Source organism: Phascolarctos cinereus, unplaced genomic scaffold, assembly GCF_003287225.1.
Source record: "Phascolarctos cinereus isolate Bilbo 61053 unplaced genomic scaffold, phaCin_HiC Scaffold_726;HRSCAF=1367, whole genome shotgun sequence".
NCBI lineage: Eukaryota > Metazoa > Chordata > Mammalia > Diprotodontia > Phascolarctidae > Phascolarctos > Phascolarctos cinereus.
This window is the reverse complement of record NW_027556098.1, coordinates 372,638,528-372,744,852: the sequence shown is the minus strand read 5'-3', so window position 1 is coordinate 372,744,852 and position 106,325 is coordinate 372,638,528. Positions and strand designations below refer to the sequence as shown.

At 47.7% G+C, this 106,325-nt stretch overlaps 5 protein-coding genes and 1 pseudogene across 7 annotated transcripts; 1 reads left to right on the top strand and 5 right to left on the bottom strand.

Annotated features, from left to right (window-relative positions):
* Positions 1 to 15,265: 15,265 nt before the first annotated feature.
* Positions 15,266 to 22,986, bottom strand: GPN2 (GPN-loop GTPase 2). Of its 2 annotated transcripts, XR_002323810.2 has the most exons (6): positions 22,460 to 22,986; positions 20,827 to 20,983; positions 18,957 to 19,117; positions 18,186 to 18,316; positions 16,514 to 16,745; positions 15,266 to 15,887 (listed from the first exon to the last, which is right to left on the bottom strand). XR_002323810.2 is itself a non-coding variant. In XM_020983227.2 (5 exons), the coding sequence occupies exons 1-5, from the start codon at positions 22,889 to 22,891 to the stop codon at positions 16,670 to 16,672; spliced, it is 957 nt and encodes a 318-aa protein (XP_020838886.1). In that variant the 5' UTR covers positions 22,892 to 22,986; the 3' UTR covers positions 16,383 to 16,669. The 2 variants fall into 2 exon arrangements, 1 of the variants encoding a protein (XP_020838886.1); XM_020983227.2 differs by lacking the exon at positions 15,266 to 15,887 and having other exon boundaries at positions 16,383 to 16,745.
* A 3,359-nt stretch (positions 22,987 to 26,345) lies between these two features.
* On the bottom strand, positions 26,346 to 40,107 carry GPATCH3 (G-patch domain containing 3). The gene is made up of 7 exons (XM_020983228.2): positions 39,625 to 40,107; positions 35,179 to 35,600; positions 33,118 to 33,292; positions 29,824 to 29,883; positions 28,933 to 29,054; positions 28,698 to 28,825; positions 26,346 to 27,714 (listed from the first exon to the last, which is right to left on the bottom strand). Exons 1-7 carry the CDS (start codon positions 40,073 to 40,075, stop codon positions 27,492 to 27,494), a joined length of 1,581 nt encoding a protein of 526 aa, XP_020838887.1. The 5' UTR covers positions 40,076 to 40,107; the 3' UTR covers positions 26,346 to 27,491.
* Positions 40,108 to 53,337: 13,230 nt separating this feature from the next.
* Positions 53,338 to 53,993, bottom strand: LOC110206140 (adenylate kinase isoenzyme 6 pseudogene; annotated as a pseudogene).
* An 83-nt stretch (positions 53,994 to 54,076) lies between these two features.
* NR0B2 (nuclear receptor subfamily 0 group B member 2) lies at positions 54,077 to 58,330 on the bottom strand. The gene is made up of 2 exons (XM_020983229.2): positions 57,707 to 58,330; positions 54,077 to 55,604 (listed from the first exon to the last, which is right to left on the bottom strand). The coding sequence occupies exons 1-2, from the start codon at positions 58,224 to 58,226 to the stop codon at positions 55,363 to 55,365; spliced, it is 762 nt and encodes a 253-aa protein (XP_020838888.1). The 5' UTR covers positions 58,227 to 58,330; the 3' UTR covers positions 54,077 to 55,362.
* A 12,380-nt stretch (positions 58,331 to 70,710) lies between these two features.
* On the top strand, positions 70,711 to 84,319 carry NUDC (nuclear distribution C, dynein complex regulator). The gene is given in 10 exon segments (XM_020983231.2): positions 70,711 to 70,921; positions 72,134 to 72,211; positions 81,507 to 81,710; positions 81,802 to 81,882; positions 82,765 to 82,848; positions 82,850 to 82,888; positions 82,971 to 83,165; positions 83,464 to 83,547; positions 83,647 to 83,765; positions 84,071 to 84,319. Coding segments are annotated over 10 exon segments (1,017 nt in total). The 5' UTR covers positions 70,711 to 70,840; the 3' UTR covers positions 84,123 to 84,319.
* An 819-nt stretch (positions 84,320 to 85,138) lies between these two features.
* KDF1 (keratinocyte differentiation factor 1) lies at positions 85,139 to 101,898 on the bottom strand. 2 transcript variants are annotated; one of them, XM_020983232.2, is made up of 7 exons: positions 101,809 to 101,898; positions 91,018 to 91,161; positions 90,777 to 90,850; positions 89,506 to 89,735; positions 88,087 to 89,194; positions 86,564 to 86,638; positions 85,139 to 85,858 (listed from the first exon to the last, which is right to left on the bottom strand). In XM_020983232.2, the coding sequence occupies exons 5-7, from the start codon at positions 89,171 to 89,173 to the stop codon at positions 85,776 to 85,778; spliced, it is 1,245 nt and encodes a 414-aa protein (XP_020838891.1). In that variant the 5' UTR covers positions 89,174 to 89,194; positions 89,506 to 89,735; positions 90,777 to 90,850; positions 91,018 to 91,161; positions 101,809 to 101,898; the 3' UTR covers positions 85,139 to 85,775. The 2 variants fall into 2 exon arrangements, with proteins under 2 accessions (XP_020838891.1, XP_020838894.1); XM_020983235.2 differs by having other exon boundaries at positions 89,593 to 89,735.
* Positions 101,899 to 106,325: the final 4,427 nt, after the last annotated feature.

Below are 106,325 nucleotides of genomic sequence, written 5' to 3'. Positions count from 1 at the left end.
AAATGAAGGTTGGGGTGGAATGAAAAATCCTAGACTTGGATCCAGAAGAAAGCTTGGGTTCTCCTACTAGCCCACTGTATGACCTTGGGCAAGTTACTACCTCTTTGGGTGTATTTCTCCTGGAGAATGAGGAGTTTGGCTTGGGCAAGTTCTATGGACCCTTCCAGCTCTAACCTTGTATGATTCTGAGATATCTGGGGCTGGAAGAAGATTCAGGGCTTTCCTGCTGTTGTCCAGGGTGATGTCACCCTGTTTCTTCTGGCAGAAGGTAAGCATTCAGTGGATGCCAACCCCAGAGGGCAAAACAGACAAGAAATGTTCACACCCCTGAGAAACTACATGGTCACAGCCTTCTCTGTCCCCAGAGAAAAAATGCCCATTCCTCTCTACTTGAACATGTTCATTCCTTCCTTCAAACCTCAAAATCCCTTTTTGGGAGAACTAAATCTGAGATATGTAATAACCTTTGGTTATTATATAACCAATAACCTTTGCCCACTCTTGTGCCCCATGCCTTATGTCTCTTCCATCCCCCATTCCACCCCTGGTTACCCTATTTATTTAAGCAAATCCCCAATGCTTAGGTATGGAGCGTTTGGGCAGCTATACCATCTCTAACTCAGAACTGGATGTGCTTTGTAGCATGTAAAGTCCTTCACAGTCTCATCCCTTCCTAACCTTTCCATGTATTCTTATGCTTGCCTTCTTTTCACCAACTTTATGATCTGGTGATTTGCATTACCTGCCTTCATGCTGGTCCTCACACTCAATACTCTCGCTTCTAAGCCTTTGCACTGGGCTGTTCTCCCATGGCTGGCATGCTCTCCCATTTCCAGCTACTGGTTTCCTTCAACACTTAGCCCAAATGACACCTTTTGGAGGAAAGGGTTTTCCTGATTCCCCTTAGCCCACCCAACCTACCAATGCCTTCCCTCGGAGATTTACTTCCATATTGGCACGCACTACAGTTTATGCACATTTTTCCTAAAATGTGGCACCCAGAACAATAAGAACCCAAGCCTCCAGATATGGCCTGATGAGGTAAGAATGTCTCCTTGCAACTACCTGCCTCATAGGGTGCTTTAGAAAAGGGTGCTTTGCAAGTCTTATATCTACTCATGAAGGAGTCGTTATTGTTATCCAGCACATAGAAGTGCTCAGGCCCTTTATTTTATTTAAATCAATCAACAGTTATTTATTAAGTGCCTACTGTGTGCCCAGGGCACTGGGAATACAAAGACAAAAGTGAAACAGTACCTGCCCCATCATGGATCGTGAGTAGGAAAGGACTTTTGAGTTCATCTAGTCTAACTCCTTTATTTTGTAAATAAGGAAACTGAGGCTCAGGCAGTGATTTACCCAAGTCACACACACAACTCACAAGTGTCTGAGGCAGCATTTGAACTCAGGTCTTCTTAGAAGAGATGACCTCTAGTGTCAGAAGTCTGCCCTGGAGGGAATTGCTTAGCTCAATTCAATTTGGTTCAATGAAGACAAGTCAAGGTCATAAAGAGCTCACAGTAGATGTCAATCTTCTGTAGGCGAGTAGGGGAGTAGATGTCAATACTTCAATGAATCTGTCTTTCCAAACCAAATCCCCCTCCCTGGCTAGCACTGCCTTACATGGGTTGTCTTCTCCATTAGAATCCAAGCTCCTTGAGGGCAGGCATTGTCTTGACTTTGTGTTTGGATCCCCAGTGCTTTGCCCAATCGTTGGCTCGTAATATATGCTTTCTCATATCCATTCATTCATTCTCTCATTCATTCATTCAGTGGTTCAGATCATAGCCTGTCCACACCTCCTTTGGTGTATTCTTGCTCATATCTTTTCTCTTCCAAAGAATATCTACCCTAAATACATGGGAGGAAGGAATTTCCAGGGATAAAACATACACAAGTAGCCAAAGAAGCAGTATTGCCAATTGGAAAGACTGGAGACCTGGAGTCAAGTCATTAAGCAGCTACTAAGCACCTACTGTGTGCCACATACTGTGCTAAGGGCTGGGGATTAAAAAAAAAGGGGTAAAAGATAGTCCCCACTCCTAAAGAGTTCACAGCTTAATAAGGAAGACTACATAAAAATGACAGGATACTCTGGAGGTGGTCTCAGAGTGAAGGTTCTAACATTAAGGGGAACTGGAAGAGGAGGGAATGAATTCTGGTTCTGACCCAAGATATATAACCAAGGAGAAAGTCTCTTAACCTTCTCTGAGCCTCAGTTTCCTCATCTGTGAAGTGGAGACAGTACCTGTACTGCCTGCCTTTTAGGGCCATTGTGTGAATACAAAGAAGCAATGCCAAGCTGACCAGGTGAGAGCAATGAGGCCATTGTTTGGGATTCTGATTAAGGGTGAAGAATTGATTCTGGTTGTGTGTCCTTGATGGGTCAGAACATCCCCATTGTGCCATTATGTCTTACCACTGGAGATGGTGTGATTAGAAGGCTGTATGGCATAGTAGGTAACTGCCTTGGAGTCAGGAAAATCTGGAGTCAGACCTCACCTCAGACACTTACTAGCTTCATGTCCCAATTAAATCACCTAATTTATTTGTGCCTCAGTCTCCTCATTTATAAAGTGGGGGAGTTGGACCGGAGGGCCTCTAAACTCCTATCTAACTCCAAATCTATGATCCATGCTTCTATGAACTAAGATGAACCCTCTGAACTGGGACCCATTGGGCCTATAAAAACCAAACACAGTCAAGATCTAAAGAGAACTGAGCACACGCCGAAAGTCCTGAGAGTAGACCCAGGTCCCTGGGAGTGGTAGTTGGAAGCCTGCCCTTCCATACACCCTCCCCTCTTCAGCTCCAGGGATGGGAGCCACGGAGAGGCAGTGGCCAAATCTCTCGGTCTAAGACATGGTAGCCATGACGGAGTGTTGGGAGTTCTCCAATCCCAACATTCTGGAGGAGCATCAAGGGTTCAAGGACCAAGGATGAAGCACATGGTCCCTGGAGCTGAAGGAGTAGGAGGGTCTTTACTAGGATAAGGAAGCGTTGTTGTTGTGGTGGTGGTGGTGGTTGTGGTAGAAGGGATCCAATCACTTAAGAGGGTACTGTATTGGAGGCCTGTGTAGATCTCAGTGATGGAGAGTAGGGAGGAGAATATCTTCAATTGTTATGGGTTTCTTTGAGCCCTTTGGGGCTTTTGAATTCTTTCCATTGGGTGGGGTGAAATAAAGGTTTTCTGGTATCTATCTGGTGTACTTTCTCACCTTGATTTCTTGCATGGGAATTAGAGAACCTTTAGCCCATATAGGTGGAGACCTACACATAAACTCCTTTCTCAGGTTTCCAGACAAAATGAGCTAAATGGAGTAATTTTAGGGGCAGCTGCCAAAGATCGAACTGGGGCTTATGTAAACCCAGAGCTTGGGGAGCTGGGCCACAGATAACATGTGAAGTGTTAGGCCCATGTCAGGTGTTATTATTAAAACAAATCATACATGTCAAGTGAATAAGAGCCCTGAATCACTGTGAGGTTGGAAAGAGATTCCCAACGACCACAGGGCAGGGGAAAGACTGAATGGAATTGTGGCTTTGGTGTTGAGCTTTAAAGCATGAGCAGGGTTCCTCATTTGTAACAGAATGAGCACAGAGGCCCTGGAGTCAAATCTCAACCCAGACTTGTACTCCTAGGGTGAAGCTGGGTAAATGACTTCACCTCTCTCAGGCTCGGTTTTCTCATTGGTAAAATAAGGGTTGGGGGAAGGTTTGATTAGATGGTCTTGGATAGGGGTGGGGAACCTTCGGCCTTGAGGCCACACACAGGTGGCCTTCTAGGTCCTTAAGTGTGGCCTCAAGGCTACAGGTTCCCCACCCCTGGACTCTTGGAGGTCCCTTCTCTTCAGTGACCAGGGCACCAAGCCCCTCCCACTTCTAAGAAACCAAGACAGTTTCCTAGGTGAGAAGCCTCACTCTTTAACCCCACACTTGGGCCTGGCAGAGGAGGAATTCCCCTGACCAGGCAGACAGGTCTCTTGCTAATCTCCCCATCTCTCCATTCACTCTCACCTGACTCAGACTGCTTGGGAATTTTTTTTTCTTGCCTTTCTCCTTCAAAATGCTCTCTTCAAATGGCCTCCTGTCCCACTGCTTCCTGCTTTAACTGGGGAGGGGAGGCTGGGCTAGGGTTGAGGTCCTATGGACCCCTCTAGTCTCCTCTCCCTCCAGCCCCCACCTACTCTCTGAGTCAGGAGGCAGGAATGTGTGTGGGGGCAGCAGACAGGTATGTCACAGGGACTTCAGAGACTGATTCATCTCCCTTCCCCACCCCTCTGCCTTCACCTTCCCCCCCCACCCCACTTCCCCTTGCTTCTCCCTGGGAAATTGAACAATTTGCCTGTCAAGCGACATCAAAGGACAAAGCCTCCGGGCCTGGAGAGGCCTGGAACAGGAGCAGTTCAGTCTACCTTCTGCAGGCCAGCCCAGTATTTACCATACTTATCAGACTAAAAGGCATTCAACATTAATTTTTTTTTCTCTAGCAGAAAACTGCCCGAATTTGCCTTAGGTCCCCTTGGAAGTTTTTGACTCAGACTGACCTTTGGTAGGACCCACTGGGTGGCACAGTGGAGAGAATGCTGGGCCTGGAATCAGGTGGACCTGAGTTCAAATCCAGCCTCAGACACTTATTAGCTGAGTTACCCTGGGCAAGTCATTTAACTCTGTTTACCTCAGTTTCCTCATCTGTAAAATGAGCTGGAGAAGGAAATGGCAAACCACTCCAGTATCTTTGCCAGTAAAACCCCAGATGGGGTCACAGAGAGTAGGCATGACTGAACAACAGCTATGCCCTGGGTAGCCAACACCTCTCCCCCATAGATCCCCTGCCGTTGGGAACAAGGGCCTCATTCTCGGTCTGTGTGGGTGCGTGGGCAGACGGGGGCCTGCTGCTCCTCCTGCTGAAAGCAGAGCCCCAGAGCCTGTAGCATGGGCGACTTCCCTCTCTCTGGCCCCATTCTCAGGCAGTGGGGCCTGGGAATGCACTGCCTGAGGCTCCTCATGTCCGGACAGAGCCTGGCTGAAGGCCTGGCAGCCAGGGGCAAACATAGCAGATATTTCAGGAAGGGAAAGGGGGTTGAGGGGTGGGGGCTGGAGAGACAAACCAGCCAGCTAGGTTTTGCAGCTCACAGCATTCTTCCCCAAGGCCCCGGGGGAAGCTGGACCTCCCCAGAACTTTCACAAACTGGGTGGGCCCAGGACAATTTTGGGGTTGTGCTTCCAAAGTCCTCCTGGCTCCCCTCCCTCCCCTCCAAGGCAACATGGAAAGGGATGGGTCCTCAACAGTAACTCTACTTTCCCTTTGCCCACTCCCTTTGTTCTCCCAAAGGAAGTGGGGTACCTTTCAAAGCATGCCGGCTCTGGAGTCAAGGATCTGGATTTGAATCTTGACTCTTTTCCTAACTCCTATGTGACTTTGCACATGCAATAGTGTAGCCAGATGGTTTCGTGGAACTCTTTCCTACCCCTCCCCACACAGTATTTCTTGATTGGAGCAGGGTCCCCCGATTCCCCTCCTGCCCCCATTCTGGATAAACAGCATAATTTTAATCAATGGGTGCAGTCAGCTCTCCCTTAGAGGATCATATCTTATAGATTTGGGAGTGAGGAGGAAGGATTCCCTCAACCAGTCAACCAATCAGCAAGCACTTAAGTTCTTACTGTGTTAAGTATTGGAGATACAAAGACAAAACTGTCCCTGTTCTCGGGGAGCTTACATTCTAAGGGGGGAGTACATGAGGTATGTATGGTACGTATCAACTGAACTAGCAGCTGTGGGGAGAAGGAAATGCTCATATGGAAGGTGGCACTTCAGATGAGTTTTAAAGGAAGCCCCAGAGGGGAGGAGGGAAAGCATTCCGGGGGTGGGTGGGTGGAGCAGCCAGTGCAAAGAAAGGGTGAGAGATGGGAGGTGGAGGGCCATGTATGCAGGACAATATGATTGGACTGAAGAGTTAGAGATGTAAGAAGCCTAGACAGGGCTGGACAGGTCGGGAAGAGAAGAAAGGACCATACTGTGAAGAGATTTACATTTCAAACAGAAGATTTTCTTTTCTTTTTTAAAAAATTTTATTATTTTATTTCCCCCCAGTTACATGTAAAAACAATTTTAACATTCATTTGTAAAACTTTGAGTTCTAAATTCCCTCCCTTCCTCCCTCCCCATCCCCCTCTTGAGAAGGCAAACAATTCAATGTAGGTTATACATGTTTAGTCATGTAAAACATATTTCCATATTAGTCATGTTGTGAAAGAAAACATAGACAAAAAAACCCAACCTCAAGAAAAATAAAGTGAAAACATATGCTTCCATCTGTATTCAGACACCACCAGTTCTTTCTCTGGGGATGGATAGCAGTTTTCATCATAAGTCCTTCAGAACTGTCTTGGATCATCATACTGCTTAGAACAGCTAAGTCATTCATAACTAGCCACCTTACAACATTGCTATTGTTTTGTATACAGCTCATTTCGCTTTGCATCAGCTCATGTAAGTCTTTCTAGGTTTTTCTGAGAGCCTCCTGCTCACCATTTCTTGTAATACAACAGTGTTCCTTCATAATCACACATCACAATTGTTCAGCCATTCTCCCGCTGGTGGATATCCCCTCAATTTCCAATTCTTTGCCTCCAGAAAAGAGCTGCTAGATTTTTTCCCCATAATTTTAAAAAATTTTTTTATTTTAAATTTATTTTGATTTATCCACAATCACTTCCATATGCTTTTGAGTTGAAAATTTTTCTCCCCCTTCCTCCCCACTACCCTCCCCAAGATGACGCACAATTTGATATCGGCTATACGTTTACATTCCTATTAAACATATTTTCACATTAGTGATGTTGTAAGGAAAAATTAAAACCAATAGGAGGAACCATCAGAAAAAGGAAACAAAACTCAACAGAAGAGAAAAAAAAAGATAGCAATTCAACTTCCATAGTTCTTTCTTTGGATGTGGAGAGCATTTTCCATCATGAGGCCTCTGGAGATGTCTTGTATTGTTGAGAAGGGTTAAGTTTATCAATATTAGTCATCGAGGTTGTTATTGTGTACAATGTTCTCTTGGTTCTGCTCACTTCACTCAGCATCAGACCATACAAGTCTTTCCAGATTTTTCTGAAGTCAGCCTGTTCATCATTTCTTATAGCACAATAGTATTCCGTCACATTCATATACCACAACCTGCTCAGTCATTCCCCAGTTGATGGGCATCCTCTCAATTTCCAATTCTTTGCCACCACAAAAAGAGCTGCTATGAATATTTTTGTACATGTGGGTACTTTTCCCATTTGTTTGATCTCTTTGGGATATAGCCCTAGAAGTGCTATTGCTGGGTCAAAGGGTATGCACATTTTTGTAGCCCTTTGGACATAGTTTCAAATTGTTCTCCAAAATGGTTGGATCATTTCACAACTCCACCAACAATGCATTAGTGTTCCAATTTTCCCACATCTCCTCCAACATTTATCATTTTCCTGTTTTGTCATGTTGGCTAATCTGATAGGTGTGATGTGGGACCTCGAGCTGCTATATTTTTGTACATATAGGTTCTTTTCCTTTTTTGTTTTTTTTATCTCTTTTGGGATACAGACCTAGTAATGGCTTTGCTAGGTCTTTCCAGGTCAAAGAGTATACATGATCTTATAGTCCTCAGGGCACAGTTCCAAATTGCTCTACAGAATGCTTGAATCAATTCACAACTCCACCAACAGTGCATTAATGTCTCATTTTTCCCACATCCCCTTCGACATTTGTCATTTTCTTTTTCTGTCCTATTAGCCAATCAAATAGGTATGAGGTAGTACCTCAGAATTGTTTTCATTTGCATTTCTCCAATCAATAGTGAGTTAGAGCATTTTTTCAATATGGCTATAGATAGCTTTGGTTACTTCATCTGAAAACTGTTCATATCTTTTGCTCATTTATCAACTGGGGAATGGCTCCTATTTTTATAAATCTGACTCACTTCTCTATATATTTGAGAATATATATATCAGAGAAACTTGCATCAAAATTTGTTTCACAATTACTATTGCTAACGGTACTTCCCTTCATCCTATTTCCACCCCCCCATTCTATTCTCTCTCTCCCTTCACCCTGACCCTCAAGTGTTTTGCTTTGACTACCCTCCCTTATCTGCCCTCCTTTCTATCTCCCCCCTTCTTTTATCCTCTTCCTTTCCTACTTTCCTGTAGGGTAAGATTCTATATAAGAATGTAAACAGTTTAACTTTAATAAGTCCCTTATGATTTCTCTTTCCTGCTTACCTTTTTATGCTTCTTTTGCATTTTGTATTTGAAAGTCAAATTTTCTATTCAACTCTGTCTTTTCATCAAGAATGCTTGAAAGTTCTCTATTTCACTGAATATCCATTTTTCCCCCCTTAAGGATTATATTCAGTTTTGCTGGGTAGGTGATTCTTGGTTGTAATCCTATCTCCTTTGACCTCCAGAATATTATATTCTAAGCCTTCTAGTCCCTTAATGTAGAAGCTGCTAAATCTTGTGTTATCCTGATTGCGTTTCCATGATACCTGAATTGTTTCTTTCTGGCTGCTTGCAATATTTTCTCCTTCACCTGGGAATTCTGGAATTTGGCTATAATATTCCTGGGAGTTTTCATTTTGGGGGTCTCTTTCAGGAAGTGATCAGTGGATTCTTTCAATTTCTATTTTACCCTCTGGTTCTAAAATATCAGGGCAGGTTTTCATGATAATTTCTTGAAAGATGATGGCTAGGCTCTTTTTTTGATCACAGCTTTCAGGTAGTCCAATAATTTTAAATTATCTCTCCTGGATCTGTTTTCCAGGTCAGTTGTTTTTCCAATGAGATATTTCACAGTGTCTTCCATTTTTTCATTCTTTGGGTTTTGTTTTATTGTTTCTTGATGTCTCATAAAGTCATTAGCTTCCATTCCACTTTTTAAGGAGTTTTTTCTTCAGTGAATTTTTGTGCCTCTTCTTCCATTTGGCCAATTCTGCTTTTTAAGGCATTCTTCTCCCTATTGGCTTTTTGGACCTCTTTTACCATTTGGCCTAGTCTGTTTTATAAGGTGTTATTTTCTTCAGTATTTTCTTGTGTCTCCTTTACTAAGCTATTCTTTTTTTTTATGACTTTCTTGCATCATTCTCATTTCTCTTCCCAGTTTTTCCTCTACTTCTCTTACTTGATTTTCAAAATCCCTTTTGAGCTCTTCCATGGCCTGAGACCAATTCATATTTTTCTTGGAGGCTTCGGATGTAGGAGCTTTGACTTTGTCTGAGTCCCTTATGAGTGTGTGTTTTCTGAGTGTGTGTTTTGATCTTCCTTGTCCCCATAGTGACTTTCTACAATCAGAACTATTTTTTTTTGTTCTTTGCTCATTTTCCTACCCTATTTCTTGACTTCTAGCTCTTTGTTAGAGTAGGCTCTGCTTCCAGGGTGGTGTTAGAGTAGGGCTCTGTCCCAAGCTTCAGGGGTTTTGTGCAGCTGTTTGCAGAGATACTTCTAGGGACCTGTAAGTTTTCAGTTCTTCTAAGGTGGTATGATCTAAGGAGAGGTGTGTTTCTCTCCTGGCCTGTGCTGTGCTCCGTAAGTGACCACAAGCACTCTTTTCTGCCCTGGAAATTGACCAGTTGTTTGATCCCTTAACTACCTGTGGGCTGAGAGCTCCAGAAGCAGCTGCTGCCGCTGCTGATTCAGTAACCCCCAAGGCCTGCTCCTGGTTTGCTGGGGCTGGACTGTGTTCTACTCTCACCAAGGTGTAATAGACCTTTTGTGCTGACCTTCTAAGTCATCTTTGGCTGGAAAATGATTTCACTTTGTCCTTTTGTGGGTTCTGCTACTCAAGGAACTGTTTTATGGAATTATTTAAAGGTGTATGGAGTGGTTTTGGGGAGAGCTCAGGGGAGTTGCTGCCTTTTCTCCACCATCTTGGCTCTGCTCCCCAGAAGATTTTCTAGAGACTAGCAATGTGTAAGGGGTGGCTCTGTGGCGTAGTGGATAGAGAACCTGGCCTGAATCTGAAATCAGACACTTAATAGCTGTGTGACCCTGAGCAAGTCACTTTGCCCTGTTTTCCTCAGTTTCCTCATCTGTAAAATGAGCTGGAGAAGGAGATGAGAAATTACTCAGTATCTTTGCCAAGAAAACCCCAAATGGGGTCATGAAGAGTTGGGACTGAAAAACAACTGAACAACAATAATGTGTAAGAAGACTAGAAAGAAGGAAGAGGCCAGGTTGTTGAGATATTTATATGTCAAATAGAGAAGTTTATATTTGATCTTAAATGCAGCAGGGAACCACTGGAGTTTACTGAGCAGAGTGTGATACACTCAGACCTGTACTTTTAGGGAATTCACTTCGGGGAATAAAATGATTTACCTAAGGTCACACAGATGGTAAATAACAGGAATGGGATTTGAACCCAGGTCCTGTGAGTCCAATGCCATCACTTTTCCCACTGTACAATGTGACCCTGTGTCTCATGTAAATTATTATTAGCAGTAGGTTTGGGTAACTCCAAGATCCTGCTATACCCTCCCTCCCTTGGTCCCTCCCAGCCTGGCCTTCCTTCCCTGACCCACCAGTTGGTGGGCTATGCCACATGCCATAAACCTCTTTTGTTAGCCAGAGCCAGACAAAAGATGAACTTGCTGGGGGCAGGGCCGGGATCATAAAGCCTGGGCTAAGGTTTCTTCGTCTGTAAAATAAGGGGGTTGGACAGGATAAGATAAGAGCACAGTAAGATAAATAGGGTGCGATGGTAGTTTGCTCTACTTTGCAGCTGCCAAATGGACATTCCCAAAGCACAAGGCTGACCGAGTCCCACCTCTGCTCAGGAAGCCTCAGTGGTTCCCCATGGCCTCAACGACAAAGCACAAATTCCCCTGGCATTTCACTCTTCACGATCTGGTGCCAGCTTTTCTTTACAGGCCGATGACACAGAACTTCGCCTGACATGCTTCACGCTTCAGTCCGGATGGCCTGGTGGGTGCTCCACCCAACACATTCCATCTCCTCGTCTTTGTGCAGGGTCCTTCCTGGCCCACATGTTGCCCTTCCTTACCTCTGGGATCCCTGCCTGGCTCCCTTCCGGTTTCAGCTCAAGGGCCATCTCCCCAGTCACCGTGAATTTATCTTGTCCGTGTCCCATATAGGGTCTGACCTGGGCATCACTGCTTATCTCTTAGTATATTTTGTCCCTCTGGTAGAAGGGAAGCCCTATGAGGGCAGGGACTGCTTCACTGCGGATTTGCCATCACTGGTCTATAGCACACAGTAGGCACTTACTAAATGTTTGTTGATTGCCTAGATAGAGTCAGCAGCTCTGACTCACCCGGGTCATTCTTGCCCCATGTTTCCATGGAGACATTCCACCATCTAGTACAAATAGCCAGAGTTTACCTAGTGCGTTATGGGCTGTAAAACACCTTACGAACATTCTTTTCTCTGATCCTCACAACCCTGGGGAGTAGGTGCTGTTGCTATTTCCATTTTACAGATGAAGAAACTGAGGCTGAAGAAAGGAAACATGAACCTATGTGCCAAACACTCACAAATATTCTTTAATTTGATCCTTGTGATAGCCCTGGGGAGGCAGATGCTATTATTGTGCCCATTATACAGCTGAGGAAAACTGAGACAGACAGAGGGTAAGTGACCTGCCCAGGGTCCCACAGCTAGGCAGTGTCTGAGGAAATATTCAAACTCTGGTCTTCCTGGCTCCAAGCCAAACCCTGAATCTGAGGCAGCTCCTCACATCCATTAACACTCTGCTAGGACTCTTCCCCCGTGGTTAGCATCCATCCATCCCCTTTTCCTATCCCCTTCCCAGGGATACTGAAGGGCACTTGCAAAAGAACACTCCGCCTGTCCCCCACCTCAGCTGTCTACCTCCCGGACTTTCATCAGCCTCAAGCCTGTCTCTGACTGTTCCCTTCCACATCTGCCCACCCCTTCCCTTTTGCCCTCGAGAACTCCTGCTCTGTCATGAACAAACTTTCACTTTAGCCATCTTTTCCTCTTGCTCCTTCTCCCTTGGCCACTCACTGAGCCCTAGCTCCCTTTGGGCCAACGCTGCCTTCATGGCCTTCCTGTCCAGCCCTCATTGCACCTTCTCTCGTACCCCTTCGCCCGCCACTCTCCTTGCTCCCCATTGCCTCTCTCTCAACAACCTCATCCCCTCTGGGACTCATTCTGCCCAAAATGATCTCCCCATCCAGATCCTACCACCTCTGTGCTACCCCCTCTGGGGCATTCTTCCTTCTTTCTCTCACTGAGGCTCAACGCCTGGCTTATGGACTTTCTTACCACTTCAACTCCTGCCCTCATACTAGGGAACTTTAAAATCCCTGTTGAGTGTTCCTTCAAGCACCCTAACTTCTCTATCTGCTCAGCTCCCGTAATCCACTGCTCATAATCTAGTTTCATGGCTAGTCGACTATTTCCTTGATCTCGCCATCAACCTCCATTGATGGCACATTACACCTCCATGTTTAAGAATTCTACCTACTCCACAACTTTCATATCTCCCATTTCTCCTGTCTCCTCTTAAACCTCACCTTCATTCCACCTCCAATCCCTCCATCTTCAATCCTTCCTCAGCCTACCCCACCCCCCAAGCTCTGGCTATGCTCACCTCCCTTCCCAAGCCTGACCCCTCTAACTGTACCATCCTCTGCTCTCGAATTCCTCGCCTCTTTGTCCCGTTGCCACTTACATCTTGCCAAACTCTGACCCTGAATTATTCCCATGATCCACTTCCTTTGCTGCTCCTCATAGGATGCTGAGAGGAGCCAGAGGAAATCACCAAACTTTGCTGACTAGGTCCACTACAAATTTATATTCTACCTAATTTCAACTGGGCCCTCATTGCATCAGGCAATCCTTCTACTCCTTCCCAGCAGATTCTCTTTCCCAGCTCCCACAGTGGCTGATCTAAACTTTCTATTCTTTTTGTCTTCCCTGGCACTCCATCCCCCATCCCCTCAGCTCAAGATTTTGCTTCATTCTTCAGACAAAATGGAGGCCATTTTCTCTTCTTCCCTTCTCATCTTCCTGACATCATCTCCCCTGTCCTCCTTTACTCCAGTCTCACATTAAGAGGTGGCTCATTTTCTTGCCAAGGTCAGTCCTTGATCCTATCCCTTCCCTTCTCCAGATTTCCCCCACTTTCAGCCTCCTACTGCCAACCTTCGGTATCTCTTTGCCTACTGGTTCCTTCCCTGCTAACCTGTAAACATGACCAAATTTCCTCCAACCTTTAAAAAACCTTCACTAGGATCTATCATCTTCACTAGCTATCATCTATTTCTTTTCCCCCCTTAGCTAACCTCCTTGGAAAAGCCTGTTATTTGGTGCCTCCACTTTCTCTTCTCAAATCTCTGCAATGGGCCTTAATTCACCTGAAACCACTTTCTGCCAAGTTATCAATGATCTTAGCTGCCTTTTCTCAATTCTTAGCGGTCTTCGCCTCTGTGCAGTCTTGGACATGGTTGAACAACCTCTCTACTTCCTCCTCTCTGGGTTTTTACCACACTGCTCTCCCCTAGATCTCCTCCTATCCTCCTGAAAGCTCCTCAGTCTCCCTTACTGGATCTTCATCCGCGTCATGTCCACTAACTGTGGATATTCCTCAAGGCTAGGTCTTCTCTTTTTTTCTCAATGTGGAAGACTCCCCGTGTCACCAACTGGCTATTGGACATCTTGAACTGGATATATACTAGGCCTTACAAATTCAACATGTCCAAAATAAAATTCATTTCCTCTCCTCTCCCTTAACTCCACCCCTATTTGCAACTTGTTTTTTTCTTAAATTTCTATAAATTTCTTTTGTTAAATATTTCCCAATTACATGTAAAAATGTTTTAAATGTTCACTTTTTAAATTTTGAGGGACAAATTCTCTCCCTCTCGCCCCTCCCATCCCTGAAGAAGACAAGCAATACGAGATTATTTATACATATGACACTCTCTCAGTCATCCAGGTACACCATCACACTGTCCTCCTCAATTCACTCACCCAACATCAGTTGCTAAATCTTCTCATTTGTGTCTCCACAAAATCTTGTACACATGCCCTTTTCTCCACTCATATATCTCAGGCCCTCATTACCTCTCATCTGGTCCATTAGACTCCCCTTTTAACTGGTCTCCCTACCTGCCTATTCAAGGTTCTTTCCAACTCTTAGCACACGCTGATTCTCTAATTATGGTACACTGGATATACCACTGGACTTAAGAGTCAGTAGGATTGAGTTCAAATCCCACATCTGACACTAGCTGAGTGATCACTGAACCCAAGCCTTGGTTTCCCCATCTGTAAAATGGAGGGTTTTGGATGCAATGACCCCCAAGGTCTCTTTGAGCTCTACATCTACAAACCTATGAACCTCAAAGGCCTGAGATAAATGACTTGGAATTATTTGATGCTTGTGTTCCCCTCCATAAACACTGAAATGCAGAGGACAATGCTCCCTAAGTTGCCTCTGCAGGCCCTACCACATTAGAACAGGTGTACACCAGGGTGGGGAGGGTAGGGGTGTAAGCGCTGCCAGCCAGCTCCTAGGCGGCTGGCTCTTGAGGCAACATCGCCCTTTCTACACTTCTACCTTCCCATCGCTTGGACGAAGGATGAGGAGGGGATTGGGCAACAGCCTAGGCGTCAGAGAGCCTGAATATCCAGGCCTGAGGGTGACTCACAGCCTGGAGCTCAGGCCACGGACACTAGGCCTTGGGTTCTGGGGCTGCTGAGATGATACTCACCACCTACTATGCTAACAGTTAATAGAGGTGAGATACTTTGAACTCCCCAGATGAAAGGAGCCAGGGAAGGAGGTACCCAGTTATTATCCCCCGCAGAGTAGGGGTGTGAGGATGCTCTGGGTAAGCCCATGTCACTCCAACCCCAGTGGCCATCTCTTGGCCCCTCAAATCCCAACCCCAAAGCACCTTCTTCTGCCCTGGCCATCCCAGGCCCCTGTAAGAACCTCCCACTTCCACTCCCACATACTACAAACCCTCCTGAAAAATCCCCTAGGGGCCACTTCCTCCTCAAGTGTGCCTTCCCAGAGCACACTATGAGGATTCCCCCCTCCGACACCCCCCTTTAACATTTCAACAATCGCTTCTCTAGCTTCTTGGGTATGGCTTCCCTATCAGAAGGCCCAGAGGTCCCTCATGGCAGGGACCAGGTCTGTTCTTTAATACACTAGGAGAGGGTTCAGAGACTTCAGCAAGTAAAATAAAGGCTTAAATCACCAAATCACAGCCACACCGCGTGGGTCAGTCAGTGAGCATTTATGGAACACCTACTACGTGCCAGGTGCTGTGTCTGGCCCCGAGGACATCCCTGCCCTCCAGGAGCTCACACATCTCACACGTGAAGAGGCCACAGAATGGGAGGGACCCGCCTAAGTTGGCAGTGGCCGAGCTGGAGCCTGAATCCAGCTCTTCAGACTCCTCTTGCTCCACTCAACCCCTTCCTCACACCTTTCCCAGCATTCAAGGGTGCCATCCCAAGTCAGCGGCTGTTGTCAATCAAGTGGTTATGTGCTGCCCCCTACTGGCCAGCACCACAAACAGCGTCTCTTTCCTCATTCTTGCTCCCCACACGGTGGACACGATTGAGCCACCCAATGACTTTGAGAGATACTAGATACTGGAACTGAAGAAGGGGGGAAGCCCAGAGAGGCTTTCTCAGCTCTGATTGAAGCATTCAGGGCTGGAGCTGCCCTCGGGTAATTGGTTTCAAGCTGGAAAGGTCCTTAGAGGTCATTCAGTCCAACTGCTTAATTTTAGAGATGAGAAGTGACTTGCCGACACAGAGTGGGTGGCAAAGTCTGAATTCCCAGCCAGGTCTTCTGATTGTGAATCTCGATCACGTGGCCTCCCACTGCGGAGATCCTGAACAAAGACAGACATTCACTGACTCACAGAACATTAGGACTCCAAAGTCAGAGTGTTAGAAGAGGAAAGTGAAGTCCAGAGGGCAAGTGACTTGCCCAAGGTCACACACATTCCTCCTTGTTCCCAAGTGTGACAAGAGTCAACACTTCTCTCTGAGGTTCAGCTTCCCCATCTGTAGGATGGGCATGCTATGTGGTGCAGTGGTTAGAGGGCTGGCCTCTGAGTGAGGACAACCTGGGTTCCAGTCCCATCTATGGCACAGAAGAGCTCCAGGTGCCCCAGACCATACCTGGGAGAGTGGGCACCATTCTGCACTGGTAAAGAGATTCTCTCCCTGGGAGCTCTCTACATGGAGGAAAACAAATCTGATTTAAAATTAAAAAGACCCTTGCCTTACTGTCCTCATAGGAATGCCTTGAGGAACTCTAGAGTGCTAGAGAAATGGGAAATATTATGACAAGGATTCAGCAAAAGCAGCTTGGGAGACAGAAGGTTGCCAAGTCATGTGTATTTAAAGGAACTTTCGCAGTAAGTGACCCCACCCCACTAATGGGGCTGGAGCTCTCTGCTCCCCACTGGGAGCCACGCCACGGCCAGCCCACGGCAGAGGTCTGTGTGCCCACCTCCGAGCCTCCCTTCTGGGGTTCTGGAGTCCTTCACTGGGCTGCACTAGCCCCTCCCTCAAGATCGAAGACGGCTTGTTTCTGGCCCTACTCCAGGGCCTGCCTGCCATGAGCCGCCATTTTTTGGATCTAGGCACACCGCTCTTGCTCTCGCCCCTACGAGTGCATGTCTTCCTGTTCCACTGCCTCTTCTTCTGGGGACGGAAGGTACTTCTCCTGGATTCCCAGCGTGCTAAGGGGCTGGGGTCAAGGGAAATAAGCCAGGCAAAGGAGTGGAGAGCAAATCTGATGGAGTTTCCCTCTCTATCCCACCACAGCTCACCAGGCAGTGACATGCAAGATCTGGCTCCTGTCCACTGACGTACAAAACCCCATAGGAGCACAGAGAAGCCCTCTGCCACCAACCTTCTGAGTCAAAACCCTTTCGGGACTGAAGAATAAGAATCCTTTGGAAAACACAAGCTACTGAGTAGACCATAGCCACTGCATGCTACCCAGCTGGGCAACCTGCCTTTTCTTGGAGGAGGAGGGTCTGGTTGGCCTGGGGAGATGAGGACTTTGAGATTTACGGGGGCAGTAGGATACAATGGATAAGCAGTATGTCAAATGAACTTTGCTTCAATGTAATAAGGCTTTCATGTAATGGCACTGGCTGGTGACTGTTTTGATGGCTTATGCCTCATTCTTCTATCGTTCCCAAGGGCCTTCAAGGCCAGGTTTCAGCCTCTACAGGGACATGGGGGAATGGATCTTTCCTGGACAGCTCCTGCGTGGCTCCTAATGGCACCCCCAAGGTCCTGATTGTCTACAGCCACACACACTGCTCTGGGTGTTTCATTTTCCCTACAATCTGGGGCATTCCATGTTTCTCCCCTCCTCTGGCCCCTCTGCCTCCTGCACACCTGACAAGCTGCTCTTGGGTTCTCCTCTGCCAGCCTCTCCTACTCTGGAGTGGCTCCCCGCACTCCATTTCCTCAGTCCAAACACCACCCTTTCAGGAAGCCTTTCTGAGGCTGCCTCCCCACCTCGGGCTTCATGTCGCTCACACTCTTCTGCACCCATCTCATATTTTCCTGTGTCAGGTACCTGTGTCATACTTGGCACATTCCCTCCACACTCCCATGGCCCTTTACCTGGTACCTCTCTGATGTACCCAGCCTATTTATTAACATGATATCTGTGCTGGCAAGAGACAGTGTGGGGTCATGGAGAACTGGCCTCAATGCCAGGAAGCCCTGGGTTCCAGCCAAGTTTCTGACACACTGTGGTTGTAGGAGCCAAGGACACCAATGAAGCTCCAGGCTCAGTTCCTCTCTCTAATCTATGTGGGCACTTGGGTCTCCTCCTCAGGTCTGAGTTCTGAGGATCAGGGCCATCCCTTAGCTGCCCTCTACCTCCCCTAGGACTTAGCTCAGTGCTCAGCACAGCATAATAAAGGGTATTGTTGTGTCATGGTGAATAGCACTGAAAGAATGGAGACCTTTGTGCCCATCCCCTGGAAGTCCTGGCCACTTCCCTCCTTCCCCCATGGAGGATGACTGCTCATACCCTCCTGCTCTCATCCTCCCCTAAGAACCCCACTCTCCATGCCTCATGAAGTCACCAGTAACCGTTTGACACTTCTAGGCTTAGCCACTCAGCCCGGAGCTCTGGCAGGGATAAGCAAGGATACGAGGTAAAATGGAAGTCAGCCCCCACTGCAGCGGACATCATGGCCTCCAGACTCTGCTGCTCGGCCACCCCAAAACAGTAGCCGTTGGCTTTGTCCACAGCCTGCAGCACCCGTTGGACACTTTCCTTGTCCTGGAGAGAGAGGAGAGAAGAGAGATGGAAGCAAAGACTGGAAGTCATGACACGCTCTCCTCCTTAACAGAAGAAACTCCGCTAAAGTGGCCTCTTCTCCCCAGCCATCTCATCCTACGTCATTCTTGCTCACCCATTCCCAAGGGAATTTTTCCTTCTAGTCCCCTCTGCTTAGACTAAGCTCAGGAGACAATCTGAACCATTCTCCTCCTGTTCCTCCTCCTGTGTCTCACACTTGTTTTCTCCCTGGCCTAGAAGTTAGGAGACCTAGGTATGAGTCCCAGCCCCACTACTTCTTGGTTGTGTGACCTTGGGCAAAGCATTTCCTCTCTCTGGGTCTGTTTCGTCCTCTGTACTCAGTCATTTCTGGAAGGTCTCTTCCAGCCTGAACAGAGGAGACCCTGAGCAGGCTCTAGTCCCAGGCTCCATTCAAGTTGGGCCTGGATTCTGATCACCAGCAGAAAGCTCTCCTGCCAGAGGATGGACATGGGGACTGGCTTGGCTGGGACAGCACCTTCTGCTGTCACTTTAACTGCTCATGCTACTTTCTAATTTACAGTGTGGCTGGGATTCCTCTGAGCCACCAGGGGCTCCCGAGTGAGAGGCTATGGCTGGTTGATGGCAGGAAGGTTCCTGGTACCTGGATATTGAGAGGGATGAAAGAGACCAGGCTGTAGTCTTCAATCAGCTGCACCAGCTTCTCATTGAGCTGTCGATAATGACGGAAGAAGGGGTCTGAGGTCAGGTGGTCAAGCAGATAGGAGAGGTCTAGGACTTCAGTGTAGTAGTCCAGGTTGAAGGCTGTGGAGAAAGGACAAGGCTTAGAAGCAGTATGACGGAGAGCCCGAGGTATAAGTTCATCTGGGAGACCAGAGCCCTGTGTCTATACAGGCTAGGGTGGAATACAGGAAGCCCAACCATAAACAACAAACAAACAACATTCAGGGAATCAGACATTTAGAGGTGGAAGAGACTTCAGCTCTGACAAGTATTAACTGATCAATGTGCCAGGCACTGGGCTAAGCACTGGAGAGACAAAGAAGAAGCAAAGCCAGTCCCTACCCACAAGGAGCTCACATTTTAATGAAAGAGGCAGGTACACCATGACTGACTGAAAACACCTATTACTAAAACTCTTAATTTCTTGGCTTGGCAGAAGGTCCTTCAGAATTCTGATCTTTCAGGGGTCATCCTTATGATTATCCAAGATAATTTTACTGGCATGAAAGTACTGGTTAATATCAGTAACACCGAGTCACTTTGGGCAAATTCTCCCATTGCGCCTCAGTTTCCTCTTCTGCAAAATAAAGGGCTGCACCAACTGGCCTCTAAGGTCACTGCTGGCTCTATGTGTTCTCCCAGAGGGCACATTCCTATTCTATGTGATGATTGAGACTCCCCTCCAACGTAAGCAGGAGGGGACACAGTTACTAACTCCATCCTATTGTTCTAAGCGCATCCTTTCAGCTTCAAAAGGTCCGGTCCAATACGTGGGGATGTGCCAACTAAGCCCTGAGGTCCCCTCTCTCCTGCTTTCAGACATCTCAATCCCATCTTATATCGGTCTTCATTTGTTCTGAACTCAAGTTCCCTGAGTTTCTGAGCCTGCCCTCACATGGCAGCCAGTTCTCCAGTGCCTCCTCCTTCCTTTGGACCACTTCAACTGCCTTCTTCTGGACCTTCTCCATCTCATTTATGTCTTGAGGGGCAGATTCAAATTATCAACAACAGGATTCAAAGTACTGATGCTTTAGGTTTGGTACAAGTTGCTTAAAAGCAGGAGCCACGTCAGATCCTCTAGCTGAGGCCTGACATGAAGCCACGTGCAGACAGCCTTATTCTATAGCTTCTGGCCAGGGCAGCACCACTTCCTGAGCATTTCCAAGCTCAAGGAGCCCTAGAATCGAGAAACGGAAGAGACCTTAGAGAGAATCTAGAGTAGAATCTTCATTTTAGAGTGAGGAAACTTAAGGCCAGAGAAGGGAAGTGACTCGTCCAAGGTCACACAGTGTGTTGATGGCAGAGCCAAGTAGAAATTGGATTTCCTTATTTCTGGCTGTGCTCTTCACCTCTACGTCATCTTTCCTTTAAACAGCTAGGACTACATCCAGGGCCCTGGCAATTCAGGAATTTGCTAACATGGCTAGAAATACTGTTTAACAAGCCCTCTGGGATGGGATAGAAAGAGCACTGCATTTAGAGTCAGAGCGAATGCTGGTTCTGCTACTTTCTGCTGGTGACACTTTGGTCAGGGTACTCGGCCTCTCAGGGCCTCAGTTTCCTTCCCTGTCAAATGAGGGAGCTGGACTAAACGGCCTGTGAGATCCCTTCTGGCTTAATCTAATTGCTCCTTGGGCTCTCCAGCCACCTCTTCACCCCCTTTGATTCAGCATCCACTGGGGTCTCTACTCCCTAGGTCTACCTGAAAACTAGCTGGAGCGGGTCATCATTTGTCTACCATGAAGCTCTACTCCTGTGTCTCCCAAATTTAACCTTCCATGAACCCTTACCTAGCTTCCCAAACTGCTCAATGAGGTCCATCTTGGAGAGGATGTTGACATGGGGCAGCTCTACATGCAGCATGGTGGACAGGGAGGTGCACAGCACAGAGATGAATTTGGCTGGATCTGTACAGTAGTGAGAATCCACTAGGTGGGCAGCAGTCAGCTGAGAGAACAAGGCAAGGCAGAAAGGTCACAATTCTGGGCCTCTCCATGCCAAGAAGGCCATTTGTTATCAGCGTGGCTTTCCTATTCCTTTCCAGAAAAAAGGAGTACTGAGATTTTAAAATACTTTGGAACTTTACCATTCTCATCTTAAGCAGAAAACCCCTGAGGCTTGCCTCTATCATTAAACCAGGGGAATCCTAAAAACTGGGACTTTGTCTCATACATCAGATTGAGGCTGCCTAGAGTGGAGGCCAGGGCAAATTAAAAAGAGCTCTGGATTCGACAGTAAAAACAGCTAGTATTTACATAGCTCCTTAAGGTTTGCAAAGTACTTTACAAATAACTCATTTCATCTTCACAACAACCTTGGGAGGTAGGTGCTATAATCACCCCGTTTTACATATAAAAAACCAGGCATATTTAATGACCTGCAGAGGGTCACATAGCTAGTAAGTGTATAAGGACACATCTGAATTCAGGTCTTGCTGACTCCAGATCCAGCACTCTATTTACTGTGTCACCTAGCTGCCTTCAAGAGAAGAGGATTCAAATCCCCACTTCATACCTAGCCATATAACCATGAGAAGTCACTTTCCCTCTTAGTCTTTGTTACTACCTTAGTAAAAACAAGCTGCTTGACCTTTACGATTTCTAAGTGTTCTAATATGAACTAACTCTGCTTCCCCCCACTCCTGCTCCAATGCAGACTTCCTCATCCCCTCCAGAGGAATCTTAAATCAATTAAACAAGCAAGGACTTATTAAATATGTACCCTGCATTGTACTAGGTGCTAGGGATACAAAGATAACGTGAAATAGTCCCTGCACTCACAAGTTTACATTCTATCTACAGAAACAAGTTAAAAAAAGGTACGAAATACAAGACTTCAGGGCGGAGGAACAGCCCGGAGAGAGGGCAGGGATCAGTAAAATCCCTGAGTCATAGTGGCATATGAACCGAACTTTTAAAGGGGATTTCAGCGGTAAAGATGAGGAGGGCATACATTTTTGGATTAGTGATGCATTTTCCAAAGATGGACCAAGAAAATACCCAGCCTCCTGAAAGTGATGTCATAAACTCATTGCTTATTAAAGCCAAAAAAGAGCTTAGCCATTAAAAGCCTTAAAATGCTGAATCTCAGGAGCAGAGACCACCCTTGCTCAAAATAATGGTAAAATAAGGCTCAAAAAGTCCCTTAGGCCTCTCAGAGCTGGAAGGGACCTTAAGAGGTCATCTAGTCCAAACAATTCATTTGACGGCGGACAAAACTGGGCCTTGCTTGGGTCACTGTAGCCTGTGCGGGTTCACGTCGAGGATAATGGCCTCGAACCCTCGTCTGGGGGGGGGCGGGGGGAGACCAGGGAAGCGCAGGGCAGAAATCGCCTCCTGGGTCACACCCAGCAGCTCCCATCCCCGCAGCCACAAAGCACGTGCTCCTCCGGGGCCAGAGCCACACTTCCGGGGCGAGGCTCACCCGGAAGCCCCATTGGGCCAGCTGCGCGAAGACGCTGCGCAAGGCGCCGTGGTGTGTGCACAGCTCCACCTGACCCGGGCAGTCGAAGAGCAGGTAGTGGCCGCGGAACGGCGCCAAGCGGTCGTGCAGCCAGTCCAGGTTGGCCTCCAGGTACTCCATGCAGTACACGAGGCCGCCGTTGGGCCCCAGCTTGAGCGCCTCCATCACGTCGGGGAGCGTCACCAGTTCGCCGATGTCCACGGCGCATGCGTACGGCGTGCCCTCGTTCGCCGGGTCTAGGTTGACCACGGCTACTCGCCGGCCCAGCCCGGCCAGGAAAGTGCTCATGCCCAGGCAGTACGTGGTCTTCCCCGAGCCCGGAGGCCCGATCACCGCCTGTCCAAAAGTCGTGGGGATGGCCGGGGCCGGAGCCATAGCCGCAGCCGTGGCCATGGTTGTGATCGCGGCTCCCGTCCCGTCAGGACAGTTCAAGACCTCCCCCGTGAGGTAGCGACGTCTGATCGACACAGGTCGAGCGCGCCTCCCGGAAGTCCCGCCTCCTCCGTAGATGACGTTTTATGGCGCGTCTGCGCACGACGCATTTTAAAAGCAGCGCGCGGGCGCGGCAGCGTCAGTTGGAGGAGCTGGGGCGGGGAGGTTGGGAGTGTTATCCCGGCTGGGGGCCGTTCCTCATCCCCGGGCCTGGCCCGCGGGGGCTTGGGAAGTCTTCTTCAAGCTCCTGCCTTGAGTTGGGGGGAGGGGCGGAGAACTTGCGTGTTTCCAGATCCAGGCTTTTGGGGTGAATAGCACTTTGTAAAGCATCTTCTTCAGGTCAGCCCAAGGTAGGAAGTGTAGGAAGTTGCCCTGAGGCCCGGAGCTCAAGTGAGCAGCTCGGAAGGCCCGCAAGCAGTAGCCAACGGTGGGATTCAAATCCAGGTAGAAAAGCAGCGCTCCTTCAGGCTACACCGCCCTGGGGTGTTCAGATGTTGGGCGGGTTCCCTGAGAATCGTGGACTTGTTTACTCTTTCCAGGAACTGTGATATTGAAGTTACTCGAGGGCGTGGACTGGCTTTTGATGTCACATCCTGTGTGTTAAGTCGTTTTTCAGTCATGTGCAGTTCTTTGTGACCCTGCTTGATGTTTTCTTGGCAAAGATAATGGAATGGTTTGCCATTTCCTTCTCCAGCTCGTTTTCAGGGTGAGGAAACTGAGGCAAACAGGGTGAAGTGACTTGCCCAAGGTCACACAGCTACCGTTGGAGGCCACATTTGAACTCAGGAAGATGAATCTTCCTGACTTCGGGCTGGGAGTCACTCCCTCCACTTTGCCACCTGGCTGCCTCATATGGAGGATGAGTTTTCCTTTCATTCACCTTGATAGATATCTTGAGTTGCTGTGGCTCCACAAAAATCTGACATGTGAGCCTGTTTACATGTGGCTAGACTGCCCGAGTCTTGGGGAGAACAGAGTCCAGGATTGGGCCCACACTCTTCCATGGTGAGTTGGGAGTTACCAGTAGCTATCTTCAAGAATCCTGGGTCGGTTTCCCAAGACAAATGGGAGTGGAATATCAACAGACACTTACCTTAAGATAAGGCTGAGCTATTTGCCTCTACTCCCACAATTTTACATTGCATTTTTAGCCCTCTTTTTAAAAGTATTCTTGATATCAGAGTAAACCTTAAGCTGCTACTATGTGTTAAGCACTGGAAATACAAAAGAGGCAAAAGACAGTTCCTGCCTTCAAGGAACTCACAATCTAATAGGGGAGACAATGAGCAAACATACATGGAAAAAGAAGTTCAATACAGGATAAATAGAAAATAAAATTAAGAGAGGGAAGGCATTAGAATTCAGAGGGGTTGGGAAGGGCTTCTGTAGGAAGATGACCTTTTAGTTTGGACTTAAGAGCAGTAGGTAGAAATGAGGGAGAGCATTCCAGGCATGGGGACAGAGAAAATGCACAGAGGCTAGAGACAGTGTCTGGTTTGTGAAACACCCAGGAGACCAGTGTCACCAGTTAGAAGAGTATGCGGTGGGGAAGGTGTGAGACTGGAGAGGTGCAGGTTTTGGGGAGGAGGGAGATAGGTTATAAAGAGCTTTGAGTACCAAACTGTGGATAGGAAGCCACTGGAGTTTACTGAGTAGGAGGTGGGATGATGAGGTTGGACCTGCACTTTAGGAAAATCACTTTAGTGGCCAAATGGAGGATGGATTGGAGTGGGGAGAGACTTGAGGTGGGCAGACTCACCAGCAGGTTATTGGATCTGGTGTGAGGTGATGAGGGCCTGCACCAGAGTGGTGGCCATATGGGGGGAGGGGGCATATTTGAGAAACCCAGCAAAGGTGAAGTTGGCAACTTGGATATGGGTCAGAGATAGAGAGGAATCTAGGATGATTCTTAGTTGTGAGCCTGAGGGATGGGAAGATGGTATTGCCCTCTATAGTAATAGAGAAGGTTGGGGGTAGGGAAAGAGTTTATGGGTGAAAGATGAGTTAATTTTGGACATATTCAGTTTGAAATGTCTGCTGACCACCCAGTTTGAAGTGTCTGAGAAGCAGTTGGGGGTTAGTAGATTGGAGGTTAGCAAAGAGATTGGGGCAGGGTAGGTAGATTTGAGAATCATCAGTATAGAGATGATACTTAAGTCCATGGGAGCTGATGCAATCACCAAGTGAAATAGGAGAGGGCCCAGAACCCTGTGGGATACCTATGATTAGAGGGCTTGATCTGGATGAGGATCCTGCAGAAGGACACTGAGAAAGATCAGTCAGATACATAGGAGAACCAGTAAGGAGTGGTGTCCTGAAAACCTGGAGAGAAGAGAGAGTGATTAGCAGTGGCAAGGCTGCAGAGAAGTCAAGGAAATTGATGACTGAGAAAAGGCCATTGGATTTGGCAACTTTGGCATTAGCAGTTTTGCTGGAATGATAAGGTTGTAAGCCAAACTGTAAGGGTCAAGGGAGTGAGAGGAGAGAAGAATGGAGGCACCTGCTGTGGTGTGGTGTATTGGAGAGCTGATCTTCAAGCCCAGAAGACCTGTGTTCCAGTCTAGCTTCTGACCCAATGGTTGTGGGACCCTGGACACTTAACCTCTCTGTTCCAATATTCATATTATAGGCCAAATGCATTTTTCTTGAAATTCATTTTGCGCTCTCAAAATCAGTCAACCCCTAACCCTACCATAACTGCCAATTTCCCCCCAGATATCCTTGACCAGTGGTTAGACATGTGCTTGAAAACCTTCAGGGAGAGGAAGCCCATGCTATTTCTGGACAGTGCTAATTGGCAGCTTTTCCTACAGGAAGCCTGAATTCCTCTTTGTCACTTCTACCCAGTGGGCTCATGTGGGGCTGAAGTGGGACAAATGTGACAGAGGCTCGAAAACAGTCCCCATGTCCCACCCACCCCGTTTTTTTTCCAGGCTAAACCTTCCCTGTTCCTTCAGCCAGTTCTCCTTTGGAGTGGTGTCCAGTCCCCCGTCTTGTCAAGATCCTTCCTAAAATGTGTTGCACAGGATGGAACAGGGTTCCCCAGGAAAAGTGCAAGGGTACTATTGATCTCGCTTGTCCTGGCAGGATTCTTCTCCTAATAGAGGCCTTTTGTAATACTGAGTTTACTCAGCCCCCCTAGGTCTTTTTCACTTGAGCTGCCCTCTCCCTGTGTTTCCACCATTCTATATTTTTGTAGTTTATTGAACTTAAGTGTAGGACTCAACATCTATCCTGATTAAATTTCACTTCAGAATTGGCCCATCATTCTAACAAGCTAGCACACATGAAACAGTAGCCAGTAGGGCCTAGCATCTATTTTGTGACTGATCACTGCTTGTTGTCATGCCAGTATGGCTCAACTAGTAATTATAATTGAAATAGAATGTAAGCACATAATTAAACTTCAAGTGACTTAACATGAGACAAAAATTTGACACTTTATTTTGGGATATTACTGTCCCAGGATAATCTCTTCAAGAAATTAATTTGTGTTAGCTGGAATATCCACACCCTCAATGAACTTTTTTTTCTGGGGCCTTGGAATCTCATTGATTCCAGCTGTTTAAGAACTAATGAAGATCCATGCTGAATTCAGATGAAAATGTTTGTCAACTTATTTCCTCCTGGAAAGTAGAATATTAAAATCAAAATGGCATCCTTTTTCTGTCTACACATTCCTTAGATTTCAAACAAACACATTAAGCATATGCTAAGAATCACCACGGTTTGGCATAAGAAAGGCACAAATTACATGTAATATCTCCTTACCAAGCAATCTAATACAGTTTTAAATTTATAGAATATGTAATAACTTGCTATCCAGTTCCTGACTACCTTGCCTTACAGAACTCTTTGGTTCCCCTAATAATGTGTTTTGGTGTATACAGTCCCCTATAACTTCATTTACCATTGGGTGAGCCAGTAAATGTGCTATTTGTTAACTCAAAAAAAAAGAACGAATGAAGGGTAAAATAGGGTTGAAGACTGTTAATTAGAAGCTGTGGGGAGAGGCAGGTACGTTCCCTCCTCAAGGATGGAAAACAACTTGGTTATACAAACAAAAACTTTATTCTGCTATGAATCTGTCTTCCCTTCCCAGAAGGGAGCAAGTGGAATGTACTCAGTCTGCCACGTCCCTTCCCCTTCTATCTGGCTAGCACAGCTATTGCTGTGCAGTAAATCTCAAGGGAAAAGATGGTCTTGGCCAATGACGCTCTGCTTTAGAGGGTGAGGAGATAAGACCAGAACTGAAACCCGTGCCCTAAAGAAAAGTCCAGGCCAAAACTGGTCTTGAGATAAACAAGAGGTTAAAATCCATAAGGAGAGACCACTATGCCTGAACGGTGTAACAGAAACAGTGCTTTGTAAAAAAAAACATCACTGGCCTTGAGGTAGCAGATGGGAAGGAAGAGAAGTGACTGGCCCCTGGGTCTGCCCAACCCATTCTCTTCTCTACGAAAGCTTGGGTCCTGGAGCCAGCCCCCCACTTTGGCTTCAAGAACAGAAAGGTCAGAGAGATGCTGTGATCCTCCCACCATATGTGGAGCTCCTGTCCCAGTCACTTGGGCTCTGATGAGCTGTGGGAAAAGCTGTCTGTGCCTGAGCCTCTCACAAAGGCCATATCTGCCCGAAACTTCAGGCTGGTAGGTGGCTGGCGTCGAAGCAGAAGGTCACCCTGGTCCTGAGCAAGGGGTTCGTCATAGATGGTGGAGATGAGCCCCGCGCTGGTCCCACGTGGCCTCTTTGGCTGTCCAAAAGACTGCAGTTTTTCACCATGGTACCTGAGAGAGTGAGACCCTTAATTATGTCATAATGAAACAAGGGAATCTCCTGCTTCCCCATCTTAAGTAGAGGGGCATGGGAAGAGACCCCCACATTTGTCTCAAGCCAAAGGCATAACAGAATAAATCAAAATCATGGATGAATTCCTGTCATCTGTGCTCCTAAAGCTGTCCCCAAGATGCTGTCAACGAGGCCACACAAGATAAGCCACGATCCCAACACTTGCATTTCATTACAAAGTCAATACCACTTTTGTCCACGTGCGCAGTAGCCCATAAAACATGAAATATAAAAGAAAAGCAGCCACATAACATCCCAGGTCTGCTCTCCCCAATCTGAACTACCATGAAAAAGATGAGCTGAATGAATAACAAAAAAGAAGAGTACCCATTTCTGTTTTCTCCCCAGCAGTCCTGTGAGGCAGGCAGAGCAGGTATCATTTTACAAATAAGAAAACAGACCTCGAGAAGTTGACTTCCAAGAGGTCACAGAGCCAGGTAACTGTCAACTCAAATCCAGATCATGTGACTCTGGTGCTGTTCTCACTCCATTCCCCCTCCTATTCCCCTAGTAAATAAGGACCTGCTGCCACCACTACCAGCTCATTAGTGAGGGACTAAAGGGGGGTGTGTGTGTCCCTCTGCCTTTTCTTCCCTTAAAGCCCCTTTAAGACCAGGCATCTGACTGGGCCAGGATGGGGGCAGCAAGGTGACCCTTTGTGCCAGAGCCATGGCCAAGACAGCATCAGTCCAGTCACTCTGACTCTGTCATTGCTTATCTTTTCAAATCTGTCCAGAAACTCCACCTACAGGAACCTTCCAAGACAAGGAAGCCCACTAGCTCCCCAATCAGCAGACCCAAACCAGGGCCATGATTCCCAAGCCAAGCTGATGGAGGGAGGTGGGGAATTCTCGAGAGCTAGGAAGGCTGGGAGCTGGACAAGCTGGCTTTGCTGCAAAGAATGACCCTCAACCACACTTACCCTAGTCCACGCTTACACCTGGGGTTCTGCCCATCACTGTCCAGGGCCTCAGCCACTCCTGAGCAGCTACTGCCCAGGCCCTGGCCCTCAGCCCAGCCTTGTCGCTCCATCACCTTCCTTCCTATACCCTGGAGAAGAAAGAACAGGAGTCAAGTAAGCGCTTTCCAGTTGTAAATGGGAGGAAGTACAAAGTGGAAAAGAAGGAATCGAATTGTGGGTTAGGCATGAGACCCACCTTTGTGTGACGCTCGAAGGTGCCGACTTGGTGGTTGACCACAGAGCCGTCTTCCAGGCCATCGCGTAGTCTCTGTTCCAAGTGCATCTGGACTGAGTCACGAGCATCCTTGTCTCCACCATCTGAGAAGTCAGAGCCCAGTTCAGGAAGAGGCTAAAGTCCAGCCAAAGGTGCATTCAGTACAGGAGAGGCAGGGGACTGACGGCTTCCATAGTACTCAGTGAGGGCTAGATTTCTCTCATTTTGGTTTCTGTTGCATGTCTGTGACCTCTGCTTGATTAGATCAGCAGCTCCCTGAGTGCAGGGAGTGTCTTACTTCTTTCCCCTTCAGACCAGGCTATACTAAATAACAGGGACTGTGTATCCTCCTCAGCCTATATGGGCTTCCTGAGAGTCGAAGCTATATTTTCCCATCAGACTTGGGCTCCCTCAAGGGAGTGATTGTGTCTGTAACCAGACCAGAAATTCCCAGAGGCAAGGGAACAATTCTACCAAACTAAGGGTTTTTCAGGCCTCAGTGTGTCTACTTCTCAGAATGGGGGCAATTCCCAGGAATGGGCCCATTGCCACTCTATAAGACTGAGATTTGGGACTGTTTCTCTTTCCTCCTCCTACCCCTATTTCCTTGGTCTCCAAAAGGCATTTCTTTTAGAAATGGAAAGATTAAAAACCAAGAAAATCATAAAAAGGGTACCCTTGCTGGGTTATTCACCAAACCATGGAGGGAAAGGGACAGCCTCCAACTCCAGATTCATTCCCTTGCTCCCTTCCTGGATCCCATCCCACACTACATAGGGCAGGGAATTGGACTGGGGTGGGGGAGGGCAAGGAGGACTGCAAATCACCCAAGAACGGGTCACTTGCACCCCAGAGCCCTGCCTGGCCAATTACCTTCTTCGTAGTATATGCTCATATCCACATCCCAGTCATCAGCTGTTTGCTCATCAAAATCTGTAGGGACAAGACAAATGAATACATTTTCAATTTCCATGACTTTCCACAGGCTGCTCCTTATACCTGGAACGCATGCCCTCTGCCTCTCAGAATGCTTGACTTTTTTTGGGGGGTGGGGAAGATATGTGTGCTATTTAAGAAAAAGTTTACGGATGCTCTAAAACAAGAACTGTCATGATATCCTAATCACCACTCCCAGCCCTGAAGAGAAGCCTTCCTTGGAATAAACCTAAGCAAAACAAACAGATGCACTGCCCGTGTCTGGGAACATATCCTATTCCATACCTACAGCCCATCACCTTCCTACCAAGAGGAGCAAGGCATGTTTCACCATTAGTCCTCTGGAGTCAAGCTTGGTGGCTGTACACTGTTGTAGTCACTATACAGACTGTTTTCCTAGTTTGCCTGCTTCATTTTGTATCTGTTCATACATGGTGGCCCAACTGAATTACTCATATTTTTGGCTTCTTACAGTGCAATAATAATGTATTATATATCCATACACCATGATTTGTTCAGAAATTTCCCAACTTAAGGGCACCCACTTTATTTCTACTTCTTTGCTACCGTAAAAAAACTGCTATAAATATTTTGGTACCTCTGGGTCCTTTTCATGTCTTTGCCTTTCTTGGGGTAACTCTCAATTGTTTTTTTAAATTTTTTTAGGCAGTTGGGGTTAAATGACTTGCCCAGGGTCACACAGCTAGTAAGTGTCAAGTGTTTGGTCTGAGGCCAGATTTGAACTCAGGTACTCCTGACTTCAGGGCCGGTGCTCTATCCACTGTGCCACCTAGCTGCCTCCAACTGTTTTCTAGAATGGTTGAAACAGCTGAAACAATTCATAGTTCCACCAACAATGTGCCTGCCTTCCTATAGCCCCTCCAACATTTTCCAGTTTTGTTTTCTGTCACTGTTGCCAATCTGAGAGGTGCAAGTCAAAACCACAGAGTTTTAATTTGTATTTCTCATATTATTACTGATTTGAAGCATTTTTCCACATGGTTGTTGCAAGTTTGCCTTGTTTTTCTTTTTGTAAAAATTTGAAAACAAATCACATGCCCAACAATTTGAGAATAGCTGAATAAATTGTAACATATGAATGTTATGAAATATTACTGCATCGTAGGGAATGATAAATATGAATTCAAAGAAAAATTAGAAGATGTGTAGAAAGCGATACAGAATGACAAAAGCAGTACCAAATGGAGATACATGCTTACTACAACCGTGCATTACATGGCAATGAAACTCTGGTCAAATACAGTGGACAGTGTTGATACCGAGTTGTTAATGTCAGAGCACAAACAATAAATTTCAGAGTTAAAAGGCTGCAGAGCCCTGTAGTGGATACATACAGATGTCCTGGTACTGAGCTGCCTCAGAGATCCTTCAGCAATCAATATTCAGACAAAGCAGCAGCAGGACCCAAGAATACAAGGCAGTACCAAACTCAGCCCAGACATTCCTCCAGAACATAACTGGGCCCTGACACCAAAATCCCAATTCAGTAAATAATGCTGGAACAAAGACTAAAACAAAACGACTCACACTAAAAAGCTATAATAGAGATGCCCAAAACACAAACTCAGAAGAAGAGAATGACTCCAAAACACCTACATGCAAAGCCTCAAAAAACCCCTCAGACACAGGGTAAATTAGAATTCCTAAAAGAAATTAGGTAAGAAATTTTTTTAAAAAGTTAAAATGATTGTATACGTGAAATAAGAGAGTGCTCGAGGAAGGAAATGGAAGAGAAATGAGAGCTCTGGAGGGAACACTTGGAAGGAGAATTAACTGCTTGGTCCAAGAAGTTCAAAATCTTACCCAAGCAATAGACTTTTTAAAAATTAGAATGAACCAAACAGAAGTTAATGATTCCCTTGGACAACAAGGCATATTAAAGTCAAAAGACTGAAAAAATTAGAAGAAAATATAAGGTTTCATATGAATAACAACCTCCTTGGAAACCAGATGGAGAGATAATTTAGGAATCATTGGACTACCACAAAACTGTGACATATACCCCACCCTCGCTCCAAACCAGCCTGGATATAATATTTCAAGAAATCATGAAAGAAAACTGCACAAATCTATTAGAACCAAAGAACAACATGAAAACAGAATTATCTCCTGAAAGAAACTGCCCATAGGAAAACTCCCAGGAACATCACAGCCAAAATCCAGAGCTTCCAGATCAGAGAAAAAACAGTGCTAGCAGCCTCAAGTACCCACAACCCACAACCTCCATAAGAGAGTAGAGATCTTGGAATAGGGTATTCCAAAAGGCAAAAAATAATATCTTACAACCAAGAATAACTTAGCTATCAAAAGGGGGTATAATCCTACAGGGGGAAAAGTAGGCCTTTAATGAACTAGAAGACTTCCAAGCATTCCTGAAAAGACCAGAACTGCATCAAAACTTCGAAACAGAAGCATGAGAGCCAAGAGACACCTAAATGCCGATCAAATGCTTGCATTCTACTGGGAAAGATGGTACAAGTGTCTCCTCAGAACTCTGATGTTATCAGGAAGCAGAGAAAGAATTCCATAGAAAAAAGCCCTGGGAAGGGTTTTGTCAGATTTTGATGATCTTGAAAGAAGAAAGGAAAGGGAGAGGGAAAAGGGATATGTTACCAAAGAGACTCCTACCTGCATGATGGAGGGAGTCTGCCCACGTAAATGAAATCACAGGTCTAAACCAAAAAGGGATCATTTTACACTCTTGCTTAGTGGTATTCAAGACTATACAGTCATGCATGTTTGTGTCTTTTTTTTTTTTTAGGCTGGCCTACTATGCCTAAACTAGATGTATTTAAAAAATAAAATGCAAATAACCGACCTCACATGATGGTTGTAAATACAGTGTAATGGAAATATGTCGAAAAGAATCCCCGGGGAACACTTAGGTAGTAAAGCTGATGTTCATGGGTATCCCAGAGACAGACCCATTCCCCTGCTGCCCAGGGCCCAGGTGTAATTACATCCTGTAGCACAGAGAAAGAACACTGCTTTTGTGGCCAGAAAACCAACATTTCAGACCAACTCTGCACTTAATAGCTGTGTGACCCTGGGCAGAGTGATTGCTTCTCTTCAGGCCCCTTTTCCATCACTCATGCAACAGGGACGATCATCCATGCCCTGCTTTCCCCATGAGAACAGCAGTGTGAGGTCAGATGAGGTGATGGGCAGAGAGACCCCCACTGACGAAATGTGAGCTGTGAGCCTCATTACCTCCTTCCTCTTCTTGCCAGTACTGAGCATCTGTGTAAAACACGAGCCCAGAGCCGCCCTTCTCCCACTTGAGCTCAATCTCCTCCTCAAACAGCCGCTCGGCCATGCGCTCCTGGCCCGTCACATCCTCGTGCAATGCCTCATGCCGCTCCCACTCCTCACATGTGTCATTGTCCTGCAAGGGACAGGAGGGGTGAAGGGGACAGGGAAAACAGGCCAAGGCCATGAAAGGCTGGCTGTACATCCCTCCTGACGTCATGCTACCTGAGGGAGGCAGCATAACAAAGCAGAAGGAATGGTGGCCTCAGGATGAAAAGATCTGGGTTCAAATCCTGGTCCTGACATTAATAACTATGTTACTTTGTTGTTGTTATTGTTCAGTCATGTCCAGCTCTCGTGACTCCATTTGGGGTTTTCCTGGCAAAGATCCTAAAGTGGTTTGCCATTACCTTCTGCAGCTTGTTTTACAGATGAGGAAACTGAGGCAAACAGGGTGAAGTAACTTGCCCAGGGTCACATAGCTAGTAAGTGTCTGAGGCCAGATTTGAATTCAGGTCTTTCTGACTCCAAGCCCAGTGCTCTATTCACTGCAGTGCTATCTAGCTGCCTTCATATTACCTTAGATAAGTCATTTACTCAGCCTCAGTTTCCTTTTCTGTCAAGTGGGGACAATAGCATTTACACTACCTACCTTACAGGGTGATTGTGAAGAGTACACTTTGTAAACCTCATAATGCTATAGACATATGAACTATTATTATTATTATTATTATTGATTCATCTTTATCTCCCACTGCTCTGAAATAGAAATCCCCTATTTCAGCCAGGCTGGCCCCGTGCTCTTCCCTACACATAATGGTCTCATTTTCACCTCCAGGTCTTTGCTTAGGCTATTTATTTATTGCCTTTCCCCCTCCCCTTACCTAATTCTTCCCCATCCTTCTTGATCATAATCACACCTGACATTTACATAGTGCATCAAAGTTTGCAATGTGCTGCTTTTCAAGACACCAGCAGCCTCACCTTCTCTGAGCTGAAGCCTCTCTTCACTGATCACTTCAGCCTACACTCAACTTTCCCTGACTTCCTTGTACCCAAACTCACTACCACGACAGTACCAATATCGGTCCAAACACAGGACCAACTGTTTGCCCAAATCAGGCTTGGGGGATATGTGACTGCTATCTTCAAGGATTTAGAGGGTTGTTATCACACAGAAGAGGGATTGGCCTTGTGCTGCTTGGAGTAGATCTAGGCACAATGGGTGAAGGCCATAAGAGGCAGAGTTAGTTTGATGTCAGGAAAAGCCTCCCAACAATCAGAGCTCCTCTCAAAAGGAGATGAACTGCCTCTGGGAGCAGAAAGTTCCCAGTCACTGGAGTCTTCAAGCAGAAGGTGACGACTCCTCACTGGGGATGGTTCCAGTATCCCAAAAGTCACAACCTCTTAGGGACTAAGTTTCTTCATTAGTAATATGGGACTAGGCGGCACAGCGGATAGAGTGCTGGGCCTGTAGTCTGGAAAATTCATCGTGAGTTCAAATCCAGCCTCAGACACTTACTAGTTCTGTGACCTTGGGCAAGTCACCTTCTGTACCTTAGGTTTGCCTCAGTTTCCTCATCTGTAAAATGAGCTGGAGAAGGAGATGGCAAACCACTCCCAAGAAAACCCCAAAACAGAGTCAGAAAGAGTTGGACGTGACTGAAAAACTGAACAACAACAATACTGTAGTATCTGCTTCAGAGGATTGCTGGAAGACTCAAATCTTAAAAGTGCTATGTACGTATCAGTTATTATTATCATTATTACTACTAGAAATCCATAACTGTGATAGATTGGGCAACCTGTTATAATGGAAAGAACTCCTGAGAATTAAGGGGAATATTTATGCTTGTACTGCTGAGCTCCAGGATAGCTATGAGGATCAAATCAGAAAACATACTTTGAAAAGTGTCTGGGGCTGCACACATCAAAATGCTTGAATTGACAACAGTAACTAATAATAAATGCCTGGGCCTCTTGGTGTGGTCAGCCAGGACATGACAATGTCACTGAACTCACATCATCTGAATGAGACTCTTCCTCTTCGTCTTCCTTTGGCCCTCCTTGGGTCTCAGCTGTGATGGGGGTGGGACAGGATCCTTGAGGGGTTGCTGGGATCTCCTCTCCTTGGGCTGTGTACACCAGCTCTTCCTGCTCGACAATTTCCATGTCTTCATACTCAAAGGGCACGTTGCCGTATCGCCGGGAGGAGCCCGTCTTGGGGAACTGCAGCTGCAGCTGGGTGATGATGCGGGGGGGCAGACGACAGGCTTGGATCAGCTCTAAGAAGACATGCATTGGGGTCCCCACGTTCCCATTGGGCATCAAGGCTGGTGGGTTCAGTTCTGGCAGCTGCTTAAGGTCAGCCAGGGTGAAGACTTCACTCACAGCCTTCCTCTTATGCAGCTCCTTCCGGGTTTTGAAGGGAAAGGGATCGACACCTTAGAAAAAGATAAGAAAAATCCTTGAGGAGCAGCTAGGTGGCGAAGTGGATATAGCACTGGCCCTGAAGTCAGGAGGACCTGAGTTCAAATTTGACCTCGGACACATAACACTCACTACCTGTGTGATTCTGGGCAAGTCACTTAACCCCAACTGCCTCACCAAAACAAACAAACAAACAAAAAAAATGCCTTGAAACAGAAGGTGCGCCAGTAATCACGTGTAGACGTGAGGACAGAATTAGCTCCCGCCTCCACAGCTCTGATTTCGTAGGTTGCTACTGAACACCTTGGCCAGATTTTCTGTACCTAGGCAAGTTGGTCAGCTGGTTACCTGTGAAACCTGGACAGTCTACCAGCGCCATGCCAGGAAACTGAACCACTTCCATTTGAATTGTCTTAGGAAGATTCTGAAAGTCACCTGGCAAGATAAGGGACACTGAGGTCCTTTCTTGAGCTGAATTGCCAGACACTGAAACTCCGCTACAGAGAGCTCAACTCCAATGGGCTGGCCAACTTGTTCAAATGCCAAACGTTAGGTAGACTTGAGTTCAAATCCGGCCTCGGACACATAACACTTACTAGCTGTGTGATCCTGGGCAAGTCACTTAACCCCACTGCCTAGCCAAAAAAAAAAAATCCATTCAAATGCCAAACGTATGTTTGCCTAAAACACTATTTTATGGAGAACTCACATGAGGCAAGTACTCACTCAGAGGTCAAAAGAAACAATACAAGAAACAATACACTCTCAAGGTCTCTCTGAAGAACTCTGAATCAATTGTGAGACATGGGAGACACTGGTACAGAACTGCCCTGCATGGTGTGCCCACATCAGAGAAGATGCTGTGCTCTATGGGCAAAGCAGAATTGAGGTAGCTCAAGAGAGCCATGAGATGTGCAAATTCAGAGCCATCTTTACCCCCAGTGTTCATATGGACTATCTGTGTCCACCCTGTGGTAGAGCCTTCCAAGCTCATATTAGTCTGATCCGTCACAGTAGGACACACTGTACCTTGACCCTGACATAATGATGTCACTTTGGTCCTTTTGGAGAATGAAGGGCAACCAACCAACCCACCTTAGGCAAGTAATGTGCTGTGTTAAGTATAGTAAATATGAAACAAGGAGTGTGGAGATGAAGGTTTTAGTCCCCATTCTGACACTAATTACCCATATGGTCTTTGGCACCTCATTTCTCCTTTTGGATCTACTTCACCTTCTGTCAAATGATTGAGAATTGGGCTAGAATCACAAATTGGTAGAGCTGAAGGGTATAATTCAAGATATTTATTAACAGAGCACTATATAGGCCAGAGGTGTAGGGGTGGGGGAAAATACTCCACATGGTGGTCCATGTTCTTATGAAGGGTTCTGGCCAAATTAAAGGGGAGCGGGAAAAGGGAGAAGGAAACAAGCATTTATTAAATGCTGACTATGTGTTAGGTGATGCAGTGGGTAAAGCACTGGGCCTGGAGTCAGGAAGACTCCTCTCCCTGAGTTCAAATCTGGCCTCAGATACTTATTAGCTGGTGACCCTGGGCAAGTCACTTCACCCTGTTTGCCTCAGTTCCTCATTTGTAAAATGAGCTGGAGAAGGAAATGGCAAACTACTCCAGGATCTTTGCCAAGAAAACCCCAAGCAGGGTCACAAAGAGTAAGACACAAATGAAGTGACTGAACAACAACATTATGTGCCAGGCACTGTGCTAAGAACTTTATAGATTAAGCTGTCTCCAAAGGTCTCATGATGGAAAATGCTATCCACGTCCAAAGAAAGAATTATGGAGTTTGAATGCAGATCCAAGCATACTATTTTTTTTCTTCTGTTTTGTTTTGTTTCCTCTTTCTGGTGGTTCCTCCTATTGGTTCTAATTCTTCCTTACAACATGACTAATGTGAAAATATGTTTAACAGGAATGTATATGTATGACCTATATCAGATTGCATGCCGTCTTGGGGAGGGAGGGGGAGAAAAATTTAAAACTCAAAAGCTTATGGAAGTGATTGCTGATAAATCAAAATAAATTAATAAAAATAGTACATAAATGTATCAGAGAGGCCAGGAACAAACCTGAATGAAGCTTTTCCCCATGCCTGGAATTGTCTCTCTGCACTCCTAGCACTAGACAGTTTGGGTCTGTTTACATCTTGGCTCTACCAACCATCTGACCTGGGTGACCCGATGCAAGTTGCTTAACCTTGACAGATCTCAGTTTCTTCATCTGAAAAATGAAGAGGCTGAATACAATAAGGTCCAACTCCATGACCCAAATGCGATGCCACTTCTTCCATAAAGATTCCCCAGCAAACTTCTCATTCCATTTTCCCTGGGCCTCTCCTTGACACTGACCCACTCGGTCATGTATCAGTTCGGAGTGCATATGTCTTTCGCATTAGACTGTAAACTCTTCAGGAAAGTTTATGTCCTGCTGCTGTTTTTCTCCCCACGGCTTAGCACTGTCCCCCAAGCCTAGTAGTAGATTGGTTGAATAAAATTATGTGAACAAAGATGTTTATGGGAGGGAGAAGCAGGAAGAGGCCTTTGACCTTATGATATCATTTGGTCTAAACCCCTCCTTTAAACTGATGATGAAAAGGGGCTAGAGAGTAGGTGGCTTGTAAAAGGTCACTTCATGAAGTCCTGGTCCATTTTTTAATGGGTCTATGGAATTCTGTTTTCCCATGGGAGGAGAGGAGGAGAGTAAGCCCCCATTTCTTCCTGCCACTTCATCTAGTTAAGGGAATTATTAGAGAAATGATAAGCACTAATTACTGCTCATTAGTGAGAGAGGGGAGGAGTGAAGAGCCCAGGAGAAGACCCCTGGGAGGCTCACCTCAATCCAAAATTTCTTTAACTTTTGGTGGAAATATACTGTGGTGGTGTTTAGTGTCCAGCTTGTCCCTTATCTCTAGTTCTGTCTAGACCCGTCTAGAATACTATCCTGGTATGCCAGGAATTCTGCCTGGTTGTGCTCCAAGATATCAAGTCACCAGCAGCATAGGGTTGAATTATTTAAGAAAATGGAATATCTCAGTCCCACCTTAAGGTCAGCATTTGGACAGCTCTTTGGAGACTACCCAACAGCTTTTTCCAGAAAGCCCTCCTGGGGAATATGTTGTGATGGGAACACTAGATTTGGAGTCAGATGCCCAAAGTTTAATTTCATCTTGACCACTTAGTTGTAGGCTACCCAACAAGCATTTATTAAGCACCTATTTTCGAGTTACTGTGGCCTTATCATTTGGACAAGAGCCTTTTCCCCTCCCTGTGCCTAAGTCTCCTCATTTGTAAAATGTGAGTGGTCAGATTAGATGATAGCTAGAGTTTCTCCTGCTAGTTCCTGGTACTGTGATCCTACAACCTTATCCCCCCCCCTTCCCCTAAAAGCCCTGCTTCTGGCTGTCCCCCAAGGGTAGAAGGCATTCCTTCCTCTGCTCTGACTACTGACCTCCCAGGCCTTCTTTAAGACCCAACTAAAATTCCATCTTTTGCTGGAAACCTTCCCCATTCCCTCAGTGCTAGTACCTTCCCTCTGTTAATTACTTCCTATTCATTCTCTGTATAGCTTTGTTGTTGCTGCTGAGTTGTATCCAACTCTTCTCAAACCTGTGGACATATATCATCCACGGTGTTTTCTTGGCAAAGATACTGGAGCGCTTTGCCATTTCCCTCTCCAGTAGAGTAAGGCAAACAGTTAAGTGACTTGCCCTGGGTCACACTGTTGGTAAGTGTCTGAGGCCGATTTTGAACCCAGATCTTCCTGATCCTAGGCCCAGTTCCTTATGTACTGAGCCATCAACCCTGCCCTATATATTTGTATGCAGCTCGCTCTGTATGTATTTGTTTGCATGCTGCCTCCCTCGTTAGATTGTAAGCTCCTGGAGGGCAGGCACTGTCTTTAGCCCCTTTTTGTATCCCCGGAGCTTAGCATAGAGCCTGGCACCATAGTAGGCATTTAATCAGTGTTTACTAATTGACAGATTGGGGCGCCTAGGTCCCAGCCCTTGGGGCAGTACTTACCTGCCTCCTGAACGGGGAGCCGGAGCCTGCGGATACAGCAGCGTCCGGGGAGCCAGTTTCCCTGCGAATCGAGCCAAGGGCGGCCCGAGTACATGCGGAGGAGCAGCTCGGCCTGGGCCGGCCCCCGCACTGAGATCACGCAGCAGCAGGTGGCAGGAGGGGCTGGGGCTGAGGACTGAGCGGGAGCCGCAGCCGGCTCAGAGGACAGGGACGGGGCGGCCGGGGCTGCGGTGACTGGGACCGGGGCCGGTTCTGGGGCCAGGGCCCGCTCAGGGCGGTGCCGATAGTGGAAGCAGAGGAAGCCGGCGTCGCGGCCGCCGCGCTGCTCCCGGAATTGGCTGAAGTAGTTCCTCAGCTGGGCCGAGCGCAGGGCCGTGGGGATCCCGCTCACCACCAGGTACACCGGAGCCGAGGCTTCAGACGCCACCTCGGCCACACTGGGCGCCGCCATTTGGGTAGTCACATGACATACCAGCTCAAGCTCTCGCGAGAGGCGGTGGTGGCGCTGACAGGATTATGGCCTAGAGATGAGGTTACGTCAGTTCCTTGACCCCGGAATCCGGGGATCGATGGCCCAGCAGCCCCGGATGCGGTCAAGGTCTGGACTGGAGCGCCGCCTGGAGGCCAGGAAATTGCGCTGGAGGAAGCGGCTTCACAGAACCACAGGAAAATCTTTTCCTTATACGTCCAGTGCGCTCACAATCTTACACAAACGCCCCGCCCCTACCAGTAACCTGCTAGACCCGCGCGCGGGGTCGCGGGGCCGAGACAGGGGTCGTTGGTTTTGTTATTATTGTCATTTTCACTCCAGCACCGGCGGAACACCTGACACGTGGGTTCCCAAGAAGCAGCAGCCACACACACCTTTAACGAACTCGTTGAGTCCCCACCAATGTGTTTCTTTTGAGTAGGCTGTCCGGAGAAAATTAGTTCTAAGCAAAAGATATTTAATCAACCACGTAGCCCAAACAAGTGCCAAGAAAGGTTCTCTAGGGATATGGGGTTAGGGTGCGGCAGTCAGAAAATACTTTCCCGGTGTTTATCACCCATCAGCAGGCAAGCAAATGTACCAAAGAAACAAGCTAGGTAGTGGAGCAGATCTAGTGATGGACTTGGAGTTAGGGAGACCTGGATTCAAATCCTGTCCCAAAAGGTAGTTCTGTGATCTTAGTCCTAATTTAGTTGATTTTGCTCTCAGTTTTCTCATTGGGTAAATGAGGGTAGTATTACCTGCAGTAATTACACGCCGGCGTGAATTCCGGCTGGGCATTGAAGTCCTGCAGCGAGGACAGGTGGGCGGCTGGGGGACTCCTCAGTCACAAGGTTGTTCACGTTGGAAAATGTATATGCATGTATGTATGTATGTATGTGTATATATATATATATATTGCTTTTGAGAATCTAAAAGCACCTTATAAATGTCAGTGACACTGATGATTGAGGAGTGGCACACGCATGGAAACACAAAACTAGGACAAATAGTGCCTCTGAAGCTAGTCAGCTTAAAAGCTGGAATAACTCAAGTGCTGGAGAAAAGTACTAACTCTGGAAGGAGGTCCTGGGTTCCCAATCCATCTGTGACACTACCTTTGTGGTCCTCAGTTTTCACATCTGTAAAATGGAGTTGAACTAAATGGCCTCTTTTTACTTTCTGGCCCTAGATCTATAATCCTATGTGAGTAATGCATGGGTCTTTGTTGGGTATCAGTACTGAATTGTTTCTTCTCCTGCCATCTGTTGGACATTTAACTAGGGTTTGATTGATATATATATATATATATATATATAGGTAAGGTAATTCTGATTAAGTGACTTGGCCAGAGTCACACAGCTAGCAAGTGTTATATGTCTGAGGTCAGATTTGAGCTCAGGTCCTCAGACTCCAGGGCCAGTACTCTATCCACTGTGCCATCTAGCTGCTTGTTTTTTCAGAACAAGTTTTTATACTGTTCCCACCTCCTTTTCCCCACAACAAGTCCATAGATAGATTCATGGAGGTGGGGGGGGGGAGAAGGCTTCCATGAACTTGGTTGAGAATACATATTTTTAATATAATTGGTTTCTTTTGTAATCATGTGTATTTTATTTTACATTTTAAAACATTCTGAGTAGGAGTACATAGGTTTTATCAGACTGCCAAAGGGTTCCATGTCAGAATAAAGTTTAAGAACCACAGCTCTAAGAGGAAGGGGCAGTCTGCCAATTTTTCATCTTATAGTCCCAGGCTATATCTTTAATTGTATATTATGACTTATACCCCAGTAGTCAGCACCCACAGCTATTAGCTAAAGCAATCACTAGATATTTTAAGGTCTAAAATTTTAGTCTAAAGTTTAATTTTTTTTCTTGCTGGGGCTCTCAGTCCAAACTCATATCAGTTGTGGATTCTAATTTCTTTTAATTCCTATCAAACCCTTGAGTCACTAGATTCAGTGCCTTTCCGATCATTCTAGGGACTTCACTTTAGCAGAGTGGGTCAAGGCTGAAATTCTTTTCAAGCTTCGTGACAGCAGTGATCACCAAGCAAATCAACTAGGAATTAAGAGTGAAGAGAGGTGCAGCTGGTCAAGCTGGCTGGGGGCCTAAAGCCATTTTACTCCTTACATTATAGTGTTATTCATACCATGTTGTAGACCCTTCTGCAGCAGTCAGAGCTGCCTCCCCCATGCCTCTTCCTTCAACCTCAAAAATGGAAATTCTCAAACCCATTTCCTCTTGGCCTCTTTCTCTAATAGGACCGTAAAGGTCTGAATGGGAAAATTAGTGAAATTTTGGCCTAAAGACAGTCTGGGTTCTTACTAACAAACCCAAACCGGACATGACTGAAATTTATGTGAATATAGGTGGGCCCCTGTTTGGACCTCACTGTCATCATCTGCCAAATTGGGGGAGGGATGTTGGACCAGATTAGCTCTAAATTAACTGTAACTTTTCACTTCTGACAGTCTGTATTCTAGAGTCTCTCCTAGCCCCCACATGTGATATTCTGCGCTTTACAAAATGCTTCTCATGGCAATGATGAAGATGATGAATAGAAAGATGAGGATGTTTGTTTCCCAAGGAACCCTAGAGGAACCTGACTCAGTTTTAATAACCTAAGTCTTTCTCCTCCCCTGCCTGGAGTTGCTGGTGACTCAGTCCCCTGGCTTGGAGCTGGGGGCAATGAAGTCACTGAGGAAGTAGAATCAGGCTATAAACACTGTATGAGTTGACTCTAGAGCACTTGACCCTGGCTATGACTCAAGTCTGTCCTCCCTCCCATAAGTCTAGAAGAGACTGATGTAAAAAAAAAATGTCTCTGGCTTGTTCCTAGTAGGAAAAGCCCTGGGACCCTGGGGAATCAACAGAAGAGGAGAAAGTCCAGCCCTAGCATGAAAGAGGAGGGGAACAATGTGACCCAATCAGGAAGTAGACATGATTATATACACTCAGGCTGAAGAGAGCAAACCTCATCAATGCTGAGGTCATGGAGTATGAACTGGGAGGGAGGAAGAATAGAGTAAAGAAAACTGTGGGATTAGACAGGGAAGACTCCTAAAGGACAGAAGGGGTGTTAAGTAGAGTTTAGAAAGGAAGGAGAGCAATCTAGAGGAATAGGCTGTAGTTGGGAGGGACTCATTCAGTTTTAGGAAGATCAGCAAGTTTGGAGCTCACTGGTGGGCAGGACAAAAGCTGCTAGCTACCCTCTCCTATTCTTTTTTTTTTTTGGCAAGGCAGTTGGGGTTAAGTGACTTGCACAGGGTCACACAGCTAGTAAGTATTAAGTGTCTGAGGCCAGTGCTCTATCCACTGCACCACCCAGCTGCCCCCAAACCATCTCCTATTCTTGCTGAGTAAGTTCCCCAAGGATGATTTTCTTGACTTGGCTAAGGTCCTGAGGGGAATTGAAAGAAATTTTCTTTCCTTAGTTCAAAGAGTAGACTGAATTCAAAGGGTAGAAGCTGAGGGAGAAGAAAGGCAGTTTAGAAAGACAGACTTAGTTCCTGGTTGACAGGTTGGCCATTATTGTGTGTTTCAGTCATAAAAGAACGAAGAAAGGTGATCTAAAAGAGGAAAGTCCTTCAGAGAAGCTGAATTTCAGGGGAGAACCAACAGAGAATAGCTCAGCTCAGCCCAAATATGGCAGTACAGTGGAGAGAATAAACTAGAAGAGAGCCCTAGCAGCGTAAGAGTGGAGAAAGCACTTTACCAAACTCCTTGCCTGATACTTAAACCAGGAGAAGAGATAAAGCAAAGAATGGAAATGATAGACCACTATCTCTAGTAAGTGTTGATAGTAAAATACTAAAATATTAGCAAAGTTACTACAGTAATATATATTTTTTCTTTTAGGAGGTAATCAGGGTTAAGTGACTTGCCCAGGGTCACACAGCTAATACACGTCTGAGGCCACTTTTTAATTTCAGGACTGGTGTTCTATCCGCTGTGCCACCTAGCTGCCCCCCGTAATGTATTTTTTTAAATTATTCACTGTTACTGGGTTAGATTTATGTCAAGACCAAAAGAATAGTTCATCAGTCAGTCAATGAACACTTAATAAGTCCCAACTATATTCCAGGCAGCTAGGTGGTGTAATGGAAAGATTGCCGGGAAGTCAGGAAGACCTGACTTCAAACCTGGCCTCAGATACTTCCTAGCTGTGTGACCCTGGGCAAGTCTCTTAACCTCTGTTTGCCTTAATCCGCTGGAGAAGGAAATAGCAAACTGCTCGGTATCTTTGCTAAGAAGACCTCATAAACGGTGTTGATGTCATAGGTCCACGGTGTCACAAAGAGTCAGACACGGTTGAACAACTGAACAACCACAAATATGCCAAACCTTGTGCTACATTCTAGGGATTCAAAGAAAGGCAAAAGCCTCTGCCCTCAAGGAGCTCACAATCTAATAGGCAAATAATTGTATACAAACAAGTTATGTAAATGATAAATTGGAAATAATCAACAGAGTGAATGCATTAGAATGAAGGAGGATGTGGAAAGGGTTCTGACAGATGTGAGATTTTTAGTTAGGACCTGAAGGAAGCTAGGGAAGCCAGGAGGTGGATATGGGGGAGAGCATTCTAAGCATGGAAGACAGCCAGGTTTTAAGGACCTTGTTTAAGAACCAACTAGGAGACCGGTGTTACTGGAGCGTGGAGCGAGTACAGCGGAGGTGAGGAGGTGGGGCCAGGTTACGAAGGGCTTTAAAACCCAAACAGAGGATTTGTGTTTGATCTTGGAGGTGATGAGGAGACATTGGAGTTTATTGAGTTGAAGTTGGGGGTGACATAGACCAGTGTTTTAGGAAGATCATTTTGACATCCAACTGGAAGACAGACTGTAGTGAAGAGAGACTTTTAACAGGGACACCAACCGCAAGGCTATTGCAAAATTCCAGGCAGGAGGTGAAGAGATCTTGAGTGATGGCAATGTTGAAGGACAGAAAGGGGCATATGTGAGAGATGTTAAGAAGGTAAAAATTGATAGGCCTTGGCAACAGATTGGATATGGGGGGAGGGATATGAGATAGTGAGGAGTTGAGGATGGTAGCGAGTTGAAGAACTTGGGTAACGGGGACAATAGTCAACAATTAGTCAACAGTAATAGGGAATTTAGGAAGAGGAGAGGAGTTTGGGGAAAAGATAATGAGTGTCGTTTTGGATACACGTTGAGTTTAAGATGTCTGTGTGACATCCAGTTCTGTCCAATAGGCAGTTGGAGATGAGAGACTAATGAACAGCAAAAATGTTAGGGCTGGCTAAGTAGATTTGAGAATCATCAGCATAGAGATGATAATTGAAGCCATGGAAGTTGATAAGATCACCAAGAGAAATAGTGTGGAGGGAGAAGAGAAGAGGGCTAAAGACAGAGTCTTAGGGGACACTCGAAGTTACCAGGGTTGACCTGGATGGAGATACAGGAAAGGAGACAAAGAAGCTGTCAGATAGATAGAAGTAAACCAGGACAGTGTCATGGAAACCCACAGAGAGGAGATTGTCAAGGAGAAGAGGGTCATCAACATTGTCAAAGGCTGCAGAGAAGTCAAGAAGGATGAAGACTGAGAAAAAGGCAGTGGACTTGGAAATTTAGAGATCATTAGTAGCTTTGGAGAGAGAAGTTTGCATTGAATGATGAAGTCAGAAGCCAGACTGCAAGAGAATTAAGAATTGAGAGAAAAGGAAGTGCAGTCAACTATTGTAGACAGTCTTCTCAAGGAGTTTAGTCACAAAAGGGAGGGGAGATGTGAAACAATAGCTAATGGAGATGGATAGATCAAGTGAGGTTTTTATGAGACATGGGCATGTTTGAGAACATGGGAAGTAGTCAGCAGAGAGGGAGAAATTGAAAATGAGTGAGAGTGGGGTGATAGAGGAGGCAATCTGCTGGAAGAGAGGAGATGTCATGGGATCAGTTGTGCATGTAAAGAGTTTTGCCTTGGCAAGGAGAAAGGCCACCTCATTATATGACATGGGGTAGAGGCAGAAATAATGGCAGAAGGCATCTGGGTGATGTAAGATTAGGAGTGGTGGGGGAAAGAGGGAATTCCTAGTTAATGGCATCAGTTTTTTTTTCTGTAAAGTATGAGAAGGTGTTCTCAGCAGAGAGAGCTGGAGCAAGGGGATCATGGAAGATTTGAAGAGGGATGAAAATGCTTGGAAGAGTGGGATAGTGAGTTAATTGGGCAGGTGGAAAATGATTGCTTTACAGCAGTGAGGGCCCAGTTGAGGTTACGTAACATAAATTTGTAGCAAACCCACTCAGCAGTTTCATGATTTTCTTCAGCTTCATTCAGCAGCACACATGTAAGAATGCTGTGTGCTTGCTCCCATGCTTTTTTAGCATGATGTTTTCAGTGATGTTGTCAGATGCCTTCAAGGAGGATGAAAATGGCATCAAGGTCAGGTACTGCACACTGGTGGTAAATTATTGAACTTGAAAAGGCTACAAGCCAAGATTAAAGTGAAGGAAGAGCTGGTGCATGACTTTTTGTTTGCAGATCATTATGCACTCAGTGCAGCCTCAACAGAATATGGATTGATTCTCTGCTACTTTTGCTAATTTTAGCCTGACAATCAACACCAAGAAAACAGAGGTTCTCTACCAAGTCAGTATCACACCACCAGTTACAGAAAATGGAGAAGTTTTTAATAAAATTTTATTTTTTCTGATTACATGTAAAGATAGTCTCAGCATTCATTTTTATAAGATTTTTAGTTCCAAATTTTTCTCCCTCCCTCCCTGTCAAGATGGCAAGCAATCTGATATAGGTTATACGTGTGCAATAATGTTAAACATATTTCCGCATTAGTCATATTGTGAAAGAAGAAGCAGAACAAAAGGGAAAACCCATGAAGAAAAAGCCCCCAAATTGAAGGTAGTCTGCTTTGATCTGCATTCAGACTCCACAGTTCTTTCTCTGGATGTGGATAGCATGTTCCATCGTGAGTCTTTTGGAATTGTCTTGGATCACTGTAGTGCTGAGAGAACCAAGTCTATCATAGTTGATCATCACACAATGTTTCTGTTACTGTGTACAATGTTCTCTTGGTTCTGCTTACTTTACTCAGCATCAGTTCATGTAAATCTTTCTAGGTTTTTCTGAAATCTGCTTGCTCATCATTTCTTATAGCATAATAGTGTTCCATTACATTCATATACCACAACTCACTCAGCCATTCCCTGAAAATGGAGAAATTTTGAATGCTGTGGATAAATTCACTTACCTTGGCAGTACACTTTCCAGGGAGGTCCACATAGATGATGACGTTGACTCACACATTGCCAGAGCTAGCTTAGTGTTTGGGAAGCTCCAAAGGAAAGTGTGGGAGGGAAGAGGTATTAGGCTCCTTACCAAACTGTAGATCTACAGAGCCCTTGTGCTAACCTCATTGCTGTATGCCTATGAAACCTGGACAGCATACCAGCACCATGCCAGGAAACTGAATTGCTTCCATTTGAATTGTCTTAGGAAGAGTCTGAAGATCACCTGGCAAGATAAATTATACGGAGGTCCTTCCTTGATCCAAACTTCCAAGTATTCAGATTCTACTACAGAGAGCACAACTTTGAGGGGCTATTCAAATGCTTGCCTAAAAGACTGACAGAGAACTCACCCATGGCAGGTGCTCAGAAGAAACAATACAAGAACACTCTTAAGGTCTTCCTGAAGAACTTTGGAACTGATTGTGAGACCTGGGAAACACTGGCACAAGACTATCCAGCATGGTGTGTCCACATTAAAAAAGGTGCTGTACTCTATGAGCAAAACAGAATTGTAGTTGCTCAAAAGAAACTTGAGATGCACAAATTTAGAGATATCTGTGCTCCAAATAGTCCTATGGACTATTTGTGCCTGACCTGTGGTAGAGCCTTCCAAATTTGTATGTGGTCTGCTCAGCCACTGTCAGACACATTGTACCTTGACCCTGACATAGTGATGTCATTTTGATCCTCTTCAAGCACGAAGTACAATAATCAACTAATGTCGGAACATAGGCAATAGATGGTGGGAGTGATCCAAGGCTGAGGCTTGGCAGCACAGAATCAGTGATATGGTAAGAGGTCAAAGGATTGGAGAAGAGAACATTGGAATGTTGAACTGGTTCACCAGTGGGTCAATCATGATGGGAAAAAGAGGAGGAGAATGTAGGGCTTATGGCCTGGGAAAGAACTAAAGGGTTGAGGGATTGAAAAGCACAGTATGGAAGAAGAACAGGATGTGGAGTTGCAAGGCAGAAGGAAAGATGGGATGGCAATTTTCAAAGTGTAAACTTGGAAGTGGTATATTTGTGTTTGATGGCAACTTCAAGGGTATAACTATCTTTGTGAGTGGTTGAGGAAGAGTAAATCATATGAAACAATTGAGCTGAAGAACTATGAGGTAGGGTGTTTGAGGAAGTATCAATATGTATGTTGAAATCTCCTCACAGAAGGACAGGTATTGAGGAGGAGAGACTATGAGCCTGGCACTGAACTCACTGGGGAAAAAAGGAGAGTGCTGTGGAGGGCAGTAGAGAGCAGCTATTTATTATATTGTAATATTATTAGAGAGGCTATAATAATATAATATTATGTATTTACAATAGTATTTTATTAATATATGCAGAAAATATTTGGAAAAATACAGCGCTCATTTATATAACATAAAAGTGTTAAAGAGCACAGGAATAAAAGAGATTTCTCCTTAGAGTTATCAAAGGAATATGTATCAAACTGTGAGTTGGCATTATTTGTAATGGAGAAACACTGTAAGCTTTCTCAATAAGATCAGAGGTAAAATAAGGTTGCATAACATAGTCACTATTATTTGACATAGTGTTGAAATTCTAGCTATAGTGATAAGCAAAAAGGAATAAGAAAAGGCCAAGAGGAGGCAAAACTATCTCTAGATGATGTGGTTTATTTGCAGTGCTTCTTAAACTGTGGGTTGTGACACCGTATGGTGTCATGAAAAATTTTGCAACAGTAGAAGGTTTCTGAACACGCAATGACTAAAAATTAATTAAAAATCAAATGCTTAATGAATCTGAGGTGTTTCTGGCAGGGCTTGTCTATCAGGCAACTTCCCTCAGCCTTGGTGCATTGCCCCTGCTGTCAAAACAGAAAAAGGGGTCCTGGGTGGAAAAAGTTTAAGAAGCTGTGATTTAGAGAATACCACAGAATTTAAAAAAAGTTAATTGAGACAATACTTTCAGTAAAATAGCACAAAGCCTAAATTCTATACTTTCCACTTCTACCCATTGTTTCCACTTATGCCCTTTGGGCTTAATCTGAACAAATCTAATCCCACTTCCATGTGAGAGTCTTTGACCTTTCTAATATCTAAGACTCTAAGGCAGCTATTCTGTTCCCACTAAGTCTTCTCTTTTCCAGACTAAATGTACTCAATTCCTTCACCATCCTGGTTGATTCCTTTGGACACTCTAGAGGAGTGACATTGTCAATATCTTTCTTAAACTACGGTTCTCAGAATTGAATACAGTGCTTCAGATGGGTTTTGAGAAGAGTCAAGTACAGTAGTACTACTGTATTAGTTCCCTATTCCTGGGAGCTATGCCCTTCTTAATTTAGCCCAAGATTACACTGACTTTTTTTCCTACCCACCATATTGAATTTGAAGTTTGCTATTCCCTCCCTTCAGATCAGCTTTTGTCTTATTATCACCTCTCACATCTGATAGTTGAGAAGTTGATTTTTTTGTACCTGTGAGATATGTGTGTGTGTGTATACACACATATATGCATACACACACACACACACACACACACACACACACACACACACACACCCCATGGATGATATGTATGTCTACATGGGTGGTCTAAATGTATAGACACAGGTCAGGCAGCATGGATGGATATCTGGAATTTGACCAGGACTGTTTATAACTATATTGTTAGCAACCTAGCTAGGAGGAGAGGGGCTAGCAGACCCCAGGAACATCCTGAAATTGGGTATTCTTTTTTTTCAGAGAGTGGTATCAGATTAGAATGATATCTCCCTGCTTCCACCAAATATTTCTGGTCTAGGAGTACAATAGATTTGAGACAAAAACAGTTTCCCTGGTCACCCTAATGGAAGGGAGTCACCCTCTACCAGCTTGGCTCACAAAGGTGGTTACATGAAGAGCCATTACAAATAACAAATAGCAGATAAGCCCATTTATTCAAGCACACAGTGAACAAATCACAGGTGTTATATAGATGAGATTAAAACAAAGAGTACACATGAATAACTCTTTAGGTGGAAGAGAGGAGAGATCTTAGCTGGAAACAAGAGTGAGCACCTGATCTCACTCAGCAGAAACTCTCCAAAGTCTCTAGAGAGGCAAACTGGAAATCAGGGCCATGTTGAGGGGCCAGCTTCACCTACATATCTTCAGCTTTCACTGTCTGCCTCACTCTATGATTCTCTGTTAAAGAGCTTCTGGAACCACATGTGTTTCTCTCCACAGTAAGTCCTGTCACAAACTCCACCCCTTACATAGGTATGTAATATGCCTCAGCATTCTCTCCAATAATTAGGAGTCACAAACATTTACTAAGCCCTACTATGTGCCAGGCTCTGCGCTAAGCACTTTCCCAAATATCATCTCATTCGATAATACTTGACCCCTCCCAGGTTAGGCCTCCAGGATCAGATGTGGTCCATGTGAGCCCAGAGTCTTTGGAGGACAATAGGCTGTGGATTACAATAATATGTGGCAGCCAGAAGCAAACTCAATAGGCTTAATGACATCTGACCACGCAGAGTGTAATGGGTCCTTAATCTTGAATGCTGTGCAGGAAGATAGGGGGCATATATTATAGAGCATTAGGCCTGGAGTGAAGAAGACTTGAGTTCAGGTTTGGCCTCAGGCACTTACTAATATGACCCTGGGCAAGTCACTTAACTTCTATCTGATGCAATTTCCTAAACTGTAAAAACCTACTTCCAAGAGTTATCATGAAGATCAGATGAAATAATATTTGCAAAGTGCTTAGCACAGTGCCTTTCACATAGTAGGCACTTAATAAATGCTTGTTGTCTTCTTCCTCCCCCTTCCCTATGCCCCTCTCAATGTAGCCTAAGATTGGTAACCTCATCAGCAAACATGGATTTAACTATTATTTCTTTGTAAAAGTCACCCAGATCCTCATATACAGCCCCAGGCTTTCCACTGAGTTTCATGACTCACTTCTATTAACCCATTCTCAAATTGGGAATGAAGAGCCTAAGATCCAGACAAAGTCCCTAGGGGTGGAAGGGTGAAGTTCAGGACAGTCCAGGAGAAGGAGAAATCACCCAGAGTGGGCTGTCTGTCCTTGGCCTGGGTCTAGAGAGGAGTTCCAGTTGACACTGTTCTCACTACAGGAAGCTTTCCTTTGGAGGTGAGGGAAGGCAGGGGGGGAGGAATTCTTCTAGGGGCCAATATGGACCTCTAGCCAATATGGCGGCCTCCCCAGCCTCTGTCCTCCAACCATGCCTGGTGCCATTCTTTTTCTCTGCCCAGCAGCTGCTTGGGGAATATATTCATATTTGTGGTCTTTCAGCAGAGTCAGGAAGATGAGTCAGTTATAGCTCCTTCCTTGCCACCCCCTCTGCCCATATACACACAGACACACATGATGATTTGTAAACTAGACAGATGTAGAGGGTAGTTTGGGGGTTTTCTACATTTTAAAAATGATCCATGCCTGGTTATTATCTACAGTTTTCAATTATCTATTCCCCCCTTCCCCATCACTGGTTATGGGGAATGGACTTTATCCTGCTTGTGGGAGATGCACATCAGTACAATGGATCAAAAACCAGGAGGACGACCTGGGGTATAACCTGCTCTGTTATTCCTTTCCCAGGACGGGGGGTAGGAGGAGGGACAGAGTTGCTGTCCACTCTTAGACCTCTGACCATTTTATCTCCTGATTTTGCATGTGAGCACCATCCTCCCTTACCTGATACGTGACCATGTCACATGCTCCTCCCCAGGTGTGTCTGCTTCTTCCACCTTGGGCATCTCTTTTGTCCTTTCACGCACACTCCCAGGGCAGGGCAATGCTCTGGCCCAAACACCACCAGGAAGATTTAGGGTCTTCTCCATCAGGCCTCTGTTAATCATTCTCTTGGGAAAGGTCATTCACTGTGAGGTCATTCACATAGTGCCTGGGCTGTTTCCCTTGGGAAACTGTCTTGACCCCACCCCTACAGGCCCCCATAGGCTCCCCATCCAGCCCGGGGCCATGAACTGGCCCTATCAGCTGCGTTGGCAGAGAGTACTCCCCAAAGGATCTCTGGGTTCCCAGACACAGACAGACACATACAAACACACACGCACAGCTGTGCCGATGCAAACACAGATGTACAAGCACACAAACACAAATACAATGCACATACAAAGAAACAGGCACAGACCCATTTCTCATCTTAAATGACAAGACCCCACAGTATGCACTTTCAGCTTTGGTCAGAGTACTGCTTTTGCTGCTCACTGCCCCAGATGCCAAGTTTAGTCATACCAAGGGTGGTGGAGTGTCAAGAGAACCAGACTGCAAGTCAGGAGATGTAGGACTGAGTCCTGGACTTCCAATTGCCTCCTTATGTGACCTTAAGCAAGGCAGTCGACTCTATGGGCCTAGATTAGATCATCTCTAAGTACTTCCCAGCTCCCATAATCTGTGTTCAAAGGTCCTTCCCAGCTTCCCAACACCAAGAGATTAAGTGATTTGCCCAGGGTCATTGCAGCCAGTTGGTGTTAGAGGTAGGATTTGAATCCAGGGCTTTCTGCCTCTGAGGCTAGTCATACATCCACCATATCATATGCCTATCTTCTTTTTTTTTGAAGTGTTTACAACTTTATCCTTTGACTCTTTTATTTATAAGTTGGCAGTTCTACCTATCCTTCATTTTCTTTTTCATGTCAAGTATTAAAGATTTCCTTGTATTTTCTCAAATTTGCTTATTTTTTAGCAGTTAACCAAAATAAATGAGAATATTGAATGTTCCTAAACTTAAAAAGTCCTTAATATCTTACTGATTGTATTTGGGGGTTTTCGGTTTTCTCATGGAGAAAAACAATTAATTTAGTCATGACTCAACCTTATATATTGTCAACCTGCTACTTCTACAATGTAATCCTGAAGGGTAAAATTTGGTATATGTCGTCCTAATTTCCATTGCACGGAGAGGGAGAAATCATCAAGAAAATCTTTAACCGTCATATGGAAAGCCTTGAAAGTCCATGCTTTGCCCTCAAGGTTCAATTATTATCTTTTATGCACTGCTCAATCCATTTCGTTATCTGATCTAAATTACTCTCTAGCTCTTCTGGTACACTGCTGGGCATCTGGTGTGCTATTTCATGCTTATAGGAGGCCATGGATTCTTCATAAAGAATTTGGTAAATTTCACACTGAACATTGTCCTGTAGTTTCTTTACACTGCATCCTCTCTTTTCAAGTCTCATATATAATACAGAATTATCTGTTTGAAGCACAAAAAGTATAAGAAACCATCATTCAGGGAAGAAGTCACAGCCATGGTAATCAACAATAACTGTACCTTCTTTCATTTTATTTTCTAACTCATCAAATACTCTGTCTTCATCCAAAATGGGACAATCATATTCTTCGTTAAAGCCATCATACAACTGTCCTTCTTGTGCTAAATCACCCACATTAATGTGCGTCAGTCCTGTTCTTGATGCAAGTTCTTTACTTAGTGTGGTCTTTCCAACTCCTGGCATACCTGTGAGCAGGATATTGGGCAGCCTCGTGGTTACCATAACGCCAGCTCTGCCCTGGTTGCCTGCCCTCCACGAGGGAAGAGGCGTATGCCCGTCTTAATGTGATTCCAAGTCCCTAAACCAAATAACGTGAGTTCTCTGTTGGCTAATGCCTGGGAACTTTGGGGATCTCCTCTCATAGATTCTCTCTAATGTGGCAGGGCAGGGTCCAGGGACAATATACTCTCCCCCCATAGAGATACCTGGAGTTGAATTCCAAGGATATGAAATCTTTTATTATAAAAATCAATAACTTAAATTAGTTCTGTACAAGTTTCAGGGTGCCTTGGCTTATGAATAGCCCAGGTTCACAGTCATCATGTTGGGAAGGGAGACTTTGACCACATTCCAGGTTCAAAATGGAAAGATACTTCCTTTCCCTTTGGTGTCTGTAGGAAGAAGCTGGGGAGATGGCTCAAAGAAACTGAAACACCCTCCCCCCAGACAGTGGAGGGACCCCAAAGAGCCTAAGCATCAGTGTTGGGCTAGTAAACTTTCCAGGGACATCATTGGGGGTGGGAGGACTCTTGGTAAAAGTGAGTTGTTTAGAATTTTTGTCCATTTTTGGAGAATGTTGCACAGACTTGGCCATAACTGGCCAATCCTAGGAGAGATTTAGAGCAGGGATCTTTAACTCGAAGTCCATGGATCCTCTTGTAGGGGAATAGATTTCAAGAGGCCCATGATCTTGGATGAGAAAAAAAAAATCACATCTTTATGTTCACTAATCTCTGACTGAAATTTAACATTTCCTCCAATTGTGAATTAAAAAAAAAAACCCTGATTCTGAGAAAGGGTCCATTAGCTACACCACATTGCCAAAATAGTCCATGACACAAACGAGGTTAAAAACTCCTAGATCATAGAGTTAAGAAGAAGATGTAGAGAGAAAAGGAGAGTGGAATTTCTAAAGTGTGGAATGCTCTCAGCGCATGGGTATTCCACATGGGGGACAAAGGATGTATTTCCTTTCTGTTTCTGTATCTTCAGCACCTAATGCGGTGTTTGGCATGCAGTAGGTATTTGATGAATTTGATAAAATCTAGACCACTCCCTCTCCCTTGTTTTCCTATTGACTGATTCCCAAGCCCTCAAAACCAGTAGATTGGAAGACATGAATTCCTCCATCTCTAGAAATTTTTAAGCTCATGAGTCAAGTATGATGCAGAAGGAATTCCTATTCCTGTCCTAGACTGGATGTCCTCAGGGATCCTTTCCAGCTGTCTATGAAAGCCCAGCATCAGAGCTGAGCTGTAAGCATCTCAATCCCACTCCAGCTCCGCTAGATTTGGCACCTATCAAGGCGGGATACAGAGCCTAGATCTGAAGAATGCTTAGGGCTGGGCATAGTGGGTGAGTCCCTGCCCTGAGGCAGTCCAGATCCCATCCAAACAAACTCCCTGACAAGTCTAACGGAGTCTCTGTGTTGTCTCAAGCCTAGGTAAGGTGTCTTTGGGTCTTGAATGCCTTTGGAAGTGGGAAGGAGCACCATCTCCTAGATTAAGTCAAGAATAGCATGTCCACAATGAGGCTGGTGATGTCAGCATCCCCAAACATTGGATGGAAAAAGAGGGAGCTGAGCAGAGCAGGAGGGATGGACTTAAGGGTGGAGGCCACAAGGAGGATGCGGGCAAAGCAGCCCCTGTCCACAGGGTGACGGAGCGCCAAAGCCTCCTGAAGGACTTGCTCTGCCTCGCGATGCAAGCTCTCCACGTAGGAAGCAGTCTGGAGGCCTGGTGTGTCTGCAGAAAAAAGAGGAAAGGGGAGAGCTGGTTAAACCACTGCCACCCTGCGAGAGGCAGCCAGGTGTGATGCGGCAAACACGGGGTCACGAGTTTGGAGGGCTGGGCTCCCACACCTGCCTTTATCAAGAGCTTTCTGGCTGACCTGGGCAAAGTCAGTTCTCTCTAGTCTCCAGGATTCTGCTTTTGCATCTGGGAAATAAGAAGCTTATATTCAGTGGTGATCACTTATGCCCCTCCCAGCTCTGACATTCTCTGTTCTAAGGCTCCCACCCCAGTTCTGACATTCTATGTTCTAAGAGCCTTCCCAGCTCTGACATCCTGTGTTCTAAGGGCCCTCTCAGCTCTGACATCCTGTGTTCTAAGGGCCCTCCCAGCCCTGACATCCTGTGTTCTAAGGCCCTCCCAGCCCTGACAGCCTGTGTTCTAAGGGCCCTCCCAGCTCTGACATCCTGGGTTCTAAGGGCCCTCCCAGCTCTGACATCCTGGGTTCTAAGGGCCCTCCCAGCTCTGACATCCTGGGTTCTAAGGGCCCTCCCAGCTCTGACATCCTGGGTTCTAAGGGCCCTCCCAGCTCTGACATCCTGGGTTCTAAGGGCCCTCCCAGCTCTGACATCCTGTCTTCTAAGGGCCCTCCCAGCCCTGACATCCTGTGTTCTAAGGCCCTCCCAGCCCTGACATCCTGTGTTCTAAGGGCCCTCCCAGCCCTGACATCCTGTGTTCTAAGGGCCCTCCCAGCTCTGACATCCTGGGTTCTAAGGGCCCTCCCAGCTCTGACATTCTGTGTTCTAAGGGCCCTCCCAGCCCTGACATCCTGTCTTCTAAGGGCCCTCCCAGCTCTGATACTCTCTGTTCTAAGGGCTACTCTCTACCTCTGTAATTCTGTGTACGGTGAAGGGTTTTTTTTTTGGCAGGGGGGCGGGGGAAGTGAATTTTTTTCAAATCAAAGTCTATTTTCTCTCCTCACTTCCCTCTAAGGCCCTGCCTAGCTCTCACATTCAGTGTTCTAAGGGCTCTCTTCACTATCTCACAATTGTCCTAGGGATCCCTTTCCAGGAAGACCTCTGGGCAACTTTACACGCTCTGCTGTGTCCAGCACTCTATGTATGAAGTCCTGTTATCACAGCGGGAACTTGCCTGTTGTGTTACAACTTCTCTGCGGATCTATCTGTCTTCTCTCTCTCTATTAGTAAGACCAAGTCTCCAGAGATGTTTGCATTGCATCTCCCTCCTCAGATGTAGGATTTCGTTCTGGGAGGGTACTTAGAGGACATCTAGTCAAACCTGAGGACGGCTAGGCAGTGCAGTGGATGGAACGCTGGATGTGGGGTCAGGAAGATCTGAGTTCAAGTCTGGCCTGAGGTACTTCCTAGCTGGGTGACCCTGGGCAAGTCACTTCACCCTGTTTGCCTCAGTTTCCTCATCTATAAAAGGAGCTGGAGAAGGAAATGGCAAACTAATCCAGTATCTTTGCCAGGAAAGCCTCAAATGGGGTCACAAAGAATCGGGCACAACTGAAAATGACTAAACAACAACAAATCAAACCATTGCATTCTATAGATGAGGAAACTGAGGCCCGGAGAGTTTAAGTGATTTCCCTGACGCCATACACAGAGTCACGTTTGAACTCAGGCCCTCTGATTCCAAATCCAGTTGTCTCTTCACTTTACTCTGTTAACTCTTTCCCTCTCACAGCCAGGCCAGGACTTTGCCATGATGGGGTTCTCAGGCTGGGGAGCGGATCACCTCTTCTGACACTTTGCCGATGAATGGCTCCAGACCTCTTCATCAGCATAGGCATGGTGATGCCACTTCTTTCTTCCCTCTTCCCAAAGTTGCTTCCTTTCCTAAGAAGGCGTGTGTGTGTGTGTGTGTGTGTGTGTGTGTGTGTGTGTGTGGTGGGGAGGGGGGCGCATCCTGGCAGTTTTGAGTTCTTATTCTCCCTGGACGTAGGGCTTCTTCCCCCTAGGCTCCCCACAGGAGCTTTGGCTATGTGAAGGTAAGGCAAGAAGGGGACAGATGGGCCCTGGATAAGGTACTGAGGTGATTAGCTGAAAGGGAGCTAGGGTGGGATAGAGGAGAGGCAGGGATCCTCCACTCACCAGGATTAAAGAGGATAGCTCCTTTTAGGTAGGCATACTCCTTGGGGCTCAGGTCCAGACTCCAGAACATATGTAGGCAGCATTGGAGTCGATGTACCCCTGCAAGTGTGGGCTGGGGTCTTTGGGGTTCTGGGCTCCTCTCCTCCAGCAGAATCTTCTTGAGCATACTGGGGGCTGGCATCTCAGTCACCTCAATGGTCACCGCATCCTGGGCCAGCCCCAGGAGGAAGAGGGGGGCCCAGCAGTTGGCCAGCAGCAGTCTCTGGTCCCCTGGGGGCAGCAAGCCAAAGGAGGGCAGGTTCTGCAGGAAAGCGACTGTCTTAGCCAGCACGCCTGCTGCTGCCAGGCAGGTGTGCTGTGGAGCTCTCAGGCAGACGGTGCGGTGCCGGGCACAAAGGCAGTGGGCATGAGATGATGGGCCCCGGGACCGGCTCAGCAAGGAATACAGAATGGCATGTTGGCTGTCTCCACGTTGGCATTCACATGCTGCGGAGCCTGTAGCGGGCCCACCCAGGCTCATGGTTGGGCAGCGAGGTAGGTCTGGGAGGTCCGGCAGGGAAAGAGGACTCCGCTGCCAGCCCAACACCGTTCACTCCCTCTGGGGCCTGCTTGACACACCATCTTAGCCTGCGCTTCTGACTCTATTTATAATCCCTCGGGTGGGAGGGGGACCAGCCCCCACAACCTTGACTCCACCAGGGAAGTCCTATTCATTGAAAAACAAGATGACCCTGGCACGGTTGGCTGGGGAAGTGGCAGGCGGGGAGGGGGAGGGCAGGCAAGGGCTCCACGTGGCCCTGATAGGGCTTTTAGTCAATGAAAGGACCAGCTGGGGTCACCCGGCAGCCCGCTTTATCGGATGACTCAGGCATGATAAACAGGGCCATTAACCCAGCCGGTACCAGGACACCAAGGCCCCAGGTATACAGTCAACATCGGGGACATGGCAGGTGTCAGCATACACACACACAGCCCTTGTCTGCGCCAGGGGCCGCCCAGAGGGGAAAACAGCCTCGAAGCCTGACCAACCTTGGACAGCACAACCTGGAAGTCACCTTATCAGCTGCTGTTTGTTTAACCTTGGGCCCTGCACTGGAGGTTTCTGAGGCACTGGCTTCTGGGTACACAGGATCTGCAAAGCTAGAGGGTGCTTATCTGGGCCCCTGCACCTCAGTTTCCTTATCTAAAAAATGGGGATAATAATAGGCCACCTGGCCCACAGGGTCTCAGTTTCTACCTACGTAAAATGAGGAGGTTAGACTATATGATTTCTAAGGTCTTTCCAAGTTTGACAATTTATGTTCTAAAGGAGCTGCCAGCTCTGACATTCTGTGTTCCAAGGGCCCTCCCACCTCTGAAATTCTGTGTTCTAAGACCTTTCAACTCTGACTTGTTCTAAGAGCCCTTCCCAGTTCTCACATTGTATATTCTAAAGGCCTTTCCAGCTCTGACATTTCCATGTTCTAAGGGCCCTCTCAGCTCTGACATCCTGTGTTCTAGAGTCCCTCCCAGCCCTGACATTCTGTGCTCTAAGGGCTCTCCCAGCTCTAACATTCTCTGTTCTAGGATCTCTCTGACTTGTTCTAAGAGCCCTTCCCAGTTCTCACATTGTATATTCTAAAGGCCTTTCCAGCTCTGACATTTCCATGTTCTAAGGGCCCTCTCAGCTCTGACATCATGTGTTCTAGGGCACTCCTAACTGCCATTCTGTGTTCTAAGGGCCCTCCCAGCTCTGCCATTCTGTGTTCTAAGGGCTCTCCCAGCTCTGACATTCACATGTTCCAAGGCCCCTCCAATTGTACTGGCATGGTTCCCTGAATCACCTCTTCTCTTACTGTAGCCTGAAGCTGGGGCACCAGGAAATTCTAGAGGAGACTCCCACTTAGCTGAGCTGATAAAGAGTTCTCCTGTTGCCTGAAGTTAGAGCCACGCTTTGAGTTCTTGTTATTGACCGTGTGACTCCATTCTCTCTCCACTGGCCATTCTTCTTCTCAAAATGGTAGAGCTCTGTCTAGGCCGAGGTCACCTGTGCACCTCTCTTAGCTTGTAGGGAAGTGTTCAGCTCAGCCCAGACCTCTGCCTCTTTGAAAAGAATCCCTCAAGCCAGAGGCAGGACCTTTTATTAAAAGATGTGTGTTCTATGTTCTCTGTCCTTGGTCATTCGACCAAGCACCAGCCTGCCTTGGAGTCAGTTCCCTTATTCAGTGTACTGTTACTTTTCTGCTCTGTTCATAGGGCAGCTAGGTAGCACTGTGTTTAGATACTGAGCTTGGAGTCAGGATAGATCTGGGTTCAAATCCTGCCTCAGACCCTTTCTAGCTTTGTGGCCCTGGACAGGTAATTTAACCTCTCAGTCTCAATTTCCCCATCTGTGAAATGGGAATAACAATAGCTCCTATCTTATAGGGTTGCTGTGAAGATTACATGCAATAATATTTCTAAAGTGCTTCATAAACCTTAAAGTGCTGTATAAATACTAGCTATTATTATGACTTTGTTAAGGTGTCTATCTTAGAATAAGCTCCCAGAGGGCATGGCATTTAAAACATGGAATATCAGCGCTGGAAGAGACATTAAAACACAAACGATTGTCGACTCTATAATCTAGGGCGTTAGAGGTGAAAGGCCTTAGGACATAGAGTACCAAAGCAGGACCTTGGAGATCATAGTGTATGGCCCCCTTTGGCAGTCTGGTGGAGTCAGGGGTAGCCTGGACTCCTGATCTAGTCTAATGCCTTCATTTTACCATTGAGGAAACCGAGGCCCAGGGGATGTTAAGTACCTTTCTCAGGATCTCAAAGAAAGTAAGGGACAGAGCTGAGGCCCAAACTCAGACCCCTAGATTCTCAGCCTTGTTGACTGACTGACTAGGTTCTGCCTCTGGACGTGCTCCCTTGCTACGCTTTATGGCAGAGTGCACTAGAGGCAGCAGCAGTAGCCACACAAAGTAGGAGGCAGGAATCTTTATGACCCACCATATTGCCTCTCCACGTCTGACATCCCCACTAGGGAAAAAACTTTGGGAAGTCTTTAGCAGTCCATGAAGAGGAAGGTGAAGGCATCAAAAGGAGCAAAATGAAGAAAGCTGAACTCATACAAAACATCCCAAAGGCAAGCAGCATAGACGCTTAGATCTTCTACCTAGGAGGAGGCTCAGAAGTTTGCCTGGTCCAGCACCTTGCCTCCAGGCATGTAAGTTTAGCATGGATGCCCTGGCCTGGTTTTCTCATTACCTTTGGGTGACTCTGGAATTGCTGAGCCAGAACTGAACATACATGTATCCAGTACATACATGCATGCATACATGCATACATACATACATACATGTATACAAAAGGTGGCATCTGCTAGCATCTCAGACTCTTTCCTTTTCTGCTACAATCAAGCCAGGACATCTTTGAGCTGGTCCAAAACTTAGGTTTGGGGCAGGGCCGCTGCCTGGTATCATCTCCACTTATCCGGCAGTTACTGTGAGCACGTGGCTGCCTGTCCCTTTGTGCAGATCTTTCCTTCCTGATAGGAGGCAAAAAGTCCTCCAACATGAATGTGTCCAGGCAGGGACACAATGAGTTTAGAGGTGCCATCAGAGGTCCCCTCCAGAAACCTGGGTGGGCAGCAGAGTCCACTAGAAGCAATAGCCACAGCAAGTGGGAGGTGGCTGAGAAACAGTAGGTACCCCTAGACAGTGAGTGACCTCATGGGCACTGCAAGTTCTGGGCATCAGGCGAGCCTGGCAGGGAGCCAGCCCAGAACCTGAGCAACAGCTCCCCTACCTCTGTTGACCACGGGGGTCTGCCAGTCAAGCATAAGGGCCCAGCTGGATCCTCTTATGACTTTTGGTTGTCAAGTGCCCAGACAAGGGCCCGGTCAGGACCTCCTGCCTTGTGTGGATACTGCTTCTGCCTCCGGTGACTGCGGCTCCAAAGCGTAGCAAGGGGGCATTACTCAACCAGGCGGCAACAACTGCAATAATAGCGAACACTTACAGAGTGCCAGCTGTGTACCAGGCATTGTGCCAAGTGCCTTACAATTATTATCTCATTTGATACAAGCATTTATTAAGTGCCTACTATGTGCAGAAAAAAATAGTCCCTGCCCTCAAGGAACTCCCAGTCTAATGGAGAGACGACACGCAAACAAGCGTGCACCTACTCGAAGAAGGTGACCTTAGAGGGAGGATACTCTGAGGTCCCTTTTAACCCTTCCCTCCCTGGATTTGGACGCCGCCACCCCCCTCGCTTCTCTTCCTGTTTGTCTGACTCCTCTTCAGTCTCCTTTGGGGTGTAATCGTCTGTGTCCCGTTTCGTCCCGTTTCGTAAATGTAGATCTACCCCTGAGGGTCTGACCAGGGACCTCTCTGCTTTTCTCTTTCCATACTCTTTCTTGCTGATCTCATCCAATCTTACAGGTTCGATGTCATCTTAGTCTATGACTGCTAGATAGTCAGCTTTGCAGCTGATTGGCACAGCTCTGGACCTGGAGTCGGGAAGACGCCTCTTCCTGAGTTCAAATCTGACCTCAGACACTTGCTAGCCATGTGACCCTGGGCAAGTCACTTAACCCTGTTAGCCTCAGTTTTCTCATCTGCTGGAAATGGCAAATCACTCCAGGATCTTTTCCTAGAAAACCCCAAGTGGGATCACAAAGAGTGGAACACGACCCAAACAAGCAAGCATCAAAGATCTAAAAAGCCAGTCGTAGTCTTTCTCTGGAGCTCCAGTCACCTATCACTAACTGCCTATTGAACATTTCACAGCTGGAGGCCCCACAAGCACCTGGATCTCCACATGACCAGAACAGAATTGAGTTTTCTTCCCCAAACCCACTCTTACCAACTTCCCTACTTCTGAGGTTTCTGCTTCCCTCCGCTTTTGCCCTGTTCTCTCTCTCTCTCTCTCTCTCTCTCTCTCTCTCTCTCTCTCTCTCTCTCTCTCTCTCTCTCTCTCTCTCTTTCTCTCTGTCTCTGGCTAGGCAGTGGGGTTCAGTGACTTGCCCAGGGTCACACAGCTAGTGTCAAGTGTCTGAGGCCAGATTTGAACTCAGGTCCTCCTGCACCACCTAGCTTTCTCCATGACCATCCCCTCTACTTATACCCTGGATCCCATCCCCTTCCCGTGTTCCTGCGATCATCCCCCTTCCCTCTAATCTTCCATCTTTCCTTATCTATTATTAGTTCCTTCCCTACCTCCTACAAACATTCTCAGCATTCTTCTATCCTTAACAAACCTTCCTGTGACCCAGTTATCCCCTCCAGCTATCTACCATCCCATTCCTTCCTTTGTCTGTCCTATGCCCTTCCTTCAACAGCCAAACTCATAGAAAAAAGCCATCTCCACTTGCTGCCTCTGCTTTTTCTCCTCTCCCTCATTTAGCAGCCCCTGGCCTTCTGGCGTCTGGTTTAATAATTCAACTGAATCTGCCGCCTCCGAAGGTATCAGTGCCCTTCTGATGACCGAATCAAGGACCTCTTTTCTCCTTCCTCCTTCATCTTGACGTCTCTTCGCCAGACACTGCTGACCCCCTCTCCTCTTTGCATTTTGGGTGATGCCGCTCTCTCTTGCTTTTCTGCCTCCTTGGCTGGTCACTTCTTCCCAGTCTCCTTTGCTGGATCATCGTCCAGGTCCCACCTGCTACGTGTGGATACACCCTTAGCCTTTGTCCTGGGCTCACTTCTCATGGATCCTCACATACACTGTCTTAGTAATCTTATGAAGTCCTAGAACAGGGGTGGAGAATCTGTGACCTCAAGGCCACATGTGGCCCTCTAAGTCCTCAAGCGTGGCCACAGTCTCTCTACCATTTGTCCCCTTCCTTTTGCTCACAGAAACATGGATCCTAATTCAGGTCCTCATCAGCTCTCACCTCTATTTTTGCAGTAATAATTATAACAGCTGGCATTTATAGAGCATTTGCTATGTGCCAGGCACTGTGCTAAGTGCTTTACAAATATTATCTCATTTGATTCTCATAATAACCCTGGGAGGAAGGTGCTAGTATTATTCCTATTTTATAGAGGAGGAAACTGAGACAAACAGAGATGAAGTGACTTGGCCAAGGTCATATAGCGTCTGAGGCTGTATTTAAACTCAGAATTTCTTGACTCCAGACCTGGTGCTGTATTTATGGTGTCACTTCATTTGTTCCTCTGCCCCTGAGCTGTTTAAAATACGTTATCTGATTGACACCTCTCTTTTCAAAATAAAAATGAAGACTTTTTTTTTAGGCAATTGGGGTTAAGTGACTTGCCCAGGGTCACACAGCTAGTAAATATCAAGTGTTTGGTCTAAGGCTGGATTTGAACTCAGATCTTCCTGACTTCAGGGCCGGTGCTTTATCCACTGTGCCACCTAGCTGCCCCTGAAAATGAAAACTCTTCAAAAAACCTTTTTAAAAAATGAAGACTCCTAAACACTACTCCCCATGAAATTTTGATGTCCCTTAGCCCAGACTTTTCCTTCCTCTTTAATGTTGCTACTCTCTTGGCCATTCTTGCTTTAGGACTTCCACTTTGTGATCTAAAACTTTGAGCATGGAGTCTCTGACCTCACTAATCTGACCTATCACCCATTGACATCTCTGTGTTTTCCCATTTCCATTCATTTATTTAGTATAGAATCAGTTTCTTTTTTGGCAGCTAGCTGGCACGGTGGATAGAATGCTGGTCCTGGAGTCAAGAAGACCTGAGTTCAATTCCAGCCTCAGACACTTACTGGTTGTGTTACCCTGGGTAAGACACTTAACTGCTGTTTGCCTCAGTTTTCTCATCTGTAAAATGGGGATATGGGGCAGCTAGGTGGCGCAGTGGATAGAGCACCGACCCTGAAGTCAGGAGGACCTGAGCTCAAATCTGGCCTCAGACCGAACACTTGACACTTACTAGCTGTGTGACCCTGGACAAGTCACTTAACCCCAATTGCCTTTAAAAAAAAAAAGACTGTAAAATAGGGATAATAACAGCGCCTGCCTCCCAGGGTTGTTGTATCAAACGAGATAATAATTGTAAAGTGCTTAGCGAAGTGCCTGGCATGCAGGAAGCTGTGCATAAATGTTAGCTATTATTGTCAAGGACACTACCTTCCTGTAAAGTAGCGAGTCATTCACACACATAGTATTCCCAGGTTATGATTAGTCTGCAATAACTGGTTGACGCAGAGACTCACTTTCCAAGCCATTCTCCCTCTGTCAATAGCTGGCAAATTGCAATTCCTCAAGCATAGGTGTTTTCATGTCATTTCCACGCTCAAAACTCTCCAATGGCTCCCTAAGGCCTCTAGGATGAAAAACAAACAAAAAACCCTGACGCACAAACAAGAAACAACAAAAACAAACCCTCCTCTCTTCGGAATTGGAAGCCTTTCCCAATATGGTGCCAGTCGACCATTTCCAAGGTTAGGGCATGTTACCCCCTTCATTCACTCTACGGTTGAGCCCCACTCACCTTCTTGCTGTTTCTCGTCGGCAAAATTCCATCTCCTATCTCTCTCATGCTTGAAATGTACTTCTTGCTTATCTCTACTTTTTACAAGTTCCGGCTTTCTGCAGAGCTCAGCGGATGGCTCAGTTGCTGGCCATCTCCTCCTACACAAGGCCCCTGTTGATCCCCCAGTTCTCAGTGCTTCCCCTTTGTCTCTTTGTATTTCCTTTGTATAATTTGGTATTTGTCTGTTTATATGTTGTCTCTTCTCAAGAGAATGTAACCTCCCTGAGGGCAAGGACTGTTTCATTTATTTTTTTTCTTCTTCTTGTATGCCCAGCAAATAGCACGGTGCCTGGCCCATAGCAGGTGGTTAATAAGTATTTATTAAATGAATATGGAGATGATGGGATTTTTTGATTCCATGACATATAACTGTGGGAAGAGTCAGCTGATAACTTGGAATGACTTTTGGGTGACTGCAGGGTTACCCCATCTACTCTAGGCCTTTGTCCTCCAACATGGAAGGTCAGGATTGTTTGTGTTCATCTTAGCTGGACAAGTGGGAGAGGGAGAATCAGGTTTTGGCTCACACCGCCCCAGCTCCCAGAAAGAGAGTCAGAAAGGCTGTTTAATCATTTGTAGTGAGGAAATATCCTTTCCTAGTAGGGAAGACAACTTGTGAAACCACATTAAAAATTAGGTTATCCAGAGAGTATCTGGGAATAGTGTGGTTTTCCTGTTGGCAGGCCGAGGCTCCTCCTCCCCAGCCACATCGGGAACATCCTCTCCCATTTCTTTTCCAAACTCTGCTTTCCTAATGGTCCAAATACTCCTTCAAAGGATTCTGTGAGCCAACTCTCACATCAAAAGGCCCCTGATTTTACATCAAAAGAGTCTGATCCCTCATCTAATCTCTTAGCACTTTGCACTCCTGCTCTGTACTTATCAAATTTTAATTTTTATTATATTTATCTGTGTACCTTTCTAATCTTCCTACAGGTTTTGATTTCCTTGGAGACAGAGGCACGTCTTAATCTTCTTTGTACTCCCCCTGACCCCCACCCCCCAGCTCTGGTGCCTAAAATATAACAGGTGTTCAATCAAGCATATGGCAAATGAATGAAGGCTTTCAGGGAGGTGACCTCTGGGAGTCTTTCATCTCTCAGCCTGTTGCCACAATCAGCAAGGTAGGGCATTTGAACCGTAGGATCAGAAAGGCAGTACTCCTTGTTCATAGCCCTAAAGAGGAAACTGATCTCTCTCCTCCCTCTATAAAAGCAGAGATAGCATAGCCCAGGCTTTGGTGCTGGGGTTAGACTTGACTCTCTATAGTGATTGTGGAGTTGAAGATGTTGGAAGGAAAGAGTGACATGGAACCAGAGCAGAGAATTCAAATATAGGTGCCCAGGGAAAACCACCCAAGCAAGCAGATGGCCCAGAGTGGCACCAGAAGCCTGGGTTATCTCTGCTTTTATGACCTTCTTTGTACCTTCCATTTACACAGTATGTATCTTGTTTGTACGTAGTTGTTTGAGTGTTTTCTCCTCCATTAAAATGTATTTCCTCAAGAGTAGGGGCTTTTTTGCCTCCCTTTGTGTCCCCAGGGGCTTTGCACACAGTGCCTGGTGCATAATAACCCCTTGATAAATGCTTGTTGACTGATTGACTCCAGTCAGTCATCTTACAGATGAGGAAACTGAGGCAGAAAGAGATTAAGTGGTTTTTTCCCCTTGGTCATGTAGCTCCTAAGTTCTGAAGTGGGTTTTAGAACCCAGCTCTCCTAATGCCAAGGATAGCTAGCACTCTGTCCACTATACCATATTACCTAAAGAGTGCTGCATGCAGAGTCAGAGAACCTGGGTTCAAATCCTTGGCTCTGTGACTTTGAGTTGTTCTCTTCAGTTCTCTGAACTTCAATTTCTTCATCTGACCAAGAAGTAGGTTTGGATAGGTGGACTTTGAGGTTCCTTCCAGCTCAGATTTGTGATTCTAAGAAGTCACTTACCCTCCCTAGGCCTCAGTTTCCTCATCTTTAAAATGAAGGGATTGGACCCAATGGGTTCTCAGGTCCCTTCCAGTTCTAGGTGATCCTGTGACCTCTCCTATTCTGCTGGAGAAAGAGGACCCATTCTGAGGGCCTACTATCAGAGGGTGTCCTCTAGACCCGCCCTGGTCTGGAGATTCTGGGGACCAAGGCCTTCCCAAGCCAGCTTACCCATTGCTGCTAGTGGCACCCTTATTTTCCCAGTCACTCAAGTTGAAAGCGTGGGAGTCTTCTTGGGTCCTTCCTTCTCCTTCACTGAACAGTCTGTCACCAGGTCCTGTCAGGCTTTCTTTGCAATATCTCTGAGTTTTATCCATTCCTATGCATTCTGGTCCTTCTCACCTAACATCAGGATTACAATATTAGCCCCCATCCAATAACTGGCTTTTGGAGAAACTCTCCATGCCTTCCTTCTTCCCCTAGCCTGCCCAAAGCCTACTGATCCTTCAGAACACATTAAGATGCCACTTCTGCTAGGGGTGGACTTTAGCCTGGAAGCAATTTATTTGGGACAGGGGAAAGATAAGACCATCCCTCTGCCTGGGCAGACAAGAGTCTTCTTCTCCTTTTTTTTTTTAAATTAATTTATTTTGATTTATCAACAATCACTTCCATAAGCTTCTGAGTTTTAAATTTTTCTCCCCCTCCCTCCCCACCTCCCTCCCCAAGATGGCACACAATCTGATATAGGCTGTACATATACATTCCTATTAAACATATTTTCACATTAGTCATGTTGTAAGTAAGAATTAGAACCAATAGAAGAAACCACCAGAAAGAGGAAACAAAATACAACAGAAAAAAAAATAGCAAATAGTATGCTTCCATGTGCATTCAAACTCCATAGGTCTTTCTTTGGATGTGGATAGCATTTTCCATCATGAGGCCTTTGGAGATGTCCTAGATCCTTGTATTGCTGAGAAGGGTTAAGTCTATCAAAGTTAGTCATAGCACAACGTGGCTGTTACTGTGTACAAGGTTCTCCTGTTCTGCTCACTTACTGCATATCAGACCATATAACAGACAAGTCTTCTACTCTATACAGAAGGTTGAAGGTCTGGAAACATTGTACATGACCTCTAATCTTAGGCCACATAGACAGGTATAAGTCTGCCTCCACCATTCACTCCAGCAGGAACTCTTGACACTCCACTTCTGCCTCGGCGGCTGAGCAAGTCCACTCATAAAACTGTGGATAAGCCCATGCAGCTGCTATGTGCTTCTGCTCCAAGGCAGTCATTAATGGCTCCTTCAGGGAGAGGAAAACTCCCCCCTTCCCTTCCCCTGCACTCAGGAAATAAGTTGAAAGGGGAAAAGTTAAAAACAAAACTCCTGAGAGCTGACTGTCTTTTCTCTCTTACAGGACAGCCCAGAAGGGTGGTTCTGGTAAGACCTCATCCTCTTAGGAACCTTAGCGTAATATGAGTTTGATGCTCTGGCCCACTCTGAAGGTCAAGTCTGCCCCAACTACGTGGTAGGTTAATGCAAAATGTCCACAGAGGTGCCTTCTGTTTCTCAGAACCAGGTTCCCAGAGGCTTCTACATCTTAGCTGATTTGGTTAAATCACTTCTCTCTAAGCTTCGGTTTCCTCATTAAAAAAAAAAAATGAGTTTAGGTCACAGTGACAGGGACTATCCCAAGATAAATTGACTGATTTGGAGCTACTCCTTGATGCTTCCTTAAGGGTAGGTTTCATAATCAGGAGACAGCAGTCTCATACAAGTCAAAGGAGGAGAGAGTATCCAAGAATTGAGATGGTAAATAGGGTCAAAAGCTGCTGAGAGATCAAGAAGATTGGACACTGAGATGAGGCCATGGGATTGAGCAATTAAGATATATAGACCTTGGTTCAAAGAGCTATTCACCCAAGACTATCTCCGTCTGTGGAGATTGATTTCTTGGGGCTCATCAAGCTTGAGGGCCATGAGGAGCAGAGTTGGTGAGAGTTTGGAAGAAGAGAGATCCTGGTCTTCTTGATTCCATCTTCAAAAGAGAAGACACCTGGTTCCAAATTCTGTTCTGGTTTCTGAAGGGAGAGAAAGATTCTGGGAAGAAACTGACATGAAGAGGAGCCAGAAACCTTAATTGTCTGACTGAGCAATCAATCTCCATTAATAAGGATAATCCCATGCAAATGACCCTTTCAGCCAAGAATTACAAAGAGATCCCCAATAACTAACTTTGGAACTAGCCTAATTAGAAGCCAGAATTTATTGGGTTAAGAAGTGAGCAGAATCTGATGAAATGGAAGCAAGGGGAATGGATGACCTTTTCTTTAAGTTTGGCTGCAAATGGGAGGGAAAATATAGAATGGTAGTTGAGGAGATGGCAAGGTAAAACGAAAGCTTTTTAAGGATGGGAGGGACCATTCTTAAAGTATGTTTGTGGGCAGCAGGAAAGGAACCTGTAGATACACAGAGATGAGAGAGAGGGAGAGAGAATGACTAAAAAGTCAAGATAGGTGAGGAAATAGGATAAGGGCACAAGCTGAGGAGTTGGGCTTGGCAAAAAAGGGCCACCTCTTCATCATGGACTGGAACAAAGGAGGAGGGAATGGGGCATGATGTAAAAGATTTTTGAGATAAGGGGACCTAATGACAGATGGCCTCTGTTTTCTCAGAAGAGTAGGAGGCGAAGTCCTCTACTGATAACAAAATCAGGGAGTACTTAGTGATGGAAGGCAAAATAGGTGACATATCCACCAAAGGCATTTGGTGTCCTCCAAGGGTCCTCAATTTTAGCTGCACTTCCTCTCTCTCTCTCTGTCTCTCTCTCCCCTACACAGTGTCAATCAAATGTGGGTCTTTGGTGATAGAGGAATAAGGAATGTTTAAAGCATTTGTTTCTCTTGCACATTTTTATTTGATGACTCTTGCACACATTTTTATTTTCTTATCTGTCTGTGCTGCATTGTTTTTCCCTCTAGGGGAGTACAAACTTCTTGAGGTCCGGGACTATTTTATTTTTAGTGGTTTGTGTTTCTACAGTCATTTCCAAAGCAATCATTTCCAGTGGTTGCTGAAAGACAGTGTTTAATAAATGCTAGTTGAATGACAAACAAACAAACGCCTAAGGCAGCATTCGAACCCAGGTTTTTTTTTGCTCGGGGTTCATATTCCCTGCGCTACTTCATACTGCCCATGAATGAATGAATGGCTGCAGTTGGGGAATAACACTGGAACCAGATTTGAGTTTCTCTAGGCACAAGAGCTTGGGCGATTGGGACTTCACTGATGAGAACCGTCCTGAGAGAAAGGCAGGAGGAAAGTTCAACCCTTTTATCTCCTAACCCGTGACTCCCATGCATTGAGTTAGGCCTAGAGTTTTCTGGAAAGCTCGAGGGCACCTGGTAACCATAGCAACACAGCCAAACCACCGGTCTAATTCCGCTCCTTCCCTTGCCCCCGGATGTTCTCGCCAATTGGTCTCAAGGACAGCCAATTCTCGGGCGGAGAGGCCAGCTTCTCGCGCTGCCATTGGCCGAGGGCCGCGAGGCGGGTTGCGGAACGCCGAGCTCAGTGAGTCTGAGGCTGCGCGGCGGCGGCTGCGCTTCCGGTTCGGCTGCGGAAGGAAGGCGGAGGCAGTCGCAGGGAACCGTTGGAGCGGCCCTGGGAGTGGGAGTGGGGCAAGTACCGGGATCGGAGCGAGCGGCTGAGCCAAGGGGCCGGCGAGATGGGCGGGGAGCAGGAAGAGGAGCGCTTCGACGGCATGTTGCTGGCCATGGCCCAGCAGCACGAGGGCGGCGTGCAGGAGGTAACGGGGCCGCTGCGAGAGAGAGGGACCGGCCGCCCCCCACGTGCCAGAGCACGCGCCGCGGTCAGGGCTCCCCCTCCTCCCCCAGACTTCATCCACCCCATCCCCATCCCGATCCCATCTCCTCTCATTCTGGGCCTCAGATCTGCCTCCTCGCACTCCTCCGCAACCTGTTTTCCGGATCCCTGGTCTCCGGGTCCCATCCCCTCCCACTTTGATCTCCAGGTCTCCACCCCCGCCCCCTTCCTGGTCTCCAAACCTCTCCCTTCCCCACACCCCCATCCTACTTCGGTCCCCCTCCCCTTCATTTTCACTCTCCCCACTCCCCCCACCTCAATAGTTTCTAGGATTCTCCTCCCATCCCTGTTTATCCTGATCCCTAGGTCTCTTCCCTCCATCATTCCTCATCCCTGATTCTCTCCCCCAACCCCGTCCATCTTGATCCCTTTCAGGTTTCCCTTCTGTCTATGGTGTTACTGCTTTCTAGGTTTTTTTTCCACACTGACACCTTCAACCACCTCCAGTCCTCCTTCTGGATGTTCCTCCATCCTATTTCTCCAGTCTCCTTCATTATTTCCCATGTTTTTCCTCCTTGTTCCATTTCTCCAAACTGTCCCCCAGGTCTTTTACTCCCACCTGCTTCTCCCCCTTTCCCCAAACTCTTTCCCTTCCCCCTGGTCCTGTCTGCAGCCGCCTCTTCTGCCTGGCCGTAGCCCTCTCCCAGCTATTATCCAGCAAGTCTTATTCTTCCCATGCCCTTCACTTCCACTCTTGCATAGACAACTAGGCTAAGGCAGCAGTTTGGTTTTTGTACTTATTTTGGGGTAGGGGAAGGCATGGCCACCTCTCTAAAAAGGGATAGCTTAAAGGAGAACCTGCTTTTGTGGCTGTGTGGGACAGAATACACAAACAGCATTTTAAAACCAACAGTCCAGCTTATATTGGAGGAGAAGGGTGGCTGTGGAGTGCCTGAGCAGGGACTGTACTTGGATTCAGGCCTGGAAAAAGGCTTCCTTGAGGAGGCTTCATCTGGTATTGGAAGGAGGGAAATGATAAGAGGAAGGAAGGAGGATCACATCCAAGATGGGCCTGGCTACTCAGGGCAACTTGAAAAATTAAGTCCATTATCAGACAAATATTAAAAAACATTTAGAAGAATCCCAGCTATTTGGTCTGTGTCCTCAGCTCTCTCTCTCTCTCTCTGTCTTCCAGCTGGTCAACACCTTCTTCAGCTTCCTGCGACGAAAAACAGACTTCTTCATTGGTGGCGAGGAGGGGATGGCTGAAAAGGTGAGGTGTCAGGCTTTGGCTCCTTGCTTGGGGGCTCAGAAATAACCTGTTTGTGGCCTTGCCTCAGTACCTGCAGTGCACCGGGACTCCCTTTTGTTTGGGAAGTTGTTCCATTTTGCAAAGCTTCCCTCCATTACTGCAAGTGCTTTATGAGACATTGAGGGTAGCATAGTCAGCCTTGTTCTGGCCAGAGCCCAAATGGCCGGCCATGAGAACTTTGTACAGGACCACGCAGTGCTGAATGGTGGGAGTGAGGTCTGCTGAAACCCCGAAGGGCTTTTTGACTCCCAGTAGTGGTGATGGGAGCAACGGTGGCAGTAATTTTACATTTCATCTCTTTTGGTTTTTGTGATTTTAGAATGAGCTTCTTAGCATCATAGATGTAGAACCGGAAGGGCCCTTAGAGGTCATCTATTCTAACCCCTGTTATTTTACAGGTGAGGAAACTGAGGCTCAGAGAGGTGAAGGTGGTAAATGGCAGGGCTAGTGTTCCACTGGATCAGATCTGCCTGCAAACCCTGGGCTCGCTGCAGTGCACACCAAACCACCTTGGAAGTTAGTACAGCTGGCACTAAAACCCACCCCCTCTGGCCCCACATCCAGGCCACACTGCCTCCTATGATTCCTAAGGAAGGGATTCTGGATACAGATGAGGAAGCTGAGGCCCAGGGAGGGAACATGAATTGTTTAAGGTCACACAAGTAAAGAGCTGAGAGCATGTATTGTGTCGTTCTGGGCACTTGGGAAGGTACAGTTTGAGAGAAAACAGAGTGCAAGACTTCATAGAGATCCCTCACAAGGTGCTGTGTGAGATTTGTTGAGAAAGGTGGATCTTCCACACATATGGAGACAGGGTAAGCAAAAATGTGGAGGTAGGAAAGTTTGGGCTGGTTCTGAGGCATTCCAACAGCTGTTACACATGCTTTCTGAAGAGATATCTTTTGTTTGTTTATAAGAAACCAATTTTTATTTTCCATCAGCATTTTTCCAACCCTAATAGAGCATGTGGGGTAAAACTTAAGACCGCTCTGTGGAAGTTCCTACCCACTCATGGCCTGAGCAGTAGGAGCCACAGATCAGTCCTCCGTAGCCGGCTGAGCATTCCAGTCTTCGGTAGGGAACTGCTGAATGGGGACAGATGGCACCTGTACTCCCTCAGACCAATTAGCCACCTCCGGTTGTGTAGCAGTGAATTTTGGGGCAGGTGCAGTCCATTCACCCTGGAACTCCTCCTTGGTCACGGCCTTCTCAGCTGCAGCCTGCTCTTCCTTTTCAGTCTGCTGAAGAGATCTCTTATCAGGGCTTACCTTGTTCTTGCTGTCATGCAGTGTGTATAGAAGTGTATTTATAAACACTCCAGTGTTAAGTAATTGTCTTCTCATGTTTGTCAAGTTAAGTCAGCAAGCTTTTATTGCCAACTGTGTGCCAAGCATAGCCTGAGCTAGAGATGCAGAGAAAGGTAAAACACAACCCCTGCCTTGGAGCTCACGGTGTATAGGGGGGAGGCAGCAGGCAGACGGGGATGGACAAATAAGATGGATACAGGACAAATGGAAGATGATGCACAAGAGAGAAAGACCAAGTGTGTGGGGCGGCTAGGAAAGGCTTCTTACAGAATGTGGGCTTTCAATTGGAAGGAAACCAGGAGACTAAAGAGAAGGTGGACAGCTGCAAGCACAGAGGACAGCCAGTGAAAGGTCAGTGGTCATAGCAAGAGGACAGGGGCTTGGGGGGGAAGGAGAGAGGGTATATGTGAGAGAGAGGAGTGTCAGTCAGACCTGGGCTTTAGGAAGATCACTTTGATAACTGAGTGGAGGCTGAACTAGAATGGAAAGAGACTAGAGGCAGAGAGCCCAAGCAGCAGGGTTAATTATAATAGTCCAGTTGTATAGGGATGAGGGCTTGCTCCAAGGTGGTGACAGTACCAGAGAAGAGGATGTATTTGAGAAGTCTTACGAAGGCAGAGTCGACAGGCCTTGGCAACAGATTGGATCTGGGGGGAGAGAGGGAGGATTTGAAGATGAGCCCAAGGTGGGGAGCCTGGTAACTGGGAGGATGGCTGTGCCCTTGACAGTAACAGGAAAGTTGAAAAGAAGAGGGGGCTTTGGAGGTAAGATAATGAGTTCATTTTGGGACCTGTTGAGATTAAGATACCTAGGGGATGTCAGTTTGAAATGTCCAATAGGCAGTTGGAGATGTGAGTCTGGAGGTCAGCAGAAAGGTCAAAGCAGGTTAAGTAGATTTGATACTCATTAGCACAGAGATGATAATTAGATCACCAAGTGAAACAGTACAGAGGAAGAGAAGAGAGTCTGGGATGGAACCCTAAGGGACGCTCAAGGTTCACAGGCATATCCTAGATGGAGATAACACAGAAGGAAACTGAGAAGGGGTAGGAGGAGAATAGGAGAGAGCCTTGAGAGATTACCAAGAAGAGGGTGATCAGCAATTTCAGAGGCTGAAGAGAGGCCAGAAAGGATAAGGATTGAGAAAAGGCCATTGGATTCGACAAGTAAGAGATCATTGGAAACTTTGGATCGGGCAGTTTGGGAAGGATAGGGGTTGGGGGGGTATCATCGAGGAGCCAGACTGAAGAGGGTTAAGAGAGTGAGACAGAAGAACATGGGAGACCCCGATTGTGAATGGACTTCTCGAGGTTAGCCTCAGAAGGGAGGAAAGAGAGGTTGACAACAGGGATGGACATGGGTGGCTTACATGAGGGTTTTTGGAGGAAGGGGGACGTGGGCATGTTTGTAGGCAGGAAAGAGCAGCCAGCGAGACAGGGAGAGAGTGAAGATTGGTGGGAAGTCTGCTGGAGGAGACAGGAATAAATGGGGTCACCTTTGTGTGTAGTGGGCTTTGCCTTGGCAAGAAGAAGGTTCACCTAATTCTGTGAGGTCATGGCAAAAGGCATCTGACTAACGTGAGATTAGGAATGGGTAAGAGGCAGCTCTCAGCAAATGGGTTCACATTTTCCACTGTGTCATGGGAACATAGTGTTTGTTAGTACTTAACTCCCCAAAAGCTGTAAATCAACAAAATCACTTTTATTGACTTTTTCATTTCTACAGTTATTTAAAGATTGCTTTGCTGATTCTGCCTCATCTCCTGTCTTTCAGTCTTAATTCTTGACACACATACCCCGCCCCAGACCAGGTACCTCGCTCAAACCTGGCCAGGAAAGCCTGTGAAACGAGCGAGAAGAGTCTTGGAGTCACATAAGTCCCTTTCCTTCCCTCGGCCTGAGTTTCCATGAAATCTGTGAAATGAGAAGGTTGGAGCTGATGACCTCTAGGTCCATTCCAGCATGAAGTCTGGGATCTTGGGATCCTGTCTAAAACGAACCAAAGACATCCTGAGGTCTGAGGAATGGCTCCCGCATAAGGGGCCAGCCGGCCGAGATGTTGAAATGCTGGGCCAGTCACTCACTGGCACACCGGGCCCCGTGGTAGATGCCGTGGTACAGAGCCACTACTGACAGAGGTGCCTTCTCAAGGAGAGGATGGAAGAGGTTCAAGGGAAGGCAGCTGGTTGTCCTGCGCTCCCTGAGCCCCTTTGTTGAACATACTGAGTAGCATTAGAAATTCTTCCCTTTCCCAAACAGAATTGTCCACGTCATCCCTGGCCATCAGCAGCGATGGCAGGTATTCCACAGGTCACTTTGATGTGGCCACTCCAATGGGCTGTGGGCTTTCGTGGGAAGGGCACGGGCTCATCTTTCCAGCTTTCCCTCTTGACCTTGGGCAAGTCACCTCTGTCTTTTGGGCTCTGGTTTCCTTCTGTGTGAGGTGAGGGGGTTGGACTTGGGTAACTCGAAGGCCCTTCTTTGCGTCAATGGATGTGCTTTGTACAACATCTTTTAGGTCTGGCATCATGAATATCTTGTTTTCCCTCCGTTAAAACATAACTTAGATACAAAACTTGCTCCTGAAAACAACGTCCAGAAGAGTCAAGACAAAGTCCTTGTGTTCTGCTACGTTGGTACCCAAGTCTTTGTTTTTCGTGCCTTGCCATCATTACCTTTACTGGCTGAACATCTCTGTTGGACACTTGGGAGCTCAGCTCCTCGCTCTTTGCTTCTGTTACTCTGGTCCTTGCATCTCTCTGCCTGGCTCTGCTCACTTCAGTCTGTGTCAGCTCATGTGAATGTTGCACGTGAACACTTCTCCCCTCCATTCAGTATTCTGGTGAACACAGCTCTGTTTCTGGCCTTTTCTTTCAGGCAGTTTAAAAAATGCGTGGATTTCAGTCTCGTTGGAAGCATTTCATCACTTTGGAACATGAGTCTGTGTGCGTTTTGTTCCCCAGATTTAGTATCATTTTGAGGAGTGGATTTGCTGCCCTCCCTAAGTCCGTGATGTTGGCCAAATCACCTTCCCTCACCAAGCACCCATTTCCTCATCTCTAAGATGGTGATAATAGCAGTAGCACCCACCTCACACGGTTGTCATGAAGTTCAAATGTGGGCTGGATGCTGGACTTTGAAACTCTATGTAAGGCTTGGTCGTCATTGTGCATTGCTGTGTTGTGCCCTCCAAGGCAGGGCTGGACAAATTCAGATCAGCGAGTGGTCCCTAGGGATTCCATCCTGGCACCATGGGTTTGTTTTGGTTTTTAGTTTTTTGGCTAAGCCTTGCTAGAGATAGAGACCTTGGCCTTCCTCACCTCATGAGGCTGAGAAATAGCCCTGTTGCCCAGTGATGTTGGCCAGGTTAGCAGATGGGTTGAAGGGATCCATGCCTCTCATTAAGAGTCCTCTTCCTGAGGTTGGCCTTTCCTGGGCTCTTGTGCTAAGCTGCCACCGCCTCAAACTCCCTGGCCCAGAGTTCTCTGAGAGGCCTGTGGCTAGAGTCTGGCCGCTGGGCAGGGCTTCCGAGGGGAGGATTTGGGCTGGAGCAGACAGTCCCTGAGTCTGCACGTGGGGGCTGTGACTGTTAGAGGAGACATATTTGACCACAAAAGTTTGACTGAGTCCTAGCTCTGCTGCTTAGCACTTTGACCTCTTTGGCCAGTGATGGACCAAGCTGCTCAAGTCTCCCCCCCTCTCTACATTGATCAGATATGGAGAATAATGGGAATTAAATTGCCCAGAGTTGTGACAGAAGTGCTGGGGGAACTCTCAAGAGCCATGTCAGGGCCAGAAGCAAATTGGGAGCTCTGTCCCACTGCTTTGCTGTTAGCCATCCAAATGGAGCTGAGAAGGGAGCCCCAGGCCCATTTGCTGAGCCTGTGGGTGCGACTGGAGAATGGAAGAAGGGCCGCAGGACAGAAGGGAAGAGAATGGGACATCATGGAGGCCAGCAAGGGCGACTGAACGCTGGCAGAATTCTAGAGCATATTCTCAAGGAGGGTGTGTGCAGGGAATGCCTAGAAGGGGGATCCTGTGATCAGAAAGCAGCTCAGCTCCTTCAAATCCAGACCAAACAACACTGATGTCCTCCTGACTCTGGCAGATTGGGGGATGTGTGGTGGGGTATTTAGCACATTTACAAGTGACCCAAAATTGGGGGGGACAAGCAAAAGCCCAAATAGTTTCCACACTGGCAGTCAGAATCAGATGAGATCAAATAATATAAAGGCTTAGACCAGTCCAGGAAATCAACTTCTGAGGTCCAGGGGGGAAGCATTGCTAAATACCAGTTCATCTGAAAAAGGGTCTGGAGGTTAATGGCCTGCCAGCTTAGTGTGAGTCAGTGATATTAGAAAGCAGCCAGAACAGTGACTGTAGCCTCAGGCTGCATTAGAAGCCATCTAGAGGCCAGGCCAGGCAGGGCAGGAAGGTAAGAGATGCACTGATTCTCACCCTGATGTAGCCACGTCTTCAGGGCTGCTGAGGTAGATCAGGTGAAGGAGCTAGGGGTGTTGGGGTGGGGAAAGAAGAGTGAGCCCCAGGTGTTTGAATGGAAGGGCTCCAAGTAGTCAGCTGCCTTGAGGGGAGAGTGATGGGCCTCCGACAAAGGCTGGATGCGCTTTCTTGCTCAGGGATGGTCTGGCTTTAGGTGCCTCCCAACTCTGAGAGCCGGTGGTAATGGGAGTTGTCCTCCCTAACAGTTGGGTATCATGGAGCTTAGACCTTTTTTCTAACTCACTCCCTTTGTTTTTTGCTCAAGGCTCCCTAGTCCCTACCTGTCTCCATTCTGTTTCGCAGATAACATCTCCATTGATCAAGAGACAGATCATGGGCCTTGCCTTAGTCTAGACTGTTGGATGCCTCCTGGCTTGTTGGTGTTCCAGGGGGTACCTGGGACAGGGGCATGCAAGAGTCACCAGGATGCTTGGAAGCATCTGCTGCTTTCCTTGGCAGCTCTGGGGCCTGTTTGTTCCAGGCAGGGCCCAAAGCCAAACCTTATAGCCACCCCCTCACCCCCCATGTCTCCCAGGCTGTTGTGTGGGTGTGGAAGAATAGGAGTCCTCTTGACATCCCTCCTCCTCACTCCTGGGCCCCAGGTTTCAAACATGTCAGCAAAAGGGAGACTTAGATCTGTTCCACCGGTCCTCCCTGCCAACGCCAGGTCTCTGGTGTGAGCCAGAATCAGCTTGAGAGGGGTGCCCAGCTGAGGCCCAATGGATGTTTGCAGACATCCTTGTTGGCCCAACTGCTGGGGAGGTCGAGAGGGTAAGGCATTTGCAATGAGGCCTGTTCCTTCCCAGTCCTTTCCCCACCACCCTTTGTGAAGCCCCAGGGCACCTAGGAAGGGGGCATGACTCCCTGGGACAGCCTGGAGCCCAGAAGAGGGAGGCTGTGCTTCCTGGGGCCATTGGTATTGGCAGGTGGCTTGAGTTCAAGGTCTTGGTAATTTATGCCTTAGGACCAAGATTGCCTGAGGCAATCTCTCTGCAGGCTGACCCGGAGCTCATGCAGTGATGATTTTCTTTTGGCTCCTTCTCCCTGGATTGTGGGGGGGGGGGCGGGGGGGTGCCCTTTGCCCCACTCAGGGGGCGGGGCTACAGCTTCTGGAGGTAGAAAGAGATAGCAGACGGGGGATTTGATTGGCCCAAGCACAGAGTTCTCGGCAAGCACCTTCCAGCCCTTCAGCCCAGTAGTTCAGCTCCTGGCCTCTCCTACCCAGGGCCTTTGCCCTCCTTCAGGTCGGGCTCCAGGTCCCCCGAGAGCATTTGAGGCACATCAGATGGCATGCCTGGGCCAGGAGTCAGGAAGAACTGAGTTCAAATCCAGCCTTAGACATTTCCTAGCTGTGGCAGATTTCAGCTGTAAGATGGGGCTAATAATAGCACCTGTCTCCCTGAGTTGTGAGGATCAAATGAGGTGATATTTGTGAAATGCTTTCACGATGTCAGGAACATAGGCTGTATGGGTGCTGTTATCGCCATCATTATTCTCATCCTTTGTTGGCCTTGGTTAAGGCTATGACTAGAGAGAACCCCCTAGTCATACTTAGCCCAAGCTAGAGACTTGTGGGGCTGAGGTGCGTGGGCCGGAGGCTCCTTGCTCATCGTCTGAGTGCCCTGGTACAGGCACACAGCCTCCTCTCTCTTCCCTGAGGGAGGTGCTGCCACCCCTTGCCGTGGAACCTGGAAGCCCTAGACCCCTATGTTGGGCTCTTTTTAAGAGAAAGCCCAGGCGAACAGTGCAAGTAGGGAGGTAGGGTCTGATCTGTAACAAATGGCGGAGAGGATGTGCCCCTCTCTGCCTGAGCCACAGGGACTACCTCATAGCTGTAGGTGCACAGAATGTCACCGCTGGAGTTAAAATCGAGGCCGCACAGGATGGTGGAAAGATCAATGGTTTTGGATCCCAACTGACTGTGGGCATATGTGATTCCTCAGTTTCCTCGTCTGTAAAAAGATGAGGTTAGTTTTATGACCTCCGAGTCATCCTCGGTTTGGGGAGAGTCTTTGCCTTTAAAAGGCTGGTACAAAGGGGCGTCCAGAACAATCAGTGCTTTGCATGGGAGGTGCTTTGAAATAGACCTGTGCAGCTGGACAGGACCTCACTCAGCACTGAGTCTGATGGAGCTAGATTGTAGAAGAGAAGGATGGAACCTTAGAACTCCCGTCCCTCAGTGCCCTCATTTTACAGAAAAGTGAGACCCACAAAGGGGAAGTTGTTCAACTAAGGTTATGTGGCCACTTAGTGGCTGAGCTGGGCCTTGACCCACACCTGCTTGCTGCCAAGCCCTTGTCATTGCATTCATAGCTGTTGCTTCCACCTGAACATCCTTCCCCCTCTTCCCCATCCCATCTCACTGAGCTGTGATTTGAAGAAAGATGACTTTTAGCTTCACTGTGTCCAGGGTGGCGGAAGAAAGGGCAGCCCTCTTTGCTGTTCAGGGGATGGGATCCCAAGCAGGAGTGCTTTGCCTTGGAAGCGAGGGAGCCGTTCTCTCTGCTCTCTCCTTTCAGCCTGAGAGGGAAAGTTTTCAGGAAAACCCGTGGGGTTTGCTGATATGGAGGTGAGGAGCTGGCAGTGCTGTGGGCTTGGGCTTCACCTAACCCATGAGATGTTTGCCTGTGACTTTGCTGGGGTCACTTAGTACAACTTTGTGTCCCCCATACGAAACCGTCTCACCAGTGTCCCCAACATGGATATGATTCCATGGGATTCTCCATCCCCAGAAGCCATTAGAAACGGGAGCCCCTCAGGAGAACCATGTGATGAGACTCAGAGTACTGAGGGGCTGGCTCCCAACCAGAAGCTCCGCCATTTGTATCTCACTGGGGACAGCCTGCTCTTCATTCTCTGTCTCAAGCTTTCTGTAGAAGGGAACAATTGTGGTTGTGATTAGATATTGGACAGGGTGTCCTCTGTGGCCTAATAGAGTTGTTGAAACTTCCCCACATTAAGAGGGAGAGTAGGAAGAAAAGGTGATGGGAAGCGCTTGAGCAGCCTTCTCAAACCCTGACTTCATCAATTCTGGGACAGATTACTTTGTTTGTAAAGCAAAGAGGTTGGACTTGGATGAGTTCTGTCGTTGTGTGTTCTAAGGCCCCCTCAACCCTGACATTCTATGTTCTAAGGGCCCCCCAGGCTCTGACACTCTGTGTTGTAAGGCCCCCCCAGACTCTGACATCTTGTGTTCTGAGGTCCCTCCCACCCCTGACATTCTGTGTTTTCTGGTTATAAGCTTTAGGCTGTGTCCAGTACAAGATGGCTAAGGGCTGGGATGAGCAGGGAAGGCTTTCTGGGCTTTGAGCTGGGCCTTGGATAGTAGGGTTGGATTGGCTCTTCCCGAGGTACCAGGGCAGTGGTGCAGGAGGATGCAGAGGAGGGGGAAAGCTCGAGTCTCTCCCATCTCAGCTGTTTGCAGGCATCGCTCTATCTTTTCTCCTCCAGCTCATCAGTGAGACATTCCGCCACCACAACCAGTTGGCCCAGAAGGGGCGTCGAGAGAAGCAGGCAAGGCAGGAAGCTGAGCGGCGAGAAAAAGCTGAGCGAGCGGCTCGACTGGCCCGTGAGACCCAGCAGGAGGCCTCTGGGCCCCAGATCAAGGAGCTGACAGACGAGGAGGCTGAGAGGCTCCAGCTGGAGATTGACCGGGTGAGGCCGAGGCCCAGAGCCTGATGGTGTGGCGTGTGTGGGCAGCCAGGCCAGGGCAGCTGGGCACATGATGCTTGTTTTTTTTCCATAGAGGAAGGGCGAGGAAAACAATCAGAAGGGGGATGGACCAGCTCAGCCCTCGAACAACTCCTCCAGCTCAGCAGTGAAACAGGTGAAGAATCAGGCCAGGCATTGGATGGCCAGCATATTCACTGCCCCCTCCCCTGAGGGCTCTATTTTCGGTTTATTTCTCTCACTGCCCCTTTCCTAATGCACTGGAAAGAGCCAGACCTCAGCCATTCTAGATTCTAGTTCTTTGCCAGGAACATATTAGGCAAGTCATTTTCTCTCTCAAGGCCTTAATTTTCTCATCTGTAAAATAGGGATAATTCCTACCCCATCTGTTTCCCAGATCTGTCATGATGAAATGAATATAGTTGATTTAAAGGCACTTTTTAAATTGTAAATGTCTTCTGTGGGAGGCAGCTGGCATAGTGGATGGAGAGCTGGGTTCAGGTTCTCCTTCTGACCCCGGCTGGGTGTGACCCCGGGCACACCTCTCAGGGTTCTAGGCAAGTTGACCTGCAGTGGTAGAAAGTGTCCTCCCCTAGAAGTTTCTGTATCATGAACCAGTGGAAGGTAGTCCTATCACGGTGGGCCTTCCTCGTACGGAGGTGGGCTGCCAAGCAGCGCCTCTCCTAGGGATGATCTCCAGGAAGTACAGAGGCTGGGTTGGTGTCAGAACCCCAGGGCAGGCCTCCCATGCCTCAGTCTGCATTGGGGAGGGCATACACACCAGATAAGATGGCCAGTCCCTGATGAAGGAGGTGAATGCCATCCTGGCCCATCTCTGAGCTCTGCCTTCTGGACGTGGCCAACTCTGGACTCTTCTGCCCTGCGAGGCCACATCATGGTGTTCCTCGTTCATCTCTAGCCCCGTGGCATTGCACAGACCAGGCTGGCTCTTTCCACGAGGGTGTCCCATGGGGATGGGTAGAGGTGGGGGGGGGAGGTGAGCAGGAGAGCCAGGAGTCTGACCTCTGGTTCTGAGCAGGAGGCTGATGATGACGAGGAGGAGGAGGAGGATGAAAAGGACAAAGGGAAACTGAGACCTAATGCAGGCAATGGAGCTGACCTCCCCCCACTACCGGTGGACACAGACCCTGTCCGAGTTGGATGTGAGTGGTCAGGGAGATGGGCATGTGGAGGAGGGCCCCTTTCAGCAAAGAGGCCTCACCTCCTGTCACGTCCCATCCCCAGGTGGCCATACCCTTCCCTGTGAGCTTCCGGCTGAAGGGCAAGGACGTGGTTGTGGACATTCAGCGGCGGCATCTGCTAGTGGGGCTGAAGGGGCAGCCCCCACTCATTGTCGGTGAGCTCTACAATGAGGTCAAGGTGGAGGAGAGCTCCTGGCTCATTGAAGATGGCAAGGTGGTGACGGTGCACCTGGAAAAGGTGGGGCCGTAGCAACTGTCTGTCACCCATGGTGGGCATTAGGGAAGCCGAGGAGGCAGGGGGAGGTTTGGGGGGAATCTGAGAGGCTAAGGAAGCAGGAGGATGTTTGGGGGTTAACCTAGGGAAGCTGAGGAGGCAGGGGGGAGGCTAGGGAGGTCCAAGGGGGGAGGAGGGTAAGGATTGGAGAGGAATCTCAAACCCTTCAGGGCTAGGCTTGCTGTCTTGTGGGAGATTCTAGGGTGTGAACCCCAAGAGTTGCTTCCTGTGTATGACCCATCTCTTCCCCCTGCTCTCCCAGATCAACAAGATGGAGTGGTGGAGCCGCTTGGTCTCCAGCGACCCTGAGATCAACACCAAGAAGATTAATCCAGAGAACTCTAAGGTGAGCCAGGCAGTGGGCGTCTGGGCAGGGGTGGCATTGGGCCGAGGGTAGCTCACGGTGGGGGTGCTTATCCATCTCCTCGCCTGCCTCCTGTGCCAGCTGTCCGACCTCGACAGCGAGACCCGAAGTATGGTGGAGAAGATGATGTATGACCAGCGGCAGAAATCCATGGGCCTGCCGACCTCGGAGGAACAGAAGAAGCAGGAGATTCTGAAAAAGTGAGTGTTCGTCGGGGCCCATGTGGGCACCTGGGGAGGACCGTGCTGGCCCAGTGCCAAGGCAGCTGCTGCCCGCCATCTTTATGCTTTTATAGCACCCCCACGCCCCCGGGGCCATCTCCAGGGCAAGGCCAGTCCTGGGCCAACCAGCAGTCATTGCTCCACCCTTGGGAAGGGTGCTGGGGTTGGCACCTCAGTTTCCCATCTCGGGGCTGTTCCTAGGTCGAGGCAGGGAAGCCCCATCCTTCACCCTCGTCTCCTAGCTCTGGCCTGTTCTTGGCTCTCACTCTCTCTTTCTTCCCTAGGTTTATGGAGCAGCATCCAGAAATGGACTTTTCCAAAGCCAAATTCAACTAGCACCTTCGCACCCCCAGCCTTTCCCTTGGGATCCTGTGCTCCTCCTCCCCCTTGCCTGACCTCTTTGGACACCTTCTCCCCTGGAGGAAGGATTGTAATGCAGGGTCAGGCACAGGACCCCTGACCCCAGGGTGGGAGGACAAAGCAGCTTGTGATCCCCTCTGCCTGTTACAGAAGTAAAGGAACGTTTGACCCTGGCCTCTTGTGTTTTGTTAACGCCTCCCAGGGTGTCGAGAGGGTAAGCACCCTGGATGGCATCGGCCCCGGCTCCTCTGGGCTGAGCTGGGCTCCTGCCCCCGAGGCCCTGGGTAAAGTCCAGCTTTGCGGCCCCTTGTTTGTTCCCCTGCGGGGAGCCAAGGCCTTTGGCTGTGCCCGAGGTATCTGGGGCCAACGGCCTGGCAGCAGGAGGGGGGAGGCCACGGCTGCCTAGCTAGGCTGGTTTGGCAGGAGCGTGCCTGGGCGGTGGGGCCCTGGAAGGGACTAGATGTGTCAGCTCTAGGGACGTTCCGTTGCAGACTTGCCAGGACTATTTTTCAGAGCTGTCTCTGGGAGGCACGAGCCCACTACTTGTCTGCTGTTGGGCCTAGGTTCACTTCCCGACTGATATTTCATACCAAGAACTTGCTGCCCTGAATGGGAAGGTGCTGAGAGTGTGGGTCAGGTCCCTGGTCTCAGACCCTGGAAGTGCTGGCCAGATCTCCCTAAGGCCGTTGGAACAGGCATTTCCTTCAGGTGACCTTACTCTGCCCAGACAGGAAACTAACCCCTGGCTCCCAGGAGAGCTTTCTGCCACCCTGGGCATCAGAGTGGACACAGGGTCCAAGGCTTCACTGCTGCACAGTGGTCTTTCTGCCTTTCCCTTGTGTTCCCCCCAAGCCGAAGGACTGTAGGGTAAAGAGTTGGCTAAGCCGGATTCCTGCTCCAGGCCCACCAGCTGTGTGACCTTGAGCAAGTGGGTGATCTTGAATTGTCTCTCCTTTGCCGGGAAGCTCAGAGGGGCTGGAGACTAACTTGACTCAAGTTTGGTCAACAGCTTTATTAATATCATACAAGCATCTTGATCACATGAGATGCAGGCTTTCACGTGTTGAGAGGAACCAGCTGAAGTGTAAGTAACCAGTAATAACCAGTGGATCTCTAGCACAACTTTGCAAAGGCGAAGGGCTGTGCTCACATAATCCCAGAAAGGCTGGGGAGGGCTTCCTAGTTGAAGGAGAACCAGGAAGCCCTTTGTTAATAATGGCAAGTGAATCCCAACATGTAATGACGAAGCCCTTTGATGACAGAAGGAAAGCATGAAACCCACCCATTCACTAGGAAAGCAAAAAGCCCTTGGAGTCTGTAGGGCCCTGGAAATCCCTCCCCTGAAGAGCTAGAAAGACTCTGAAACCTAGTGCTTCACGGTATCAGGAAATTAATCTGAGGTCTGGGGAAAGGGGTAAACAGTGGGTGCACCAGTGGAAGGGTGGTGGTGGGGGTGGTCACACACCCAAAGGCATCACCATCTGGAGCCTGCAGCCTGGTTTTAGGTGCGAGTCCTATCCCCAGAACTTCTTAGGAGGTGGCCCACTGGAAGGGGGAAGAAGAATTGTTCGTGGGGGCCCATCTGTCCTGCCTGCAGTCCCAGGAGGCCCCCAAGGGCTGGGGTAGGGGCTAGCAGTACACTTGGAGCAGGGGTGCCCCTGAGGAGTCTGTCTCAGTTCCCTGGAAGGAGGAGTCGTGGCTTGGTGGATAACCTAAGGAGAAGAGACAGGGAGGGAAGGTGAGATTCAGGTGGCGGGGGGGGGCTTTCTCCCCATTTACCCCTAGAGAGCCACAGAATACAGGCTAACAAAGCAATAAGAAGCTCTGGGATCTCATCCATTTGACCCTCGCTTCTCCTCTGGGCTTCAGTTTCCCAATCTGCAAAATGGGAATAATGCCCATCTTCCTCCTTCATAGGGTCACAGCCGATAATCCTGTCTCCTCTCTCAAAAGATGAATGAATGAATGAATGCAGGCAGGGCTCAGCCTATCCTCTGGAAGCCCCATCTCTTCAAATCATTTTCTCGCTGGCCTACAGACAGGCCCACTGCTGCTATTTGGATGTGTTCCCCACCCCTAAGATCCTATTTATCTGATAGGAAGGATGTTAAGAGGTCACTCGATCTAAGCTCCTGGCTGTAGAAAGGAAACTGAAACTCCAATATCATAGACTCAGAGCCAGATAGGCCCTTAGGGGTCACGTAGTTTGATCCCCTCGTTTTATAGATGAGGAAATAGGCCCAGAAAGGCTGTGGCTTGGACAAAGTTATATGGGTAGTAGGGGGCAGAGCTGGCATTAAAACCCTGGTCTTTGGACTCCCAAGACTCCATGGCTCTCTGCCAGGCCCCAGCCTTAAGGGACTGATCTCTGCACAGCTCTCTTCCCTCCCCACCAAGCTCGTGCTGGGGATCCAGACCTGGAGCTCCGTAGGGCCTCAGTTTCCGGGCGATGGCATCTGATGTCGTTTCCTGGGAGATCTGCACAGTCAGCTCTGAGAAAAGGAACGAGAGGGTGTCTCGGTCTCCAGAGCCCCCCATGAGGCTTGATTATGGCCTACCCAGTCTTCCCCCTTAAAGGCAGACAGGGAAAGCCCCAGGGCATATTTATCCTGAAGAATACAACCGTCCCCATAGTAGAACATCTCTACTAGGGATGAGGGATTAGAACTGTCAAGAGCAGAACCAGGAATGAGGGGTGGGAACTACAGAGAAGATGATGTTAGGCGTTGTGTCAGGCACCCGTCCAATTATCAGGACTCCCAAAGTGGAGTGGGCACTTGAGGGGCGGGGTGCAGAGTTGTGCCCCATCACTAGAAGCGGATGACCCTTTGCTAAGGATGTTCTCATGCAGCTACAGGCTGGACCTCTGGGCCTCTGGCTTCCCACCCATGTGGGCCACTCAGGAACCTGGGCCAACTCCGCCAGATCTAGACCAAGCTGATGAAAGCAGAGAGGCACAGAACGACATCCTAGAAAAAGAGCTTAGGGTTCAGAGCGGGGAGCCGTTGTTCTAGACCTGGCTCTGCCAATTGTTAGCTCTATCACCTTGGTCAAGTCAGATAACCCCTTTGGGCCTTAATCTGTCAAATGGGGAGAATACTTGCCTTTACATCCTTCCTATAGTAGGGCTTTGTAAATGAACCCTAAACACAGACATACCAGTGAGAGAAGAATCTGAGAAAAGGCCCCTTTTGGCTGGAGGTGGAACAGGGCAGAGGGACTACAAAAATGCACACTATTCTGGCTGCCGTACTTGTCTATGTGTGTATAAATCCAGCTCATTTCTGCCTTCGCTCTGTTGCCTTTCTCAATCCATGCTCTTATGCACAGATCAAATCCTATCACTCTTCTGCTTAATGATTTTCCGTGCCTTCCATCCACCTAAGTTCAAATTCTTTTGCCTGGTATACAAATGCCCCCCCCCGCTCAAAGTCTGCTACCACCTACTCAGACTGTCTGGTATTTGCTGCCCACCAAGAGCGTGTGTTAGTATCTGGCCCCGAGTCCTCACCTCCTGTTCCTCTCTCCCTTTGATGTAGATATGCCCATTACGTACAGACACCTCAAATACCCACACCCTCAGGAAGCCTTTTCCAATGCCTGGATTTTGGTAGAAACCTTTTCCTCATCTCCTAGCACTCCCTATCTCCCTGATGTACTAAAGATACAACACTTTGTCTAGGGTATATCTGCGTCTGATCATTCCCCCTCCTACACTGAGTTTTAGGAGGGCAAGATCGGCGTCTCAGATCATTTCTTTATCTCCTCAAGGTCCTAGTATGGCGCTTTGAAGAGCTGCAGGACAGAGGGCTGGAAGGGTCAGCAGAGACCGCTAGTCCAGCCTCGTTTTAAGAAGGCGGAAGCAGGCTTGGAAAGGACAAGGACCCGGGCAGTGAGCCTGGGGTGGCCGGTGGAGCTGGGGGGGAAGGGAAGGACGTACCGTCCTGGCTGAGGACCGAGGCCAACATGGTGTCGGTGCCGCTGTCAGGGGCGGGGCCCCGGCTCAGGCGGCTCTCCGAGGCGGTGGTTGGGCGGCTGCGGCTCTTGCGGGTGCTGATGCGGATGATGCCGCGGACCAGGCGGCACTCGGCGTCCTGCTCATCCAGGTGGTAGTCCTGCGTGATGCTGCTGATGAGGTCGGAGATCTTATTGGTCTTCTCCAGGAACACCGTGTCCGAGGTGCACTTGGCCAGCTCGTCGATCTGGTGCATGCTGAATAGCTCCGTCAGCTTCTTAAAGATGAGCACATCGATCTCCCGGCTGCTCATGGAGCCACCGCTCAGTTCGGGGAGGTCGAGGTCCGACTCGTGGAAGGAGTAATACTCCTCTGAGCTCCGCAGGCTCCCGCCTAAGGTCCCAGGCAGGCTGTCTCGGGGCGGCTGCTCAACCAGCGGCTCTTTGTAACAAGAGTCTGTGTCTGGGGGGGAGGCTGGTGTACCCCGATACGGGTACACGGGGATGCCCTTCAGCTTGACGTCGGGGTAGCTGAAGCTGCTGCCGATGGGCGACTTGGACCTCTCTCTGTCTCGCCGGCTGGGAGGGGCAATGGCTGGGCTCTTGGGGGGCGGGCCGCCGTTGTGTTCCTTACCCCAACCCTCATCCGGAAAGCTCTCTGGAGGGCCCAGGGAGGGCAGGCAGGCCTCACAGCTGCGCATACAACCCCCGCAGCGCTGATAGCAGGCCCGACAGCGGCGGAAACAGAATACAGCCTTGCATAAGTTCCACACCCATGGCCGGGGGAGGCAGCAGGTTGTGGTGTCCAGAGGGGTCTCGGCCGAGCCAGAGATGAAGGTGACGCTCTCTGACTCTCGAGCACCAGGGTCTTTGGGGCTGGGCCGGCGGACCCGTCGTGGTGTGGCCGGCTGGGCCGGCCGGCGGCTTGGCTTGACTTGGGGTGTAGCTGCACCATACACCTCGAGACAGACCTCTCTGGGAGAGACACCTGGTGGCCGCTCCCACGGGGAGGCCTGGCCTGGCCGCGCAGGGCAGGATGGCGGGCGAGGATGTCCAGAACGCCGGCCAGGCATGGCTCACCACATTACAGGTGCCTGAGGGGAAGGGGGCAGTGAGAGGGAGGCTGTATGACCCCAACCTCCCCCAACTCATACCCTTTCCCCCTCCCTTCCCTGCTAGGGAAAACAACGGGCCTTATATTGGGAGGTGAGGAGGGCAGGCGAGAAGGGTAACCTGGACTAGTTGCCCTGAGGATACGCCCAGCCAGCAGCTCCTTCCCCAAGGCCTACAAAGTCAGGAGAACTCCAGAGGCCCAGGAAAACAACTCACGAGTCTTTATTCCCAAGTCCTCTTCCCCAAATCAGGCCAAAAAAACAGGGTTGGAGTGATCTTTGGGAGCTATTACCTCTGTCCAGTTCTTTCTGTGGCCACCAATGGTGGTAGCAGGAATGGAATTGGGCAGGAGAGGGCACACCACCCTGCCTGTGGTCACCTGGAAAGTGAGGTCGAGCTTCTTCCACACTCTCTCCCCTCCCAGTCTCCTCCTCCTCTGGAGCTCCAAAAGGTTGGCTGGTAAGTCTGCCCAGCCTGGGGCCTGCCCATGGCAGCCTCTCTCACACACACCCTGCCCAGGAGCTGACAACAAATTCCTCATTTTCAAAGCAGCCCAGAGAGCCTTGTCCCCGACCCTCTCCCCACCCCCTCTTCCTCATCCTACCCACTCCCCCAGGGAGCTCCCAGCCCAAGCACAGTCGGGGCTCCTGAGGGCCCCGACACCCAGGCCCAAGGGGATGAGGCATTCACTAGTCACTGAAGCTAGGTAGGGCCCGCCCCTCCCACCTCTCTCCTGACTCCCTTCTGAGGTGTCAGGAACCCAGCCCCTGCCGCCCGACAGGCCCAGTGTCTGGAGGAGGGAGAGGAGCTTGGGCACTCAGCCCGTCCGAGGCAGACTCCTTCATGGGCTTCTCTCTACCTGCCTCCTGCCTCTCAATGGCCATTCCCCAAGGGTCGCCTCACCCATGCCTATGGCTTCAGCTACGTAGCTCAGGCTTTCCCCAAATGAGATCTCCAACGGCTTTAGAATATTCTATTTCAAATAAGATCGTAGTCTGGCACAAAGTACGTGCTACATAAATGCCCGTTCCCTTCCCCTTGGCAGAGGGCTCCCACCAGCACTTCAAACTGAGCTCATTTGCTTTTCCCTCAAGCTGGCTCTTCCCAGTCTTTGCCATTGCCTCTGAACATCGTCCCAGGGCTGGATCCTCCAGAGCCAACACTGGCTCTTTGCTCTCCTTTGTGCTCCCACAATCGGATCGTTGCCAAATCTTTCCGGTCCTCTCTTTCTATGGTACCTGTCCACTCTCCTCCAGTGCCCAGGCCCTCTTTTCTCTTTCCTGAACTGTCTCAGAGAACCTCCTAACTGGTTCCCTGACCTTCTTCATCCACCTAGGGTCAGGCTGTTCAGAACCAGAGCAAGTTTTTTTTTTTTTTAGGCAATCAGGGTTAAACAAGTTGCGCAGGGTCACGTAGCTAATTAAGTGTCTGAAGACAAACTTCCATTAAATATCACTGCCTTGTCACTCATGACCCTCCAGTCACCCACCTCAGACTCTAGCATGAAACCCCTCACTCCACAGCTTGGCCTCCAAAGTGTTCCACGATCTGGCCCCAACCTACCTTTCCGGTCTTTTCTTTCTCTGCTTTCTTTTATGTTCTCCACACTGTGGCCTGGCTGGGCACCTTGCTGTCTCCTGCACATCCATGCAAATGACAATAAAACAATTGTTTACATTCCCAACTCTGTGTCTTGCTCAGGCTACTACCCTTACCTAGGACGCCCTTCTCTCTCCTCTCCACCAATCCATAAGCACCATCTTGTCCAAGATGCACCCCCTTCAAGAACCCTTCCTAGACTGACCTCAAAGCTTTGCTCCTTAGAGTCACACTTCTGTGTGACCTACATCTTCTTGGCTTTACTCCCAGTTTCTTGGTTGTCTGTTTTCTGATCACAGTCTTGGATGAGGGCCAGGACTTTGGCTTCCTTGGGCTCCCCCTCAGCACCCTGAGTTGGAGGGAGGTGAAAGGGTCAGATGAGCTGGTCATCAGCAGAATATGTAAGCAGACTGGTCTATTAGACCAAATGGACCTATCACAATGCTATAGAAAAAAGTATAGAGTAGCTGTCATTATCAACCTGAACTTCTTTCTTGTGGCTCCTCCTATTGGTTCTAATTCTTTACAATATGACTATAAAAACAAAAGTTTTCTTTTTTACCCTTTTTTAATTTTTTTATTAATTTATTTTGACTTATCAGCAATCACTTCCATAAGCTTTCAAGTTTTAAATTTTTCTCCCCCTCCCCTCCCAAGATGGCACACATTCTGATATAGGCTCTACATATACATTCCTATTAAACATATTTTTACGTTAGTCATGTTGTAAGGAAGAATTATAACCAATAGGAGAAACCACCAGAAAAAGGAAACAAAACAAAACAGAAGGAAAAAAAAATAGCAAATAGTCTGCTTTGATCTGCATTCAAACTCCATAGTTCTTTCTCTGGATATGGGTAGCATTTTCCATCATGAGGCCTTTGGAGATGCCTTAGATCTTTATTGCTGAGAAGGGCTAAATCTATCAAAGTTAGTCATCGCACAGTGTGGCTGTTGCTGTATGCAATGTTCTCCTGGTTCTGCTTACTTCACTCAGCATCAGTCCATACAAGTCTTTCTAGGTTTTTCTGAAGTCTGCCTACTCATCATTTCTCATAGTACAATAGTATTCCATTACATTCCTTTTTTTTTTTTTTAAAGTGAGGCAGTCAGGGTTACGTGACTTGCCCAGGGTCACACAGCTAGTACATGTCAAGTGGTTGGTCTGAGGCTGGATTTGAACTCAGGTCCTCCTGACTTCAGGGCCGGTGCTCTATCTACTGCTCCATCTAGCTGCCCCCCATTACATTCATATACCACAATTTGTTCAGCCATTCCCCAATTAATTGATGGGCATTGCCTCAATTTCCGATTCTTTGCCATCACACAAAGAGCTGCTAGAAATATTTTTGTACATGTGGGTCCTTTTCCCACTTGTATGATCTCTTTAAAACTCAAAAGTTTATGGAAGTGACTGTTGAAAACTAAAAATAAATTAATTAAAAAAATCAATTTTCTATTTCTCTTCATGCCTGTCATAATGATCCTCACATAACGGGTCCCTAATGAATGTTTGGGAATAGAATCCAGAACATGAGAACACTGTGTCAGAGCTTCAATGAATCCTAGTGCTTCCCTAGTCCAGTCTTCCTTTTACTGTGGAGGAAATGGAGGCTTAGAGAGGAAGAGTTAGTGACAGAGCTAGAGCCAGGACCCAGGTCCCGAAGGATTCCCCCTTAACCCCAGCGTCATTTCCTTGTACATCCTACAAAGGCAACTAGGGCCTAATCTTTGGGGTGCTTACCAATCCTGCCTTAATCCATCCTCATTGACGAGGCCACTCCAACCTCTTGGATTAGCACCCCGACTCAGCTTGGGGGGTGGGACGTGTCACTGATCGTACTCAGATCCTTTCCCCGGTTCTAGGGTCAAAGGTAGCTTGAGGTGGGTGAGAATCAACCCCGTGATTTGTGTATTCTCAACCCTGTCCCATCCCACGGTTTTAAGCCTTTGATTTAAAGAAGGGGAAATAGCCCTAGCTCCCCCCATACATTTTGGGCACTTGAGACACGGACACACACCCTGTAGAGGTTCATCCTCCCTGTTCCAGGTAGGACACCCTGGCTGGAAGAGAAGCAGTACCCCTAACTTCCTCCATCCCACCATGGCAGAGGGGCAGGGACAGGGGTCTTCCAGAATGGTGGTGTCTAAAGAGAAATTGTTGCCACTAACCCATGGATCCCTACAGGCTTCGTATTGACTTAGAAAACCACATATGCACATCATCTAGGTTCTACTCTTATTTTTTATCTCGGTAAATATTTCCTAATTACATTTTAACCTGGTCTCCATAGCACTCAAGGTCACATACATCCTTTGGCCAGCATGTTTGATACCTCTGTTGGGGGGGGGGGGAGAAGACAGTGCCATAAATTCTTCCCACCTGAAGCAGGACTTACAGGACCCAACAAGGAATCAGCGTTGAATTGACACTTGCTGACAACAACCAGTATGCAGACATTTTTACGGGGCCTGAAAGCTTGCAAAACAGTTTACAAGAATTATCCCATTTGAGCCTCACAATGGAATTCTAAGGTACCTGAAGCCTTTCCTGATCCTACCAACTGCTAGTGCCCTCCCCAAGCACCTTGTACTGAACTACCTCATCTTTATTTTCTTCATGTGTGTGTGTGTGTGTGTACACAGCACAAATATAAAATTTACATATAAATCCTTATAAGCCTCTTGTGGAAATTGTTTCATTTGCTGTATTTCAGTCAGTCAATCGATAAGTATTTATCAAAGGCCTATTATGCGCCAGGCACTGTGCTAAGCTTTTATCCTTATTTCCTGGCCCACAGTACATATTTAATAAATACCTGTTGATTGAGTTAGATATTATTGGTATCATTATCCCCATTTTACAAATGAGGAAACTAAGGCAGAGAACGCTGAAGTGATTTGTCATAGTAAAACAGTTAATAACTGTCAGATTCAGGATTCAAACACAGGTCTTATTAACTGCATGTCCAGATCACCCCCTATACTACACTGTCCCTAGTATAACTCTAATTGGTAGTTTATTGGCCATTAAGTGTCTGTGTGCAGCGTCTACTGTGCTAAGTTGGGAATACAAATAGAGGTAAAAAAAAAAGGAGCTGCCCTCAAGGAGCTCACAGTTTAATGAGGGAGATACCATGTAGACATCTGTGTACAAACAAACTATGGACCAGACAAATTGGAAATAACCAACAGAGGGAAGGCGTTAGAATTAGGAGGGGTCGGGAAAGGCTTCCTGTAGAAGGTAGAATTTTAGCTGGGGCTTGAAGAGATGTCAGGAGGAAGAGATGAAGAGGAGGAAGAGCATTCCAGGCATGGGAGATAGGCAGTGAAAATGCCCAGAACTGGGAGATGGACTGTCTTGTTTGAGGAACAGCAGAGGCCAATGTCACTGGATCTAAGAGTGTGGGGAGTGGAAGAACGGAAAAGCAGGGGAGGGGGAGTTACAAAGACCTTTAAAAGCCAGAAGATTGTCAGGTGCTAGGGAGACACTAGAGTTTATTGTGGGCAGGAGACAGAGATAAAGAGAGGGGAAGGGAGAGAGAGACACAGAGAGAGAGAGAGAGATGAGAGACAGAGGGAGAAGGAGAGAGACAGGGATAGAGACAGAGGGAGAGAGAGGGAGGGAAGGGGAGGGAGAGAGGGAGACAGGGATAGAGACTGAGGGAGGGAGAGAGGGAAAGAGGGAGGGTGAGAGACAGAGAGGAGTTGAGGATGATGTCTATGTTGCAAGCCTGGTTGGTGATACCTTCAAAAGTAATAGGAAAAATGGGGAAGCTAGGTGGTGCAGTGGGTAGAGCACCAGCCCTGGAGTCAGGAGGACCTGAGTTCAAATCCAGTTTCAGATACTTGACACTTAACTAGCTGTGTGACCCTGGGTGAGTCACTTAACCCCATTGCCTAGCAAACAACAACAACAACAAAGAAAAAAGTAATAATAGGGAAATTAGAAAGAAGGGGAGAGGAAAGATGAATTCCTTTTTGGACATGTTGGGTTTCAGATGTCTAGAAGACCTCCCAGGCAGCTGGAGATTTGCTATCAGAGGGAGAAAGATCAAAACCGTATGAGTAGATTTGAGAATCATTAGCATGTAGATGACAACTGAATCCATGGCATCCCAGGTGACATAGTATAGAGGGATAAGAAGAAAGGGCCTACGGCAGAGCCCTGTGAAACACCAATAGCTAACTGGTGTGACCTATATGAAGATCTAACAAAGGATACTGGGAAGCATGTGTCAGATGGGGGGAGGAGAACCAGGAGAGTCGTGTCCTGAAAGCCTAAAGAGTATCCAGGAGAAGCAGGTGGGCCACAGAGTCAAAGGGTGCAGAGAGGTCAAGGAGAAAGGTTTGAGAAAAGGCCTCTAGACTTGGCCATTAAGAGATCACTGGTAGCTTCGGAGACAACCACCTCAGTGGAATGATGAGGCTGGAAGCCAGACTGCAGAGAACTGAGGAAACAAAAGGAAAGGAAAGGGGCTGCTTGTCATAGGCAGCCTTCTCAAGCAGCTGAGCCACAAAGGGAGATGAGGTATGGGATGATGGCTAGTGGGGATGAAGGATCTAGTGAGGGGTTTTCCAGCATAGGGGAGACGTGGGCATGTTTATAGGGAAGTAGCCAGTAGGCAAGGAGAGAATGAAGATTTGTTGGAAAATATAGGATGACTTGGAATCATTTGTGCACGTGGAATGGTTAGCATTGGTAAGGATAAGGAGCACCTCTTCATGAGAGACTGCGGTGGTAGAGATGGTGGCAGGAGGCATCTCCCTGATAGGAGATGAGGAAGAGGGGAGAAGAGGAAGCTACTAGAATTTTGACTGAGGGGCAGGCACAGATTTGAGTGAACCTTAAAAGAGAAGTAACTGAGTGATGGTGGTAGGAGGAAGAACCTGGAAGTGGCAATGGGGAGTAAGGAGTATTCCAAACCTACTCCCACCTCAACCAGTGAGTTGGGGGGAATGAGTGGAAGGGCAGCCAGTGCTGGAAAGGGATGGCCAGGGAGGGTGGGTCATCCAGAGGGAGCCAGAAAACCCTATCTACTATTGGCCAACCAGGCACTATAGTATGGTAGAAAAGCATTAGACTCTAGTGATGAGACTGATGGGAACCAGCTCTGCTACAAACAAGCTGTGTGACCTAAGACGACTCTCTGAGCACATTTCTCAATTTTAAAGTCAGAATTATATTTACACTCTCTAGTTCATAGCATTGTTGTGAGAAGCTTTACAGTGCTGCATAAAGGCAAGCTATCACTGTGTCTTGTCTGTTATGGCCGGGACCCTTCCCAGCGCTGACCTTCCTCATTCTAAAATCCCTTCTTGGCCGAGGTTTTAAGAGTGTTTTCAGCTCTGAGATGTCAGCTAACAAAAGGGCGCTTGAAATGACACCAGATGATCTCCGAGATTCTGGTTTTGAAGATGGCTTCCCCAGATTGGGGTTTCCGGGCTTTCTTCAATTCTCTTTGGGAGTTTTTTTTTTCACTTGCAAGAAGAGATGGTAAACAGATGGTTGGAAGGGGTTTGGGGGCAGGGGATGGAGAATGCATTTACTCAAATAAATGTAGAAGGAAAGGACAAATGGCCTAGGCCTGGTATTCAAGGCAGTTTAGTTTAAGGTCTCAGTCACAAATTTATTGTGTGACTTTGGGCAACTGCCCTCACCCCTGGGCCTCAGTTTCCTCATCTATAAAATGGATGTACAATAAATGGATGTACAACACCTGCCCGGCCTTCACAGAAGTGTCTTAAGTACCAAATGAGGACGATGTAAAAGCATTTTGCTAAGTTAAAATTTATATGAGTTAGTTACATTTGCTCAGGGATCTGGATGATCACATCGTCATGTTCCCTCCTCTGCTCAAAACTTTTCCTTGGCTCCCTATTTCCTACTGAAGCAAATTAAAAATCTTTACCCTAGCGTTCCAGGCCCTCCCTAATCTGGTACCACCCAGCTTCCCATCAGATCTCATGTTACTCCCCTCTGTGAACTCCGTGCTCTAGCCCAACCAGACTACCTTCCATCCCCTGTTTATCAATTAACAAGCATTTATAAGGTAAAGCAAGTGGTACAATGGATAAAGCTCTGGATCTGGAGTCAGGAAGACTTCAAAAATCCCACCTCAGACCCGGGGGCAAGTCACTTAACCTATCTGCCTCAGTTTCCTCAAGAGTAAAATGGGGATAACAATAGCATCTACCCATGAAGATAAAAATAAGATATCTGTAAAACACTTTGCAAACCTTCCAGTGATATATAACTGTTGTTGTTGTTATTATTAAGGACTGGTGTGCTGAGTACTGTGTTAAACACTGGAGATATGAAGACAGGAATGAGAAAGTCCCAGCCTTCAGGCAGCTTACGGCAATGGCCATAATGAGCTCTGTCTCAAGAATGGTGATAAAGATAACAGCAGCAAACATTTGTACAGTGCTGCCTGTGCACCAGGCACTGTGCTATGCACTCCTCAAGCATCATCTCACTTGACCCTCACAATAACCTAGGGAGGCTGGCGTTCTTCTTCTTCACATTTTACAGATGAGTAAACAGAGGCAAACAGAGGTTAAGTGACCTGCCCAGGGCCACCCAGCTAGTGTCTGAGCCTGGATTTGAACTCGGGTTTTCCCGATTCCAAGCTGACATGTTATTTTCCGTGTTCATGTTTCTGTTTCCCCCAGCCGGGATGGCATATACCCAATCTCGTCGCTCCTTTAACCAACGATGATACGGACTTTGCTGTCCCGTATTACTGCCTGTATCACCTTAGGCAAGTCGCCCAACATGTCTCTGGGCCTCAGTTTCCTCCTCTGTAAAACCGAGGACTTGAACCAGCTGGTAATTTAGGGTCCTTTATGAGTCTAAGCCTGGGTGCAGAGCACTGTGCCTGGTTCCGAGGGAGACGTGGAGCCCTTGCAAGGCCAAATCAAATGCCGCCTCCCCTGGAGCAGCCTTCCCTAACTAAAGTCAACTTGTTCTCGCTAGCCAGCTCCTTCGCGGAGACCCGTCACCTAGCATCGACACTGCTGTCTGTCGGATTCCTCCACCAGGTTCCGAACTCCTTTGGCCCAGTGCTAAACACAGTGTTCCGAATGCAGAAGGCAATTAGAAGCAACAACAACTTAGGCTGAATCAAAACAACTGGGGGCTTTTTGTGGGAGGCAGCTCATAAGCCAAGTAGGGGCTCATTGCTCCAGCCTGAGGTGGGCAGGTCAGCCTGACCATGCCAGGCTCCAGGGCAGACGCCCAGGCCTGGGGGAGGTTGGGGGGGGGTCCCTGCATGGTCTCCATTCTTGACCTTTAGATTGGGTTGTTAGCAAGGCACTCCATATTTATTCACTGACTTAATCCTCACTACAACAGCCTCAGAGAGGCATACAAACTACTACCCCATTTTGCTCACAAAAAACCCCCCCCACAAACTTGCAGAGGGAGGAAAGAAACCAACATTTATTAAGCACCTACTACATACCAAGCATTGTGCCAAGCGCTTCACACATATTTTCTTATGTGATCCTCACAACCCTGGGAGGTAGGGACTTTTATCCCCCCCCATTTTACAGCCCAGGAAACTGAGGCCAACAAAGGTGAAGTAGTTAGCATACTTGAGGCAAAATTTAAACTCAGGTCTTCCTGATTCCATGCCCATCACTTTGTTCACTGAGCTGCCTGGCTGACTGGTTCATTATCTGATAAATGTCTAAAGTGGGATTAAACTCAGGCCTTCCTAACTCTAGGTCCAGTGCTACCATACTGCCTTTCCAAGGGATAATCATAAAGGGGACTGAGTCTCAGCTCCCTTCCTTCAGTACATGCTAAGGTCTTCCCATGGTGACTACCTCATCTAGGTGGCTGCAGTTGGATCTGGAGCCAGGAACAGCCGAGTTCAAATCCAGCCTCAGACACATACTACCTGTGTGACTCTGTTTGCAAGTCACTTACCTTCTGCCTCAGTTTCCTCATCTGTAAAATGGAGGTAAGAGTAGCACTTATCTCTCAGGGTTGTTAAGGTCAAATGAGATAACTGTGAAAGGCTTTGCAAACCTAGAAGTGCTATATAAATGATACTATTATTATTGTTGTTGTCTTCTGGGAGGGAGATCCCAAAGACAAGGCTCCAACTCTGGCCTCATCTAGGGGCCTCCATGGCAGCACTGATTCTCTTCCTTCGCTTCTTGCTCCATTTCTCATCCACTACAAGCTTAAGTTCAGGCTCCAAACACAGAACTCAGGCTCGGCAGAGGTGAGGTCTGACTGCAAACACTCTTCCCTGTGCTCCCCTCCAGGGAGGGGCCCCAGACTCCTGAGGTGATAAACCCTCAGCTAAGATGTCACCTTGTTTATCAACAGACTGATTTATTCAACTTCCTTCTCCTATCCAGAAGCCTAGGGTCTGGCCTACTTCTCCAGGCAATCCCTTCAGCTCCCATCGCCTCCTGCCTCCCTAACTGGTAGCTTCCACAAATAATGGTCAGTTGACGGACAGATCTAGATTGCCTTCCTTTTCCCATCAGCTGGCCTTCCCAGCCCTACCCCAAATCTCTAGTACAATGAGGCTAGCTACTTGTTTGTCTGGGTGCCTGAGCCCAAGGACCCACTTCAGTGGCTGCTGTCTATCGTCCTCCTCCCCTGGTCCAGCTCTTCTGGCTTCCTTGCTGCTGCTAATAGAGCAGGTCCTTGCATTTATGGGGGCTCTTCCACGGCCAACAACCTGCTTCCCAATCATCTCAGCCACGTGGAATCCTTGGTGTCTTTTAAGACTCAGCCCAGCTTTAACAGGAAGCCTTTTCTGACACTTCCCCACAATTTATACCCACAATTTTACATGAAAATCTTGGGTCTTACTGCCAGACTTTGCCCCCCCCCCTTCTTAGTAACTCTTACAGATGCCAGAGGCATCATGGTGTAGTAGACAGAGAGCAAGTCTCAGACCTGGGTCAATGACCTGCCTACAAGATGTACTGGTCTGTGGGACACTGGGCAGGTCGCTTGTTTCAAGCTCTCTAAGTTGCTGAGAAGGTGCTGACCCTTACTGATAGAAGACTTTCCTCATCCAGGAGCTCCTCCTCCCACATAGCAGTGACAGGGCCAGTCCCTATCGTAATCATCCATTAAGCTTATGAAAGCTTCTAACTGCCCTAAGACTTTTAGGACACCCAGTATACATATACACACACACACATTGTCTCTCCCATTAATAAAAAATCCTCCAGGGCAGAGACTATTTCACTTTTGCTTTTGTATTCCCTGAAACCCAATAAAACTTGTTGATTGATTGGGAAGGCCTCCTCCCCTCCCCCCATGCCATCCAAAGTACTCCCCTCTCTAGGTTGCTATGGTTCCTTTCAAACAGGTTGGGACCATTCAGAATCAGCATGAGGACATCTCAAATGCTACAACAGCTCCCATTTTTTTAGATGTAGCTAATGCAAAAAAAAAAAAAAAGGAACTAAAATGATTTCTCCCATTCTCCCCATGGAAACTGCTGTGGCCAAAGGTACACAACTAGTTGCTGGTACCTGCAGGGTTAGAATCCAGTTCTCCTGAACCCCATTTCCAGGGTTCCTTCATTGCAACAGTGTCTCTCTTTCCCAACTATGCCCTGATGTTTTCCTGAGGAAGGCAATCACTATAATTTGTTACAGGTGAACCTGGCATCTGGCAAGATACCTACCTCTAACACTAGTTATGTGATCATGGGCAAATTGCTTTGCCTCTTAAAACCTCAGTTTGCTGGTCTGTAAAATGGAATGATACTTGAACTTCCTACTTCACAAGGATGTTGTGAGGAAAAAAGCTTTGCAAATCTTAAAACGTTAGGCAAGTTACTGCTAAATTTTCAAGCTCCTTGGTTGAGGAAGAAGGGCTCACTGCCCCAACCCACCATCATTTCTCCCCATTAACTGTATTCTTTCCACCCTCATCCAAGATCATCACTGTCCATCAAATACACAGAAGTCCTGTCACCCTCACTCAGCCAATACACATCAAGAGGCTGCCCTGGGCTAGATTAATCCAAAAGGGTCCCTCAGCCTCATAAGTTTAAAGTCTATTGGTAGGGGAGCCCTTTTTTTCCATGTCCCTGGCCACTGGGGCTGGCCCTACATAGATGCTGGATAGGAATCTGTTAAGCACAATGACCAGAGAGAAAGGAACAGGAAGCAGGTCACATGAGCTTCTGGGTTCACACCTCCTTGGCCATAGCCTTGGTCTTCGAAGTCTGGTACGCATTTAGAGGTCGAGACTCTTCCGTTAATGCCCTATCCCACCCCCAGACCCCCAGTCTCTAGTCTGGGTTTCTCCAGAAGCCCTCTCAGCAGACACACACAGTTGCTCGCCCCGAGGCTGCCGAAGATGGGAGCCCTCGGAGACGCCAAGGTGCTAAAAAGAGTTTGGCCTCCACGACATGGCCGGATTGGGGAGAATAGGCTAGCATTGGGGGGGGGGGCCGTCGCACAAACAGTTGATGCCATGCACAGGATGGAGCTGCGGGGTGGCACAGGCTGTCGTTGGGTGGGGGACGCACCCGCTGCCACTGGGAGGGGGGTGCACACACGCTGTCACTGCGGAATTGCACAGCCCGGAGCTGCAGGGGGAGGGGGGCACACAGGCTGGTGTTGCGAAGGGTGGGGGCACACAGGCTGGAGCTGCGGAGGGTGGGGGCACACAGGCCGGAGCTGCGGGGGGTGGGGCACGGGCTGGAATGGGGGAGCACGGAATTTCCGGGAGCCCCAGCCCCTCCCGCCCTCGCCCGGGGGGTCCTGGGCAGCGCCAGGCGGGGCGGTCCCGGCCGGGTCAGGGTGCCCAGGCCGCTCCGCTCCGCAGCTCCAGGACCCCGCCGGCCCGGAAACGACACCCTTGGGAGCGGCCTCGGTCCAACTCCAGCGGCCAGGAGTGCTACAGGTGAGTACGGGCCAGGTGAACCCAGGTGAGGTGAGGTCCAGGGAAGGGAAGCCCAGCCCAGTCCGGTCCCGGGAGTCCCCCCGCCAGCGCCCCGCTTACCTGTCCCGCCAGGTGAGCAGCCTCAGCGCAGCTCCCCCTTCTGCGCTCACCTGGGGCCCAGGTAAACGTCTCGTGGGACGCTGCGTACGGGTTGCCGCTAGGGACATGCTTCCCAACTTCGCGAAGCCTCGCCTCATCCCCGGACCTGAGCTGGGTCGCCCCCGCCCCACCCCCAACCCCGCCAGCACGCCATACTTTCACCCTGGGTCTGAGCTCCACCTGCACCCCCTAATCACCTGTGTATGTCCACGTCGGGCAGGGACCTGCTCCCAGATATCTCCAGGCACCCGGGCTCTCAGAGTTGGGTTGGTTTTTTTTTTTTTGGTTTGTTTGTTTAACTTTGAGAGGGGGAGGGGATTGGGTTTAAGTATTTTCCCGGGTCAAAACGACTCCCGCAGTCAATCCACAAGCATTTATTCAGCTTCTACAGAGACAATGAAACAGCCCCAGCTCCCAAAGAAACCTACAATCCACCGCTGGAGACAATACGTGCATGAATAAATAGATACAAAATAGTTAAAAGAAGGTGGAGGGGAGTAGTCAACAGTCAACGAGCATTTATTAAGCGCCTGCCATGTGTCAGGCACTGTGCTGAGCTCTGGGGATTCAAAGAAAAGCAAACAACAATCCCTGCTCCCTAAGAAGTCATAGTCTAACAAGGGAGACAATATCCAAAGAACCGCGAAAAAACAAGATGCAGACAAGATAAATTGGAAATAAACAACTGAGAGAAGGCATTAATGTGGAGGGGAACCAGGAAAGGGGTCTTATAGAAGGTAGGATTTTAGCAGGGACTTGAAGGAAGCCAGGGGAACCAGAAGGTGGAGACAGGGAGGGAGAGAGCTTCAGGCATGGGGGACAGCCAGAGCAAAAGCTTGGAGTCAGGAGATGAAAGGTCATGTTGGAGGAACAGCCAGGAGGCCAGTGTCACTGGATCAGTGAAAGGCTTTAAAAGCTGGACAAAGCGTTCTAGAAGTAATAGGGGGCCACTGAGTGTTGGAGGAACATGGTCAGATTTGTGCAGGGGTTGGGAGCCTGAGGCTTCGAGGCCACAGGTGGACCTAGATGGCCTTGGGTTCCCCACCCCTGGACTTGTGTATGGCATAGGATCCTAAATCCAGAATTTGAAGTCAAGGTTATCTATTCTAACCTCCTCATTTTAGTTTAGACTGTGGCCTCCTTCAGGGTAGGGACCATTTTCCACCTTTTTATGATGCATCCCTGGCGTTCACCACGCTATCTGGGATGCTTGTTGGCCACAGACCACAGGTTCAGGGACCTAAAGCTGGGTGGTCATTGACTCCAATCCCCTTATTTTACAAATGAGGAAACTGAGGTCCAGAGAGAAGGTCTTTGTGAGGAAGCCCCAGAAGCCCCAGTAGGGGAGCCCCAGGTTAGCTGGAGGAACAAGGTTATCCAAAAAATCCATTTGGGTGGTTTCATTTGGCTTCCCTGGTCTGGGATGGAGTGGAAAGGACTCTGGAGTGGGAAGCAACACATGGATCTACTCAGGATTGTAGGGCCAACCCTGAAAGAGGTCTTGACTTAGAAGACATCTGAACTTTCCCATTTTACAGAGGAGAAGACTGAGGCTCAGAGAGGTGAGATGATTTACCCAAGATTACATATCTAATTGCTATCTGAATCCTAGTCTTCTGACTCCAAACTCAGTGCTCTCACACTGTGCTGCTTCCCTTGGATAATTCACTTCCTCTTCCTGGGCCTCAGTTTCCTTAGCTGTGCAATTAGGGGGCTGGACTAGATGATCCCTAAGGACCCTTTCAAGTCTGATATTCTGTCTTCAAAAGTCCCTTCTAGTGGTAACATTCTGTGTTGTAAAAACTTTTCCAGCCTTAGAATCAACTCTATTTTCGGTCTTCTAGCCAGTCAATTTTATTGTCTTGTATTGTTACTTCTAGTTTACTCTGCCTGTGTGCTAGCTACCCAACTACTGATATTCTAATTTCTAAGATTCCTCCCATTTCTAACATTTCCTGGTGTAAGGTTCCTTCCTGCTCTGCCTTGCTGTGTTCTAAGGCCCCTCCCAGCTCTGCCATGCTAGGTTTTCTTCTAGTTCCAACACCATGAGACTTTTTGATGGGGGCAGTCCCACCCAATCCCCTTACAGCTGTTTTTCATCATTGTACCCCTAGGAGTACAAACCGGGGCTTTCTGCTTTGTTGGTAGAATTGCGCTGAATTGATCCTCAGAAGAGTGAGCTTTTTCCACCTGGAGCCCAATGACCCCGGCCCTGACTTACAGTCTGACTCCCCCCTCCGCAAAGGGACAGCCCCACCCAAAGATGAGTTTGCTTAGCACTCATTATTCATGTCACTAGTTATATGATCACGGGAAGGTCATCTCATCACTCTGAGCTTCCATTTCCTCATCTGTAAAATGGGGGATAAAAATAAGGTACACGATTTATTTCATAGAATCAAAATTTATATATGTGTATATATATATATATCATATGTAAAGTGCTTTGTAAAACATTTTAGCTATTATTATAGTTATTAATATACCTAGAGACCTTGGAGCTTATGAAGTCCAACTCCCTAATTTTGCAGAAAAGGAAACTGAGGCACATAGCAGTTAAGTGGTTTGCCCAGGGTTACTCAGTGTCTGAGGTGGGGTTTTAACTCAGGTCCTCTTGACTCCTGTTCTAGTGTCCTATCCATCACTCAGCTCCAACAGAATGTAGAGCTTTGGCTTCTTCTCCATGATGCCAAGCTCTCTTTGTCCTTCGAAGCCCCCATCTTCCAGGAGCCCTGTTAAATGTCCTCTGTTGCCCTCTCAATTTCAGTGGCAGTCACGCACAATAAAGTCCCATTTGAAGCCAGGCCGATGCCACTGGAACAACAGAGAACTCTGAAGCTGCATCGTCCAAGCCAAGAAGTTTAAGACCCAGGTCCTCACTCAGGACCTATTGATTTCTGTTTGACACACAATTCTAAAAATAAACTTTAGGAAGGTTGTTCTTTACCATGGAGGAATCAGAGGCCTGGTCAGCCAAACCCCAGCCCAATAGGCCCTGTGCCTACCCAGCTACCCACAGAGCCTGGCCCCCAGTCATGTGGCAGATGAGGATGGGCTTGGTGGTCCTCACCTTCTGCTTCTACCTGGTTCTGGGGCTCTCTATACTATGGGAGTTGGAAATTGTACCTCACCCAAGGGGAAGCATGATCGCTGGGACATTCGCCTGAAACTGGACTCAAAATTGCCTGCAGTTAACAATTAAGCATGCCAATTTATGGGAGGGAGCTTGGAGGCCTGACTGTGATGACAGCCATCTTCCCCAAATTCTCCAGGCCAGCCTCCATGTTGTTGGATGATTCCTTCCTCAGAAGGGCAAGGATCTGATACTTGGTGCCACCCTTTGGAATTAAAGGACAAGATAAGCTAATCAAAGCCATTAGCTACCAAAGAGGGCCACCATATCCCTGATTGTGCCATGGCCTCAGCTTCTCCTGCTCCATCATTGTAGGAAACCTAAGCAAGTTCTTGGTACCTGGATTGAGGACTGGAACATCACAGGAAGTCTGAACTTGGTGTCTGTGAAGAGTTCTGAGAAGCACATCAGAGACCAGACCATTCCTGTGTGTCACCTACCTGAAAGGTACCAGGTGGCAGCCAGAATAGTACATGTGGGTCCTTTTCCCTTCGTTATGATCTCTTTGGGATACAGACCTAGAAGTGGTATTGCTGGGTCACAGTTTTATAGTGCTTTGGGCATAGTTCCAAATTGCTCTCCAGAATGGTTGGATCAATTTACAACTCCACCAACAATGCATTAGTGTTCCAATTTTCCCACATCTTCTGCAACATTTATCATTTCCCTGTTTTGTCATGTTAGCCAACTTGATAGGTGTGATGTGGTACCTCAGACTTGTTTTGATCTCCATTTCTCTAATCAATAGTGATTTAGAGCATTTTTTCATGACTATAGATAGATAGCTTCAGTTTCTTCCTCTGAAAACTGCCTGTTCATATCCTTTGACCATTTATCAGTTGGGGGAGGAACTGACAACTCCAGGAGAAATACCAGGAATACAACAGAGGTCTGTATACAACATTCTTCAATCTGACCAAGGCTTTTGAAGCTGTCAGTTGTGAGGACTTGGTGGAAGATCATGGCAAAATTTGGTTGCCTGGAGAAGTTTGTCAGTGTTTTATGCCAGCTCTATGCTGGCATGCTTACATGGATTCTGGATAAAGGATGATGCTTTCAAGCTTTCCCAGTCACCAACAGCAGAGTGAGGCAGGGCTGTGTCCTTGTTCCCTTGCTTTTTAGCATGATGTTTTTAGTGATGTTGTCAGATGCCTTCAACAAGGATGAAAACAGCATAAAGGTCAGCTACTGCACTGATGGCAAACTAACTCGAAAAGGCTACAAGCCAAGATTAAAATGGAGGGAGAATTGGTGCACAACTTTTTGTTTGAGGATGATTGTGCACTCAAGGCAGACTTTGAAGCTGAGATGCAACAGAATATGGATCGATTCATGCTGCTTGTGC

Coding starts and splice junctions, on each gene's coding strand:
- GPATCH3 (XM_020983228.2), bottom strand. CDS start 40,075: ATGGCGGCGCCCAGTGTGGCCGAGGTGGCGTCTGAAGCCTCGGCTCCG. Junction 35,601..39,624: donor GCTCCCCGTTCAGGAGGCAG/GTAAGTACTGCC, acceptor TCTTTTTCTAAG/GTGTCGATCCCTTTCCCTTC. Junction 33,293..35,178: donor AAGAGTCTCATTCAGATGAT/GTGAGTTCAGTG, acceptor TGTCCCTTGCAG/GACAATGACACATGTGAGGA.
- GPN2 (XM_020983227.2), bottom strand. CDS start 22,891: ATGGCCACGGCTGCGGCTATGGCTCCGGCCCCGGCCATCCCCACGACT. Junction 20,984..22,459: donor TGGCCCAATGGGGCTTCCGG/GTGAGCCTCGCC, acceptor TTGTTCTCTCAG/CTGACTGCTGCCCACCTAGT. Junction 16,746..18,185: donor GCTGACTTCCATTTTACCTC/GTATCCTTGCTT, acceptor CCAGCCCCTTAG/CACGCTGGGAATCCAGGAGA.
- NR0B2 (XM_020983229.2), bottom strand. CDS start 58,226: ATGAGCCTGGGTGGGCCCGCTACAGGCTCCGCAGCATGTGAATGCCAA. Junction 55,605..57,706: donor AGCTATCCTCTTTAATCCTG/GTGAGTGGAGGA, acceptor TTTTTTCTGCAG/ACACACCAGGCCTCCAGACT.
- KDF1 (XM_020983232.2), bottom strand. CDS start 89,173: ATGCCTGGCCGGCGTTCTGGACATCCTCGCCCGCCATCCTGCCCTGCG. Junction 86,639..88,086: donor CTCGGTCCTCAGCCAGGACG/GTACGTCCTTCC, acceptor TCCTTTTCTCAG/AGCTGACTGTGCAGATCTCC. Junction 85,859..86,563: donor GAGGCCCTACGGAGCTCCAG/GTCTGGATCCCC, acceptor TCTTCTCCTTAG/GTTATCCACCAAGCCACGAC.